The following is a 144,179-nucleotide window of genomic DNA, read 5'->3' on the forward strand; positions in this document are numbered from 1 at the left end:
ATCAAAAAAGTGTGGGTATAGGTCACTCAGTAAGCACTAACTTGAGTATCTTAAGAAACCTGATCACCGTTAAAACTAGTAGTGAAGAGTCCATGGAAGAAGGGCTAAGGTACTCTGGGTTTGGGGAAGAGGAGAAACCACCCTCCCCAACCAAATCCAGTGGTATCATTGATATTGCATGGGGATTTTTTGGTCTCCAAACCAGTCATGAGATGAAGAAGCGCAATTTGCGGGCATGGGTCCGTCAACTATGGCTGAACTTGGTCCTCCAAGGTAAGAAGTACCCATCCAAATGTCAAATTCAAGGCTATTGAACACTAGCACCCCTCGAATGAGACGGGACATGGAAAGTGCGGCTAGGACAAGTCAAGTATTCTTCCCCACCTCAAAAGAAGTAGAGTTAGATCTAAAAAAGGATCGATGTGGAATGTCAGCTTCGAGAGTTGAGCTTTAGGAAACAAGAGCTCAATACTCAAAGGGCGAGAGCGGAACAAAAGGAGATGGGAGGTGCTAACCTCCTCCAATCACAGGGTAAGGAGCAGAAGATAGTCATGGGAAGAAGTGAGGGAGAAAATCCAAACTTAGAACTCATAAATGAAGAGCCTAGAGTTGAGGAAGGGTTTATAACCCTAAAAGAAGGGGATAATCTAAAAAGAGCCGCAGGTGAAGTGAAGGACCATCTATACACCAAAAAAGATATTGAGCAGATGATCAATCATCCTATGTTCCTATAGGACATGGAACTTTCAATCATCCTATGTTCCTATAGGATATGGAACTTTTAATTCTATAAAGGCACACAGAGGCAGCTAATGAGGAGCCACTCCAAGATATAGTGGTAGGACCATCTGTTGAACCAGAGATACAACAATCGAAAGATAATATCCGAGAATTGCCACAACCGGAAGATGTCTAAATATCTTTGGCAACAACTTCTCGTGCCTCGAGTCACCAAGAGATTGGAGCTCGGGGCAAGCAAGTCGTAAACATGATTGTGGGGATGAGCTCAATAACGCAATACTAGAGAAATTGAAGGTAAAGGATTGAAGAGAAACATCTGGGCATGGGCATGGCATAACCATCTTTACCCACGCAGAGAATTGGTGTGGTGCTCTATGTGCAGATTGAATCACACTACCACCAAATGTCCACAATTAAGAGCAAGGCCATTACTCTATTGTGCACCCTGTGTAGAATTAGGGAATCGTGACACTTCAATGTGTAGATATCCAATATTCCAAACTATTGTGTAGCTGCCAGCACCTAGAGCTCCATTGGCTTTACCAGCACCACCTGAACAAATCACTGCTGCTGCTGCAGGATAACCCAACTCTTCCTATTTACCCAGGGGGATGTTCAGGATACAAGACACTTCACCTCTACCACCACCAGTTATACCACCACCACAGGCTAAAATCAACCAAGTATTGGATTGAAGAGCCATCATAAGATATTGATATGGTACGTGAAGTAGAACTTAACAGAGAGTATTATGAGAAAATTGTGGAGGTCACACCTGAATTCTATGTCCTATAGAATAACACACCAGTACCTGTGTTTCAGACCACGGTAGAGTGGAAGAATAAGGACTTGAACTCAAACATGAGGAGAGGACCACTATAATGTTTTGGCTATGGCGGGCCGCATCGAATCGTTGAGTGCCCAAACAAAAATGTGGTCCATACTCACCAACCCCAACAAGTGACTGCTTCGCCCAATGACATGCCAGTACTCACTTGTACTAAATGTGGTATTGATCAGAAGAGTGAAAAAAGTGGGTAAGGGTGACACAAGGGTCACAATCCAAGATGGATCCGAAGAAGATACAATCAACACCAGATCCACCCATTCGAGAGAAGAAGGGGATCAACCTCAAAGAGCCGGACCTAAAGGAGCAAAGGGAGCGACCATCAACTCCGAAAGAAGACGGTGAGTGCCCCAATGCCGATGAGGAGATAAGAAATCTCAAAGACGCCAGGGCCTTTATAGAGAAGAATGTCAACGGCTTCATGAAGCCAAGCTAAGGGTGCTAAGGACTAACCGGGTCAGGGATACAATATATCCATGAAATGAGCCAACAAGAGAAAGGGAATTGGACGTACCTACTCCTATTCCAGAAGTAACATAAGAGGGATCTCAAGCAAACACAATGTCCAAGATGTTTGAGGACAATGCACTAGGTGAGTCCATCCATTCCTTCCCTAGGGATGAATACGAGACACACACCAGGGAAGAATCTTCAATCTCCCAAGAAACCAGAGATATAGGAAGTCTCACGGCTCTATTGTCCATGCCTGTGCAAATGCCATTGGGGCAACTGTTATGCAATTCACCAACCCTATGGACAGACATAAAGGAATGGGTAGAAGGTGGACTAAAGCCAGCTGATACTACAAAGGAGGTTCTGCCACCTCTAGGCAGAAAGAATCCTAAGACACACAAGGAAAACCCGAGTCATCAAGATACCAGTTAATCAATTGGGACGTTATTACGAAAGAGACAACATAAATGCTACAATCTTGATTTGTCATGGTGGATACCAGGCACTAGCTATCCTGGATGGTGGGGTGGAGGTTGGCATCATCAGGAGAACTGGGGAAAACCTGATCTAAAAAGGGTAGATCTAATCGTTAAAATGATAGACGAAACATCTTCAAGACCCATTGGACTTTTAGAAAGTGTGACACTCAAACTCTTTACGTTTTGTTACCATCATACCTTTGTGGTAATGGACTTCATGTGTGCCATCCCAACTCGTATGACATAATATTGGGGAGACCCTTCATGAGTGAGTCCAAATTCAATTGATTACGAGAGAACTATATAAGCTAGGTAAAGATAATGTACTAAGAAGATGTGTGAGGGAAGATGAGTTCATCATGATATTGGATGAAGCTCATTCAGGGATAGTAGGAAGGCATTTTACTGGAGAGATCATGGCTCACAAGGTACTTCAAGTAGGATTATGGTGGCCTACGTTATTCGGAGACGCCATACAATTTCTCAAAAGGTGCGAAGAATGTCAGCGTTTCGCTATCCCCCCACAACAAAGGACAAGATTCTGCTCACCCCTATTATTGTAAGACAACCCTTCAAAAAATGGGGAGTAGATTTTGTTGGACCTATTAGTCCCGCAACACATCCATCACAAGCCCAATATGTGATCGTGGGCCATGGACTATTTCACCAAATGGGAAGAAGACAGAGTCTCGAAAGCGAGCTGATGCACAAACAACAGCAAAATTCTTATACGAGCAAATTATCTCGAGGTTCGGCTGCCCATTAGAGTTAGTAAGTGATCGGCGGCGCACATTTTATTAATGAGGTGATTGATCATTTACTTGCTGGATTCTTAGTGGTCCATCAAAAATCATCACCTTATTATTCACAAGCTAATGGCAGAGAGTACAAATAAAATTTTATGTATTATCTTGACAAAAACCTTGGAAGCAAGTCGAACAGACTGCAAACATAAGCTGAGCAGTCCTATGGGCATGTCGAACATCATATAAGGTAGCGATGGGATACACTCCCTTCCATCTAGGTTATGCTATTCAGGTAGTATGGCCTATGGAATACCTAGTTCCGAGCTTAAGGATTGTAGTGCAAGAACGTCTCACGAAGAATGCATTAGCTGAAAGGCTAATCGACTTAGAGAAGCTTGATGAGACCAAGCTAATATCGTATCATCATGGACTCATGGTCAAGAAACTACGCAAGAAGCATTGGTTTGACAAAAATGTGAAACAAAAAGAACTGGAAACTAGGGACCTTGTCCTCATGTATGTGTAGGAAGCACCAGAAAAAAGAAACTCACATACAGAGGCCCGAGACCCTTCTGGGTGTCTGAGATCACACCTCATTCTCGTTCAGCTCCCTTATCATCTCTACATGTTCTTTGTTGAGCTATTCATGCTTTGTTTGCATGTTCATCACTTTCTATTGAGCGGTACCTTTTTATTCTTTGAGCTCGCTTATCTATCTTGTAAACCCCTCTTCTTTAGCTTGGAAAGTTGCATGAGCTTCCTTTAGTTGGTGTTTATGCTGTGCTTCTTGAGCTTTGTTATGTTCCACTTCTTTTTGGAGTTGTTCCTTAGCCTGTTCAAACTACATCTTGAGTGTCTCATTTTCTTTGTGCCTCCTGACAATTGTCTTGCTGATGAGCAACGTATTATTTTCTTCCAAGGTCCTCATCTTTGCTTCTCGGTCCTCTCCAACCTTTAAACTCTTAACAATTGTTTCTTTGTGTGTGGCCTCGGCTATATCTACCTATTCTTTCAAGGCTTGGACATGGCTGTTGGTTGCTTTGATATGTTTCCATAGCTCGACATGCCTATTGTGTAGTAGATGTGTGGTCATGAGGTGGCATCGCCACACTCGCTGCTCCTGTAACCATATATCCATGCTAGTGGAGGCAGAGACTTCTGTTTCATGAAGCTGTGGAGTTGTAGCAATTGGTCTATTCCTTCCAAGATTTCTTCCAGGAACGTATCTACATCTGTTGGCATTGCCTACTACTCTAAGAATAAACTTGCACCTTCGAGGGAGTCAAATTCAAGGCCTCTTCATTTGCTATGGGTGGGACTATCCTCTTGACTTTTTCACTTTTTTGGCTTCTTTGGCTTGTTCCCCTAGATGAGGCTCTTGAGGTACTGAGGTTGTTTCCTCTATATCCTTAACTACCTCTGCCTGTGGTTGCCCCTCCTTGTCTATTTGTGATGATGGGGGCAGATTTGAAAGTATTGTATCAATCATGAAGAGGCGAGAGGTTTTTGAAGACCAATTTTGCCGGGCTGGAAGGAGTTTGCCGAGCTGGAAGGGGGGGTTTGGAATATAGATTCTTGTATGTATGGCTCCCCTATACCCAAGGGTAACTGTTCGGTGAAGCTCACAGTTTCTACACCTGATTTGGCCTCAATTGTTAAGCTTTGTGCCTTGGTGCCCCCTCTTCTTTTCATCCAGTGAGTCTAGCATAGGATCTTCTTTTGGCTTCCTCTTCCTTTTTGCCACAGGACATCCAATGGCACTTGGCTATGTGATTGCAGGGATCTCTTCATACTCCATATTGGAGTCTTCTATGGAAGCCATCTATAACAAAATCAAGTGTCAAAAGCCTCTACTAAACTGGTAGGAGTTCAAGAGCTCTTGGTACATGTGTGTTATGTCGTGGAGTGGGAAAAAGCTTGAAGCTAGTATCGAAAAGTTAAAAGTTCATGTTCGGCCAGGTGTTTAATGGGTCTGTCAGGGCATTTCACGACGTGAAATGCGACTTGGTGCACAACCTGAAATTGTAGTTTTTTTTTTGGGATGTGATGTGTAAGTTATCCTCAAAGAGGTGTATGTATGATGGAAAGATGGATAGTGCAGTGAGCAACAACAAAAGTGCAATGTTATTGTTGAAAAATAGCAGAGTTAATATTTCACAGTGTGAAATGGTACTTTAGTGTGAAACAGCAAAGTTTGGATTTCACAACGTGAAATTGTGTTTCCCGTGAAAGTGAAGAGTTAGCATTTCACGAAGTGAAAAGGTTAGTCATATGAAAGTGCAGAGTTAGCATTTCACGATGTGAAAAGGTTAGGCAATTAGCTGCTATTATCATTGGATCTAGAACATCGTGAAATTACTGGGTTTGGATTTGGCCATGAAATAGCAGGTTAGGATTTTACAGCATGAAATGGTTAGGCGGTCACTTGTGATTTTTGTGAGCTATTAGTTTGGATCTAGAATATAGATTAGATCAAGGCTAACATTAGATGAAGTCATGAGATGTGAAATGGTACTTGGACGTGAAATAGTGCTTGGCCATGAAATAGAAGGCTTTGGACTTCACGCTGTGAAATAGCAGATTGTTATTTCATGACTTGAGATCTATTTGGCAATCTAGTTCATGATGCTATGCGATGCAAAAGGGGAGAATCGATGAGACAAAAAAGATGAGAAGCAATTTCAAGCATGAAAGCATCGATAAAACATGGAATAGGGTTGCAAGTAGATTGACGAAGTTTTAACATGCGAGGAAGCATGATGAGAAACGATTGAAGTATTCACATGTGAAAGCATATGAGCTCCTACCTGAGAGGTGGAAGTGGCGAAGTGTCGAGAGCTGAAGAAGTGCACGGTGAGCGCGATAGACACAATCAGTAGAGCGTAGATGTAGATTTTCAAAGATGAGGAGGAGCGAAGTGCAAGAAAATGGAAAGGTAATTATTTTTATGGTCTAGTCATCGGCATAGCGGCCATCTTAATTGCGCAAGCCACATGGCAAGATGTGATTTGCTTGATTTTTGGCCGTTTCACAACGTGAAAAGCCCTACCTCTTCATGACGTGAAATGATCTGCAACTTTTCACGGCATGAAATGCTACCAAACATAGGTTTTCACATCGTGAAACAGTCGCTTTCCCGTATTAATGCAAATGGTGATACCCTAGATGGTCCTATATGCTCATTCATTCCAAGCCCAAAAAATATGTATGTAGAGGAATAGAAGCTGAGCTCCTGAAACGTATGAACTTGTTTCACGACGTGAAATGGGTTAGACGTTTCACAGCGTGAAATTCTTAACCCTTTACCTTGTACCCATTGAAAATTGAAGATTTGCGGTGGATTTTATTGGATGTTTTGCAAGTTTTATATGGACTCATCAGGTTCTTCCTAGATCACTTGTGTCTAGGGGTTTTTTAATGAGTGCTACACACATGTGTTTTCACTTGCTTACTTTGGAGTTTTGCTTAACGACATCACGTTCATATACTCCGAGATTGATGAGTTGGCCACTAATTTTAATGCTTATTTTGGCATGATTAATGTCCATTAGATGGCATGCATTGATTTTTATGATCAACTAGGGTTTTCATGGATTCGAGGAGCTTCTATGCTTTTATTCATGGTTTTATAAGGATCTTTTTATCTTTTGGATAATATTATGTGCTTTGAAGGTAGCATTTTCCTTTACTTTTTGCACTTAATTTTAGAGTATATTGCTTGTACTTTTGTACATATTCCAACTTGGATACCTAGTTGTTATGTATCTACGTGAGTTATTTTTCTACCCTAGCTTTAGTGTGTTTATTGGGTAGTTATCATTAGAAAGGCACCAATAATTCAAAGTTCTTTTCTAATGATGTACTTGATAAGGGTTATTCCTTGATGTGGTCTCAGGTATATAGAGACAGATTTTAGTATGTGAAAGTCTGGGATAAGGCCATCTTATTTCTTTTATATAGGATTTTATTCATATTTCCTAGACAGCATACTAGGGAGTTTCAAATTGGTAAGGTATGTATGGGTTGTATCATGGTGGTATGGGACGTTAGCGATCCCTCATATATATTATCTTATGGGATAATTTGGGCTCAAGATTGTTGCTTTGCTTACATCACTTAGCATGTTGACCTCAACATTCAAAGACAATCTCATTTTCTGAATTCATTTAAAGTTATAGTGTGGGCATTCTCTAGATAAACTTCTTTTATCTATAGCCTGCATGTTTTGATGAGGATAATCTCGTTGACATATTCACTTATTGAAATCTCTTTCTTTAGAGTTCAACGAGTTTATCTTGTTGTGTTTGGATTAAGGAAATTTGGATTCTTCCTTTGTTGGCATTTCTTTCTCTAGTTCCGTACTTTAGGTGATTTATACAGTCCACCTGATGGTTTACGGATATACATATGTGACTCATCGAGACGTTGATGTCTCTCTATGTTGATATGGATAACTCGGAACGCTAATAATTTCATGTGCAGATGTGGATACGTCGGAGCACCGATGAATCCCTCGTTACTGCTGTTATAATGCCATGTTTTTCTACTTTATTCCCAATGGTTTACAAACGAGGAAACTACTTTAAATATGAATTCCTCTGCTTATCCGCACTCTGATGGGCAAACAGAGTGAATCAGATTGTAGAGGATATGCTTCGTGCATATGTCTCTGGAAAAGCATCAAATTGGGAAAAATATATTCCAATGATGGAATTTGCCTATAACAGTTTTAAACATAAAGCTATTGGTTTTAGTCCGTTCATGCTTTTGTATGGGTATCAACCCAGGGCACCTATTGATGTCAGTCTTAAGGACATCGAGCTTGATAATGTATCGAGGGATTTCTTGCGTGATATGCAAGAAATGCTGACCGAAGCTCGGGATTCTATCGAGTGCTCAGGATAGAGCACGGTTCTATGCTAATAGAGGACGCTCAATTTGGTATTTTGAACCAAGAGCGTTGGTTTATTTAAAAGTTCCTAAAGATTTTTAGACTTTGTCAAAAGGAAAATGCTCAAATTTATCTTCTAGATATTGTGGTCCATTTTGATTTATACATCGGATTGACACAGTTGCGTATGAACTTAAACTACCTCCACATGTTAGAGTTCATCCAATCTTCCCTTTCAATAGATTGAAAGGAAAACTGGGAGGTGAGGATAACATAGTTACTCCTCAAGAACTTGTTGAAGTCGAAGGATTATCCTATGTTCCACATGAACCTAATAAGATACTTGAATTCAGGGAAAGAAAACTTCGTAGTTGACTAATCCCTGAGGTTAAAATTAGGTGGAAAGATAGGGAAATAGAAGATTCGACTTGGGATTCAGTTGAGATTGTTTAGCGTAGTTCTCCTTCTTTTCATTGCAAGAGTGCAAGCATGGAAGCATGGGAACAAGCTCTAGTGGAGCATGGGTAAGGACTAACCTTAAGGGTTAAGGTTAGGGTCAGGCAGCCAAGGATCACACATGGGAAATAGAGAGTCAAGAGTCACTTGAGGGCCCTCCTATATAATAGGGGCATGGGGCACACTCAAGGGAGGCTTGGAGGCTTGGAGGCTTAGGCTATGGTCTCTTGTGTAGAGGATCATATCTACTCACCTACCATTTCACACTATAGCTACATGGTATTGGATTGGAGTTATACCTCTTGATGGTATGGGACATCAAGGTAAAGGTATGATGTATTTCATTATTATTCATGTGTGCATCCCTTGGGCTCGGGGGTGGTCGGGTGGATGAGTTTATGCCTGATTTATGCATGTTTATGCATAACAATTATCTAGAGAGATCTTAGGGTTTTAACACTTGGTATGGTCGTAGTACTTTATGAGGTCTATGAGCCTAGTACCCAAGGTTGAGATTCAAGAATCTCTATGGCTAATTATAGCCAACCTGAAAAACCAATTCAGACAAGGTACCTAAAATAGCAAATTTCTAAATTTGGCCAATCGGGTGAGACTTGGTAGGAGGTTAGTCCAAGGTATCCTTAGCCTAAGCTAAAAGCCATAATTGAGTTTGGATACCCAGTGTGAGCAAAAAATCCAAACATGGAGGTTCCCAATCCCCTCTTAGACAGATCCTTCATGGACGATAAACTTCGAACAGTTGTAACTTTTGACTCCGAACTTCAATTGGGGTGTTCAAGTAGTCAAAAGTTATCTAAAGTAAACAAGGAATCCAAAGTTACAAAAACTATGTAGAACTGGATTCTTTGTCAAAAGTTATTGCAATTCAGGGAACTATAACTTTTCAACCCTATTCTTAAGTGTTTTTCCTGACCTAAATGCCTCCTTTGTTACTTGAGTTGATTGTTTTGCCCTTAAGCAAAGCTTATATATGATAAGTTAGGATAAAATCATGCATGGATTAGAGTCTAGAGATTACTTGGAGAGCTCAACATCTCTTGATATCTCGTAGAAGTATCCCAAATGTCGAATGAATCATGTCTCTCGAAGCTCCTTATCCATCGACTCTCTTATGCACTTAAATCTTGTACTAATTCTTCTTACAAACCCAAATGGTACAAGGGTTAGCAAAAATTTCAAAATTTGGCAACATTTCAGTTCTTTACCAAGTGCAAGTGTGGACACAATAGGACTTGCACAACAGTGATCGGAAAGAGTATGTTGCTAAAGAGTGCCAGTGATGATGAGGGATGAGAGTACAAGAGCCTTACTGTACTTACCGTGTCTTGAGACTCTAGCTGTGAAGCCCCTGCAGCCTTGGTTCAGTTGGCTAGCACTTGGAGATGATCCTGGTCAGCCCGATTCAAAACCACCTTGCTTAGTTAGCTAGCACTTGGAGATGATCCTGGTCAGCTCGAATCAAAACCACCTTGCTCACCAAAAGATGAGACTTGCCTTGAATCTAAGATCTTTACGAAGGAAAAGTGGTGTTTAAGGGGGTTTGTATACCCTCAAACTAAATTATTTCCTTGCAAAGATAATATATTAGGACACTTACCAGTACTTACCATAGTGGTGGTTATTGAGTATGCTTACTAGAAATATGAGGAGCTTGTCCTCAAGGCCCTACGGTTAATCCAAAAATCAGGACAAAACCACTCCACCTAAAACAAGCAATTTTCGGCCATACTCAAATTTAAGTGAATTTTCCGAAGTGGAAATTAAGCTAAATGCAGTTAGGGGATTGTAGATATTGTCATGCTGATTCTGAATATGCCCCTAGATACAAGATCGGATGCCCAGTTGGAGAGATACGAGCTCCCGCAAGCCACTTTCTCCTCACTGTTGTGTAGAGCTTACAGAGTGACTAAAACTTGCAAAATAGCTTCCAACTCCCTCAATAGTACATGGAATGGATAAAAATCAATTAGAAGCAATTAAAACTCTAAATCCATTCAAGAGAAGACCAAACATGATTGAATTGAGTTTAACTTAGGTAATATCTTCATCACCCTATTAATTACCTCAAAAATTCAAGAGTGATCAAATGTGGGATAAAATCATGCATGGATTAGAGTCTAGAGATTACTTGGAGAGCTCATCTCTTGATATCTCAAAGAAGCGTCCCAAATGTTGAATGAATCATGTTTCTCGAAGCTCCTTATCCACCGACTCTCTAATGCACTGAACTCTTATACTAATTCTTCTTACAAACCCAAATGGTACAAGGGTTAGCAAAAATTTCAAAATTTGGCAGTAGCATTTCAGTTCTTTACCAAGTGCAAGTGTGGACACAATAGGATTTGCACAACAGTGACCGGAAAGAGTATGTTGCTAAAGAGTGCCAATGATGAGGGATGAGAGTACAAAAGCCTTACTGTACTTTACCGTGGCTTGAGACTCTTGTTAGTGAAGCCCCTGCAGCTTTGGTTTAGTTGCTAGCACAGCCCGAATCAAAACCACCTTGCTCACCAAAAGATGAGACTTGCCTTGAATCTAAGATCTTTACGAAGGAAAAGTGGTGTTTAAGGGGGTTTGTATACCCTCAAACTAAATTATTTCCTTGCAAAGATAATATATTAGGACACTTACCAGTACTTACCATAGTGGTGGTTATTGAGTATGCTTGCTAGAAATACGAGGAGCTTGTCCACAAGTCCCTACGGTTAAATCCAAAAATAAGGCCAAAACCACTCTTTAGCCAAAATAAGCAATTTTTGGCCATACTCAAATTTAAGTGAATTTTCGGAAGTAAAAATTAAGCTAAATGCACTTAGGGGATTGTAGATATTGTCATGTTGATTCCGAATATGCCCCTGGATACAAGATCGGACGCCCAGTTGGAGAGACCGCAAGCCACTTTCTCCTAACTGTAGAGCTTACAGAGTGACTAAAACTTGCAAAATATCTTCCAACTCCCTCAATAATACATGGAATGGATAAAGATCATTTAGAAGCAATTGAAAACTCTAAATCCATGTAAGAGAAGTCCCAAACATGATTGAATTGAGTTTAACATAGGTAATATCTTCATCACCCTATTAATTACCTCAAAAATTCAAGAGTGATCAAATGTGGGATAAAATCATGCATGGATTAGAGTCTAGAGATTACTTGGAGAGCTCAACATCTCTTGATATCTCGTAGAAGCATCCCAAATGTCGAATGAATCATGTCTCTCGAAGCTCCTTATCCACCGACTCCCTTATGCACTTAAATCTTGTACTAATTCTTCTTACAAACCCAAATGGTATAAGGGTTAGCAAAAATTTCAAAATTTGGCAACATTTCAGTTCTTTACCAAGTGCAAGTGTGGACACAATAGGACTTGCACAACAGTGACTGGAAAGAGTATGTTGCTAAAGAGTGCCAGTGATGAGGGATGAGAGTACAAGAGCCTTATTGTACTTACCGTGGCTTGAGACTCTTGTTAAAGAAGCCCCTGCAACTTTGGTTCAGTTGCTAGCACTTGGAGATGATCCTAGTCAGAGCCCGAATCAAAACAACCTCGCTTACCAAAAGATGAGACTTGCCTCTGAATCGAAGATCTTTACGAAGGAAAAGTGGTGTTTAAGGGGGTTTGTATGCCCTCAAGCTAAATTATTTCCTTGCAAAGATAATATATTAGGACACTTACCAGTACTTACCATAGTGGTGGTTATTGAGTATGCTTACTAGAAATACGAGGAGCTTGTCCACAAGTCCCTACGGTTAATGCAAAAATCAGGCCAAAACCACTCTTCACCAAAAATAAGCAATTTTCGGCCATACTCAAATTTAAGTGAATTTTCGGAAGTGAAAATTAAGCTAAATGCACTTCGGGGATTGTAGATATTGTCATGCTGATTCTGAATATGCCCTTGGATACAAGATCGAACACCCAGTTGGAGAGATAAGAGCTCCCGCAAGCCACTTTCTCCTCATTGTAGAGCTTAGAGAGTAAAACTTGCAAAATAGCTTCCAACTCCCTCAATAGTACATGGAATGGATAAAGATCAATTTAGAAGCAATTAAAAACTCTAAATCCATTCAAGAGAAGCCCCAAACATGATTGAATTTAGTTTAACTTAGGTAATATCTTCATCACCCTATTAATTACCTCAAAAATTCAAGAGTGATCAAATGTGGGATAAAATCATGCATGGATTAGAGTCTAGAGATTACTTGGAGAGCTCAACATCTCTTGATATCTCGTAGAAGTGTCCCAAATGTCGAATGAATCATGTCTCTCGAAGCTCCTTATCCATGGACTCTCTTATGCACTTAAATCTTGTACTAATTCTTCTTACAAGCCCAAATGGTACAAGGGTTAGCAAAAATTTCAAAATTTGGCAGCATTTCAGTTCTTTACCAAGTGCAAGTGTGGACACAATAGGACTTGCACAATAGTGTGACCGGAAAGAGTATGTTGCTAAAGAGTGCCAGTGATGAGGGATGAGAGTACAAGAGCCTTACTATACTTACCGTGGCTTGAGACTCTTGTTGTTGGTAAAGCCCCTACAGCTTTAGTTCAGTTGCTAGCACTTGGAGATGATCCTAGTCAGTCCCTGCAGCTTTGGTTCAGTTGCTAGCACTTGGAGATGATCCTAGTCAGCCCCTGCAGCTTTGGTTCAGTTGCTAGCACTTGGAGATGATCCTAGTTAGCAGCCCGAATCAAAACCACCTTGCTCACCAAAAGATGAGACTTGCCTTGAATCTAAGATCTTTACGAAGGTGTTTAAGGGGGGTTTTTATGCCCTCAAACTAAATTATTTCCTTGCAAAGATAATATATTAGGATACTTACCAGTACTTACCATAGTGGTGGTTATTGAGTATGCCACTTTCTCCTCACTGTAGAGATAAGAGCTCCGCAAGCCACTTTCTCCTCACTGTAGAGCTTACAAAGTGACTAAAACTTGCAAAATAGCTTCCAACTCCCTCAATAGTACATGGAATGGATAAAGATCAATTTAGAAGCAATTAAAAACTCTAAATCCATTCAAGAGAAGCCCCAAACATGATTAAATTGAGTTTATATGAAATCACCCTATTAATTACCTCAAAAATTCAAGAGTGATCAAATGTGGTTTTGAGGCTTGAAATAACTCAATTTAGGTGTCTTGATTCCAAATCCAAGCTTGGATTTTGGATTAGAGTCCTATTAATTGAGTTATTTAGAGATTAAGCTCACTAATCTCTCTTTATAGAGTAATTAGTAAATGCTTAATCTAATGCAAAATGCATGAAATGCAAGTCTAAATGCATCTATTATGCTTAGAATGCAAAGCTATTAACTAGTATATGGATTAATTAGTTAGTTTTTATGATAAATATCTAATTTTAGGTTAATTAAGCACTCTATAAATGGGCTTTAAGCCAAAAAACAAAAATCATATTTCACCCAATATTAATGCAAATGCAAGTTTAGATGAGGTTTAGATGCTACTATAATGATGGACATGCAACGCTAATAGCTAATATATTAATCTTGTGGAACAAGATTAAAGCCAAAAAACCAAATTTGGGTCAATTAAGCCCAGTGTTATGGGCCTACGAAATAAAAAACGAGATTTATTTTTTCATTTTTCTCACAAAGAGCTCCATTGACACATTAAACAACCAAAAACCACACAAAAACATAATAAATCCCACACACTAAACCCACATTAACCAAGAAAACAACCCACACAACGAAAATCAAAACAAATACAGAACCAACCAACCTTATCTCTTGCTTTTTCCCTTCCTTCTCTTGCCTTATCCACTCTGTTATATACACAAAGTGGACAAAAATGGAAGAAAATACAAGAGGAAGCACTAGAAGCAAGAATGCAACTAAGATTTAAGCCCTTACCTCCCCAATAGGCGACGCCAATGTTAAATTGATTTTACTACACTCTCAAGAAAACTCAAGCAATGGCAATATGCACACACCAATGAAAGGCTCAACATGAGAGAAAGAGATGACACAACTTACTTGTCGTGGGGATGCAAGGGAAATTTGTTTAGAGCTTCCCAAAGGAAGGCTATCTAGCCACTTAAAGAAGTAGCTAGTGCAAACTTACCTCCCACCGCTTGTCATCGAACAATGTTTACATGTTGATTCTTTTAGACATACCCGCTTACAGCTCTATAGCTATGGTGATGCAACCCAATAACCTACAATAAGCAACTCTCACTCACACACTCTAGTAAGAGGATAAGAGCAAGAGAACACAAGAGCTCTAAGATTGCACAAGGGAAGTGTGTGTTCTCATTCCTTACATTGTTATATATATATATATATAACTTATAAGTAATCGGGCACCCAAACGCGGACATTGTGTAAAAATGAGGGGCTATGTGTATCTACACCTACTAGTATATGTGTGTATGTGATGCCGACATTACACTTAGCTCGTACATCCCTTGTTTATATCATGATGTGCTCATTTGAGTGGGAAAAATTTGTAGGATAATACATAAAGTGCTAAAAAACTCGATCGGGGTGGACAAAACATTACAAGGGACCCAATTAAAGTAATCTGATGATGCCAATCACTTGATTTGCTTAGATGGCCTTTGAAAAATTAATTGGTGGGCCCGCCTAAGCCAATCGCCCAGTTAACCACCATTGGAGATGTGGTTAATAAATCTTTATGTCTTTGCTCAAGATGCCTTGATCTATTTGATTGTCTTATATGTTGATGATTTATTGATCCACTAGTTTTCATCTTGCCAAGATTAAACAACTTCGGTCAGATTTAGCTCTCACTTTTGAGATGCCTAATTTAGAACTTCTCCACTACTTTCTTAGTATGGAGGTCTATTAGAATTTTGATAGATTTTTCCTTAGCTAGTACAGTCTCCTCATAATCAATCCCATGTGTCTACGCATATCCTTTGGCTGCCAATCTAGCCTTGTACCTGCTTATGCTACTATCACTGTTATGTTTCACCTTATACACCCTTTCTTGCCTTCAGGCAATGGCACCAAATCCCAAGTCTCATTTCCATACAATGCATCCATCTCCTCATCCATAGCTTTCTCCCAATACACATTTCCAATAGCCTCATCAAAACATGTGGGTTCTACAACCTGCACAACTTTTGCCATATATGCATAGTGATGTGCCACATAACCATCATAAGTCAACCTCTGCACATGATTTTTGACTTTTCCAGATCTTCATAACTTTGCATTCATGGCTTCCATAGCCTTCTTCACACCAAGTGTCCTCATTGTTGTTGTTGCTGGAATCCCAAGCTCCTTATCAAGGCTCATCTCTAAGCCACTAGAATCTCCATCAACAAGAGAATGCCTTGCAGAAATGTTAGGCATACCAAGGGGCTCAACCACTTTCTCTTTGCCTTTATGTGATGTACCAACTACATTTTCAAGACTGGTATTATGATGTAGCCTGCTACTCCATGGTCAACAGAACCAGTAGATGAGGACTCTCCTAGTCCACTCAATGACTGTGATTGCTGACCTGCATTCTGTGCAACCACATTTCCACTTACATCAGCCCCAACAACATCCTTTTCAGCAGCATACCAGCTACTCATCTCATCAAATACAACATCCTTGCTTACCCTCAATTCACATGTAATAGGATTATAACATCTATATCCCTTTTGTTCAAGGGAATACCCAATAAACACACATTTGTTTGCTTTTGGATCAATCTTGGTATGTAACTCATCTGGCAGATGCACATATGCAATACATCCAAAAACTTTCAAGTGAGACAAATCAGGTTTCTTACCAGTAAACTTCTCCTCTGGTGTTACATCATGTATAGCTGTAGTAGGAGTCGTGTTCATGATATAAACTGCTGTAGACACAGCCTCAGCCCAATAGCTATGTGGCGTATTCTTCTCTGCCCCATCAATGCTCATGCTATCTCTGTAATGTGTCTGTTTTTCCACTTAGCAACTCCATTTTGTTGCGGAGTGTATCTACATGTAAATTGTCTCTGAATGCCATTCTTTCGCAAGAATTCAGAGAACTCATTGGAGAAGCATTCTCCCCCTCTATCTGACCTTAGGCATTTCACATGTTTTCCTATCTGTTTTTCAGCCATAACTAAGAATGAGTGAACGCTTCACTCTTCTCCTTCATGAAGTATACCCACACTTTCCTCATGTGGTCTCATCAATGAATGTTACGTAGTTTTTCAAAGTCATAGGTATTTTTCACCAGCAGTGGGTTTCTTCTTTTGGCCGACTTGGCTATTTGTGTTGTATATGTAAGAACATTATTAGCATTTAATTCATTCATCATTTTGCTTAAGTGTTGGATCATTGTTGACTACTTCAAGTCTCTCCTCTGCTTCCACTTGCGCCTTCAACCATTCTCTCACTACGTAGGCCAATATAGTGGGATAATATGAGAGAGGGAACGAGAAATTTATAAAGATATTTTTGGAGTACCAAGTATATATATATATATATGCGTGTGTGTGTGTGTGTATGTATGTGTATAAAGTATATATAAAAATATATATTTATGTATAAATCTTCGTGGTTTATTACCGTGGTTACAAACTACATCATGGGCGCAGATGATGAACTCGGGGACCTTCAGAACAAGGTGGTTCTCGTTACGGGGGCTTCGTCGGGCCTGGGGAAAGACTTCTGCCTCAGCCTCGCGCGATGGGGCTGCCGCGTGGTTGCGGCCGCACGCAGAACTGAGCTCCTCCAAGCGCTCATCTTAGACATTGCCCAACAATCACATGCCCGTGCCCAGGATCCGCAGGCGGATGAGGAACAGAAGGCCGCGCTCGTCCAAATGGATGTCAGCGCCGATGAGCCTGAAATCGACGCTGCCGTGGAAAAAGCATGGCAAGCCTTCGGCAGAATCGACGTGCTTGTCAACAACGCAGGCTTGAGAGGTAAGTCCGTGGTGAATTGATTATTATTGTAGTCTTCAGGGCATGTATGTATGTGTACCCATGTACATGTGGTATATACGTACCCATGTCGTTGTGGCATGTATGTGTGTATGAGAGAGAGAGAGAGAGAGAGAGAGAGAGGCCCAAATACGGTCTGAAAATAGCAGGGCATTGAAAAAGATTATGCTTCTCGTCAAGCACCGCTATCCTACATTTCTCACAGATGCTGTGATAAGGAATCTCACTATAGCTCTATCCTGCAATTTAAACTAAATGAGCCAATATGATTTAACCAATGGCAAGCCCATATGCATAAAGCCTCAGAGAAACGTGTCATGACTAGTGAGACCATGTATGGAGTATATTGGCTGAGTGTCAAATCTTTGTGAGCCATAATCTTCGAAAGACAAGGTTATGGAGTGACCGGTCTGTCAAGGATGCACGAAAGTAGGAAATATGCATTCGTGTGATTGAAGATATTAGTGCCAAGGGGTACAGAGGCCTATGAGAAGGAGTGCCGGAAAAAAAAGAAGGCAAGACGTCAATATAGAAGACATGGGCAGGAGATGTGCAGGCTTGGGCAGCCAGTTTTGGGCTGTTTAGAACTTGTGGGTGAGTCCCTTGCTACTCTCAACAGACTGACCAGGAGCAAAAGGGAGGGTGGGGGGCAATGCTGAAAAGGAATTTCCCACCCCTAGGCTTCAGGGCTGAGCCCTTCAGGGCATCTAGAAGAAGCAGTCAACAGCGATCGAGAAAGCATCTTCAGAGCCTTGCACTGGGTGTAGACTTGTCACTTGGGGGGATTGGCTTAGTTCTAGTACTTTGAGAGGATAGTGAGGCCTTAGCTGAGAGTTTTCCCCTTGGCTGTCCTGGCCCTTGGAAGACTTCTGCCTTTTGTGAATGCTAAGATGCCTAATGAATAAATAACCCATGCTATTTATAGGCCTTTCTATGCTGGTCGGTGGGTCCATGAAGGCAGTCGGCCTGTTTTTATTCCTCCTTCGACCTGCTGTCCATGCATTTAATCCTACGCCTGTTTCATATTTGATGATTGGCTGCCTCTGGCACTGTTGTCCAGCCCTGTGCATGGCTGCTGGCAGCCACTAGGCCCTGGCCGCCTACCAGTCTGGCTGCCTAGGGGCTAGCCGACTGAAACCGATCCCGTCAAGTGGGAAAGACTCCATTGGACACCCACACGCTTAATAGCACAACTTTAAAACCACAAATTTGAAATGGACAACTTTAAAACAACTTGAGTTTAAATGAGCAGAAATGGAAAGATGGACACCAGCACTGGGGCCGGAACGGGCCGACCCCCCCTCAATATATGATATATTTATTGGGAGTATTTAAAGAATACAATGCTCCATGGGTTCTGAGAACCAGATAATGTCCATGTACATATGAAAACAGTACTAAACAAATAGCTCGAATTTCGATGTAGAAGCTCGAAGCAGATTGACCACTAGTGTGGTCCAATCGCTACGGTCCTGTGCTTTCACTGGACTCCGCGGAGAGCACCACACTGGTGTTCCGAGACCACGCACAGACAGGCGCTCTCGTACTAACGCCTGGCTCTCCCGATCTCAGCACCTTTGGACCGAGGTTCGCCCATATAGCTTGGACAACCCGGCACCGAACGGGTGTAGGCCGAGCGGGACGAATCTTTTACCAGATTTAAACATTAAATGCTTTACTCAAATCTGAAAAATCACTTACTTGTAGTTGGTTGATAGAAGACCAAGACTTGTGGAATGATGAAGCCACTCAGGTGATGCGAAGTCTTCCTTGTAGAACACCCGTGGAGTGATGTACCGCCACAAAGGACACAACCTGATAGTGATGGATACACAGCCGCCTGGGGGAAACAATTCAGAGGTAATACGTGGCCTTCATGTGATGGTAGCCAACTTTGTGTAGGCAAACTATGTAATGGGCGCCTGGCTGAACAGAAACGCAGCCACCAGCAGAAGTATTCAGTCGTAGCAGAGGGTACAGAAGGTACACAGCCTGCAGCAAGAAAGTACAGCCTGCAGTACAGAGGGTACAGAGGCTGTTGCAGCCAGTAGTGCAGAGTCAGTCGCCAGCAATAAAGGCATGCGCTCGTGTGGAAGAAGTTGAAGCAGTCGCCTGGAGAAGAAAGACAGCCGCCTGGTGTGGATAATCGCCTGCTGGAGCACAGCCTGCTATTGGTGGATACCCAGCCGGCTGCTGTGCAGCACAGCGCTAGTGGTGCAGCTGCCTGAGGGAGAAACACCGTAGGCTGGTGATCATGCGCTCAGCCACCTGAAGCATGAATAACGCAGCCTGGCAGCCTGCGCAGCCTGTAGGAAGTTTGTGCAGCAGTTTTGGATGCGGGTGGAGCGCACAGCCGCCTGGTTCTTTTCTCTTACGAAGGATGGTGGAATCGGATGATGAAAATCAACACCAAGAGGATGCGATGATGCCTACGCTTGAAGAGAGCTCTTCTTTTTAATAAAAATTAACGTGGAGATATCCTTAGTGTTGTCCACGCTTGCATGTGGGGAATTAGTGGGGGTAGGTGACCATGCCCACCCCCACACTCACTTAAAAGTGAGGCTCCCCACCTTGGCCCCTAAGTGGGTGCCCAAAGGGGGTGCCCACTTTTAAATGAGTGTGAACCCCTAACCTTATAAAACAAAGGGGTTAGAATTTAATAACATTAAACAACATGTACCATATACTTACCACCTGTTCACATGCACTGAAACTCGTCAGAATACAGAGCAGACTTCACGACTCACTGGCAGGCGTCCCCGCTCAGTAAGTAACACGTCAAGCAGGCAAACACACGAATACATATCATGCGAAAACAGTTTCAAGCATACAAATCATGTGTGCATGTGCAAATAATAACATGGACATATCTCCCGTTCATGGAACATGTACAAAATATCTGTCGGCACAAAACTGGCACGACATAAAAACATAAAATCCTGGTCTTCCTATGGAGTGACAGTCCCATAGGTAAGACACAGTTCCAGGCACGAGTTTCCCTATGGTGTGACAGTCCCATAGGTAAAACACGGCACGAATACTGGCTCTTCCATGGCGTGACAGTCCCATGGATCGAACACAGTCCAGGTCATACACGGGTGGCACTGGTCTGGCTCCCGTCCATACGACACCATCCTGCTAACACACGGGTGGCACCAGTCTGGCTCCCGTCCATGTCAGCAAAATACTGGCCTCTTCACACGAGACACCGGCCTGGCCTCAAGTGAACGAGACGCAAAAACTAGGAATGGACCAAATGGTCGGCCAATTGGTGACACCGACTGAGTCCATAGGGCTGGCCGCCTTGCTGTCCAGACCCCCCTAGGGCTGGCCGACAGCATGCCCAGCCAATGGTGGCTGTGGGGCTTTGGCCATGGCCTCCATGGCCCCTTGGTTGGCCCACAAGGGACACTCCCTTGATAGGAAAGGGCTATACACCCTTTTCTGGGGTAGCCCAAAGGGCTGCCCCATTCTTCTACATGCAAGTACATGTGTGAAAATGGCATTTTTCCCAGCCCTAGAAAGGGGATTTTACTGGGTTTATTTGGTTTTATTTTGGATTTTTGGGTCTTGCTGCTGGCCGACAGTCCCTTAAACCTTTACTGGGCTGACCAGCAGCCCACCTACTATATATAGCATAGCTTTATCATTCAGCATGGCACCACATCATAGACCACTTCATCGACCACATCTGCTTCTGCTGCTACTGCTGCTGCCGGCGCCTGCCCTACAGCATATCATCATCGTTGACAGCTCCAGCGTTTCCTTCTGCAGCATACCCTTGGGACAGCAGCCCACTCTCTGCACTTAAGCGTTTTACATCAGCTCATATCATGGGACAGCAGCCCTCTCTGCTACAGTAGAGCACTTCAGCATTTTACATCAGCTCATATCATGGGACAACAGCCCTCTCTGCTACAGTAGAGCAATTCAGCGTTTTTTCATCAGCTCACACCTTGGGACAGCAGCCCACTCTCTGCTACAATACAACTGTCACCATTTGGTCCATCTCCATTTCTGGAGCCACTTCTATGGGACTATCACTCCATAGAGCAGCCAGATTTGTGCCATGTTCACATGGGGCGAGGCCAATGTCCCATGTGAAAGGGCCAGTCTTATGGTGTCACATGGATGGGAGCTAGATTAGCGCCACCTGTGTGATTAGTGTTGCGTCACATGGACGGGAATTAGTTTCGTGCCACCCGTGTGTGACTTGCTTTGTGCTGTATGGACGGGAGCTTGTTGGTGCCGTGTATGGCCAGGATGGTGTCTTACCTATGGGACTCTCACTCCATAGAAAGACTAGGACATATTTATTTATATCTGTCCCGACAGGAACTTCTTGTACAAGTTTCATGAAAGGGAGATTTCGTCCATTATTTGTGCACATGCATTTATGCTTGCATGCATAAATTTGTTTTTGCATGACTTGTTTGTGTGTTTGCCTGTTATGCCGTGCTAGTACATTGGACGGGGACGTCCCAGTGTACCGTGGAGTGCTGTTTGCTGACTCGGTGGTGTGGCGTGGGAACAGGTGGTAAGTATTTTCATTTTGGTCTTTTTAAATGGTAAAATCCATAAACTAGAGTGAACCTTAATATTTATAAGATATTGTGTTCACACCCATTTTAAATAGAGGGTAGACATTTGCTTATGAGGGGGGGCCCAAAGTAATAATTTGAATTAAGGTTTTATAACCTTAAAAAAAATTAAAGCCTTGCATGGAATACCCGCGTGTGGGGTTCGTGGATTGAGTTGTCATCTTCATCACCTGTTGGTCCCGCCTCTCCACGTCTGGCTGCAGCCATTTTTCTCCATGCTTGGCTGCACCTATCTTCTCCACGCTTGGTGTACTTGCTACCCAGCTACGCTTGGCTGTACCTGTCTTCTCCATGCCTGGCTGTACCTGCTGCCCAGCTATACCTGCTGTACCCGCCTATAGAACTGGCTGTACCTGCTGTCCCTACTGCACTTGACTGTACCTGTCAAGGAGTTGTTGTACCTCCTGCAACTGCTGGCTGAACATGTGTACCTGCAGATTGTTGGCTGTCCACGTGTACCTGCTGTACTTGCCCCGTGTACCGGCTGGTTGCTGTGTTTACAGTAGCTGAATGCTTCCATTTGGAGTATAATACAAAGGAAAACGGTCTTCATTGCTGAGATATGAATTAAAATCCATGCCAGGTATTTATTTCAATATTTTATCTCAAATTCAGATAACAATTCAAGTTAAATGCTGTTATTTCAAGCTTTGTGTAGGCAAGTTTCTTCTCCAGTTGCATACACTTTAGAAGATCATTGGATAGTGGTTTCTCCCATGATTGCCCTGACCGCGCCCTCACCTATAGAGGAGCCAGTGAAGGTCAAGAGGGTATGAGGACAAACCAAGTACAAAGCTTAATTGGGAGAACCGGGATACGTTCCCTCTGCGGTGTACACTGTTGCCTGCGTTAGTACGGGCGTGCTCGTTTGTGTGACATGTGAGGGATGAAGACCGTAGTAAACACAACCTTAGTCTACACTTAACTGCACTTAATGATGTTTAAGAGACAAACAGATATGTGTCAATGCAATGCAGCTATATTAGATGAATGAAAGATGTTACAATGATGATCCAAATGGATCTGTAATGCTGAATATGCTGCCTATATGCTGTAAATGCGGGCTGAACTGCTGTCCACTCTTTCCCTTGTCTCCTGGAGGGAAACGCTGAAGGGAAGCTTAGGGAACAGATGCTGTATGCTGAATGGATGATGAAACGCTGACCTGTTGGGCTGATTCTGGACTGTATGCTGCTGCGTTTGCTGAATATGATGCTGAGGATGATGCGTTTGCTGACTACAACTGCTGGGGATGATGCGTTAACTGTTGATGCTGCTGAGATGATGATGCGTTACCTTATCTGCTACTGATGATGAGGACTGATGCTGATATGCTGAAACGCCAACTGATCCTGAGGAGGATGCGCTTCACTGCTGAGCCCCTGATGACTGAATGGATCATGTGCTGAATGGAGAGGCTCTGCTATTTATATGGGTGAAAGGCTGCTGGTCGGCCAGATGCTGTAGTCGGCCAGATGCATAACTCCCATAAAATACCATAATACCATAAATGGTAGTCGGTTGCCCCAAAAAATGCATAAAAATGCCTGATAAATGCTGGTAAAAATACCTGATGAATCTGTGATGCTAATGATGCCATAATGATGCCATGTCACTGTACACCTGACTGGTGTGCACGTGACATTCCCCGTTGCTAAACTGTTGCTGGGTGATAAACCTGGCAACCTTCGACTCTTCTGCGATCCTTCTCCTCCGAACCACTACCCCCTTCTGTCTTCTGCTGGGACTGAGGCCGTCTGCAGGAGTGAAATCCTTGAGCCAAGACGCTATATACTGCGGGAACTGAATGGCAACTAACTGAGTCACCCCTGACCTGTTCCTGGAAACCTTTCACCTACCATCTCCGTCGTACTTGAAGCTCTGAACCTTCTGAGGCGATGTTGGAGCAAACTTCCGACTTCTGTGGAAGAGAAACCCCCTGCTGCCAGTTGAAGCCAAAACTTATGTGCTCCTTTGATGATGGATGTCCTGTTGCGTTTGCTGAATATGATGCTGAGGATGATGCGTTTGCTGACTACAACTGCTGGGGATGATGCGTTAACTGTTGATGCTGCTGAGATGATGATGCGTTACCTTATCTGCTACTGATGATGAGGGCTGATGCTGATATGCTGAAACGCCAACTGATCCTGAGGAGGATGCGCTTCACTGCTGAGCCCCTGATGACTGAATGGATCATGTGCTGAATGGAGAGGCTCTGCTATTTATATGGGTGAAAGGCTGCTGGTCGGCCAGATGCTGCAGTCGGCCAGATGCATAACTCCCATAAAATACCATAATACCATAAATGGTAGTCGGCTGCCCCAAAAAATGCATAAAAATGCCTGATAAATGCTGGTAAAAATACCTGATGAATCTGTGATGCTAATGATGCCATAATGATGCCATGTCACTGTACACCTGACTGGTGTGCACGTGACAGTTTGTGCACGGTCTTGGAAGACTAGTGAAAGGCAAGTGTGCACCCAGTGAAGGTGGGAATGAGCCTGTGATTTGAGGCTACTCCGACCAACACTTTCTTCATCGTCTTGAACTAGATTTGTTTGGTTGTTTTCACTCCCTAGTGGAGGAATCTGGCCTTTCACTAAGAAATACACTAAGTATTGAGGGGGGGGCCGGCCTTTTCTGGCCCCAGTACTGGTGTTATTTATATTTTTCAGTATTTTCGGTATTTGTGTTGTTGATGTTGTTTCCATTGATTAATGTTAATTAGATTAAGTGTGCTAAATATGTGTATATTGTCTTCCGATCTGTATGCCTCTTGTACGGAGCGGTTACATTGGTATCAGAGCCTGGTCGTCTCTCTTTCTCAAGAGGAGAGACAGTGTTTTTTTTTCTGTTTTGATAGGAAAACCAAACATGGCTTTATGTGGTAAGCCAAAGAATGGCCATAGTTATGGAAAAGACTTTTCTATGATTTTGATGAATAATTTATGGTTTTGCTCTTGTATATTGGAGGCTCCTAGCAGTATGGACCGCTAGAATTGTTGACTATACAAGGATCACATATGGTGAGTATTCTAGTGGTATGGGACACTAAAATATGTTGCATATGTGGTTACAAAACTATGAATTATTTATCAGTAACATGGATTGGCTGATTCTAGACTATGAGTTGTTTTGAAGCCTAACATGGCAGGTATTCTGTGCTTGTATGGCTGGTCAAAAAACATGTAGGGTTGTTTCGGACTATAGTTCGCAAGTTGAGCTTCCTTGGTTTCTGTGAACCTGTGCTTGTCTTGGCGGTTTTGTGGGAAAGAACTCACATCGATCATGGCATGGCACATGCCTTTTGCATTATGTGGATGGATCCTCAAGAAGGACTCTGGTCACTGGTGTGAGCCCACTGACATGCCAAGAGAAGTTTATGCTTCTATGTGGTGGATGGATCCCGAGGAAGGACTAGTGTGTGAGCCCATTGACATGGAAAGATTACATGTGTGGCCTGTGCAGCTTGACATGACAGTACATGTATGGCATTTGGAGCCTGACATGCCAGTACATGTGAGTCATAAACCATCTGCTGAGAATGATGGGTGAGTGTGAAACATGTTTGGTCTAATCTAACTCAATTGACTAACATTTAAATTTAATCTACATTCCATTTATTCATGCAATAGTACATATATGAATCACACACAAATTCGAACCAAAATTTTGAAACAGTGCATTAATTAATCGCATCCAAAAATTAGAGTTTTCTAACTCTTATCACAGCATCAAAGATCTATCCCCATTACATACTACATCATTGCCTATACGCCAAGATGATAAATTACAACCAACTCAAATCAGCTAGATACATTAATAAATTAAATCTGTTATCTGAATCACTATCTCAGAGAGTCTCACAAAAAATGGGCTTTTGCGGATATCCACCTCCCAACTGCCACAGTAGACTCGTGACCGGATATCCTGGGTATGAAACATCGTCTGCAACCATAATGGATGATTTGTGTTTATGTGGCCATAGAAAGAGGTCAAATTTTTTCATATGGTTGCTCATCTTGTTTCCCAGCTCAGTGGCTTCTCGGTGCATGCTGTGTCCCTCGTATATGCGGCAGTAAAATCCTTCTTCTTCCCCACACTACTCCCCACTATGAATCATTGCCGAATCTGCATATTTTGATGTGATGCACAAAGTTGTGTAGACTGTAAAAGTGATCATTTGACTCGTTTGTTGAGTATTAATGGGTTTTACTATGTGTTTTTGTCACGTTTTGCTATCACATCTTTTTTGGAATACTGTCTTGAGTATGTCAAGCGAAGTCTGCAATGATTGTGGTGCTTGATCAGGTGAAGTAAAGCTATCACTGGACTTGGATAGTGACGAGTGGAGCAAAGTGATGGCTACAAATTTGCGAGGATTGTGGTTGACAAGCAAGGCAGTGGGGAAGAGAATGCGTGCAGCAAAGATAGCTGGCTCAATCATAAACATATCATCGACCTCAAGCTTAGAGCGAGGACTTTTGGTAGGAAATGCTGCCTATGCTTCTTCCAAAGCAGCTGTAAATCAACTCACAAAGGTGTGTAGGTGAATCTAAAGTGCAATTGTTGTGCCTCCCTTTTTTTTTTCAATTCAGGTGCCTCATGCTGATGAGATTCATTAGCCAAATGATGCATGTTTATAATGTGTGAAAAAGGCTAGATGCATGTGCTTTCTTGTAAGGAATGAGTGGCTTACATAGCATGTTATCAGATGTGCAGCTTGGAATGAGCTGGAGCATCCCCTGACAAGAATCTGTACAAGAACCCTTTTCCCAGCCTCCCTGCACTCCCGCTTTTCCCTCTGTGTGCACAGCAGGGCAGCTTCCCATTTAGTGAGCTGCCTCGCGCGCACAGCTTGAGGCCCGCCGGTAGCATTCTGCTGTCTGCTGCCCTTTTTCTTTCAGCATCCTCCTCCCCCCTTTCTCCCCTTTTTTAGCCTCTCCATTCCACTTTTCCTCTTCTCTGCCTTTTTCTTTCTTCCCCCTTTTTTTTCCCATTCCCTCTGAGTCTCTCAGCCTTTCCCCTGCTGTCCCTCACATCCCGCCATTGTTGCACTTCCACTAGGGGTTTTATCCACCCTTGGCCCTTCCTGCATGATGTCACGAAAGCTGCTCTGAACTTCCCAACTGAAGTAGACCTCAATCTCTTCTCTATGGTTTCGCAATTTAGAGCACCCAACCAGCCTGTGACCAACTTCAAGACTACGTCCAGGTTGCGCTTTTTGGCGAGCAAGGATGCATCACGGATATTCAGTTTTCCGGGCTTCATCAGGATAAAGATTAACCCAGCAACTTGAGCAGCCAGTGATCATCATCGCACTATGCAGTGCTACTCTGTAGTTTGCTCGATCATCATTGCACTGTGTAGTGCCACGCCATAGTTGCTTGAACGTCTTCCGGCTGAGGTCGGATTCCACATAACCATTTGCTTCCTTCCCTAAGGAGGATCAAGATTTTCTCCTAGTAACTATTCGTCACTCCACACAAGTGGTTGAATCCCTTCAGACTGTGGCATCCACATAGGGCAATTAACATGGGGATTAGGTTGGCTAATCTGTGGACTAGGGGACCCAAAAGAGGTGTAAAAGCAGGTTGATTATAAGGGCTAACCCACGTTTTTTGCTGGGATGTCGTTCAGTCTTCTTCTTTTGCTAGGTTTAATGGTAGACGCCAGCCGTTATGTGATGAGTGGATTATTCTATTGTGTTGTCTTGAAACAAGATGGTCTGTGCTTAGACCATGGAAGCAATCCACTCCGATTGTCCATCCTTAATGCAGATGGTCCCTTTGGGGCAGGTCCTGGTGGTATGGGACAGCAGGGGTCATTCCGCATGGTTTGTATGGATGGATCCTTAGCCCCTATGCTCAGGGGAGATCCTGTGTCATACAGAATCTATGTTTGGGTGGTGAGCTAGCCTGCCAAACCCTAATTGGGAACTAACCTTGTGCTTGTCTTGTGTTTATGTGATCTTGGGAGGGTTCTCTGAGATTTAATCATGAGAAATGCCTTAGAGTTGGTATCAAAGCGCCCTAAACCAAGAGGTGATGCGCGGAGCGTGGCTCTTGAAAGCTTTCCAGATTTCCTTTTTAGGGTTTCACGAGAAACAGGTTTTTCTTTGTGACTCCATGGCTAGGGTTTGATACCTACTCAGATGTGAAGGTATGCATGTACTTGCTTTTCTTTTATCAAGTCGCCCATGTGGAAGATTGTGTTCAAGAGAAGGGAGACACAATTTTGGCGGGGTGTGCTTTTGTCCATGTGTGGCCTGATGTGAATGCATATGTGGACTGATGCATGCCAATGGATCGTCCATGGGCTGGGTGCAGCCATGCAGGCTGTGCACAGATGGGACCTCAAAACATGCTTCATAAAAGCAGCATCTGCACAACGAACATGTGCATCAGCTGCAATCTCATCTTCTGATGAGACTTGATCAGCTTAGTTACGTGTAAACTGATTCTACTTTTTTTCCCTATGAAAGGAGATAATCAACACAATTAGCTCCAGAGGAAACACATTTGAAACTTCAGCTAAGTACTCAAGCACAAGTCTTTCTTCAGCTTGAATAGGGGGGTTTTGCTCCAGCCAAGTCCATGGCTGAATTGGTTGAATCTACATCTAATTAGTTGCTTTTGTACACAGAAATCCAATCCATGGATGCATGATGCATCCATATTTAACTGGAAGAGTTCGGAACCCAATGGTTTTAACTCAAGAGCCATGACAACCAGAGTTTAGCTAGCTATCTATACATCTCAAATCTGTGTTTCCACATGTCACTTCATGTAGACATTCGTCAAAGGTCATTTTTTGGTCTACAAGGGAACTCAAGTCCATCGGACATACCTGAAAAGACTGTTTATACACAGAAATATGTCACATTGTCTCACAACACAAAGTAACAAATTATTATGCATAGCTTCACACCATAAAGCAAACAATACAAACAAGAGTTCGCTTTATCCGGGTGTGATAGAATTACTCCTCTCCACGAGTCTTGTTGTCAAATAATATGCCCCTAACACATGTGATGCCCAACCTTAATAGTGTCCACCCACATTAAAATGAGTGTGAACTCAAAAGCTTATAAACAGGCCTTTATAAAAATGTCTCCTTTATGGTCTCTTTTCACACATTTTGAACCTTGTAAAATGCCGTAACTTAGTCAACAAACAAGAGCACTCCACTGGGGATAGGCAGCATGCAATACCAAGCGTCCCCGGCACAACCTATCCTTTTACACAGCCAAGCAAGCCAGACATAAAAACATGTTATTCTCTAGCAAAAATCCTCTAATGCATTCACATGCATCCATGATTTATGCACATGCATATGTAGTGGAAATCCCTCGTTCTCAGTACCTGTACTATTTTGGGCACTTTGGAATCCCCAGAGTCATTTCCCATAGGAACATACGCTTCACACACTTACTCACGGAGCTAGAGGCAACAACTTTCCGCTTTCTCACTCGGTCCAACAAGGCTGTCCACTTGCACCTTATCTATTTTCGTTTGTAGCCAAGGCCATGAGTAGTTTTCTCTCTGCTTAGGAAACATGGCTCTAGGGGCTGTGTCTTCCCATCTGCGCACAGGAGGGGCTGCTTGATTCCGATTGTGCTAATGACGCAGCAACATACATGTCCGGAGATGAGGGGAACTTCCATAGATTCACCGAGACGATAGAGATCTTTTGTTGTGCATCTCGAGCGTGAATCAATGGGCACAAGTTGTGTGCATTTTTCAGTTGGCTCATCACATGCCTTGACTTGGAGTTCAGTTGAGGCTTTTAAGTTGATCCTGAGTGTCACTCCAATTCATTATCTTGGATGACATGTGGGCATCGATATCTTCTCAGAGCAATAGCCAGCCCCTCTTCTTCTGAAAGCTGTTATACTGGAGTTTAGCTAGGCTTTCCTTAGCTGGTCGGGTCATGGTAGCGAGCCAGGTTCTTCTCGCCACCATGTGGTACATCATCTCTTGTTGGGCCTTCTATGGGCTGGCAGCGACGGGAGGCCTACCTGGGCCAAGGTGGATTGGAGAGTGATCATTCCGCCACGACACAGAAGGGGGAAAGGGGGGGGGGTGGGGGGCTAGGCATCATCGACCCCTCCATTCAGAGCTGCACCCTTTTGGGCAAGTTGATAGTTTGTGACGTTCTTTTGGGCGGCGAGCCGTGGAAGGACTTTCTCTTGGCTAGGATCTCTGCCCGCACGTCGATTTTGGGAGGCCCTTGGCTCTAGAGTAGGAGATCGATCTTCACGGAGATGCGGACTCGTGGCTTTAGCCCTGCATTTGACGACAGATTTGCAGCCACGCTCTTACGTGTTTGGGATCATCTCAAGCCGGCCCTTCAGCAATCCGCTCATGTTGCATCCGAGGAGCATCTCCGACAGCCTCTAATCTTGAACCCCTCGTCCGTTTGCCCAATGGTCACGTGTTGGGGTCACCTGCATGTATTGCGGGGAGCTTTGAGCATGGGTCCCACTCGATCACTTCGAGATTGGCTTACATTCAGACAACTTCTCCCAGAGCTCCCAAGAGAGGAGCTCACTAGGATATGGAGTAGGGACAAACTTAGCCTCGACATCGACTCTTCCATCCCTCCGAAGAGTCTACGCCCGCCCCCACCACCCCCCTACCCCCACACATGCCCCGCGTAGTGGTTGGGAGTGTTCAATAGGCTCTTTGGTAGTCTATGGCACGGATGAAAGCTCCATCTTACTCACCTCCTCATGGCGCATTTGAGAGAGCAGAGCCTCCTATGGAGGATTTAAAGGGATGCACCTTGTAGAGGGTGAGGATGATTGGTTTCCATGCGCATGAGTGGCAAGATAGAGATTATGGCGTTTGTGTAGTCGTTGTTTATGGCTGGATGGCATAGTAGCAGGAGAACCCTGTTTCTCCCCATGGGGAACGTTGGAACGTGTTCCTCCATGGCCAGCATGAAGGGACCGATGGAAACGGGGGTCAGGAACGACCAAGTGGCAGAACGGCCGTGGAACGCCGGTGGAACGCGAGATGGAACGGTGGGCTGCCGTTCCACGTGGGAACAATGACGTGGATTTTTTTAAGAAAAAAGAGAAAAGTACTGCCCGACGCCCGTACTGTTGTCGCCTTTCGCCTGTCGCTTTTCGAAAGTTCACCCGTGCTGCTATCCCCGACCTGTAGCCTGCTCGACGCCCGTACTGTTGTCGCCGACCTGTAGCCGGCCTGTCACCTATGGCCCTATGTCACCATTTGGCCATCCGAATGGTTCACTCTTGCTTTCACACTATGTACATATTGGATTGGTGTCCATGGCTTATGGAATGTGCCTATGCATGTGATTGACACGTGTCATGCTGTATAGTTGGATATGATATTCCGCTGGGACTTGACGTTATCATGCCCGGATTATCTGGAGGACTTGGCTTTCCGCTGGGACTTGTGCCTTTGTGTACATGCCCGGAAACGTCTGGAGGATTGGCTTTCCACTGGGTCTGGTATCGCATATACTTGCCTAGAAACGCCTGATCTTATATGGTTTCATGAACGGAAATTGCTCATGCCAATGCTGCATTGCATAGCATCTTTATGTGCTTGCCTGCAAATGAAATTGCATGTTGTTTTCATGCCTGCATGACCTATGTGTAGTTCCGGGCTAGGGGACGCCCGTCCGTGAACCGTGCGTGTGAAACTGTCTGCTGACATGGTTGTGTGGCATGTGAACCAATCTAGGCTCAAATAGCCTTTAAGACTTAGCCAATATTTATAAGTGTTCCCACTTCTTTAAAGTTTGGGCGTCCAAAAGTCACTTATAAATTATGACCGCTTCCAAGTTCACACTCATTGAAGTCCTGAGGCGGACAAGACTCAATGTCCAGGACCTGATCCTCCCTTTTTACTCATAAATGGGCATCTCTCCATGTCCTCTCACCTGATTGGACCCCAATTCACTTACTTATTAAGAGAAAATTCGTGTTTTCTCTTCATGAAGATTTTTGGAGGCTGAAAACTTTGTTTTTCCACCATTTTTCTCCATTTCCAAGCTCTCCATAGCCATACCCAACTTGCTAGGCTGTTTTCCAAGCTTCCAAGAGTGTTTCCAAGTGCTAATCACTCTCCTTCTCATTCCCAATGACTGAAATTCAGCAAAACAGCTCTCATTTTTGCTGTAATTTCTGGTCTTTTGCTGAAAACCCTGATTTCAGCCTTCCTTTCTCAAATTGAACCATAGGGGAAGCTTTCCCAGGGTTCCCTTCATCCTCTTGAAGACTTTTGTCGTGAAGGATTGCGGCAAATAGAAGATATCAACACTTCTAAAGCTTCCAATGCGAAGGCTTCTGCTTGCAACAACTTCTATGAAGACTGGTAAGCTAATTGGACAATGTGTTGTCATTACTTATTCAGTAGAAGGGCAGGACTCCTTGTTTAGCCGCCCTGTGTAGTATTTCTCTTGTTCTATGTGCTCTTGAAGATGTTGCTACCTTGCTTGGTAGAACATAGAGCCAATGGTAGAGAAAATGGGCACTAAAGTCGGGCCGGGCATCAAGGTAGCTCCTTGGTGATCTACATCGACATACCATTGTTTTCTAAATGCTGAATTTCATATGCATTGGCATGGAGGATTTGGCAATGGATGCCCGTGAAGCTATGTATTGAATTTCTCCAATAGTAATACAATTTACTCAAGGGAGGGGTCGGCCGTTCCGGCTCATTGTGTGTCTCTTGTCAATTCAGCAATTTACTTCTTGTATATGAGCAAGTGTCCTTTAAATCTTAGTGTATTTAAGTGTATTGATTAGCATTGTGTTCAACCAAGTTACACCCTGTACTGCTGTTGTGCCTGCCTGCTTGCCCGTACTGTTCTGTACCAGGCAGTACATCTGGCCGACCTACAGCCTGCTCTGCAGGTGCCAGCCAGTCCTGAGTGAACAAATTTGGGACAAAACAAGTCAATGACTTGATTTTTGTAAGTGCTAATTTGCGCTTCCTTGGTGATATGGCTTCTCCCAAACCAGAGAAGTTTATATTGCTTGATGAGGAGTCCTTGGATGATGAGGAGACACATGGACTTGTAGATCCTAGTCAGGATGGTGTTGAAGATTTGGATGCTGCAGATGTTGGTCTTGATGATATGGCTTTCTTGGATGACATAGATGATAGTCTCCTTGATGGCATCACTGGCAGTAGCCATGCATGATATCTCCTTACTATTTGCATGTCACCTTGAGGCTTGGACTCTGGACTTGGATTGTTTCTTTTATCTAGGCCGTGGGCCATATTTTGTGCTTTTTGTCACTTATGTCATGTATGATGTGGGCTAATTTATTTTGACTTGTGAGATCTGTTCAGTGTTAGTATCTAGCCATGCAAATTGTGGTGCACTAGACTATAGTGTGTCTCTGATTTGGTTTTATAAATGAGCATTGTATGTTAAGATTTATTGTCATTTCTAGGAATTATCTAGGTCATTCCCTATTTCCGTTCCCCCTTTTTCCCGTTCCCGTTCCCCTAGTGGTGCTTTCGTGTCACGTGCACACCAGTCAGGTGTACAGTGACATGGCATCATTAGCATCATCAGGTTTATCAGGTATTTTACAGGCATTTAAGGCATTTTTCAGGCATTTATGGGGCAGCCGACTAGCATTATTGGTATTTTATGGGAGATATGAGTCTTACAGTACTGGCCGACTGCATTAATGCTGGCCGACCAGCCCTCTCACCCATATATATTCAGGCGCCTCCCCATTCAGCCATTCAAGCACATCCTCATCCGGATCATCATGTGTTTTCAGCAACCAGGCTCAGCATAGCAGCATTCAGCAGTGTGCTCCAACGCATCTCCTCCAAGAAGCTTTGGGAGTAGCATTTCCAGCCAACGCATCAACATATCAGTAACGCATCATCATCAGCATTCATCTTCAGCAAACGCAGCAACATTCAGCTCAGTTCAGCCCATCAGTTTTGCGTTTCATCATCAGGTCAGCATAGCATCTGTTCCAAAGCACCCCTTCAGCGTTTCCTTCCCAGGAGACAAGGGAAAGATAGTGGACAGCAATTCATTCAGCATATTTAGCATATAGGCAGCATATTCAGCAGTATAGATCCATTTGGATCTCATTGTAACCGCATTCATTCATCTAATATAGCTGCATTGCATTGACACATACTTGTCTATCTCTTAAACATCATTAAGTGCAGTTTAGTTAGACTAAGGTTGTGATTACTACGGTCTTAAGCTCTCTCTTGTCACATTGGTATCAGAGCGTTACAGGGTAACCAGCCTTAGATCATGTTCATTCCATCAGTCATTCAGTCAGACATCATTTTTATCGCTTCCGCACAGTTAAACCCAGTTCTTAAAATTTTGCAAGCCACCCTTAGGGATTTTCCCTTAGGTCTGCATCAGTAACCCATCCATCTGCATTCTTGCACAGCATATAGGGTTGCACATGGCTTGCATAGCAGTCATCCTAGCAGTCATCTTAGCAGTCAGTCTTGCATACATGTTGCCCATGAACTCTCAGGGAAGAATGACATCCATCATCAAAGGAAGACATAAGTTTTGGGCTTCAATTGGCAGCAGACGGAGGTTTGCTCCAACATCGCCTCGGGAGGTTCAGAGCTTCAGGTACGACGGAGATGGTAGGTGAAAGGTTTCCAGAGGCAGGTCAGGGGCGACTCAGGTATTTGCCATTCAGTTCCCGCAGTACACGGAGTCTTGGCTCAAAGGATTTCACTCCTGCAGACGGCCTCAGTCCCAGCAGCAGAAGACAGAAGGGGGCAGTGGTTCGGAGGAGAAGGATCACAGAGGAGTCGAAGGTTGCCAGGTTTATCACCCAGCAATAGTTTAGTAGCGGGGAATGTCACGTGCACACCAGTCAGGTGTACAGTGACATGGCATCATTAGCATCATCAGGTTTATCAGGTATTTTACAGGCATTTAAGGCATTTTTCAGGCATTTATGGGGCAGTCAACTAGCATTATTGGTATTTTATGGGAGATATGAGTCTTACAGTACTGGCCGACTGCATTAACGCTGGCCGACCAGCCCTCTCACCCATATATATTCAGGCGCCTCCCCATTCAGCCATTCAAGCACATCCTCATCCGGATCATCATGCGTTTTCAGCAACCAGGCTCAGCATAGCAGCATTCAGCAGTGTGCTCCAACGCATCTCCTCCAGGAAGCTTTGGGAGCAGCATTTCCAGCCAAGGCATCAGCATATCAGTAATGCATCATCATCAGCATTCATCTTCAGCAAACGCAGCAACATTCAGCTCAGTTCAGCCCATCAGTTCTGCGTTTCATCATCAGGTCAGCATAGCATCTGTTCCAAAGCACCCCTTCAGCGTTTCCTTCCCAGGAGACAAGGGAAAGATAGTGGACAGCAGTTCATTCAGCATATTTAGCATTTAGGCAGCATATTCAGCAGTATAGATCCATTTGGATCTCATTGTAACTGCATTCATTCATCTAATATAGCTGCATTGCATTGACACATACTTGTCTATCTCTTAAACATCATTAAGTGCAGTTTAGTTAGACTAAGGTTGTGATTACTACGGTCTTAAGCTCTCTCTTGTCACATTTCGTTCCGTTCCCGTTCCCATTCCATTGCTACTATGCTGGATGGTCTTCATTTGAGGACTCTAGTATGACTAGATCCAGGCTCATCTTTTTGGATGAGAGCAACCTTGCTTTTCTGCAAGGGAGCTATCACAGTGGGGGTCAACTAAGCCTTGGAAGATGTCACCAAACTGGGCATGTCTCTATGGGAAATGACTCTGGGAATTCCAGAGTGCCCAAAATAGTATAGATACTGAGAACGGGGGATTTCCATAAAGGCCCATTTATAAGCTTTTGAGTTTACACTCATTTTAATGTGGGTGGACACTATTAAGGTTGGGTGTCACATGTGTTAGGGGCATATTATTTGGCAACAAGACTCGTGGAGAGGAGTAATAAAATAGAAGTTGCCAGATGTACCCTAGGAGAGAAAATTGCCATCTTTACGTGGGCTTTCCAAAATCAACCAACTTGAAACCATTAAAGGAGGTCGACGAGGTCCTCAGGATCAAACGAAGACGGGTTGGTACGGTATTTCTCCAGGTAACGACTGTTACTGGGCGAATTCGAACATCTTGGTGTACGGTTGATCCCAGCCACTGGTTGCACAAATAACTCCTAGACAGTGGCTGCTGTACATGTTGCACTTATTCGTACAGTGCCTGCCGCCTTTGCCCGTATTGTACCCGTTGTACCTACCAGTACCAGTTGTACCCGTACCGGCTGCTACCGGATGCTGAGCTTGTACCTGCTGTGCAAGCTGAATCTACCTAATCTGCTGTGGCGTCTACCTAATCTGCTGTGGTGGATGGACCGTACCTGACTGTGTGTATTGTACCAGCCGCTTAGAACTGTACGACTGTACTTACTTGTACCTGCCATACGACTGCACCATGACTGTTTTATCCGTTGGTCAGCCGTATGACGTGGTTGGGCCAAGGCGTCTCAAGGCAAAGCCAAACCGTTGTTGAAGGTGTTGCTAGATGTTGCAGAACGTGGTGTGGCCAGTGGAGAGAAAAGAAGAGCGCCACACGTGCCTGTTCCGTGGTACTTGCAACACAGTCCTTGCTGCTTAACCACTGTGAACAACTGCTCCCCAGGTTATATCATCCTTAAGATTGTTCATTTGAGCTATAAAAGTGATAAGACAATTTATGGTGGAACCTGAACTCAAGGGTCAACGTCAGGCTGAGCATCTAGGTTGGTTATAAGCATTGTAAGAGGAATTTTCACATTTGTTCCAAGTGTGTGAGTAAAAGCTAAAGGAAAACTTATTCCCATTTGATGAGATTGGGGATTCTAGTGCCTGCGAGATCCACACTTATGTGAGGCAGGGTCTAGACCTTGTGAGTTCCACCAAGGGATTTGAGAAGTTGGAAGCTCCCCTTGCCTTGGGCTTGGGCAGAGGATTATCTTTGTTTTCACTGTTGCACATGCTGGGAATTTGGTGCAAAGCATGCACATACTTGTACACCCTCCTATTATTAGGAGTTTTTAGCCACTAATAAGCTTTTAAATGACTGGATTGGCCTCTTGGGTGGGTCCTATCAGCCCCCAAGCCGGCTAAGCCCTAACCCTAATATTGGATTAGCTTTTGCACCATAACCCTAAGCCTGAGCTTGTGTAATTCCTTCCCCTTAACCCTAGGTCATGGATCCTGTCCCCATTCCAGTTTGAGGCGTAAACAATGACAGCCAACATGCATGCTCCATTACAGTCCTCTCTGTTCCATGTGAGTCCGTGGACACAGATTCAACCTGTTGTGGAAGCTCTTGGAAGTGATCGTGCAACGTTAGTAGAAAAGAACTTGATAGGAAAAGCACCTTCCATGATATCAACTGTACCTCCAAAGAATTTAGAATAGGTCCGACTGTCGTATTAATTTAAGGATCACGTACTCTTAGGGCTAGAATAATCCGCCAAGACCAATGATTACGATAGAATTTGGTGAGCGACTCAACTCCCAATCACAGGTTCCCATCTTGAAGCGTGCCTGAGCCTGTTGTCTAGATTGCTCTGCCCAGATAGCAAGCCTTAGTGTCCCATACCACCATGTTGCCTGCCGGCCTAGTGCTACTCCTAGCCTTGAGGTCAACATGTGTGGTAGACATCTCTCTCACAAGGAATTCTCATGATAATCATAAGTGAGCCCAAGGTACGCTTTTATAGTCTAGTCTTGATTGTCATGAACACCCTGCGGTATATTATGAGTTTTTAGCCGCTTATAAGCTTTCAAACAGTTAAGGCCAATCCAGACCTCGCCCTTGGCCTTGGTGGGTCATATTAGCCCCCAAGCCCGACCAAGCCTAAACCCAATTTTGGGTTAGCGTGTTAACCGCAACTCTAAGCTTGAGCTTGGGTAAGTCCATCCCCCTAACCCTAGATCATGGACCCCTGGTTAACATTGGCCCCAGTGCAATTCGGGACCCCCAAAAAAAGAAAAAAGAAGAAGAAGCCCACTTCTCCCTCTCACCTGCCCTGTCTTCCCACTCTACCCTACCACTTGCCTGCCCTCTCCCCCCACCTTACCCTACCAGTTGGTTCTATTTCACATCTGTCTCCCCACCCAACCCAACCCTACCCTACCCTACCTTACCAATTGGTTCTATTTCACACCTAATTGCTTACCCCATAGTTAACTACAAATAAGCGTCCAAGCCTCTAGCTGCTCATGTGTGTGGGCTTTCTGCAGTGTTGCTTGCTTCAGTGGACTTTGGGAACAGTACAATAATTCTCTTCGACCCCTGACATGCATCTTGTTGCAGGCTTTTTTTTTTCCCCCCGAGAAAAGATCCTTTCATTAGTTATATAAAAACGCCCGTAGGGCTACAAAAGATCTCTCTTGCTCCTAAGAGAGGTAGAGCAGCGAATACATCATGGCAGCCCGGGAGACTCTCCCTAGGTGCTGCAAAATACAAGCATCAGCACAAAGAACTGAGCGGCTAAATCATACCATAGGGGGGGGGGGGGGGGGGGGGGGGGGAAGAGCCAAACAGGTGGCCTGTAGTGCCAACGGGGGGATCCCGTGTGTAGGGTGTAGAAAGGGCCACAACGCCAAGTGGTGTGAAAGGCCTGGCGCCGTAAGATCGCCTCATCCGAGTCTCCCCGGATGCGGTCGTACTGTCCTCGCAGGGCGTGGATCAACTCCTGCCAAATCCCCCGTACAGTCTCTGCTGGTGGCTCCAATCTCCCCTCGAAAGCCGTAAAGCACCGGGCCCTCCAGGTGAACCAGATGGTGAGGCTGCTGAGGAGCTCCCATCGTAAATCCCTCTCTTGTGTCTAGCTGGCGGACGAGAAATCCGGTGCCGGAACCAGGCGAGACTGGCCCCTAATAAATCTGATGGCCTGACTGCCCTGCTCCATCTCATAGCCCATAGCAGGCCCTGACGAAGTCGACCAAGCAGCGGCACCCCACGTAAACATACCATCTGGAGAGAGGGGGGCCAGAATACGCAGCATCCGCAGCCAAATCTGCTGTGCTTGAGGGCAGTCCCAAAGGCAGTGTCTCTGTGTCTCCATAGGGTGGCCGCATCGGACGCAGGCCGCCGGAAGACCGCTGTAAACAAGCCAAGTGCCAACTGCTGAGCCCCTGTGGGCGACCAGCCACTGAAAAGCCGAGATCCTGCGGGCCTGCCGACTAGCCCAGAGCCGAGCCCAGAAATCCTCCAGGAACTCCTGTGAGAGTCCCTGTAGTCGCCAATGCCCCGCTGCCGCTGGAGAAACCGTCCTCCTCGCCGTCAAAATATGCCGTCCAGCCGAACAGTATACTGGAAAAAGGTGATCTCTGTGGCCTCAAGGGATGCATAAGGATCATGCCACTCGTACTCCCCGGGGTCCCACTGTAGCCGGGCCAAGGGGCGCGCTGCATATGCCCATATGCGCCAATCCGGGAGCACATCAGCAGGGTCGGGGTCAATATGCCACTTCCGAGAAGCGGCGGCCACTACCCGAATCCTCTGAAAGGTGCACTCTGCAACCAAAGGCGACTCCACCTCCACTCTTTGGAGTCTGCCCTCATCTTGAATCTCATAGTAGAGGCATCTGCCATCCTCAGTGCTAGCTCTGACAGCAATCAGGATCTCCAACTGTGTAAAGGCTCCCATCCACCGTGGGGCCACTGGCTCGAGAGGCGTGAACCACTCCTCTGTGAGTGCCTCCTGTATATCATCCCTCATAATCAACCCCCCTTTGAAGTGACTCAGCCTCTCCACCTGGATCTCCTCTGGTAGACTGCAGAAAGCCTGCCAGTCTCCAAAACTACGAGCTGGGCCTGCCGCTAAAGGTCCCCAGGCTAGACGAGGCCGAGAACCCAGCATATGACCCTGCTCCGTGCGAACCGCTGGGCTCCAGATGAGCGGCTGCCTGGCCCGCTCCTCAACACAGGAAGGAGGCCGCTGAGAGAGCCCCGGTCTCAGCAGCTCCCAAGCTCTCAGGATACTCAAAGCAAATTTGTCCTCCCATCCTCTACTGAGGCCTGTCCTCCTCATCTCTATGAAGATCCAGCGAATCTCTGGTGCCCAAGTACCCCCTGCTGGGGGCGCCCGAGCCTGCAGTTGCTGCAAGAGGAGCTCTTTCCAAGGCTCAGCGCCTGGAAGCAACCTCGAACAATAAGCTTCCCCAATAAGGCTCTACTCTGACCGACTGGATCTATAATGCCCAAACCGCCCTGAGCCAGCGGAAGTGTAATAACTGCCCATGCAACCTTTGCCCGAGCTGGCTGACCGTCCCTCCCAGACCACAGAAAGTTCCTGATCAGCCTCTGTACCTGGCTGATGCAAGAGCTCGAGAAAATCCAGCAAGACGTAATGTACCACATGGTCGCTAATAGCACGTGATTTGCCACCACCACCCTCCCAGCCAAGGATAGTCGAGCTGTACTCCAATACAATAGCTTCTTCCGAATGCTCAGAAGAAGCGGGGCAATCTGCTGCTCAGGTGACAAATCTAGGCCAATCTGGCATCCCAAATACCGCACTGCTGTGCCTGGAGGAATCCATCTAAAACCGGGGTCCGGGCTCCATGCCGGAGTGGGAGCACTACTGATCCAAAAGGCCACTGTCTTGCGCCAATTGATCAGTGCTCCCGAAGCTGCACTAAAAACCTGGAGCGACTGCTCAGCCCGAATAAGATTGGCCTCATGGCCATGCAAAAATAAGCCCGTGTCGTTTGCAAACTCAGCATCAAGCAGGTCCTCCCCCCGGACTGGGAGCTGTAGTCCTCTCAAACCAACCTCTTCTGCCGTCAAATACATACTCATAGCCTCCGCAAAGAAGAGAAAAAGGAAAGGGGCGAGAGGACACCCCAGACGGACTGATCTGGTCAGCTCAAAACTCGGCCCCCGTCCTCCTGCAATCAGCACCTGGCTGCGAGCTGTGGAATACAGAGCTGCCACCCCTCTGATCCATCCTGGCTCAAAGCCCAGGCGAAGCATAGTGACCTCTAAGAAACCCCAATCAACTCTATCGTATGCCTTCTCAAAATCGAGAAGCATCACGACCAAGTCCTCGCCAAGAAATCTAGCTCGGGCCGTCGCCTCCCAGAAAGTAAAGATGTTGTCAAGGATACTGCGCTCCTTGACAAATCCTGTCTAAGTAGCATGAATCAACTCCCCCAGGAAGGGCTGGATCCTCAAACTCAAGGCCTTTGCCAAGACCTTGTAGACAGTATTGAGGATCGTAATAGGCCTCCAATGCCGAATGTCATCTGATACTCCCTCCCCCTTGGGGATAAGATAGATCAAGCCCTCTGAAAAGCTCTGCGGCATCACCCCAGTGTCCAAAACATGCTGAAAGCCCCTGCGGAGGCCTGGCCCTAAAAGGTCCCAATAGCGCATAAAAAAGGCCGGCGTCAGTCCGTCCTCCCCTGAGGCAACTATGTCGCGGCAGGACCCTCAAGGCCTCGGCAAGCTCAATCTCTGACAGAGGCGCACCTAAAACTGTACGCATATGGTCTGTGACCCTCCTCTGCACATGGGCCCACACAGTCTGTCTGCAAACATCTCGATCCTCAGTGGCTGGCTCCGCTGAAAGCAGGTCACTATAAAATGCAGTAGCAATGGCTCTGATCTCCTCGAGCTCAGTAGCTACCGATCCATCCGGTCTACCAAGCTGGCGGACTCCTGCTCGCGCATGACGGGGTCCTGTGATCTCAAAAAACTCTCCAGTCACTCTATCACCAAGCTGCGTCCACTGAGAGGCCTGACGACGATAGTAAAACTCGTGTCTCTGCTCCTCTACCTCTCTAACCTCCTGGCGTGCCTGGCGTAGCTGGGACGCCACCCACTCACATGCAGGTTGCTGCTCCTGAAGGCGCTGTAGCGAAGCAAGGCTGCGTCTCAGCCGTTGCTCCCGCTCGCGAATCTCTCCCAGTTGTGTCAAAGCTGCAGCGTGTAGAAAAGAGCTAAGATCAATGAGTCCCTGGGCACACTGGCCCGCTGCATCTTGGTCAGAGCACTGACTATCATGCCAGATCCTCTCAATGTCCTCGACGAGACTGGGATCTGTAAGTACCCTCTCTGGGATCCTCAACTGCAAGCTGGGCTCCCGGGTCCCCTCCTCCAATGTCGATATAACTGGCGCATGATCTAAAAATGAGGTGCCAGCGAGAATGCCGACGGAGCCCCCTCGCTCCCCTAACCAGTCGCCCACATAAAAGCGATCAATCCGTGATAGATTAGTCCCTCCCTGCCGGGCGATCCGACCGAGAGAAACTGAGACTGTCCTGAGACCGGGAGAAAGCCCCATGCTGCCATGCATCAGTGATCCTCAGTGACATGCAAAACCGGTCCCAAGCTGCAAGCTCCGTGCCGTGCACTGTAACATGACTGCCTCCCATCCTATCTGCCGGGTCCTCAAGCATGTTGAAGTCTCCCCCAACACACCAATGTGCGGTCTCTGGCAATGCATCTGTAACCTGAGTCCAGAACTCTGCTCTGGCACTAGCATGATTGGGCGCATAGATGTTGAGCACACCCAATAGCTCATCGTGCATCCTCAGAATGACATACTGTGCTCTACCAGGCACAATGATCCCTCGATCCACAATGGCTTGCCGCCATACATCTGCAATAACCATGCATACTCCTCCCTGTCCACCCAAAGGACCAAACCCTGCAGACCAAAAAGTGTCCCATCTACCAGGCATCACCGAACCATATCTCCGGATCCTGCTCTCACCCAAGTGGTGCTCCTGCATCATCAAAATGTCAATGCTGCCACCAACCAGGCATCTCTGAAGCTCCTGCCTCAAGCAACCTCGATAGCGTATAAAGTGTGCTCCGCCAAGGCCCTGTACATTCCATGAGATGATCCTCATGGATGCCCTGCTGAGGTGGATGCTGTCTCAGCCGTACGGCGGGCCTTCGCAAGCGGCTTGGATGGAGAGTAGTCCCCATCCGAACGGCTGCGAATCTGCCCACCCGGTGTACTGCAAGAATCCCTGATCAGGCGCCAGTGGCTGTGGCCCATGGCGACTGCCTCTTGCTCTGACAGAGCAACCTCGTGTATACTCACATATCCAGGGTCGCGTGCCAAGTCTGCCACTATGCGCACGACCAAATGCCGAATCCCTGAGGTATCCACACTCCCGGGATCCAAGAAAAAATGAGCCAACTCCCAAAGTCGGCCTATCACATCTGTCACCTCCAGATCGCTCATGTGATGAGAAAACTCAACTGCCTGAGTCTTCAAAGTGCTGAGAGCGAGCTCTAGAGTCCACTCCCGGTCACAAGGTCCACATAGAGGGAACGAGAAGGCCACCGCTGAGTCTAGTGCCTCCTCCCCGCGGGCCGGAGGTATCACTACATGAACTCGAATGGGTGCAGGCTCATGGGGGTCCTCTGCTCCAAAAAGCCGTGTGAAGGTATAATCAAAAGCCTCCGAGCGCTGTCTAATGCCAAGGCGACTCAGCCGACTGCGGATAGATGAAATCCGCGAGGCCCTAATCGGCATAGGTCTCCTCTGTGATGCTCGAGCGAGGTCAGTGCTCAGCGCTCTCCGGACTGCAGGTGAGCGCCCTGGAACTGCCAGGGCCTCCCGGGAAGGTGAGGCGGGTGGAGGGGGAGGAGGGGGAGGCGAGGGAGGTGGAGAGGGAGCCGCTGCCGAAACCGGAGCGGGGGCGGGAGGAGGCGATGGTGGAAGCGAGGTGGTGGGAGGGGACGGGGGTGGGGGGGGGTGAAGGAGGGGGAGCTGGCATCTCCTGGTCCTCAGTCGCTGCAGGGGTCTCCTCTTGAAGGGGAGCAAAGCTGTTCCTCACGGGAACCCAGTGAGGCTGAGACTGTGGCTGCTGCTGCAGCGGTCTCTGGGCGTGCTGCTGTGGCTGTCTCCCTCGGCGGCGCCCCTGTCCAGGTTGCCACTCCGAGGTCTCTCTGGCCTGAGCAGGTGTCCCGGAGGCAGCCTGCCGAGCCGAATCTGTGGGCGGGCCATCAGTAGCCTGCTGCTGTGGTGAGGGTCGAGGTCTCCTGCGAGGGCAGGCCTTGGCCAGATGACCGACCTGCGTGCAAATGAAGCACTGGTTCGGGAGCCCCGAGAACTCCACTCTCTGATCTATCCACCCCCCCCCCCTATCCTAGGTAGCTGAATGACCTTAGGAAGGGAGGAGATGTCAGACACCAACACTCTGACCGAAGGTAGCCCAGCTGCTCTGGCCACCACTGAAGCTGCTGAGGGGCCCGTCTCTAGTACCGAGCCCACCAATGCTCCGAGCCTGGAAAGGAGCGGAAGATACTCCTGGTGGAGACCAGGGAAACAAACTGTAACATGGAAGAGGCGCTCTCCCTGCTCCGCCGCTGCTGGGTCAAATCCATGCTGCCAAGGTCTGAAGAAAGCCCGAGCACCCCTGATGTCAAGGGACTCATGGCAAGGACCTTGGCAACGCTCTGGGCGGCCTCGAACTCGATCTGATAATGTCCCCGGCCCAGAAGCTGTACATCCAGGATCTTGCCCACATCTGCAAGAAGGCAGGCCTGAAGAAGATCCCTGATCTCCCCTCTGCTGGGGCGAGTGCCGACTATACGGCAGATGGTGGAATGAGCCTGGAGGCATTCCACCTCTGCGGTGAGGCTCGCTTCCTCTTCCGGCGAAAGAGAGAGCCTGATGGGGGTGACCTCGGGGGCGGGCGAGGGGGCTGCGGATGAGTCCCTCTGAGGCGGGGCGGGAGGAGCCTCCATCAGAGTTTGAAGTTGCGGCGAAGGCGGGAACCTGCTGGAATCGAACTGCACACAGAGAGGCGGGATACGGAGCGAAAAAGAAAAACCAAACCCCAAGGGGGGGCGGAAGCAAGGAGGGGGGGGTGGGAGAAGGTGAAGGTGAAGGAGAAAAAAGAAAAAAACCCCAAAAAAGGGTGAAGGCGGGGGCTGCGCGCAAGAGGGAGGGGGGGAGGAAGCGAGCAGGCGGCAGGGGGGGGATGAGGCGCAGCAGAGTGGAGGGGGGGCGCGAAGACAAGGGGGAGGCGCGAGGAGAGGAAGCGAGGCGGAACAGAAAAAAAAAAGGGGGGGGGCGCAACAGCGGAAGCAGGCGGGGGGGGGGGGGGGGGGGGGAAGCAGGCGGCGGGCAATGCAGGCGAAGGGGGGGAAGGAGCGATGGGCAGGCGGGGGGGGCGAGCAGGTAGGGGGGGGCGACAGGCGCTATGCAGAACCACGAGCAGGGAGAGGGGAGGTGGGAGCTTCAGCGAGCACGTGTTGTTCTTACTAAATGAACTAGTCTTGTTGCAGGCTTGTTCCGAAGGTTCATTTATTCTTCTGCTTGTGCCTGCTGTTTTATGTGAAACAATGTGGACGTTTTTCACATCAGAAACACACTCCATTGTTTTGTGGGCACAGCGTTTAAATGGCATCGTTCACCTTTGGAAAATAAATGGGATTACTAGTGCGCTTTCAAAATAGTGCCCGCCCCCCCCCCCCCCCCCCCCCCCCCCTTCGTGGGGAGAAAATCCCTTCTATGGGCTCTGGACCCAGTGGCATCACTGGCACTGGCTCCCGTTCTCCTTAGTCCTACAATGAACTCCACAACTGAGGTGCATTTCTGTCCCTCTCCTCCCCACCCTACCCTACCAGTTGGTTCTATTTCATATCTATCTCCCCACCCCACCCAACCCAACCCTACCCTACCAATTGGTTCTATTTCACACCTAATTGCTCACCCCATAGTTAACTACAAATAAGCATCCAAGCCTCTAGCTGCTTATGTGTGTGGGCTTTCTGCAGTGTTGCTTGCTTCAGTGGACTTTGGGAACAGTGCAATAATTCTCTTCGACCCCTGACACGCATCTTGTTGCAGGCTTGTTTTGAAGGTGCATTTATTCTTCTGCTTGTGCCTGCAGTTTTATGTGAAACAATGTGGACGTTTTTCACATCAGAAACACACTCCATTGTTTTGTGGGCACAGCGTTTAAATGGCATCGTTCACCTTTGGACAATAAATGGGATTACTAGTGCGCTTTCTCCATAGCCCCCCGCCCCCCCCCCCCCTTCCCTTATATGGGCTCTGGACCCAGTGGCGTCCTCAACTCTGGCACTGGCTCCCTTTCTCCTTAGTCCTACAATGAACTCCCCAACTGAGGTGCATTTCTATGCATCTGGAGCCCTGTCCAGTGCTCTTCCCCTGTATGTGATGTGCCTTTGGGAATGTGCACACTCTACCTCCATTTGGGGTTGATATCTACCCAGTGTAGCTCTTCAGCTCTTCCCCTGTATGTAATCTCCCTTTGGGAATGTGCACACTCTACCTCCATTTGGGGTTGGTATCTACCCAGTGTAGCTCTTCAGCTCTTCCCCCTGTATGTAATCTCCCTTTGGGAATGTTCACACTCCACCTTCATATCTATTTTTATTCTGCTGTGTTTTTTTGCGGCTTACATGTTTTTTTCCTATCTGACATGCAGGTGATGGCAGTAGAACTTGGTAAATTCAATATCCGGGTCAATGCTATTGCAGCGGGAATATTCAAATCCGAGATTACAGAGGGGCTTTTTAGTAAGCCATGGGTGAACAAAGTTGCACAAAGGTTGGTACCCATGCAAAGATGGGGACTTGCAGTTCCGGATATGACATCTTTAGTAATGCTGCTTGCGAGTGATTCTACGTCATACATTACTGGTAGCATTTTTATTGTGGATGGCGGTTACTCAATTTCAGGAGTGCCGTTGTGGTCCTCTCTTTGACACGTGTGCTGCTATCTCCAGCCATCGAATCTACCTCCTCGTTTGTATGATATATTAATTTCTTGATGCCTATTACATTTATATTTCTATTAAAAACTGTCTAAAACAATCAACTATGAGGTAACGCTTTGTGTGAATTTTTTGTTCTTAAAATATAGTTGGGGTAGTTAAGTGCATTAAAAGTGTAGTGTTGTGCTGGCATAATGGTATCCCGTGGTTGAAGGGTGGCTGAAGCAAGGTTGATTCTATTTATTGTTTAACTGTTCTTGTACTTATGGTTATATGCAGAAATGCACACTTACTTTCCATTTAAGGTAGTGGTGACGGGACCTAGTCTTCCTCCAAAAACTAGATAATATGAAGGAATGTAGTCTTTCCATTTACCATGGATCGATGGCATTGATAACACTGTTAAGATCTTCTTAGGTGTCATCTCTCTTTCGTGACCCACTTGTGCCTCTTTCTCTCTCTTGAAACTTGTGTTGCCTCTCTCTTCGCTACCCCCTCTTCCCTTCTCTCTCTTTGCTGCCCCACCTGCACCTCGTTCTCTCTTAGAACCTGCTCCTCCTCTCTTCCCGCTCGCCCTTTCCCCACCTGCCCTTGCTTAGGCCCCCAAGGCAGCAACATAATCCTCTCTCTCAATGGGGCTCTGAAACTGTGCCTACCTGATTGTGCCCACCTTGTGGAAGAGAATGCCACGAAGGTTAGGGAAATGGGATGGCCTATCCCAGCAGCTGAACAGTCTTAATTCTGGGCTCACTACTCAAAGATGGCCTTAAGGCAATCCGGGATATAATGGGGATCCGAGAGGACTCCTATGAGAAAGCATTGGGGGAAATAAAGGAATACCACACCTTAAGGTTGAGAAGCTCTCTAGTGAGAAGAGCCGGCTGAAAGAGCAAGTGGAATGTCCCATGTATGAGCTCAAAGAATGCCAAGGCACTATCAAGGAGGAGGGGGAACTCAATCACATGGAAGAGCCTACCAAGAGTGTAGAGGCAAAGATTCAAGAGAGTATGGTAGCAACAAAAGAAGAACACAGTAAAATAGGAAGCTGAGGAGTGGACAGTGTCGAGCCTCTGCCCCGCCCATCATAGTGGGAACATTATACAGGAGACACTCCAAGAAGAGAAGCAGAGGAAGACTAAGGCCTTACACATTTGCGTCACAAGTATGGCAGAGGGTATCTCACCCAAAGCAGATGCCTTGGAGCTATGCAAGAAACTGAAGGTGGAAGGTTCCCCATTTGTGGATGTATGGAGAGCAGGAAAGGATACCACCCAACCATGTCCACTTGTCCCCGTTTGCCAGACTTAGGGAGTCACCAAACATTTTAGATATCAGGATAGCCTTGAAGGGGGAAATCTACTTGAACGAGGATCTGATCCATGGCACACATGAAGGGCTCAACGGAGAAGGTCATGGCAGCTCGTGAGGAAGGGAAGTGGGTAGTATACTGAGATGGGAGAGTCATCATTACGGAGAGGTGCCCCTAAATAGGGGCGTGGGGTCTATGAGACTACAAGCATCAAGATGGAGCCTGGAACTTTAATGGGACTATGTGGTTAGATGTGGGAGGGATTCGGAAAAAAATTATAGGATGAGATATTATCTTCTATGTGGAGACACTAGATCTCGGAGAGGGGATTGCCTCATGTTGGTGGATACTAGTGGGAGTCGGCTTGCTACCGCCATACCCCCAAGACAGGAAGAGTATGGGGTTTAGGAGTAGTCCCTTCATGCATCATTGTCTGATGAGATCTCAACTGTGTTGGGACTGAGGACCCTAGCAAGACTACAAGCACTTGACCAAGAGGGCACATGATTGCAACAGGCTTCTCAGGACCTTGGAGCTATCACTAGATATGGAAGGCACCTCATCCAGTTGGGTTCTTGGCATGGTCTTGTTATTTATAACAAGATGGCATAGTGGCCCCTATCCGGCGCCGGCGGACTCACAAGCTTTCCATGTAGTAGAGGATCGAGCACATTGGATTATATTATGGGACCCCGCGAGCTTGCTTCACTCATCTCCAAGTTCACTATCCCCACATTCCCTCTTGGAGACGACCACACCTACCTCTCGTTCACCATGGCTTGTACACCACCTAGCCCACTGCCACCCCCATCCACCTCCCATACACCAAAGTCCACTTCACACACGAATGTGACCACATATATGCCAACAACATTGATCGTGGTTTAGTAGATACCCATTAGTTCCCCTTGCCACCCTCACCTCCCAACTCACCGACACCATACCTTTTGTAGCCATAGCCAGCTTTCCATACACCCCTCGCTCCAATGCTAAGCCTTGGATGGGTACCATGTCCCATAATGGTTATAGTATGACGATGAGTGCTACACCACACGTTCTTGGCTCAAGCGAGAGGTAGCGATTGGTCAAATCCTCGATTGTGATGCTTAAAGGATTAACTGCTTTCTCACTCGCCCGTTGCAAGAAACCAACATATGCGATAACGCAATAGTGGGAGATATACCAAGTCTTCTTGAGCCGCAACTTTGAGGAGGCATGTTATAGGTCGAGGGAACGACGCACACCACCCACCCATCACACATCCTCACATTTGGCACACTTATGCACACTAACTTTACTATATTGCATGTGTTGGGTATCCAGTGGAAGAGGAGGATGCCATAGCAATTCTTCTCAAGAGCATGGCCTTGGAAACATTCATCCCATTGGTGGCTATCTTGAAGAACCTACCCAACTCGATCTTCACCGGCATTGAAGGTGTCTTGATAGAGGAAGATCAAAGTCAAAGTAGGTGGATCTTTATCACACTACAAGGAGAAGGCATTCTTCACCAAAGGACCAAGCGCCAGAGGGAAGTACAAATTTTGTGGCAAGCCAGGCTACGTAGAAAGATTGTTGACGCAAGAAGTAGACTCCAAATAACAATCAAGACAACATCATGAGTGATGAAAGAAGAGTCAAACAACAATCAAGCCGACATCATGATGAAATAATAGCTGAATGAAGGGAGTCTTGGTCGAGGAAGAAAAGAAAGACACTCAAAAGTCAAAGTAGGTGGATCTTCATCACACTACGAGGAGAAGGCGTTCTTCACCAAAGGACCAAGCGCCAGAGTGAAGTACAACTTTTGTGCCAAGCCAAGCTACATAGAGAGAGATTGTTGGAGCAAGAACAAGACAAGAAGAAGACTCCAAACAACCATCAAGGAAACATCGTGAGACGAAAGAAGAGCCAAACAACAATCAAGCAAACATCATGATGAAAGAAGAGATGAATGAAGGGGCTTTCCAAGAAGGAGGCCAAAGACTCTTCTAGTTGATGGAAGAGGGCACCCCTCACCTTGTGTTTGTATCCACTCATTATATTCCTACCCTTGTGTAAAACTACACGCTCTAAGCCAACATTGTAGTCTATAAGGCACGTGTGATAGACCACTCTAGAAAATGACTATAAGGCACGTGTGATAGACCACTCTAGAAAATGACTACAAGTGTAGTTCTATTGTATTTATGGTGGTAATACTTCATCACTTAAGGGAGAGTGTTGAAATATCAAGTGATGTGGGTAAATGTTTGGGGCAAGGGGGAGTGACCCTCAAACATTTGTAAGAGTTGCATAAGTTATAGACTATGTTTCAAAGGCTCAAGAGGAGCCCAAAGAATGAACAAAATGTGGAATGATCAGTCTATGTGAAGGCCAAAACTAGGTTGCGAGAAGAAGTGGAAAAGGATGCCAAATGGGTGCTCACTTCAAGGGAGATGGTGCTTCAATCTAAAAACAATTAGGGGATGCTTAATCAAGATTATGGGTCATGTTTAATAGCTAAGGGAGATGTAATCAAGCCTAAAAAAAGTCACTCTATCTAATGGATCTAACATCCTAAGTTATGATTCATAGATGTAGAGTTACACATGCAGTGAAGGTGCCCAATTTGGTGTATTTGTCAATGTTAAGTTAAAACACCTTCACTTTTAAGTTCATATCTCTCAACTGGAGCTTGATGATATAGTCATTTCTTGATAATTCAAGGGTTTTGATTCCATATTTAGTTTATTGCACTTATTATTTTTTCTTATATTGAAACTAACTCATCCCTTGACCTTATTATGATTTTTTATAACTAGGTGGACGAGTATCGGAGAATGCCCTATATTGGTTAGATTTTGGTCATCATGACTAACCATGTTGTTGGATTGGCTGGATTTTGGTCATCATCATGACTAACCGTAATGTTGGATTGGCTGAATTTTGGTCATCATGACTAACCATGTTGTCGAGCATGGTGATGATAGAATCTTGAGATAGACACATACATTGTGATTGATTGAGATGCTATGCTGTAATTGATAGAGATTTATATCATGTGAATGTTTGTTTGAGATTACATGATTCTTTGCTTATGTGATAAGAACCTTGGATATGGCATGCATGCTTGTTTGCTATTATATGGCATGCATGCTTGTTTGCTATTTGAGTAGGTTGATTTGATTGTATTGCTATATAGAAATAGTAGGATTAAGTGAGTTTAATGTTTTCTTAGATTAAGTTGTACGATTAAGATATGGTTAGGATTTGGGTACGTCACAGTTGGTATCAGAGCATAGGTTGGGCAATCCGCACTTAATTACAGATGTTGCAGATCTTGGATGATATATATTATTTTCTATTTTTGTGATACAATTAGAAGTAACTTTTCTTTGAAAAAGCTTTTGTAATTTTTTATTGTATAGTCACAAGATGGGTCACAAATCCAATTTATGATGAGAAGGAAAATTTTATGCAGAATAAGAGAATACAGATGGGTTACATATTGGTTTCCAGAGATGATAGAAAAGGCGTGGCATGAAGGCCTATGTTTCTATTGTCTACAAAAGGGTCATAAAACTTTTGAGTGCAAAAATAAGCCAACATCACTTGAGGTGCGTGAAGAATTAACACAGAAAATCAGAAACCAAGGTAGAGTACGCATGAGAATGTACGTGGATTTCAAGTAATGATAACGCTCGTGGAGCAAGAGGAAAAGTTGTTGCAACTGGCCGAGGAGATTGAAGAATATGCACATGTCAACGTTGCTGTTTACTCTACAGGTAAGCTCAAAAACTAAGATTCAATTATTAAGATTTCTGTCACGATTGCAAATAGTGTATTTCAAGTGTTGATTGACTCCGGAAGCACCCATAGTTTTCAATTACCCCACGTGGTAAAACGGTTAAGAATAACTTAATTTTATCAAAAGAAGCTTATGGTAGATCTTGCTTCGAGAAATGAACATACATGTAAGGAGTATGCCAAGAATATGTCTTTTGTTTATAGGAAACCTTAAGTCAAAAGTTGACTTTGTTGGCTTTGGGAAGATATGATGCCATATTAGGGATAAATTGGTTAGTGCTTAGAAAGGCCAAGATATTGTATCATCAGAAGCGGGTTTGTATGATTGGAGATGATGGTAAAGATTATTGCTTACAGGGTCAAAGATGTGATATACAATTTAGAATGAGCAAGAAAAAGATTTCATGTAGTATACTATTTGCTTATTAAACAGTAAGTTATCATTGTGAAGTTAATAAGTGTAGGTTGGAAAATATTTATCTATTGTGGAGATTAGAAGTTCATCAATAGAAAGATTATGTATTCACATTTGTTCGTAAAGTTTGAAAGTGTTTCGCTTTCTAAGCTCCTTAATTGAAGAAAGAATAGAGGATCGCTCTCTTGTAAGAAATTTAACTAAGTCTAAAGCTACAAGTAAAGTGAAAATAAGAGTTTGCAAATTGATTGATTACATTGAAGTTTAAGATAATATGAAGATAATATTTTTCATCAGATTTATTATTGTTTATTAAGTTGTGATTCCAAGAAGGCTTGTTTATGACATGGATAGTGACTGATTTACAAGATCAATATACCTTGTGTGTAATGCCTCAAGATCTATCTAGTTTCTTATTTGGAGTTAACTTTTATGGAATTAAGACGAGTTTAGGAGACCTAGTACGCTCTAGCGTGACTAGCTTAACATATAAAATCGTTTATCCAAGATAAACTCTATCGGAGATATGAATGAAAGAGAAAACAATACTAAGAGAAAAGAATAATATTATTGAGATTCTAATAGATATAGTGATTACGAAGTATGTTGATTTTATCAAAGAGATAGGTAAGAAATGAAGAATCAAGTTAAGAGCTTATTATATTAAGTTAAGATTCTAGACAAGCAAGTTGTCAAGTCGTTCTTTCGAAGACTACTTGAAGAAATCTCAAGAAGAAGACATATGGATATTTATAGTTTTCTTGAAAGTAAAAAAGCATATGACTTCTCAAGTACTATATCAAGTATAATAGCTAAGTAAAAAAAAACTATTTCTCAATGTCTAATGATTGAGGATAAGATGCTTTTATCGTGGAGGATGACGATTTCTTAACGGGGAGAGAATGTAACATACCTTCGAGATTAATCAAGTTATGATTAAAGATATTCTAATTTTGGGATGCTACAGATTTCAGTAATGAATTCCAGTAGATTTTTAGTAGTTTTCAGCAGCAAAGATTCTAATTGTTAAAATTAAGTGAAAATTCAAGATTTAGGTTTCAATTAGTTAGTATACTCAAAGGAAGCCTTTAAGTGTGTAGAGGGAGATGCAAATCGAAATTTGATAAAAAAGTAAAACGTGACCTATTTTTGGAGTCGACTTTCACATACAACTATTTTTGGCGATTCCGCTCGTGTTTGGGTTGTAGACGGCATGTATTCTGGAAATTTTAAGTATCCACACAACTAGTATCTGATAATTGTGTGCAAAGTTATACGTGTTTGCAGATTACAGCCCTGATAGCAGATCTGAGAGGCTTGCCAAATCTACAAGCAGCTCTTCCACAACTTCCAGAGAGATATATCGGGGAAGTACACAAACACTCTTTTTATTATTTTTCTTTAAATTCTTTTGAGATTAAATAAATAAATCGATAAGCATGTATATGAGATAATCTGAGTTGAGGTATGAAATGCTTAACGGTTGAAGTTATTAATTGAAAATGATCGCCTTAGTCTAAAGACTCATAGAATAAACACTTTTGGAGATAAAGAATTAGAAAATAGAACATTTGACTAGTTTATGACTAGATTCTAGGTAAACCTTCATGAGAGGCTATTTTGCGAAGAGTTTATCTTTTCCTACGTTTAGAATTAGATTTTGATGTAAACATGGAAGTTTTAGATGGCAAGAAACTCTACAAGAGTGTATGAGACTCTAGAAAGCCAAAATTCCTTTCATTTTTAAGTTATTCGAGTGCAAAGTGGGACACTTAGTTGTTTTTGAAGTTTCATGCTAAAAACACAACTTTGGCTGTTTTGAATGCTCTCAAAGAGACCTTAGAACTCATTTTTAGAGAACTATCATTCAGACGTGCTTTATAGAGAATTACAAGTCCTAAAACTCTGTAGTTTTGACTTTTCTCTAATTCCAAATAGATTGGAAGATATTACTTTCCCAAAGAGACCAATTATTAGGCTTTGTCTTAGAAATTGATATCAAGATTGACTATATTATCTATATAGACCAGATGGACTAACGTATAAGCATAGTTAAGACTTAGCTATAGTGACTAGAGATGACCTTGCTCGTTAGAACATGATAATTGAATAAGTTAAAAACAAGGATTCCCATGTGACTTAAAAGATAAAGAGACTGTTTAAAAGAAGAGCTTGTTTTATACTTGAAATTGATTGTGATTGATTTGAATATGCATGCCTTGAAAGATTATGGACAAGAGATGAGCGTGAGATGATATGTGCGAGTTATGATTGCTTTATTTTGAGATGAATGATTGATATGCACGCGTATGACTGATTGACATGCATGTGTATGATGAGACTTGACATGAGATTTTGAGATTCGGGCTGGCCGTCCTTAGACAGGGAACGCCAGACAGAGAACGAGATTTATGTCTTGTGGGAGCCATATGGTAGAACCCAGAGAGGATGAGATTCAGAAAGAGGCATACCTGGAAAGGCCGCGATGTCGAGTGTAGAGGTTGGGTGGACGGGCATCGGAGGAAGCCCTAGGTTGGCTGGATTTTGGTCATCACCATGACTAACCATGTTGTCGACCATGGTGATGATGATAGAATCTTGAGTAGACACATACATTGTGATTGATTGAGATTGTTGGAATTAGGGTTGCAGGAATGCACACACAACTTCAAGAAGATGAGGAAGCTTGAGCACAACACAGTAGTGTATTATGAGTGCCAAAATGAAAGATAACAAGCCCTAGAAGATAATGGGCGTATATACAATGCACGGGGGAAAAAACCTCCTAGTGAGGGAAAAAGTGCCCCGGCGGTCCTAAGTGTGTTCACACACATCACTACTATAATATGGTAACAAATCCCCCCTGGAGTGATGCGGTGAACAAGAGCTAGCACTCATGTATAGGGAAGTGTCTAGCTATGTGGACGAATCCACAAAAGGGAGTAAGCCCAAAGCTTTGCGAAAAGCTTCGAACTTCTCACGAGGCAGAGCCTTTGTGAAAAGGTCTGCAAGGTTATCCTGTGTTGGCACATAAGCCAAACTGATCTCTCCTGCAGAGAGTCTCTCCCTGACATAATGGTAGTGCACCTCAATGTGCTTCGTACGAGCATGGAACACTGGGTTCCGCGCAACTGCCAATGCGCTCTGACTGTCAGTGAAGATGGTGGTGGCAGATGGCTGCCCAACACCCAAATCAGCCATAAGGCGTCTGAGCCACACACACTCAACCGTAGCTGTGAAAGCTGCCCTGTACTCAGCTTCACAACTAGAAGTGGCCACAGTAGGCTGCTTCTTGCTCAACCATGATATGCATGAGCTTCCAAGCATGAAGCAAAAACCACTCGTGGACACGCGTGTGTCATAACAACCAGCCCAGTCAGAATCTGAAAAAGCATGTAAATCTGGCGGCAATGATCCCCCCTTGGGATAAAACAACCCAAGATGCCGAGTACCACTCAAATAGCGAAAGATACGCTTCACTGCCTGCCAATGCTTAATGCCTGGGCTATGCATAAATCTGCTCACCTGTGAGACTGCAAACTGAATGTCTGGCCTCGTAATGCATACATAAATGAGGCAACCAACAGCTGTCTGATAGAGTGTGACATCAAAGTGATCTCCAGCATCATGAAGACTCAACTTCAAACCTGTCTCCATTGGAGTAGCAATAGGCTTGCAGTCTTCAAGGCCAAATCTCCGCAACAATGTTTCAATATACTTTGTCTGACACAAAGCAATACCTCCATCACACTGCTTAAATTGTATCCCCAAATAATGATGCAAATGCCCCAAATCTGACATCTCAAAAGAGGCATTCAAATCAGCCTTAAAATCAGCAATATGACTCTCATTTGGTCCTGTGAGCAGCATGTCATCGACATAGAGAGCAATGATTAGATGTACACCATCCACACGTTTAACATACAAAGTGCTTTCTGTTGGACTATTCTGAAACCCATGTGCAGTCAAATATGCATGTATTTTTTCATACCAAGCTCGTGGAGCTTGCTTTAAACCATATAAAGCCTTTTTTAACCTGCACACTTTGTTTTCCTGCCCTCTTTGAACAAAACCACGAGGCTGCGATACATACACCTCCTCATGCAAATCTCCATTTAAGAACGCAGTCTTTATGTCCAGCTGATGTACATTCCAACCATTATGAGCTGCTAATGCACAGATGCTACGAACAGTGGTCATACGACATGTGGGAGCAAAAGTCTCATCAAAATCAATGCCCTTCTCTTGAGCATAACCTTTTGCAACAAGCCTAGCCTTATGGCGATCCACTGTGCCATCAGGCTTACGCTTCAATTTGTATACCCACTTAGTGCCAATGGCCTTCTTGCCAGGGGGCAAGTCACATAAAGACCATGTACCATTCTTCATAATAGCATCGTATTCTGCTTGCATAGCAGCCATCCAATTTTCTGAACTTTGTGCCTCATCAAATGAAACAGGCTCACTTTCATCGCACATACTAGAAACAGCCAATGCATAACAATCTGACGCATAAGAGGCACCATGAGAGCCAGAACGAGTGCGACTAGACAAAGGGGCATCCAACTTGCTGTCACGCAAAGTCTGCACCAGCCATCTAGGCATATTCCTAGAGCCCTCAATCTCTTGTCTCTCATCCTCAAATGCATCATGCACATCTGCATCAGATATAGGCTGATCTGTGCCATCATTTAAAACCTGCATAGGCTGAAAAACTGCCTCATGAGGTATTGCACTTGACTGTGCACCACTGAAAAGAGGCAACAATGTATCATAGACATCACGTGAGCTGATATCTGTCTCCTTAGTACATGAAACCAAGGGCTGAACTGCATCTTCCACAAATACAACATCACGGCTAACCAAAATGCGCTTTGTCTGTGGATGATACAAACGATAGCCTTTGCTCTCAGCACTATATCCAACAAAAATACATTTGACAGCTTTGTCATCCAATTTTCTGCGATGTTGCACAGGCACTAATGCATATGCCAGGCAACCAAAAACACGTAAATGGCCAACAGATGGCTTGCGGCCATGCCAAGCCTCATATGGAGTGACAACCTGTAATGCTTTGGTGGGACACCTGTTTAGTACATAAGTGGCACACATGACAGCCTCAAGCCAAAAACCATGTGGTAGACTTTGACTCTTAACCATACATCTTGCCATTTCCATGAGAGACCTGTTTTTTCTCTCAGCCACACCATTTTGCTGTGGTGTATACGGCACTGTACATTGGTGTTTTATCCCACGCTCAGCCAGAAATGCATTAAATTCTGAAGACATATACTCCCCCCCTCGATCTGAACGGAGGGTGCCCATCTTACTTTCTGACACATTTTCAGCCATAACCAAAAACTGTTTGAAGCACAAAAACACTTCGGACTTTGCCTTCAAAGGATATACCCATGCATGCCTGGTAAAATCATCAATGAAAGTCACGAAGTAAAGGTAGTTTCCAAATGATGGAGTTTGCATGGGACCACAAACATCACTGTGAACAAGCTGCAATCTGCGTTCAGCTCTCACTGATCCATCTTTGGGAAAGGAAGCACGCTGCATTTTACCCAATATGCAGCCCTCACAAACATGCTTGACAGGTGCCTCAAGCTTAGGCAAAGAAGACACCATTTCAGATTTCTGCAGGCGCAGCAAACTTGCAAAATTCAGATGACCAAAACGTGCATGCCACAGTTTTGCATTTGAAATAGCCTGCGTATCCATAATAGCACATGCTGAATCCTCTACACATTTGCCATCCATATTGAGCTTATACAGCCCTCGACATAGTGAACCAGATGCTACAATGATGTCACCACAAGAGAGATCATGAACAGTACATCTGTCATCCACAAATTTTACAACCAAACCTGTTTTGGCAAATGCGGAGACTGACAACAGATTCTTTTTGATCCCTGGCACATACAATGCATCAAAAAGTGTAAAGGTGTTGCCATTTGCAACATTCAGCACAATCTGTCCAACTCCTTTAACGGGATAAGAGGAGTTATTGGCACAAGTGACAGTATTCCCTGTGGGAGCAGACTCAAGGAAAGTGAATAAACTGCGCTGCGAGGTGATATGCTTAGTGGCACCACTGTCAAAGTACCATACATCTGAATCTACTGCAGACATACATGTGTCATGCAAAGATGGGTCATAACTGCACTGCGCATTGAATGCCCATTCTGTATCTAGCACAACATTAGCAGATTCATTGTTAGAAGGAGAGGCATCTGCAACAGCCATACCAGCCTCTTTCTTCTTAGCCTCTTTCGCAGCCAGCTTAGGACACGCTTTGATGACATGATCATTTCCCTTACAGTACTTGCAAAATGTCTTCTGTTTGTCACCCTTCTTCTCATCTTTGTCTTCCTTCTTTGGTTGCACAGCATTTGCAGATTTCTGCTTACTAGAAGAAAAGCCAGCTTTACCTTTCCCGCTTCTCTGACTAGCACCGAAAGCTTGATCTGCGACACGCATACTATTCCTGTTTTGCCTTGACTGGTCTTCTTGCAGCAAAACAGAAACTAACTCCTCAAATGATAAGGCATTGGGATTGCCTTTCATCATCAAGCGAAGAGTGGAAGCAAAACCCTGATAAGAATCTGGTAGACCATTCAAAACAGTCTGCACAAGTGAACTGTCTGACAGGATTTCATCTGCAGAAATGAGCTGCTCTTTGAAATCCTTGATCTTTGTCAAAAAGCTATCCATAGAATCACCTTCGTTCATATGCTCATTCTCCAACTGTTTTCGGAGATAAGCAACACGAGCCTCATTTCTTGCCTGATACAATGTGGCAAGTACATCCCAAGCATCCTTAGAAGTCCTGCAGGAGCGAATATGTGGGATAATGGTACGTTTGACAGACAGCGCAATCAAGGCATGAGCCTGCGCATCTCTACCATCCCAACGAATCTGCTCTGCTGAAAGTGGTGGTTCTCGAACAGCTGCTACAGCACTTGTGCCTGCACCATCATCAACAGTACCTGTTTCTGATGTGTTTGCAGCATTCCCAGCCACAATAGGACGTGCATCAATACCCTGCACAATATTCCATAACCCCTTTGCTACCAATACATGTCGCATCATATATGCCCACAATGGATAGTTGGTGCCATCCAACTTATCCTCAGCAGCCAACATGCGGAATACATCATTGTTGTCAGCCATGGCCAATGACTGTACTACTAGATGTAAATGCTGTCTGCAAGAGGTAAACCTGTATAAAATCGACCTGTGCTATGCAGCACAGCCCAAAACAGACGAATGGGCACCTGTCCTGCAGTTTGCAATCTTGACAGAAAATCTGCACAGTAGGACGATTTTGCCTGCGCAGTACTTGGAATGCAAAAACGGAGGGCGAAATGACTTCAGATCAAAATTCTGAAACGACCGAGCCCTACGGGCGATCCCACGGCATATACTAACCTGCAGACGCTCGTGAAACCTCGTTGCAATCGGAGGAGATGAAGCGGCAGGTGCCGGTGATGCTGCCCGGGAGAAGGAAGCCTGCTCTGATACCAATTGTTGGAATTAGGGTTGCAGGAATGCACACACAACTTCAAGAAGATGAGGAAGCTTGAGCACAACACAGTAGTGTATTATGAGTGCCAAAATGAAAGATAACAAGCCCTAGAAGATAATGGGCGTATATACAATGCACGGGGGAAAAAACCTCCTAGTGAGGGAAAAAGTGCCCCGGCGGTCCTAAGTGTGTTCACACACATCACTACTATAATATGGTAACAGAGATCCTATGTGGTAATTGATAGAGATTTATATCATGTGAATGTTTGTTTGAGATTACATGATTCTTTGCTTATGTGATAAGAATATTGGATATGGCATGCATGCTTGTTTGCTATTTGAGAAGGTTGATTTGATTGTATTGCTATGTAGAAATAGTAGGATTAAGTGAGTGTAATATTTTCTTAGATTAAGTTGTACGATTAAGATATGGTTAGGATTTGGGTACATCACAGTTGGTATCAGAGCATAGGTTGGACAGTCTGCACTTAATTGCGATATTGCAGATCTTGGATAATATATATTATTTTCTATTTTTATGATACAACTAGAAGTATCTTTTCTTTGAAAAAAGCTTCTATAAAGTTTTATTGTGTAGTTACAAGATGGCTCACAAATCCATTTTATGATGAGAAGGGAAATTTTATGCAGAATAAGAGAATGCAGATGGGTCACATATTTATTCCGAGAGAAATACATGAAGGCCTATGTTTCTGTTGTCTACAAAAGGGTCATAAAACTTTTGAGTGTAAAAATAAGCCAGCATCGCTTAAGGTGCATGAGAAATTAACACAAAAAATCAGAAACCAAGGTAGAGTACGCATGAGATTGTACGTGGATTTTCAAGTAATGATAACGCTCGTGGAGCAAGAGGAAAAGCTCTTGCAATTGTGGCCGAGGAGATTGAAGAATATGTACATGTTAATGCTGCTGTTTATATAGGTAAGCTCGAAAACCAAGATTCAATTATTAAGATTTCTATCAAGATTGCGAATAGTGTACTTCAAGTGTTGATTGACCTGGGAAGCACCCATAGTTTTCAATTATCCCACGTGGTAAAACAGTTAGGAATAACCTAATTTTATCAAAAGAAGCTTATGGTAGATCTTACTTTGGGAAATCAATAGACATATAAGGAGTATGCCAAGAATATGTCTTTTATTTATAGGAAACCTCAAGTCAAAAGCTGACTTCGTTGGTTTTGAGAAGATATGATGCCATATTAGGGATAGATTGGTTAGTACCTAGAAAGGCCAAGATATTGTATCATGAGAAGCGGGTTTGCATGATTGGAGATGATGGTAAAGATTATTGTTTACATAGTCAAAGATGTGATATAGAATTTAGAATGAGCCAGAAAAAGATTTCATGTAGTATACTATTTGCTTATCAAATAGTAAGTTATCATTGTGAAGTTAATAAGCGTAGGTTGGAAAATCTATATCTATTGTGGAGATTAGAAGTTTATCAATAGCTAAGCTGTGACATGCATGCTTTGGTCACTTGAACTTTGGCAGTTTGTTACGTTTATATAAAAAGGATTATGTATCCTTATTTGTTCGTAAATTTTGAAAGTGTTTCGCTTTCTAAGCTCCTTAATTGAAGGAAGGATAGAGGATCTCTCTCTTGTTGAAGAAATTTGACTAAGTCTAAAGCTGCAAGTAAAGTGAAAATAAGAGTTTGCAAATTGTTTGATTACATTGAAATTTTAGACAATATGATGATAATGTTTTTTATCAGATTTATTATTGTTTATTAAGTTGTGATTCCAAGAAGGCTTGTTTATGACATGGATAGTGACTGATTTACAAGATCAATATACCTTGTGTAATGCCTCAAGATCTATCTAGTTTCTTATTTGGAGTTAAATTTTATGAAATTGAGATGAGTTTAGGAGACCTAGTAAGCTCTAGCATATACATGACTAACTTAACATATAAAATCGTTTATCCAAGATAAGATTTATCAGAGATATGAATGGAAGATAAAACAATATTGAGAGAAAAGAATAATATTATTGAGATTCTAATAGATATAGTGATTACGGAGTATGTTGATTTTATCCAAGAGATAGGTAAGAAATAAAGAATCAAGTTAATAGCTTATTATATCAAGTTAACATCCTACACAAGCAAGTCATCCACAAGTTGTTCTTTCCAAGACTACTTGAAGAAATCTCAAGAAGAAGACCTATGGATATTTATAGTTTTCTTGAAAGTAAAAAGCATATGACTTCTCAAGTACAATATCAAGTATAATAGCTAAGTAAGAAAAAACTATTTCTCAATGTCTAATGATTGAGGATAAGATGCTTTTATCGTCGAGGAGGATGACGATTTCTTAACGGGCGGGGAGAAAATATAACATACCTCCGAGATTAACCAAGTTATGATTAAAGATAATCCTAAGTTTTGGATGCTACAGATTTCAGTAATGAATTCCAGCAGATTTTGAGTGGTTTTTCAGCAGCAGGAGATTCTAAGTGTTAAAAATAAGTGAAAATTTAAGTTTGAGGTTTCAATATACTCAAAGGAAGCCTTTAAGTGTGCAGATGGACATGCAAATCGAAATTGATAAAAAATTAAAACGTGACCTATTTTTAAAGTCGACTTTCACATACAACTGATTTTAGTGATTCCACTCTCGTTGGGTTATAAACCGCATGCATTTTGGTAATTTTAAGTATCCACACAACTAGTATCTGATAACTGTGTGCGAAGTTATACTTATTTGTAGATTGCAACCCTGATAGTAGATCTGAGAGGCTTGCCAAATCTACAAGCAGCTCTTCCACAACTTCTGGAGAGATATATCGGGGAAGTACACAAACACTCTTTTTATTATTTTTCTTTAAATTCTTTTGAGATTAAATAAATAAATCAATAAGCATGTATATGAGAGAGTCTGAGTTGAGGTATGAAACACTTAACGATTGAATTTATTAATTAAAAAATGATCGCCTTAGTCTAAAGACTCATAGAATAAACACTTTTGGAGATAAAGAATTAGAAAATAGAACATTTGACTAGTTTATGACTAGATTCTAGGTAAAACCTTCATGAGGGGCTATTTTGCGAAGACTTTATCTTTCCCTACGTTTAGAATCAGATTTTGATGTAAACATGAAAGTTTTAGATGGCCAGAAACTCTACAAGAGTGTATGAGACTCTAGAAAGCCAAAATTCCTTTCGTTTTTGAGTTATTCGAGTGCAAAGGTGGGCACTTGGCTATTTTTGACAGTTTCATGCTGAAAACACAACTTTGGTTGTTTTGAATGCTCTCAAAGAGACCTTAGAACTCATTTTTAGAGAACCATCACTGAGACGTGCTTTATAGAGCATTACAAGTCCTAAAACTCTGTTGTTTTGACTTTTCTCTAATTCCAAATAGATTGGAAGATATTACTCTCTCAAAGAGACCAATTATTAGGCTTTGCCTTAGAAATTGCTATCAAGATTGACTATCTTATCTATATAGACCGGATGGACTAACGTATAAGCATAGTTAAGATTTAGGTATAGTGACTAGAAATGACCTTGCTCGTTAGAACATGATAATTGATTATGTTAAAAACAAGGATTCCCATGTGACTTGAAAGATAAAGAGAGAGAAGTTAAAGTCTGTTTAAATTAAAAGCTTGTTTTATACTTGAAATTGATTGTGATTGATTTGAATATGCATGCCTTGAAAGATTATGGACAAGAGATGATATGTGCGAGTTATGATTGCTTTGTTTTGAGATGAATGATTGATATGCACGCGTATGACTGATTGACATGCATGTGTATGATGAGACTCGACATGAGATTTTGAGATTCGGGCCGACTGTCCTTAGACAAGGAATGCATTAGAAAAAAAGGGAGCTCATTTTGGGGCCTTTTAGAAGAGAGAGAAAATAGGCTCTCAACCAATCAGGAGTGGGCCAACGTTACGTTGAAAATTCAACAAAAGAAGATGAAAATAAGAAAAAGAAATAGTACTGTATGTTCGTAGAAGCGTGTCACATTAATAAGGCGATCCAATTTAAATCTTTTAAAAAATTATTTTCTGTGCAAAATTTGGTGGTTCTGACACCGCAGACGCGTCTAGAATGGCCCAAAATCCTAAAAACGGCACTGGAAACGCTGAAATCGGACATCCGAGGGCCCGAAAACGGTCAAAAAAGGCCCCAAGAAGGTACCAAATCGCGTTTTTCAGCAAATCCACTTTTGGGGCCTTTTTTGGTCGTTTCCGGACCTCCGGATGTCTGATTCCAGCGTTTCAAGTGCTGTTTTTGGGGTTTTGGGCCGTTTCGGACGCGTCTGCGGTGTCAGAATCACCAAATTCTGCATAGAAAAGTGTTGCTCTTATATGAACATTGAATGTAAAGCATGTGAAAGAATATATTTATTCGTTTTCACACTGACATTTCTGACGCAAGTATCCATATTTTCTTGCTTTTGTAGAGAGAGAAAAGAGAAAATAGTGAACTTCTTACAGGGCCCCAAAATGAGCTTCCATTTTTCCTAATGCCGGACAGAGAACGAGATTTATGCCCTGTGGGAGCCATGTGGTAGAACCCAGAGAGGACGAGATTCAGAAAGAGGCATACCTGGAAAGGCCACAATGTACAGTGTGGAGGTTGGGTGGATGGGCATCGGAGAAAGTCCTAGATTGGCTGGATTTTGGTCATCATCCATGACTACCATGTTGTCGAGCATGGTGATGATGATAGAATCTTGAGATAGACACAGACATTGTGATTGATTGAGATGCTATGCAGTAATTGATAGAGATTTATATCATGTGAATGTTTGTTTGAGATTACATGATTCTTTGCTTATGTGGTGATAAGAACCTTGGATATGGCATGCATGCTTGTTTGCTATTTGAGAAGGTTGATTTGATTGTATTGCTATGTAGAAATAGTAGGATTAAGTGAGTTTAATATTTTCTTAGATTAAGTTGTACGATTACGATATGGTTAGGATTTGGGTACGTCACAGTTGGTATCATAGCATAGGTTGGGCACACTCTGCACTTAATTACAGATCTTGGATAATATATATTATTTTCTATTTTTGTGATACAACCAGAAGTATCTTTTCTTTGAAAAAGTTCTTATTATAAATTTTTATTGTATAGTTACAAGATGGCTCACAAATCCATTTTATGATGAGAAGGGAAATTTTATGTAGAATAAGAGAATGCAGATGGGTAACATATTTGTTCCTAGAGATGATAGAAAAGGCGTGGCGGCCTGAAGGCCTATGTTTCTATTGTCTACAAAAGGGTCATAAAAATTTTGAGTGCAAAAATAAGCCAGCATCACTTGAGGTGCGTGAGGATCAGAAACCAAGGTAGAGTGCATGAGAATGTACGTGGATTGTCAAGTAATGATAATGCTCATGGAGCAAGAGGAACAGCTGTTGCAACTCTGGCCGAGGAGATTGAAGAATATGCACATGTCAATGCTGCTACTTATATAGGTAAGCTCAAAAACCAAGATTCAATTATTAAGATTTCTATCAAGATTGCGAATAGTGTATTTCAAGTGTTGATTGACTCGAGAAGCACCCATAGTTTTCAATTACCCCATGTGGTAAAACAGTTAGGAATAACCTAATTTTATCAAAAGAAGCTTATGGTAGATGTTGCTTCAGGAAATCAATAGACATGTAAGGAGTATGCTAAGAATATGTCTTTTGTTTATAGGAAACCTCAAGTCAAAAGTTGACCTCGTTGGCTTTAGGAAGATAAAATACCATATTAGGGATAGATTGGTTAGTGTCTAGAAAGGCCAAGATATTGTATCATGAGAAGCGGGTTTGCATGATTGGAGATGATGGGTTAAAGATTATTGGTTACAGGGTCAAAGATGTGATATAGAATTTAGAATGAGCAAGAAAATGATTTCATGTAGTATACTATTTGCTTATTAAATAGTAAGTTATCATTGTGAAGTTAATAAGTGTAGGTTGGAAAATCTTTATCTATTGTGGAGATTAGAAGTTCATTAATAGAAAGATTATGTATCCACATTTGCTCGTAAAGTTTGAAAGTGTTTCGCTTTCTAAGCTCCTTAATTGAAGAAAGGATAGAGGATCGCTCTCTTGTTAAAGAAATTTGACTAAGTCTAAAGTTGCAAGCAAAGTGAAAATAAGAGTTTGCAAATTCATTAATTACATTGAAGTTTAAGACAATACGACGATAATGTTTTTCATCAGATTTATTATTATTTATTCAATTGTGATTCCAAGAAGGCTTGTTATGACATGGATAGTGACTGATTTACAAGATCAATATACCTTGTGTAATGCTTCAAGATCTATCTAGTTTCTTATTTGGAGTTAAATTTTATGAAATTAAGACGAGTTTAGGAGACCTAGTAAGCTCTAGCGTATACATGACTAGCTTAACATATAAAATTGTTTATCCAAGATAAGATCTATCAGAGATATGAATGGAAGAGAAAACAATACTGAGAGAAAAGAATAATATTATTGAGATTATAATAGATATAGTGATTACGGAGTATGTTGATTTTATCTAAGAGATAGGTAAGAAATAAAGAATAAAGTTAATAGCTTATTATATCAAGTTAAGATCCTAGACAAGCAAGTCGTCCACAAGTCGTTCTTTCCAAGACTACTTGAAGAAATCTCCAAAAGAAGGCCTATGGATATTTATAGTTTTCTTGAAAGTAAAAAGCATATGACTTCTCAAGTACTATATCAAGTATAATAGCTAAGTAAGAAAAAACTATTTCTCAATGTCTAATGATTGAGGATAAGATGCTTTTATCGTCGAGGAGGACGACGATTTCTTAACGGGGAGAGAATATAACATACCTCCAAGATTAACCAAGTTATGATTAAAAATAATCCTAAGTTTTGGATACTACAGATTTCATAATGAATTCCAGCACATTTTGAGTGGTTTTTCAGCAGCAAAGATTCTAAGTGTTAAAATTAAGTAAAAATTTAAGTTTGAGGTTTCAATTAGTTAGTATACTCAAAGGAAGCCTTTAAGTGTGTAGATGGACATGCAAATCGAAATTTGATAAAAAAGTAAAACCTGACCTATTTTTGGAGTCGACTTTCACATACAACTGTTTTTGGCGATTCCACTCGTGTTTGGGTTGTAGACGGCATGCATTCTGGAAATTTTAAGTATCCACACAACTAGTATCTGATAATTGCAAAGTTATACTTGTTTGTAGATTGTAGCCTTGATAGTAGATCTGAGAGGCTTGCCAAATCTACAAGCAGCTCTTCCACAACTTCTGGAGAGATATATCGGGAAAGTACACAAACACTCTTTTTATTATTTTTCTTTAAATTCTTTTGAGATTAAATAAATAAATTGATAAGCATGTATATGAAAGAATTTGAGTTAAGGTATGAAATGCTTAACGGTTGAATTTATTAATTCAAAATGATCGCCTTAGTCTAAAGACTCATAGAATAAACACTTTTGGAGATAAAGAATTAGAAAATAGAACATTTGACTAGTTTAGACTAGATTCTAGGTAAAACCTTCATGAGGGGCTATTTTGCGAAGAGTTTATCTTTCCCTACGTTAGAATCAGATTTTGATGTAAACATGAAAGTTTTAGATGGCAAGAAACTCTACAAGAGTGTATGAGACTCTAGAAGGCCAAAATTCCTTTCATTTTTAAGTTATTCGAGTGCAAAGTGGGGCACTTGGCTATTTTTGAAGTTTCATGCTGAAAACACAACTTTGGCTGTTTTGAATGCTCTTAAAAAGACCTTAGAACTCATTTTTAGAGAACCATCATTCAGACATGCGTTATAGGGCATTACAAGTCCTAAAACTCTGTAGTTTTAACTTTTCTCTAATTCCAAATAGATTGGAAGATAGTACTCTCCAAAGAGACCAATTGTTAGGCTTTGCCTTAAAAATTACTATCAAGATTGACTATCTTATCTATATAGACCGGATGGACTAACGTATAAGCATAGTTAAGACTTAGCTATAGTGGCTAGAGATGACCTTGCTGGTTTAGAACATGATAATTGATTATGTTAAAAAAAAGGATTCCCATGTGACTTAAAAGATAAAGAGAAGTTAAAGACTGTTTAAAAGAAGAGCTTGTTTTATACTTGAAATTGATTGTGATTGATTTGAATATGCATGCCTTGAAAGATTATGGACTAGAGATGAGTGTGAGATGATATGTGTGAGTTATGATTGCTTTGTTTTGAGATGAATGATTGATATGCACACGTATGATTGCTTTGTTTTGAGATGAATGATTGATATGCACACGTATGATTGATTGATATGCATGTGTATGATGAGACTCAACATGAGATTTTGAGATTCGGGCTGGCCGTCCTTAGACAACAGGGAACGCTGAACAGAGAACGAGATTGATGCCTTATGGGAGCCATGTGGTAGAACCCAGAGAGGACGAGATTTAGAAAGAGGTATACCCGGGATAGCCGTGATGTCCCAATGTGGAGGTTGGGTGGACGGGCATCGGAGAGAAAGCCCTAGATTTGGTGGATTTTGGTCATCTCATGACTAACGATGTTGTCGAGCATGGTGATAATGATAGAATCTTGAGATAGACACATACATTGTGATTGATTGAGATGCTCTGCTGTAATTGATAGAGATTGAGATGCTCTGCTGTAATTGATTGAGATGCTCTGCTATAATTGATAGAGATTTATATCATGTGAATGCTTGTTTGAGATTACATGATTCTTTGCTTATGTGATAAGAACCTTGGATATGGCATGCATGCTTGTTTACTATTATATGGCATGCATGCTTGTTTGCTATTTGAGAAGGTTGATTTGATTGTATTTCTATGTAGAAATAGTAGGATTAAGTGGGTTTAATATTTTCTTAGATTAAGTTATACGATTAAGATATGGTTAGGATTTGGATACGTCACAAGCCGAATCTTATCTCCTTGCTCTCTTATGTGTGTGTGAGAGAGAGAGAGAGAGAGAGAGAGAGAGAGAGAGAGAGAGAGAGAGAGAGAGAGAGAGTCAGTTAAGAGGAGACTTGGGGGTTCATCTTAAAATATGTAAGTGTAGCACGTGAGTTCATCACGAGGGGTATATTAATTCAAAACAGTTACACACTTACATGGGGGGGGGGATTTTGAAAAAAAACTATAAGTTTATGAAGAACAAGGGGTCATTTTATTCATAAATTTATGTAAGTGTAAGGGGTTTTTTAAATACCCCTTGAACGCACATGATAAATAAAATCTCTTAGAGGTGAACCCCTATGAGAGAGGAGAGAGAACTTCACTCTCGGTACATGTTCCTCTTCTTCTTCTGATTCATGAGTGTGAGAGTTAAGAGGAGTGAGTAACCTTGTATGAAGAAAGGAAACCTCATGGTGAACAACTTGAGGAGGAGGCAAACAAGTGGAGCCAACTTCCAGTAGCATAGCTTGGACTCTATAGAGATACAAGCTTGGATGGTTGGCAAGTTTCTCACAACAAGTTAAGCATTGTCAATTGCACTAGGAGAGGGATGTTGTAGCATGTAACATTTTTGGTATCGTTGGGGAGCCAACCAGTCTTTTTCTACTCTATTTACACTCACTGTCATCTTCTTACAAGTCTCTTTTCTATGCCTTTTTGAAGTTGTGCGATTGGTAGAGAAAAGGATAAGATGTGGATAAGGTTGTGTGAAGAAAGAGGAACAAGGAGATAAAGAAGTACTGTTTTTTATTGTTTAAGCATTTGAAATGTTCATTTGCATTGTTTAAGAGTTAGGAAAGCAACAAACCAAACATTGCATCAACACTTACGCATGGTGAGAACTCCATCACGACCTTGATTATGCAAGGAACACCCATTTGTTGCATTTTTTTGAAAATCTTGAAAAACCAAAAAAATAAAATAAAATAAAGAGCCATTGATTCCATTGTGCTTGATATCAATTGAACATTCATGTTGCAAAGAAACAATTTGAAAAATCTAAAATGCAAAAATTAAGATTTATACCCCTAAATCATTGATCTTTGGTTGACACACGTACGAAATCATTGATCTTTAGTTGACACACGTACGAAATCATGTCCCGGTGATTCTACAGACTGCAAAATCATGCCCATGATTTTTAATCACACTCGTGATTCTTTAACAAATCCAACTATTCCACCTACCCCGAGATTACGCATTAAAAGCATCATATCTGTGACATATTTTATCTTATCCAATCATGATTACGAATCACGAATCACGGCCCATGATTGTTGATCATGACCATGCCTCTGCCACGTCAAACATTGTTGTGGGAAAAATAGGTTACAATACTTCCTGAAAACAAGAAACATTTGGCATGGACACTGTGCATTTCTTGCAAAAATTGACATGAAAAAATAGACTTGGTTTTGCTTACTTTTTGAGATTCTAAGTGAAAATCTAACAATAAGTTTTTAAAAACATGCCAAAATAGAGACACTATTTATCATTGCCATCTTCCATGCAAATTTTTTTTGTACAATTGTAAAAAGGAGCTATTTTCTAAACATACATCTCATGGCATAATTATGGTTTCTCATGATCACTACGATCTATACCATCACCATCACTAGTTGATGTGCCTTCCCCTGAGAAGGTAGACGAGGCATCCTCTTCTTCACTATCCACAAATACATTTTTTTCAATACTTAAGTTGATGACACCTCTATATTTCAGTAAATTCCTCTTAATTGGAGTTTGACAATAGGGTCTACTTTCACAATAGTTCACATTCAAGATTTGTCACTCTTTTGAACAATAATCAACTGATCTTTCCCTTATTAGTTGTTTCTGCTATAACATTTCCCCAACCCCTAACTTTCTTATGCCTATTTACAAGGTATTGGTCATCCTTATCATACACCCTTTCTAATAATAAGCATTTTGTGGGAGCTCACATTGTGAAACACTTTATGGGATCTTGATCTTGTTTTGTCTTTACTATTCCTTGATGTACTAAATAAGACTAGTCCTTTTTAAACATCCCACCACCATTATTTCCAAATATCAATCATCCACGTGCTAAAATGTCTTCTTGTTCCTCTTTCTTTTACATATCGGATGCCCTATTATGTGTGTTTGTGTGAGAGAGAGGGTTTTGCACACCATCCATAAATAAAACATGGTGATATGACTGTAGAGAAGTGATACACATCTCGCATCCATAATTTACAATGAAAACATAAATCTTTATTTGGCACATGTATGTAAAGAGGAGTACCACTACACCTAGACTCGTTTGGATGCATGGTTATGAAGATCTGCATTCCTTCTTACTCATTTGATGCATTGTTTGCTTGATGCATTGTACATCATTTATGACCTGGTAGTTATCAACAAAGTTTAGAAATAGGCTGTGATTGTTTCACAAATGATGAGGTACATGTTGAGATATCGAGCTCATCTAGTGAGGCGGTGGACACTGAGATGACCCGCCTGGGGGGATAGGCCCCACACTTACACCACTGAGATCATGGGTGATATGCGGCCAATGGGATGACAAGCTGTGTGACAGCCATTCTAGAGACTGGCATAGTTATAGCGCCAGCTCATTTAGTTGGGTTCACACTATAGAGAACCCTAGTATGTATTTGGCTGAGTACCTTTCATATTGTGTGTACTCTTATCTTTGTATATGGTGTGTTGAGTGTTGAGTGAAGAAGAAGAAGATTTTCAGCCTCTCACCTTGTGTGTTCTCTATTAGGGTTTTGTGAGAGTGTGTGTGCTTGCAAGAGCTCAAGCTCTCTAATCCCCTGCATCTTTTCATGGTATCAGAGCCTGGTTTATGCTAAGGGCTGAGCTGCAAGCAAGAAAAGCATAGGAAGCAGTACAAGGGTAAGAGCTTCAACTACTCTTCCCTATTTGTTTTGGTGTTTGTGTTGGTGACTACACCCTTGTCGGGATCTCTACGGGAGGCATCGGCAAATGATCTCTGATTGAGGAGCTTTCTTCGCGGGAGTAAAGATATAGGGCAACTATAGTGTCCTATCGGACAGTCCTATTAGACAATATTTTTAGGGCCAAAAACGCGTTTCAGGCGCATCAGGACCTCCGTTTTTCAGAAAGCAGGTGATTTCGAGCACTACGACGGGTAAGTCATCGATTCTCTACAAAACTCCGTTTTAAGAACTGCAGGAAGACAGATTGGCTGTGCAGACACTGTATGTGCTACACTATGTGTGCTGCAAGGAGGTCAACAGTTGCCATTGGGTGTATGTATGCACATTGAGGCCACTGGTTGTTGTGACATTTGAGTGTAGTACAGTACCGCTGCAGAAAATACAGCAGTTTGTACAGGATAAACCAGAGTGCTGTTTCTGGTAAATTTGTGTGTCTGGCAAGATGTCAAATGATGGCATAAACCAGATTGTTGCTGAGAAGCTTGATAAGAACAACTTCCATGCTTGGAGGTTCAGGTTGACGAATTTCCTGATGGGAAAGGGTTATTGGGACTACATAGAAGGTGAGCATGAAGAGGCACCGGAGATACCGGAGATCAATCCGACTGCTGCAGATGTGAAAGAGTTCAAGGACTAGAACCAAGGAGCCAAAAAAGTTATGTATTGGCTCTCTATCAGTATACAGGACACCATGATTGGGCACATACAGGATGCCAAGTCCCCCAAGGAGGCATGGGACACCTTGTTAAAACTCTATGAAATGAATACCAAGGCACGAAAGATACACTTGAAGAATGAACTTCATACTGTGGAGAAAAAGAGTATGTCTGTGAATGACTATGCATTGAAGATAAAGGATATTGTGGAATCCCTTGCATCTACTATTGGTGTTTCAGTAGATGATGATGATAAGGTGGAAGCCTGTCGGCCACAATACAAGGCATTCAAGACGTCTATTCAGACTCGGGAAAACATTCCCAATTTCATAGATTTGGTGTCTATGTTGATTATAGAAGAGAAGAGCTTGGGTGAAGACCAACAGTCCTCACAAAACAAAAATAGTTCAGAGCAACAGGCCTTCTACACAAGTTCAGGAAGAGGACGAGGTAGAGGAGGCCGTGGACGCGGTCAAGGAGGTGGCCGAACAGGTAATCAGAATTATGGCCACAGCAGCAGCAATAACAACAGTCCCAGAATTTACAACAACAACAACAACACGTAGGTGGAAGAGGCCAATTCAGAGACAGGGGGAGTCAAAGAGGTCGTGGAAATTGGCAAAGGCAGCATAATGATACACGTGGATGCTTTTATTGTGGGTGGTAAGCCTGGACATGTGCAGGTAGATTGTTATAAGAAGCAGGCTGACATGCAAAATGGAAAATTGCAGCAAAACAACTATGCATCCTCGAGCAGAAACAATGAGGATAATGAAAGGTTGTTTGTTATATGCAGCATGTCGTGAATGCCATGTGTGAAAATGTTGAAGCAGCACATAAAGATGATGTATGGTATGTTGATTTAGGTAATTCGAACCACATGACAAGTCATGGGGAGTGGTTCAAGGAGATGAAGAACCTTGAAAGACTAGGTTTTGTGGAAACAGGAGATAACACTGCTCATCTAATTGCCCATGTTGGAGATGTGCCATTATCTACGCAGGATGGCAAAGTGAAGTACCTTGTAGATGTGCTTCATGTTCTGAACATAACAAAGAATTTGGTTTCAGTTGGCTAAATGATTGAGCAGGGTTTGTAGGTTCGGTTTTACCTTGATGGTTGTTATGTTGAAGACTTTAAAGACAAGTGCAGGTTGGTTGCAAAAGGCAAGAGAGGGGGCAGAATGTTTACATTGAATGTAAACATGCCTGAAGTGAGTGCTGCAACGTTTGCAAATGGTTCAGGAATTGTTGCAGACACAGACATTTGGCATAAAAGAATTGGACATGTGAATGTACAGAGAATGAAGTCTATAGAGTAAAGGAATTGTGACAAGACTGCCAAAGTTTAAAGTTGAAGGTATGCAGAGAATATGTGAAGCATGCCAATTTGGAAAGCAAACAAAGCATGTATTTCCACGTAACAGAAATGTGAGCAGAAATGCACTAGATGTTGTGCATTGAGATGTATGGGGTCCTATGAAGACCATGTCTATGGGAGGCTACAGGTATTATGTGACATTTATTGATGACCACACAAGGAAAGTGTGGGTATACTTCATGAAGGAGAAGAGTGAGGTGTTCACTCATTTTTAGAATTTCAGAGTTATGGTTGAAAAGCAATCAGGGAAATAGGTAAAGTGCCTAAGCTCAGATGGAGGGGGAGAGTACTCCAATGAGTTCTCTGAATTTTTGAAGAAGAATGGTATTCAGAGACAGTTTACATGCAGGTACACTACAGCAAAATGGAGTTGCTAAGCGAAAAAATAGGCACATTGCTGAGATTGCACGAGCATTGATGGAAGAGAAGAATATGCCGCATAGCTATTGGGCTGAGGCTGTTTTCACAGCATTTTACATCATGAACAGGACTCCAACTTCAGCCATACATGATGTAACTCCAACCAGAGGAGAGGTTTACTAGCAGAAAACCTGATTTATCTCATCTAAAAGTTTTTGGATGCATTGCATATGTGCATGTGCCAGATGAGCTGAGAACTAAGCTTCCAAAAGTAGAAAAATGTGTGTTTATTGGATACTCCCTTGAGAAAAAGGGATACAGGTGTTATAACCCTGCTACACGTGAGTTGAGGGTAAGCAGGGATATTGTCTTTGATGAGATGAGTAGCTGGTATGCTACTAAAAAAGAAGCTATTGTTGGGGTTGATGTGAGTGGAAATGTGGTTGCACAGAATACAAGTCAGCAATCAAAGTCTTTGAGTGGACCATGAGAGTCCTCATCTAGTGGTTCAGTTGATAGACCATGGAGTAATAGACTGCGTCATAATACCAGGCCTGAAAATGTGATTAGTATATCACGTAAAGGAAAAGAGAAAGTGGTTGAGTCCCTTAGTATGCCTGACATTTCTGCAGGGAATTCTCTTGTTGATGGAGAGTCTAGTGGCTCAGAGATGAGCCTTGATGAGGAGCTTGGGATACCAGCTATGAGAACACTTGGTGTAAAGAAGTCTAAAGAAGCCATAAATGCAAAGCTACGAAGATCCGGGAGAGTAAAGAACCCTGTGCAGAGGTTTACCTATGATGGTTATGTGGCACATCACTATGCATACATGGTAAAGGTTGTGCAGGTTGTAGAGCCCACATGCATTGATGAGGCTGTTGGAAATGTGTGTTGGGAGAAAGCTATGGATGAGGAGATGGATGCACTATATGGAAATAAGACTTGGGATTTAGTGCAATTTCCTGAAGGCAAGAAAGCCATTGGATGCAAGTGGGTGTACAAAGTAAAACATAACAGTGATGGAAGCATAAGCAGGTACAAGGCTAGATTGGTAGCCAAAGGATATGCGCAGACATATGGCATTGATTATGAGGAAACTTTCAGTCCAGTTGTCAAGATGGCAACAACAGAGTGAGAGTTGTGATAGCAGTGGCTGCATCAAAGCAATGGTCTTTACATCAGATGGATGTAAAGAATGCATTCTTGCATGGGGATTTGCAGGAAGAGATGTATATGTTGCAGCCACCTGGTTATGAGGATGTGAGTTACCCCGAGCATGTTTGCAGGTTGAAGAAAGCCTTGTATGGCTGAAAACAAGCACCGAGAGCATGGTCTGACAAGATTTTTGAATATCTTGTCACTATTGGCTTTCATGTAGCTAATGCAGATTTCTCGCTGTATGTGAGACACAGTCATAGAGGGGTTGTGCTTGTTGTCATCTATGTAGATGACTTGATCATTACGGGGGACCATGATGTAGATGACTTGATCATTACGGGGGACCATGATGTAGAGATCTTTGATGTAAAGATCTCACTTTGACAGAAGTTTGAGATGGATCTGGGGGAGCTCAGATATTTCTTGGGCATTGAGGTGATTAGGTCACCACATGGTATTGGATTATTGCAGAGACAGTATGGCTTGGACATGTTATCCAAGTATGGTATGACAGGCTGTAAGGCTATCTCAGTGCCATCGGCTCATAATGGCAAGTTGAGTGCAGATTCAGGAGAGATTTTGGAGGATCCTACTATGTATAGGCGCATAGTAGGAAGCTTGATCTACATGACGATCACCAGGTCAGATTTGAGCTATGCTGTTGGGTTGGTGAGTCAATTTATGCAGGTTCCTCGGAAGCTGCATTTGGATGCATTGAGACGCATACTGAGGTATGTGAGGTCTACTTTGCATTGTGGACTATTTTATAAAACTGGGACAGAGATATGTGTACATGGGTACATAGATGCTGATTGGGCTAGTAGTATCTCAGATAGAAGATCTACTAGTGGCTTCATGTTTTCTTTGGGGAGTGCTGCTATGACTTGGAGCAGCAAGAAGTAGCCTCCTATGGTTGCTCTACAAAGGCCGAGTACAAAGGTGCTGCTATGGCAGCATGTGAGGTAGCTTGGTTTTGAGAAAGCTACTTGCAGATTTGGGTCTATCAGTGGATAGACAAGTTGTCATTTTCTGTGACAACATTAGCAGTATACAGTTGGCTAGGAACCCAATTTTTCATGCTCGCACAAAGCATATAGAGGTCCACTACCATTTTGTCAGCACATAGGATCAGGTAGAGAGAAGGTCTTGGCAGGAGACCTTGACCTTGTTTATGTCAGCACATAGGATCAGGTAGCTGACATCTTCACCAAAGCATAGGATCAGGTAGCTGACATCTTCACCAAAGCATAGGATCAGGTAGCTGACATCTTCACCAAAGCATTGGGTACAGAGAAGCTCCGCAGATTCAGGGCTTCGCTTTGGTGTACATGAGATGGAGTTGAGCTCGAGGGGGAGTGTTGAGATATCGAGCTCATCTAGTGAGGTGGTGGACACTGATGACCCGCCCGGGGGATAGGCCCCACACTTACACCACTGGCATGGTTGGTGAGATCATGGGTGATATGCGGCCAGTGGGATGACAGGCTGTGTGTGACAGCCATTCTAGAGACTGCTGGCATAGTTATAACGCCAGCTCATTTAGTTGGGTTCACACTATAGAGAACCCTAGTATGTATTTGGTTGAGTACCTTTAATATTGTGTGTACTCTTATCTTTGTATATGGTGTGTTGAGTGTTGAGTGTAGAAGAAGAATATTTTCAGCCTCTCACCTTGTGTGTTCTCTATTAGGGTTTTGTGAGTGTGTATGTGTGTGTTTGCAAGAGCTCAAGCTCTCTACTCCCCTACATCTTTTCACATGTATGCCTAATGTTGTGTATTGAATGCACTTACTTGATTTCATTGTCAATGCTAAGTTGATGACACCTCCACATTTCAGTTTGATGACAATGCACTTACTTGATTACATTGCCAATGCTAAGTTGATGACACCTCCACATTTCAATAAATTTCTCTCAACTGGAGCTTGACAATATGAAATGTTTCTTATAATGAAAGGGTCTAGTTTCACAATAGTTTACGTTAAAGATTTGTCACCCTTTTGAACAACAATCAACTAGTCTTTCCCTCATTAGTTATTTTGGCCATAACATTTCCCCACTCCCTACCTTTCTTATGCCTATTGACAAGGTATTGGTCATCCCTATCATACACCCTTTCAAAGGAATAGTGAATAGGTCTAGTTTCACTTTATATGGGATCTTGGTCTTGTTTTGACTTCACTATTCCTTGATGTACTAAATAACGCTAGTCCTTTTTGAAAAATCCCACCACCATTATTTTTAAATATCAATCATCCTTGTTCTTGAATGTCTTCTTGTTTCTCTTTCTCTCACATATATCGGATGCCCTTTTATGTGTGGGTGAGTACGTCAATACATCCTATTCTTGGGGACCACCTATGTGGAGCAATGAGCACCTTGAAAGCATACCTTGTTGGGAAGCAAAGGTTTTAGCTAAGTGCTTTCCCTCCTAGAAAAAGGTCATATGGCTCTACTCTCATCACACGGATTGACCACCTCGGTGGCTGGCCTACATAACAAGCTCCCATCCCTCCTTGACTCACCCTACTGATCGAGCGACTCATTGATTACTAAAATTACATCGTCAATGCTAAGTTGATGACACCTCCACATTTTAGTGAATTCCTCTCAATTGGAGCTTGACAATATGGGTTTTTTCTTGCAATGAAAGGGTCTAGTTTCACAATAGTTCACGTCAAAGATTTGTTGCCCTTTTGAACAATAATCAACTAGTCTTGTCCCTCATTAGTTGTTTCTGCTATAACATTGTCCCACTCCCTACCTTTCTTATGCCTATTTTCAAGGTATTGGTCATCCCTATCATACACCCTTTCTAAGCATAAGAATTTTGTGGGAGCTCACAATGTGAAACACTTTATGGGATCTTGATCTTGTTTTGACTTTACTATTCCTTGATGTACTAAATGAGACTAGTCCTTTTTGAAATATCCCACCATTATTATTTCCAAATATCAACCATCCTTATTCTTGAATGTCTTCTTGTGCCTCTATCTCTACTACACATTCAAGGAGCATAATGAGATACAGTCTTAACTTATCATAAGAAGGATTGCCTTGGAGGATTAAGAGTAGAGTTCAAACAAGAGAGATTGACACTCCTCTTGGCCTCTTTCCCCATTATGTTTGCAAATGCCATTTGTCTTACATTGATATTTTTAATCAAACAATATGTTAACATGTGTTTTCTTTTCACACTAATATTTTCCAATCTATAAAAAACATGTTCTTATATGTCCTTGCAAAATAGAAAGTACGAGTAGGATGTTATGTACCTCATCATCTATGAAATAGTCATAGTCTATTTCTAAACCTCACTGAACTACCACCTAAGTGATGTAAGGGGATGACAATGCATCAAAACAAGTACAAAGCAATGCAGATCTTAATAAGAACGCATCCAAATGAGTCTAGGTGTAGTGGTGCTCCTCTTTGCATAAGTGTGCCAAATAAAGATTAGTCCTTGTTGATGCTTTCACTCTAAATAATGGATGTAAAATGTGTATCATTTCTCTATCATCATATCACCATGTTTTATTTAAGGGTTTGCCGCAAAACCCTCTCTCTCTCACCTATGCACACACATAAAAGGGCATTAGATATATGCATATCTATAAAATCCACCATAGAAACCACAAATCTTTAGGAAAAGTATGTACGCATGCTTTGAACTCTTCAGCTTACCACCTATATATGAAGAACCATCGAATGAATTTCTGAAGGTGACTGCTAAATAACTTTAACATGACACTGCAACTTATTTTATTGATTTTTAAGTACTTTCCTTATCTTCCTTCTTCATGCTTTCTTCCTCCATGGGTGAATTACAATCTCTCTCCATGGGTGGCAATCAAGAAAGGTTATATCATCATGCTTGCTCTCCTTGTACCAGGAAAGTATAAGGTGGCAAACATGGATATGTACTTCAAGCCTTTGATTGAGGAGCTTGAGACAATATGGAAAGGTATCAAAGTGCATGATGTCTCAAGGCCAATAAATATGTGTGATATGGAGGTGAAAGGAGTTTTTCTTTAGAGTGACGATGCATGACTATCCCGGGTTCTTGGAGTGCTCAGGTACATACTTAAACTTTATAACTTTAAAATATGAACTTCAAATTTTAAACTTGTCTTCCTCTACCTCTCAATCATCTTAATTTCAAAATAGGTTTGGCAACCTTTGGACATCGTGCATGTCCGATTTGTGGACCATCACTTGTTTTGCAAAGACCCTCTACACTAAAGAAGGTAGTGTATGACAAATATCATCGATTTCTCCCTCCTTCACATCCAAGTATGTGCCACATGATGTCTCACCACTTGTGATGAGAGGTAGAGATTGTTTTGAGGCATGGATAAGCACCCCAAATCCACCACACGATGGGATGTCAAGACACTCCGAATCTTCTTTCAACTTCCATATTGGTCTAAGTTAAAGATCAATCATCTCTTAGATTCCATGCATATCTTCAAGAATGTGGCAACAAATATTTGGGACCATTTAATTAGTAAAAGAGATACCAAGGGTGCAAGGGATGACTTATAAAACATTTGACGCCTTCAAAGTACATGGCCAATTGTAGGTGAGAGTGGTAACATGGTCTTACTAAAGGTACCATGGGTATTAGCCAAGAAGGAGCACAATAAGGTGAAAAGTGTGATTGTCTCTTTTCGTACACCTACGGGAGTAATGCATTCATTGAAGGGGGTGACTTCACAAAGACCAAAAACAAAGGAGAAGTACAATTATATGGCCTCAAGACACATGATTGGCATAAGATATTACAGGTATTAAAATATTCGCTAATTCATTTTCTCTTTATGGTACATAATTTGTAGGCTCATAAACTAACTTCCATTTTTTTCTATGCATAGTTTATTCTTCATTTTCTCTATATGGTACATAATTTGTAGGCTCATCAACTAACTTCCATTTTTTTCTATGCATAGTTTATTCTTCTAATTTCTATAGTTGGTTGTGGATACAAGAAGGTGAGAGAGGCTATTTACAAAATGGGAAGCTTGGTGAGGTATGAATCTTCTCTTCAATTCACTAAGTTATATTTAATATTTGGTATTATCATACAATCACAAGTTACATGTATAATAAATAGTACACATGATTGCAATCACAACTTGTGATGATGATGAGAGGTAGAGATTAGTTTGAGGCATGGAGAAGCACCCCCAATCCACCACCCACCAATGGGATGTCTAAACACTCAATATTCTTTTGACTTTCATATTGGTTTGAGTTTAAGATCAATCATCTCTTAGATCCCATGCATATATTCAAGAATGTGACAACAAATATTTGTTACCATCTAATTGGTAAAAGAGATACAAAGGGTGCAAGGGATGCCTTACAAAACATTAGAAACCTTCAAAGTGCATGGCCAATTTGTAGGTGAGAGTGGTAACATGTTCCTACCAAAGGCACCATGGGTATTAACCAAGAAGGAGCATAATAAGGTGAAAAGTGCGATTTCGTCTTTTCGTACACCACTGAGAGTAATGAATTCATTGAAGGGTTCCTTCACAAAGATCAAAACAAAAGGAGAGGTATAATTATATGGCCTCAAGACATATGATTGGCATAAGATATTATAGGTATATAAATATTCGCTTATTTATTTTCTCTTTATGGTACTGTGACGTGAAAAATTGATATCTTTCATTGTCAATTTTGTGCATATTTTGATGGTTTCGCAATGGTAATAAGGTGGAAGCTTGTCCAAGAAGATTGCGGCGCCCACAATGGAATAACGGCGTGGTGATGCGGCGGCTTGGCGGCTATCCCGATAACAGTATTCTATCTTCAAATATAATGGTTTTACTTGATTTAGGGTACACACGTTGTAAATGCCACAAGTATGTTTGATAAATACTTTGGTATGGTAGATAGGCTAGTGATGTGGAAAATAAAAGTGGGCCTTCATGCTCACATGGATTTTAATTGTATTATTAATATGGTATTCACCATAAGGCTACAAGTTGGGGAGTGTGGAAGGCATGTGGAGGAGTGTGTGTAGGTGCATAATTGGGAAAGATTCTTCTAGAATGCCTACATGGAAGAGGAGAATTCCGCCATGTGTAAGTGGGATCTCCACCTACATGCCACTTAGGCTTGGCTATTATCTTATCACACTCTCAAAGGAAAAAAGTCTTCAATTTAATAATCAATAGAAGACTTAGCCTAAGAGGACAATTGATGGTGACATCTACCCTTATGTCACTGAAGGGTTGAAGATTTTTATGTTGTAATTTGTAACAATGGAAGAGAGGGTGATTCTCCACCTATAAAAGGAGCCCCCCTCTCCCTTTCAAATCAAGGAATGAGCCTCCTCAATTGAGCATTTTGTGTCATTGCCATTCTCTTATCTTCAAACCCTTATTCAAACACTCTCTTTACATGTGAATGTCTCATTTAGCATTAGCTCCTCATGCTTAAACTAATTTTGGACCTCTTTGATGATTCATGATAAGTGGGATAAGGAGTTATTATCTTGGCGGGCCTGTGACTTCTCAAGGTAGCCCTTGCCTTATTGCCGCCCTCCTTTGGAGGTACCAATGGTTTTAGCGGTAATGAGCATGTGGAAAGACTTTGGGGACCATAGGTAAATCTTTACAATTGTCCGCTGAGCAATGTTAACCCTTACCTTCTAGCTTGAATCATGAAGGAGATGAGAAGCAAGAGGCTATGTGTAAATTGAGGTTTCATGCAAAGAGAGGGAAGTGCAGTTTTTGTGGTCCAATACCCAAATTTCAATCGGTAATTACTCATCACTCGGGTGTTGGTTTCTTAAAGTGATCATATGGCTAGGAAGCTCTTTATATGCTCTTTTCACTCATGTAACTAATTTCTTAATCCCTTACTTCATTGATGATCAGAATTTTTCCCAAAGTTGCTAACTTTCAGGCGAATTTTGGCATTATAGTCCTGTAGTAAAATGCTCATAACTTTTCGCTCGGTTGTCCGTTTTTTATATAGGCGTGAAGCTATCTTCAAGCTCTACGCACCTATGTAATCCTCTCTTGCACAGCCTATATGGATTTAAAACTGCAATTCTCTGTGTATCTCTGTTTTTCATAGAATTCTGGCAGTTTTATAGTCTTGTAGTAAAATGCTCATAACTTTTCGCTCGATTTTGCCCGTTTTTCAAAGTTTTTATATAGACGCGAAGCTCTCTTCTAGCTCTACGCATCTATATAATCTTCTCTTGCACAGCCTATATGGATTTAAAACTGCAATTCTCTGTGTATCTCTGTTTTTATAGACTTTTGGCCATTCTTTCTTCTTAATCATGATTAATTCCTCCTAATCTCTTATCAAAAGGTAAACCCCATGTCTCTTATCCTCTTGTAAGTGATTGCTATATTCATTTTCTTTAATATGTTTCATCCAAATCGCCCAATTCGAATGGATGAACCTTACCAATATTCCCCGTATGTTTTCGTTCACATAATCCTGAGTCGAAAGGTTTTCTTCCAACAAAGAATCGCCCTCTTGTTTTTGGAGCTGCAAGACTGGCAAAAATTCTTGCTTCTTCGGAGCCTTTCATCTTTCCTTCCATGAATTATGATCTCACCTTTGATGTTTATATCTTTATCTTAACCTAGGGAAAGAAAGGGAGGTGAGGAGGCTGTGAGGTTTCATACAAGTGTGTTTTGATTCTAAGAAGTGATCGAAGTCCAAACCCCAACTTCGTGTCACATCTTTTGGTGGAGACAGCGGGCAGGTTTTACTTAGAATTATTCTATTTTAACCTCAAGGTTCCGCATGATTAAAGGAAAGTTATTTTGAAACAAGTAAATTTCCCTTGTTGCTACTCATCTTCTGGTGCAAGATGTTCAACATTCCGGTGTTCCAAGGATCGGAAGGAGAAGACCTAGGGAGTTATCTCCGAGAGTTTAACCGAGCATGCCGCTTGACGGGTTGGTCTATGAAGGAGAGGGTAGAAATACTCCCAGATTTCTTGGAGGGTGTAGCCTTAACTTGGCATGAGGCTTTGCCAGAGGAGTCCAAGAATGATTGGGAAAGGTTGACCAAAGCAATGAAGAAGAGATTTGGGACAGTGGAGTCGCCAAATGCTTTACTATTGCAATTGGATCAAATTTTCCAAAAGGAAGGAGAGTCAGTTTCTGCCTTTTCCGTGAGGTATGAAGCCTTATTCATCAAATATCACCAAGCTGCTTTACATGTTGTTGCTTCTTCTTCTTCACCTTCTATGGAAGATTCAAAGAGTTCTTTAGCAATGGAGCACCTTAAGATGAGCAAGTTTATCAGGGCTTTGGATCCCCGCTTGCATGGAAAAGTTCTTAGCAAAGATCCCACTAGTTTTAAAGAGGCCCTTCGTATTGCTTTGAAGAAGGAGGCTACTCTTCATATTGAGTCCACATTCCAATCTTCTCCAAGTGTGCCAACCCCATCACGAGTAGAGATAGCCTCAACATCTCAGGTACAAGCTCCATCCTTGGATCATAACATTGCACAACTTATGGCAGAATTTGCTGATTTGAAGTTACACTTAGTCAATGCAAGGCCACCTAGGGTTCCATGAGTTGAGAATAAACCTAGGGATAGAAGTAGTGTCACATGCTATGAATGTCAAGAGAAGGGGCACTATCGCACTGAGTGTCCAAAGTTGAGGATAAAAGTTTAGCACTTTTAGAGGAAATATGCTCAGAAGAAGAGGAAACATTGATGCCATTAATGGCAAAAAGGGGTCGTAAAACTAGAAGCCAAGAAGATAAATCTGAAGAAGAGGAGAAAAATAAGAAGAAGAAGAAGTCATCTAGGAGAAAAATTGGACAATCTGATTTTCCTCTTGGACAAGGATCTCTTAGTTATGACCTCTTGACAGATCTTAGGGAGAAAACAGCACAAATCACATTTGGGCAGCTTTTGGCACTCTCTCCCAAGCTCAGAAAGGAATGGGGTAAGCTGGCTAGCACAAGGGAATCTAGGAAAAAGAAGAAGAGGGATAATGGGACTCCTATGGTTCAAAAAGTGGATATTGATGTAGGAGATGATGTGCCTGTGATTGATGTCATCATTGAGGGGCAAACAATTTCTAATGCATACATTGATGGAGGTGCATCAATCAATGTCATGAGTGAAAAAACAATGAAAGATGCTGATTTAAAGTTATCTTCTACTAACTCTCCCTATCGCATCAAACTTGCTGATAATACTAGGGTGAAAACCTTAGGAATTGTCAAGAATTTGGGAGTGGATGTATGTGGTATTTCTGTGCCTACAACTTTTCAAGTCATTCCTACAAAGCCTGATGCTAGGGCTTACCCATTAATCTTGGGTAGGCCATGGCTTCGCCAAGTGAAGGCAATTCAAAAGTGGGAGACAGGTGATCTTATTCTACAAGGTGAGAATAAGAAGGTCCACTACAACATTAAGAGTCGTCGGCAAGAAAGTGGTAAGAGGTGAACCTTCAACTTTCGAAAGTTTAGAGTCAGAGTCATCCGATGAAGAAGAGACAAGTGGTAGCTCCGAGGATTCCATCTCAGAAGGAGAGGTGGAGGGAGTTGCATTTGGTCTTTCCCTGGGAAGGGATCGAGGGGATGCTGAAGACAATGGAGCCTTGGAAGGGGAAGCTTCTTCAACCATGTGCAAGAAAGGAGCTGTGGACCTCACTAGTGTTCACCTCACTAGTGTTCACCAACAAAATGAACTTCTTCTTGATGAGTCCATAGCAGGCACTGAAAGGGAGGATTACTTAAAAATGTTGGATGGATTTCCTAACCTTTTTGCAAACAGCTACTCACAAGTACGCCAAGTTACCCTAGTGGAGCACAAGATTGATCTCAAGCCCCAAAGTAAGCCAGTGGTGGTACAGCGGGCTAAGGCATTTGGGAGTAGTGCAAGCGGAGGTGCTTAAGAAGGAGGTAACTAATTTGCTTGAAGCTGGATTTATTTTTCCAGTAGAGGATTCAGAGTGGATTTTCCCAGTTGTAGTCACTCCCAAAAAGGGTGGAAAATGGCGTGTGTGTGTGGACTTTCGCTCTCTGAATGCATGCACAAAGAGGGATTATTATCCTATACCCTTTCAGGATGAGATTTTGGATCAAGTTGCAGGTCATGAGTTGTATTCAGTGTGTGATGGATACTCTGGATACTTCCAAATCCGGATTTGTGAAGAAGATCAAAGGAAAACCTCATTTATCACCCCTTGGAGAGTGTATGCCTATAGGGTGATACCATTTGGCTTGACCAATGCATCAGCACTTTTCAACGCTTCATGAGTCAGGTATTTGCACCTTACTTGGGGAAGTTTATAAGGGTCTTTCTGGATGATTTTTGCATTTATTCAAGCCGCATGGATCACTTGGAAAAGTTGAGGCTGGCCTTGCAAAGTATTGATGATGCAAAAGGGTGTCTTAATCCTATAAAATGCCGCTTGGCACGAAGGAAGGTGGTTCTCTTGGGACATGTTATCTCAGAAGAAGGCATAGAGATGGATCCTGAGAAGGTGCAGGCAATTGTGGCCCTCCCACCACCTACCAATGTAAGGGAGGTAAGGAGGATTTTGGGTAAAACAAAGTATTACCAACGCTTTGTTGACATGTTCTCTGAGAAGATGTATCCCATAAATTTGTTAACAAAGAAGAATGTTTCTTTCCAATGGGGGCCCGATCAAATTCAATCTTTTTGTTTGCTCAAGGAATGCATGAGTCAAAGTCCAATTGTGCAGCCTCCTAGGTAGGGGGAGGACTTTTATGTGAGCCTAAGTGTCTCATCACATTCAGTGGGTGCTATACTCTTGCAAAAGGGAGAGCAAGGGCGTATGCAACCAGTGTATTATGCAAGCCGACAACTCACTGATGCCGAGGAGAGGTATGGTGAAATGGAGAAAGGTGGTTTGTCTCTTGTTTTTGCAGTAAAGAAGTTCAGGTCATACTTGTTACCTCGCCCTTTTTTCTTCCTCACCTCTCAACCTTCTTTACAATTCTTGGTTCGCAAACCCAATCCTGCAGGAGGGAAGTTTGCAAAGTGGATTTGTTAGCTTCAAGAATTCTCTTTCACTTTTATTACAGAAAACACCACTAGGGACTCTCTTGCAGATTTGCTTACCAGGAAGGAAGAGGAAGAAGAAACAGGAGCAAAGGAAGAAGTGTATGAAGATTTGGAGACACCACCAACTGCTTTCATTATGCATTTTGATGGAGCCTTTAGCCCTTCCAGGCAATGTGGGGCTGGGAGGATAGTTTTATTTGATCTAGAAGGAAAAGAGGTATGGGCCAAGGGTAGGGAATTTCCAAAGGCTATATCAAATAATGTGGCTGAGTACAATGCATTAATTTGGGGATTAGAAGATTGCATAGAAGATGAAATCAAAGAGGTAGAGGTTAAAGGGGATTCGCAATTGGTCATCCGACAAATGAAAGGAGAATATAAGGCAAGGAGTCCTAATCTCCAAGAATTGTATAAAAGGGCAATGGAGTTAAAAGAAGCTTTTGGGTTTTATAAATTTGTGCATGTTAACAGGAAGGATAATCAAAAGGCTAATGAATTGGCTACTAAAACCTTGGCTTCTTTCAAAGTAGCTGCTCTTGCATTAATGGATACAGGTTGGCCTGAGCTCCAAGATGTTCAACACTATTTAAATACAGGATACTTCCCTCCTGGATTGAATCCTCAACAGAAGCAAAGGCTTACCAGGAAAGCTCATCCTTACACAATTCTAGGGGATGTTCTCTACAAGCAAGGTAAGGATAAGATCCTTAGGAGGGTAGTGAGCCTAGAAGAATCTAAAAGGATTATGAAATTATGTCATGAATTTTAGGTCACTTTGCCTCAGCCAGCACAACTCGGAGGATCCTTAACACAGGGTATTATTGGCCTCGACTCAGCAAAGATGTCTATGAGTGGTGCAGAAGCTGTGAAGTATGCCAGGCATATGGGCATAAGCAATTGGTTCCCGGACCCTTAAACCCTATCCCAGCATATGGTCCATTTGAAAGGTGGGGATTAGATTTTGTGGGCCCACTTCCTCATTCCTCACATGGGAAGTATTACATATTGGTGGCCACAGATTATGCAACAAGGTGGGCAGAAGCAAAGGTAATGGTCAATAATAAAGCAGTGACTATGGCATCCTTTCTCAGGGAATACATATGTGCTCGATTTGGGTGTCCATTAGAAATCCTTACGGATGGGAGGAGGTCTTTCAGGAATGACTTGATGGAAGCTTTGGTGCAGAAATTAAAAATAAAGCATGCTTTGTCAACTCCCTATTATCCCCAATGTAATGGTTTAGTAGAAAAAACTAATGGATTGCTTTGTGGATCTTTGTCTAAGCTAGTGGATACTATGAAGAGAAAGTGGGATGTGCATTTGCCAGAGGTCCTATGGGCCTATAGGACAACTCACAAACTCTCTCTTGGTTTCTGTTACCATATTATAGTAGTGATGTGTGTGAACACACTTAGGACCGCCGGGGCACTTTTTCCCTCACTAGGAGGTTTTTTCCCCCGTGCATTGTATATACGCCCATTATCTTCTAGGGCTTGTTATCTTTCATTTTAGGCACTCATAATACACTACTGTGTTGTGCTCAAGCTTCCTCATCTTCTTGAAGTTGTGTGTGCATTCCTGCAACCCTAATTCCAACAATTGGTATCAGAGCAGGCTTCCTCCTCCCGGGCAGCATCACCGGCACCTGCCGCTTCATCTCCTCCGATTGCAACGAGGTTTCACGAGCGTCTGCAGGTTAGTATATGCCGTGGGATCGCCCGTAGGGCTCGGTCGTTTCAGAATTTTGATCTGAAGTCATTTCGCCCTCCGTTTTTGCATTCCAAGTACTGCGCAGGCAAAATCGTCCCACTGTGCAGATTTTCTGTCAAGATTAAAATCTGCAGGACAGGTGCCCATTCGTCTGTTTTGGGCTGTGCTGCATAGCACAGGTCGATTTTATACAGGTTTACCTCTTACAGACAGCATTTACATCTAGTAGTACAGTCATTGGCCATGGCTGACAACAATGATGTATTCCGCATGTTGGCTGCTGAGGATAAGTTGGATGGCACCAACTATCCATTGTGGGCATATATGATGCGACATGTATTGGTAGCAAAGGGGTTATGGAATATTGTGCAGGGTATTGATGCACGTCCTATTGTGGCTGGGAATGCTGCAAATACATGAGAAACAGGTACTGTTGATGATGGTGCAGGCACAAGTGCTGTAGCAGCTGTTCGAGAACCACCACTTTCAGCAGAGCAGATTCGTTGGGATGGTAGAGATGCGCAGGCTCATGCCTTGATTGCGCTGTCTGTCAAACGTACCATTATCCCACATATTCGCTCCTGCAGGACTTCTAAGGATGCTTGGGATGTACTTGCCACATTGTATCAGGCAAGAAATGAGGCTCGTGTTGCTTATCTCCGAAAACAGTTGGAGAATGAGCATATGAACGAAGGTGATTCTATGGATAGCTTTTTGACAAAGATCAAGGATTTCAAAGAGCAGCTCATTTCTGCAGATGAAATCCTGTCAGACAGTTCACTTGTGCAGACTGTTTTGAATGGTCTACCAGATTCTTATCAGGGTTTTGCTTCCACTCTTCGCTTGATGATGAAAGGCAATCCCAATGCCTTATCATTTGAGGAGTTAGTTTCTGTTTTGCTGCAAGAAGACCAGTCAAGGCAAAACAGGAATAATATGCGTGTCGCAGATCAAGCTTTCGTTGCTAGTCAGAGAAGCGGGAAAGGTAAAGCTGGCTTTTCTTCTAGTAAGCAGAAATCTGCAAATGCTGCGCAACCAAAGAAGGAAGACAAAGATGAGAAGAAGGGTGACAAACAGAAGACATTTTGCAAGTACTGTAAGGGAAATGATCATGTCATCAAAGCGTGTCCTAAGTTGGCTGCGAAAGAGGCTAAGAAGAAAGAGGCTGGTATGGCTGTTGCAGATGCCTCTCCTTCTAACAATGAATCTGCTAATGTTGTGCTAGATACAGAATGGGCATTCAATGCGCAGTGCAGTTATGACCCATCTTTGCATGACACATGTATGTCTGCAGTAGATTCAGATGTATGGTACTTTGACAGTGGTGCCACTAAGCATATCACCTCGCAGCGCAGTTTATTCACTTTCCTTGAGTCTGCTCCCACAGGGAATACTGTCACTTGTGCCAATAACTCCTCTTATCCCGTTAAAGGAGTTGGACAGATTGTGCTGAATGTTGCAAATGGCAACACCTTTACACTTTTTGATGCATTGTATGTGCCAGGGATCAAAAAGAATCTGCTGTCAGTCTCCGCATTTGCCAAAACAGGTTTGGTTGTAAAATTTGTGGATGACAGATGTACTGTTCATGATCTCTCTTGTGGTGACATCATTGTAGCATCTGGTTCACTATGTCGAGGGCTGTATAAGCTCAATATGGATGGCAAATGTGTAGAGGATTCAGCATGTGCTATTATGGATACGCAGGCTATTTCAAATGCAAAACTGTGGCATGCACGTTTTGGTCATCTGAATTTTGCAAGTTTGCTGCGCCTGCAGAAATCTGAAATGGTGTCTTCTTTGCCTAAGCTTGAGGCACCTGTCAAGCATGTTTGTGAGGGCTGCATATTGGGTAAAATGCAGCGTGCTTCCTTTCCCAAAGATGGATCAGTGAGAGCTGAACGCAGATTGCAGCTTGTTCACAGTGATGTTTGTGGTCCCATGCAAACTCCATCATTTGGAAACTACCTTTACTTCGTGACTTTCATTGATGATTTTACCAGGCATGCATGGGTATATCCTTTGAAGGCAAAGTCCGAAGTGTTTTTGTGCTTCAAACAGTTTTTGGTTATGGCTGAAAATGTGTCAGAAAGTAAGATGGGCACCCTCCGTTCAGATCGAGGGGGGGAGTATATGTCTTCAGAATTTAATGCATTTCTGGCTGAGCGTGGGATAAAACACCAATGTACAGTGCCGTATACACCACAGCAAAATGGTGTGGCTGAGAGAAAAAACAGGTCTCTCATGGAAATGGCAAGATGTATGGTTAAGAGTCAAAGTCTACCACATGGTTTTTGGCTTGAGGCTGTCATGTGTGCCACTTATGTACTAAACAGGTGTCCCACCAAAGCATTACAGGTTGTCACTCCATATGAGGCTTGGCATGGCCGCAAGCCATCTGTTGGCCATTTACGTGTTTTTGGTTGCCTGGCATATGCATTAGTGCCTGTGCAACATCGCAGAAAATTGGATGACAAAGCTGTCAAATGTATTTTTGTTGGATATAGTGCTGAGAGCAAAGGCTATCGTTTGTATCATCCACAGACAAAGCGCATTTTGGTTAGCCGTGATGTTGTATTTGTGGAAGATGCAGTTCAGCCCTTGGTTTCATGTACTAAGGAGACAGATATCAGCTCACGTGATGTCTATGATACATTGTTGCCTCTTTTCAGTGGTGCACAGTCAAGTGCAATACCTCATGAGGCAGTTTTTCAGCCTATGCAGGTTTTAAATGATGGCACAGATCAGCCTATATCTGATGCAGATGTGCATGATGCACTTGAGGATGAGAGACAAGAGATTGAGGGCTCTAGGAATATGCCTAGATGGCTGGTGCAGACTTTGCGTGACAGCAAGTTGGATGCCCCTTTGTCTAGTCGCACTCGTTCTGGCTCTCATGGTGCCTCTTATGCGTCAGATTGTTATGCATTGGCTGTTTCTAGTATGTGCGATGAAAGTGAGCCTGTTTCATTTGATGAGGCACAAAGTTCAGAAAATTGGATGGCTGCTATGCAAGCAGAATACGATGCTATTATGAAGAATGGTACATGGTCTTTATGTGACTTGCCCCCTGGCAAGAAGGCCATTGGCACTAAGTGGGTATACAAATTGAAGCGTAAGCCTGATGGCACAGTGGATCGCCATAAGGCTAGGCTTGTTGCAAAAGGTTATGCTCAAGAGAAGGGCATTGATTTTGATGAGACTTTTGCTCCCACATGTCGTATGACCACTGTTCGTAGCATCTGTGCATTAGCAGCTCATAATGGTTGGAATGTACATCAGCTGGACATAAAGACTGCGTTCTTAAATGGAGATTTGCATGAGGAGGTGTATGTATCGCAGCCTCGTGGTTTTGTTCAAAGAGGGCAGGAAAACAAAGTGTGCAGGTTAAAAAAGGCTTTATATGGTTTAAAGCAAGCTCCACAAGCTTGGTATGAAAAAATACATGCATATTTGACTGCACATGGGTTTCAGAATAGTCCAACAGAAAGCACTTTGTATGTTAAACGTGTGGATGGTGTACATCTAATCATTGCTCTCTATGTCGATGACATGCTGCTCACAGGACCAAATAAGAGTCATATTGCTGATTTTAAGGCTGATTTGAATGCCTCTTTTGAGATGTCAGATTTGGGACATTTGCATCATTATTTGGGGATACAATTTAAGCAGTGTGATGGAGGTATTGCTTTGTGTCAGACAAAGTATATTGAAACATTGTTGCGGAGATTTGGCCTTGAAGACTGCAAGCCTATTGCTACTCCAATGGAGACAGGTTTGAAGTTGAGTCTTCATGATGCTGGAGATCACTTTGATGTCACACTCTATCAGACAGCTGTTGGTTGCCTCATTTATGTATGCATTACGAGGCCAGACATTCAGTTTGCAGTCTCACAGGTGAGCAGATTTATGCATAGCCCAGGCATTAAGCATTGGCAGGCAGTGAAGCGTATCTTTCGCTATTTGAGCGGTACTCGGCATCTTGGGTTGTTTTATCCCAAGGGGGGATCATTGCCGCCAGATTTACATGCTTTTTCAGATTCTGACTGGGCTGGTTGTTATGACACACGCGTGTCCACGAGTGGTTTTTGCTTCATGCTTGGAAGCTCATGCATATCATGGTTGAGCAAGAAGCAGCCTACTGTGGCCACTTCTAGTTGTGAAGCTGAGTACAGGGCAGCTTTCACAGCTACGGTTGAGTGTGTGTGGCTCAGACGCCTTATGGCTGATTTGGGTGTTGGGCAGCCATCTGCCACCACCATCTTCACTGACAGTCAGAGCGCATTGGCAGTTGCGCGGAACCCAGTGTTCCATGCTCGTACGAAGCACATTGAGGTGCACTACCATTATGTCAGGGAGAGACTCTCTGCAGGAGAGATCAGTTTGGCTTATGTGCCAACACAGGATAACCTTGCAGACCTTTTCACAAAGGCTCTGCCTCGTGAGAAGTTCGAAGCTTTTCGCAAAGCTTTGGGCTTACTCCCTTTTGTGGATTCGTCCACATAGCTAGACACTTCCCTATACATGAGTGCTAGCTCTTGTTCACCGCATCACTCCAGGGGGGATTTGTTACCATATTATAGTAGTGATGTGTGTGAACACACTTAGGACCGCCGGGGCACTTTTTCCCTCACTAGGAGGTTTTTTCCCCCGTGCATTGTATATACGCCCATTATCTTCTAGGGCTTGTTATCTTTCATTTTAGGCACTCATAATACACTACTGTGTTGTGCTCAAGCTTCCTCATCTTCTTGAAGTTGTGTGTGCATTCCTGCAACCCTAATTCCAACAGTTTCATACCTTTTCAGTTAGTTTATGGAATGGCAATAGAATTGGAAATCACAAGCCTTCGCACATCTTGTATAATGAAGAAGAAACACATGCCCAACGCCAAGCACAACTGGAGATCTTGGATGAGAGGCGACTTCAGGCACTTCAAAATTTGGAGGCTGCACAACAACGGCACAAGGCAAGACATGACACTCTTACGAAGAAGAAGAAGAAGCCAGAACTCAAGTAAGGAAGCTTAGTCATGAGGTATGATGGCCGTGTGGAGAAACGGCTAGATAAGAAGCTTCTTCGACGATGGGAAGGCCCCTTCAGGATAAAGCAAAAGTTCAAAAATAACACCTATCTTCTAGAGGATGCAAGTGGCAAGGAGGTTCCCGGACGTGCCAATGAGTACTGGCTAAAGATATTCTACCCTCGAGCACCATGGCCAGCAGACCCCCCAGACAAGCATGGAGGATCTACGGGGGGAGAAAGATGTGACGTGAAAAATTGATATCTTTCATTGTCAATTTTGTGCATATTTTGATGGTTTCGCAATGGTAATAAGGTGGAAGCTTGTCCAAGAAGATTGCGGCGCCCACAATGGAATAACGGCGTGGTGATGCGGTGGCTTGGCGGCTATCCCAATAACAGTATTCTATCTTCAAATATAATGGTTTTACTTGATTTAGGGTACACACATTGTAAATGCCACAAGTATGTTTGATAAATACTTTGGTATGGTAGATAGGCTAGTGATGTGAAAAATAAAAGTGGGCCTTCATGCTTACATGGATTTTAATTGTATTATTAATATGGTATTCATCATAAGGCTACAAGTTGGGGAGTGTGGAAGGCATGTGGAGGAGTGTGTGTAGGTGCATAATTGGGAAAGATTCTTCTAGAATGCCTACATGGAAGAGGAGAATTCCGCCATGTGTAAGTGGGATCTCCACCTACATGCCACTTAGGCTTGGCTATTATCTTATCACACTCTCAAAGGAAAAAAGTCTTCAATTTAATAATCAATAGAAGACTTAGCCTAAGAGGACAATTGATGGTGACATCTACCCTTATGTCACTGAAGGGTTGAAGATTTTTATGTTGTAATTTGTAACAATGGAAGAGAGGGTGATTCTCCACCTATAAAAGGAGCCCCCCTCTCCCTTTCAAATCAAGGAATGAGCCTCCTCAATTGAGCATTTTGTGTCATTGCCATTCTCTTATCTTCAAACCCTTATTCAAACACTCTCTTTACATGTGAATGTCTCATTTAGCATTAGCTCCTCATGCTTAACCCAATTTTGGACCTCTTTGATGATTCATGATAAGTGGGATAAGGAGTTATTATCTTGGCGGGCCTATGACTTCTCAAGGTAGCCCTTGCCTTATTGCCGCCCTCCTTTGGAGGTACCAATGGTTTTAGCAGTAATGAGCATGTGGAAAGACTTTGGGGACCATAGATAAATCTTTACGATTATCCGCTGAGCAATGTTAACCCTTACCTTCTAGCTTGAATCATGAAGGAGATGAGAAGCAAGAGGCTATGTGAAAATTGAGGTTTCATGCAAAGAGAGGGAAGTGCAGTTTTTGTGGTCCAATACCCAAATTTCAATCGGTAATTACTCATCACTCGGGTGTTGGTTTCTTAAAGTGATCATATGGCTAGGAAGCTCTTTATATGCTCTTTCCACTCATGTAACTAATTTCTTAATCCCTTTCTTCATTGATGATCAGAATTTTTCCCAAAGTTGCTAACTTTCAGGCGAATTTTGGCATTATAGTCCTATAGTAAAATGCTCATAACTTTTCGCTCGGTTGTCCGTTTTTTATATAGGCGTGAAGCTATCTTCAAGCTCTACGCACCTATGTAATCCTCTCTTGCACAGCCTATATGGATTTAAAACTGCAATTCTCTGTGTATCTCTATTTTTCATAGAATTCTGGCAGTTTTATAGTCTTGTAGTAAAATGCTCATAACTTTTCACTCGGTTTTGCCCGTTTTTGAAAGTTTTTATATAGACGCGAAGCTCTCTTCAAGCTCTACGCATCTATATAATCTTCTCTTGCACAGCCTATATGGATTTAAAACTGCAATTCTCTGTGTATCTCTATTTTTATAGACTTTTGGCCATTCTTTCTTCTTAATCATGATTAATTCCTCCTAATCTCTTATCAAAAGGTAAACCCCATGTCTCTTATCCTCTTGTAAGTGATTGCTATATTCATTTTCTTTAATATGTTCCATCCAAATCGCCCAATTCGAACGGATGAACCTTACCAATATTCCCCGTATATTTCCGTTCACATAATCCTAAGTCGGAAGGTTTTCTTCCAATAAAGAATCGCCCTCTTATTTGGAGCTGCAAGACTGGCAGAAGTTCTTGCTTCTTCGGAGCCTTTCATCTTTCCTTCCATGAATTATGATCTCACCTTTGATGTGTATATCTTTATCTTAACCTAGGGAGAGAAAGGGAGGTGAGGAGGCTGTGAGGTTTCATACAAGTGTGTTTTGATTCTAAGAAGTGACCGAAGTCCAAACCCCAACTTCGTGTCACAGTACATAATTTGTAGGCTTATAAACTAACTTCTATTTTTTTCTATGCATAGTTTATTCTTCCAATTGCTATAGTTAGTTGTGGTGACAAGAAGGTGATAGAGGCTATTTACAAAATGGGAAGCTTGGTGAGGTATGAATCTTCTCTTCAATTTACTAGCTAAGTTATATTTAATATTTGGTATTATCATGCAAGTTACGTATACTAAATAGTATATATGATTGCTATGTACATAGGTACATATCCTTAAAGGAGATAGATCCTACATCCATTGAGATGGCACATCTCAATGAGAAAAAATTTTCTAGAACAATTCTCACTAGCTAATTGCATCTTGTGGTGCATTTTTAGTTGATGAATGTTGAGATATTGAGCTCGTCTAGTGAGGCGGTGGACACAGATGACCCGCCTGGGGAATAGGCCCCACACTTATACCACTAGCATGGTTGGTGAGATCTTGGGTGATATGCAGCCAGTGGGGTGACAAGCTGTGTGACAGCCATTCTAGAGACTGGCATAATTATAGCGCCAGCTCATTTAGTCGGGTTCACACAATAGAGAACCCGTGTATGTATTTGGTTGAGTACCTTTCATATTGTGTGTACTCTTATTCTTGTATATGGTGTGTTGAGTTTGAGTAGAGAAGAAGAAGATTTTCAGCCTCTCACCTTGTGTGTTCTCTATTAGGGTTTTGTGAGTGTGTGTGTGCTTGCAAGAGCTCAAGCTCTCTTCCCCCCTGCATCTTTTCATGGTATCAGAGCCTGGTTTGTGCTAAGGACTGAGCTGCAAGTAAGAGAACCACAGGAAGCGGTATGAGGGTAAGAGCTACAACTACTCTTCCCTATTTGTGTTGGTGACTACACCCTTGTCAGGAGCTCTACGGGAGGCACCGGTAAACGATCTCTGATTGAGAAGCTTTCTTCGCGGGAGTAAAGCTATAGGGCAACTATACTGTCGGACAGAATTTTCTAGCCTGAAAACGCGTTTCGGGCACGTCTGGACCTCCGTTTTTCAGAAAGCAGGCGATTTCGAGCACTGCAAGTAAGTCATCGATTCTCTGCAGAACTCTGTTTTAAGAACTGCAGGAAGACAGATTGACTGTGCAGACACTGTGGGTGCTGCAAAGAGGTCAACAGTTGCCATTGGGTGTATGTATGCACATTGAAGTCACTGGTTGTGACATTTGAGAGTACTACAGTACCGCTGTGCAGAAAATACAGCAGCTTGTGCAGAAAAACCAGAGTGCAGTTTCTGGTAAAACTATGTGTTTGGCAAGATGTCAAATGATGGGATAACTCAGATTGTGGCTGAGAAGCTTGATAAGAATAACTTCTATGCTTGGAGGTTCAGGTTGACGAATTTCCTGATGGGAAAAGGCTATTGGGACTACATAGAAGGTGAGCATGAAGAGGCACAGGAGATACCGGATATAAACCGCCGACTGTTGTTGTAGATGTGAAAGAGTTTAAAGACTAGAACCAAGGAGCCAGGAAGGTTATGTATTGGCTCTCCATTAGTATACAGAACACCATGATTGGGCACATTCAGGATGCCAAGTCCCCCAAGGAGGCATGGGACACCTTGGTAAAGCTCTATGAAACAAATACCAAGGCACGTAAGATACAGTTGAAGAATGAACTTCATACTGTGGAGAAAAAGAGCATGTCTCTGAATGAGTATGCATTGAAGATAAAGGGTATTGTGGAATCCCTTGCATTTATTGGTGTGTCAGTAGATGATGATGACAAGGTGGAAGTCTGTCTACGTGGTCTCGGGCCACAATACAAGGCATTCAAGATGTCCATTCAGACTCGGGAAAACATTTCCAACTTTACAGATTTGGTGTCTATGCTGATTATCGAAGAGAAGAGCTTAGGTGAAGACCAACAGTCTTCACAAAGCAAAAATAGTTCAGAGCAACAGGCCTTCTACACGAGTTCAGGAAGAGGATGAGGTAGAGGAGGCTGTGGACGTGGTCAAGGAGGTGGCCGAACAGGTAATCAGAATTATGGCCAGCAGCAGCAGCAACAACAGTCCCAGAATCAACAACAACAACACGTAGGTGGAAGAGGCAAATTCAGAGGCAGGGGGAGTCAAAGAGGTCGTGGAAATTGGCAAAGGCAATATAATGATGCACGTGAATGCTATTATTGTGGTAAGCCTGGACATGTGCAGGCAGAATGTTATAAGAAGCAGGCTGACATGCAAAATGGGAAAGTGCAGCAAAACAACTATGCATCCTCAAGCAGAAATAATGAGGATAATGAAAGGTTGTTTGTTATGCAGCATGTCGTGAATGCCATGTCTGAAAATGTTGATGCAGCACAAAAAGATAATGTATGGTATGTGGATTCAGGTGCTTCGAACCACATGACGAGTCATGGGGAGTGGTTCAAGGAGATGAAAAACCCGGAAAGACCAGGTTTTGTGGAAACAGGGGATGACACTGCTCATCCAATTGCCCACGTTGGAGATGTGCCATTGTCTATGCATGATGGCAAAGTGAAGTACCTTGCAGATGTACTTCATGTACCGAACATAACAAAGAATCTAGTTTCAGTTGGCCAGATGATTGAGCAGGGTTTATAGGTTCGGTTTAACCCTGATGGGTGTTATATTGAAGATTTCAAAGACAAGTGCAGGTTGGTTGCAAAAGGCAACAGAGTGGACAGAATGTTTACGTTGAATGTAGACATGCCTGAAATGAGTGCTGCGATGTTTGCAAATGGTTTAGGAATTGTTGCAGACACAGACATTTGGCATAAAAGGATTGGACATGTGAATGTGCAAAGATTGAAGTCTATGCAGACTAAAGGAATTGTGACAGGGCTGCCAAAATTTAAAGTGGAAGGTATGCAGAAAATATGTGAAGCATGCCAATTTGGGAAGCAAACAAAGTATGTGTTTCCACGTAACAGATATGTGAGCAGAAATGCACTAGATATTGTGCATTCAGATGTATGGGGTCCTACAAAGACCATATCTATGGGAGGCTGCAGGTATTATGTGACGTTTATTGATGACCACACAAGGAAAGTGTGGGTATATTTCATGAAGGAGAAGAGTGAGGTGTTCACTCACTTTCAAAATTTTAGAGTTTTGGTTGAAAAGCAAACAGGGAAATATGTAAAGTGCCTAAGGTCAGATGGAGGGGGAGAGTACTTCTCCAATGAGTTCTCTGAATTTTTGAAGAAGAATGGTATTCGAAGACAGTTTACATGCAGATACACTCCGCAGCAAAATGGAGTTGCTGAGCGAAAAAACAGGCACATTGCTGAGATTGCGCGAGCATTGATGGAAGAGAAGAATATGCCGCATAGTTATTGGGCTGAGGCTGTTTCTACAGCAGTATACATCATGAACAGGACTCCAACTGCAGTCATACATGATGTAACTCCCCAGAGGAGAGGTTTACCGGCAGAAAACCAGATTTGTCTCATCTGAAAGTCTTTGGATGCATTGCATATGTGCATGTGCCAGATGAGCTGAGAACTAAGCTGGATCCAAAAGTTAAAAAATGTGTGTTTATTGGATATTCCCTTGAGCAAAAGGGATACAGGTGTTATAACCCTGCTACACGTGAGTTGAGGGTAAGCAGGGATGTTGTCTTTGAATGAGATGAGCAGCTGGTATGCTGCTGAAAAAGAAACTGTTGGGGCTGATGTGAGTGGAAGTGTGGTTGCACAGAATGCAGGAGGTCAGCAATCACAGTCTTTGAGTGGACCAGGAGAGTCCTCATCTAGTGGGTCTATTGATAGACCATGGAGTGGCAAGCTGCGTCATAATACTAGTCCTGCAAATGTGATTAGTACATCACGTAAAGGAAAAGAGAAAGTGGTTGAGCCCCTTGGTATGCCTGACATTTCTGCAGGGCATTCTCATGTTGATGGAGAGTCTAGTGGCTCAGATATGAGCCTTGATGAGGAGCTTGGGATCCCAGCTATGAGGACACCTGGTGTAAAGAAGGCTATGGAAGCCATGAATGAAAAGCTGCGAAGATCAGGGAGAGTGAAGAATCCTGTGCAGAGATTTACGTATGATGGTTATGTGGCACATCACTATGCAATATGGCAAAGGTTGTGCAGGTTGTAGAGCCCACATGCATTGATGAGGCTGTTGGAAATGTGTGTTGGGAGAAAGCTATGGATGAGGAGATGGATGCACTATATGGAAATGAAACTTGGGATTTAGTGCAATTTCCTGAAGGCAAGAAAGCCATTGGATGCAAGTGGGTCTACAAAGTTAAACATAACAGTGATGGAAGCATAAACAGGTACATGGCTAGATTGGTAGCCAAAGGATATGCGCAGACATATGGGATTGATTATGAGGAAACTTTCAGCCCAGTTGCCAAGATGGCAACGGTGAGAGTTGTGATAGCAGTGGCTACGTCAAAGCAATGGTCTTTACATTAGATGGATGTAAAGAATGCATTCTTGCATGGGGATTTGCAAGAAGAGGTGTATATGTTGCAGCCACCTGGTTATGAGGATGTGGGTCACCCCGAGCATGTTTGCAGGTTGAAGAAAGCCTTGTATGGCTTAAAGCAAGCACCAAGAGCATGGTCTGACAATATTTCTGAATATCTTGTCACTATTAGCTTTCATGTAGCCAATGTAGATTTCTCGCTGTATGTGAGACATGGTGATAGAGGAGTTGTGCTTGTTGTCATCTATGTAGATGACTTGATCATTACGGGGGACCATGATGCAGAGATCTTTGATGTAAAGATCTTGCTTAGACAGAAGTTTGAGATGAAGGATTTGGGGGAGCTCAGATATTTCTTCGGCATTGAGGTGATTAGGTCACCACATGGTACTGGATTACTGCAGAGACAGTATGGCTTGGACATGTTATCCAAGTATGGTATGACAGGCTGTAAGCCTATTTCTGTGCCATTGGATTAGAATGGCAAGTTAAGTGCAGATTCAGGAGAGATCTTGGAGGATCCTACTATGTATAGGCACATAGTAGGAAGTTTAATCTACATCGGCGATCACCAGACCAGATTTGAGCTATGCTGTTGGGTTGGTGAGTCAGTTTATACAGGTTCCACGGAAACCACATTTGGATGCAGTGAGACGCATACTGAGGTATGTGAAGTCTACTTTGCATTGTGGACTATTCTATGAGACTGGGACAGAGATATGTGTACATGGGTATACAGATGCTGATTGGGCTCGTAGTATCTCAGATAGAAGATCTACCAGTGGATTCATGTTTTCTTTGGGGAGTGCTGCTGTGACATGGAGCAGCAAGAAGCAGCCTACGGTTGCTCTATCCAGTACCTACAGAGGCCGAGTACAGAGGAGCTGCTATGGCAGCATGTGAGGTAGCTTGGTTGAGAAAGCTACTTGCAGATTTGGGTCTATCAGTGGATAGACAAGTTGTCATTTTCTGTGACAACATTAGCAGTATACAGTTGGCCAGGAACCCCGTCTTTCATGCTCGTACGAAGCACATAGAGGTCCACTACCACTTCGTCAGAGAGAAGGTCTTGGTGGCAGGAGATCTTGACCTTGTTTATGTCAGCACACAGAGGATCAGGTAGCTAACATCTTCACCAAAGCATTGGGTACAGAGAAGCTCCGCAGATTCAGATTCGGGGCTTCGCTTGGTGTACATGAGATGGAGTTGAGCTCGAGGGGGAGTGTTGAGATATCGAGCTCGTCTAGTGAGGCGGTGGACACTGGTGGGGAATAGGCCCCACACTTACACCACTGGCATGGTTGGTGAGATCTTGGGTGATATGCGGCCAGTGGGATGACAGGCTGTGTGACAACCATTCTAGAGACTGGCATAGTTATAGCGCCAGCTCATTTAGTCAGGTTCACACTATAGAGAACCCGTGTATGTATTTGGTTGAGTACCTTTCATATTGTGTGTACTCTTATTCTTGTATATGGTGTGTTGAGTTTGAGTAGAGAAGAAGAAGATTTTCAGCCTCTCACCTTATGTGTTCTCTATTAGGGTTTTGTGAGTGTGTGTGTGCTTGCAAGAGCTCAAGCTCTCTTTCCCCCTGCATCTTTTCAATGAAGCGGAACTTTGTGGTGTTGTTCATGATGGATACTTTTCTTGAAAGGTTCATGAAAACCTTAAAGGAATTTGTGAGACAAAGAGCAAGGCTAAAAGCAAGCATGCTAGATGGATGGTTGATGCAAGAGTCTCTTATGTATATCTCAAAACATATCTCTCGCATAGATCCTTCCATGCCACAATTGTGGAGCAATGAGGAGGATAACCAACTAATCACTAATGTGCCACAAGGAAAAGGGAAGCAACGAAGACTGGATGAAGCATTACACCAAAAGGTGAATACATTAATTGTACATTCTAAATAGTCCCATCATGGAGAATTGGATTAGGAGATACAAGGATGTAGTAATCAATACATGAAAGAATGAGAGAAGAGCTTTCAAATGAGCAAATAGATGCTTGCCCCCTCCCCCCCAGCGGCTTAGAGCCTCTACCAAATGTGCTCAATATAGAATGTCTTTGTATGGCAATATTGATGGTATCAAAAAACGGAGAGATGATCACAAGAGAAGAGCATGAGTATGCACGAGGATGTGACCCTCAAGTAAGTATATTCTTCATCTTTGTCTCATGCTTTTATTGTTATATACCTTGTTTAATGCACTATACTAAATACCATGCTTTATTTTAATGTTAGTACAAACTATATAATGCAATATGCTCAAAGAAAAGGCACTTTCGCACAGAGCATGTGGATTCTAAAAGAAACACTTTTGATTTTGGTGTCATGGCAACTTTTGAGCAAGAAAGTCGAGCTAGTAGACATGATACCAATGTCATAGAGAAAAATCTTGAGTATTGTGGAACTATTCAAGATATTCTTGAGGTTCAGTTTATAGAATTTAGTATATTCATCTTTGATGTCAAATGGTTCAAGGTGATATATAGAGTTGCTCAAGCAACCGTAAAGAAACATCTAAATGGGTTTTTTCAAATTGATTCCACCAAGTTTTGGAATGATGAGAAAGATAAATTCGTACTATCTCAACACTAACCCAACCAATCACCAGTAAATCTTGATGTAGTATAGTAAAAGTGTAACCCCTTTGCTTTGTGATCTTAGGTTGTGTTTCATGCCGATCAGATTGATCCAAACTGGTGGTATGTTATACAAGTTTCTCCTCGTTCAAAACATATCTTTCAAGATCAAGATGTTGAGGCTAAATCTTTGAATGAGGTGCGAGTACTACCTCAAATCAAGTCATCGGAAGAAGACAGTGATAAAAATAAAGAAAGTAATTTAGAGGAGGCCGATCAAGAGCATGAGGAACATCAATCCGAAGAAGATAATGATAGTGATGGTGATAGTGATAGTGATATTGATATGGAACCCCATATTTTCATTGAGATTCCATTAAATATAGACATTAATGAAGCAACACAAATGGATCTATTACAAGATGGGATAGATTCATGATTTTTGTAACTATTTTCCTTTAAACATTTTCAACTATCTTTATTTTTTTTCAAACATGGCTTTAAGGGTTCTGATGAATGTTTAAAAAAAAAACTATCATCATTTTATGTATATATGTCACATGTATAATCTAATTTCAATCTTCAATAACTCTCTGGAAATTTAAATCTCAATATCGCAAGCAAAATTTCACTGCTACACTCACTATTGAGAGCAGTGAAATTATAGCGTAGCATCAAAATTTTGCTACTACTAATGCTGTTGAGTAGAAAAATATCACTAGGTGGTTGCAAGATGAGGTTTTCTAGTTTCATTTGGGGCCCTTGGGTTTAGCTTGAAAATATGCATTGTTTCAAGAAGAATAGCTAATCTCTCCTAGTTAGTGAAGTTTCATTTCAAGGTCTTCTAATGAAACATCATATGTAAAGTTGGGCAACTAAAACTATAATCTGATCGAATATCCAATAATTGCAAATCCCCTTCTCTTTTGGAACCAAAATTGTACACAGGCCCTGTCAGAGGTTTAGACAAGTACACTTAATGTGAATAATTTGCCCTATAACTTTTACATTATTACTCTTATGATGTTCCCACTTTACATATCACAAATTCAAATAACATAGAGCTTAACTTGCTTTATTGAGTAATTTTTGATGTGTTCTACTATTTTTTATATTATTTAAAAAGAATTAGAATTGTTAAAAAACATACTATTTTGTCCTCCCATCATATCTACCATTTAAAATTCTAAATTTGTATGGACCTAGTGATGATTAGATTGGGAAAGATTAGTAGAATATGGATCTAAGGTGAAATTACAAATCTAACGGTCAGATTTTTGTAGATTTACTTTGGAAAATTTGTTATGACTATTAGAGGCCCATTAAAACAATTGTAATTTAATTCTAGAAAATCAAATATTGAATCTTTCAATCTAAAAACTCTAGGGATAAATATACTTGTTACCATGAATTTATTAAAAAATAATTGGCTTAATTTGAGTATGGGAAGGTCCATTTTCAATCCTCCCAAAGTGAAAATTCCCATATTGTGTCCTCTCTCCCCTTTTCAAGTCTAAAACCAATCCTAGTTAGGTTTGAAAATCTACGCTTAGTAAACTTCAAAGCCTAGATATCATGCCATGTGTGAGGCTTGGGTAGGCTCAAATCTTATATATGCATGCCACTTTATGTCCACATCAGCTTCAAGAGGATCCACATAAGCACCTTGCCACCTCCACCCTCCATGTCAACATGGTCAACCTAGTTGACTTCCCACCTTATCATCCTAGTCATCATTAATGGCACATCTTCTTGCCACCTTTGCATGCCACCTCGATGATATGGCATGCTATAGTATGGAATTGCCACATCAGCTAGAATAGTGCCACATGTAAAGAAAATGCCACATGGCATGCACACCTATGACACATGGCACCTCCTTCCCACCTTTCCATTTTTTTCAAAAACATATTTTTGAAAAAGTTAACTTAGTATATTTTTAGTATTTTTCAAAAAAGAGAAATAAAATATAGAATTTTAAATAATAAAATATATATAACTTAATAATATAAAAGAATTTAAAATCACTAACTTTAAAAGATTATATTTTAAAATTAGATAAATAATATTATTTTTAAAGTTTATGTTATTTAATTTAAAAATTTTACTTTTTTGAATTTAATATTTCTTGAAAATATTTTATGTGTAGGAAAAAACTTTGCATTAAATTTAAGAAAAACATTATAAAAGAAAATATAGTTATATAATTATAAAACAAAAAATATATTAAAGATATATTTATATATCTAGTAATGATAAATAGTTTATCTTAATTATCTAGTAATGATAAATAGTAATGATTTTTAAGTGGATAATAGTTTTCTTTTTATCTTTATGTTTATCTTAATTATCTAATCAATCTTAGATAGGAAATCCAATAAGATTTGAAGTGGATAATCTATTTTTCCTATATAAACACACATCTCTAATACTATCCCCTCTAGTACTATCCCATCATTGAGCCTTCATAATTTTCTCTCTCTTAGCTTCCTTGAGAATGGGTTCTCAAAGTCGTAGGAGTCAGAAATGTGATAAGACTAGACTTTCCCCTGTCCACCAAGTTCAAGAGGAGAAGCGGAAAAGGGTAGCTCGTGAGAGAAAGAGAGAGTGGAGAGCATGTCAACGAGCAACACCTTCCGTTGGTGGACAATGATCCAAGCCTTGCTCCTTCTCTTCCATTTCCTCTCCCTCCGCCCTCATCCACCCACTATCCCTTAGTTTAGATAATCCACATGAACCCGCCCTTCCTGAGCCCCTTCTCTTCCACAAGAATCCACCCCCTCCTTTGGGCGCCCTTGCTCCTTCTCTTCCATTTCCTCTCCCTCCGCCCTCATCCACCCACTATCCCTTAGTTTAGATAATCCACATGAACCCGCCCTTCCTGAGCCCCTTCTCTTCCACAAGAATCCACCCCCTCCATAGTGTGGATAGGAAAGAACTATCAAAGTCAGGGGCACATTGTCATGCTCATGTAATCTTCTAATCCTATTTCAAAGACCTCATGCCTTCATCACATGCATGCGTGCTTGATGTTTTGATCAATCTGCCCAACATGGCGAATTGCAGGGCACTTTCTGACATTGGAGGTCGAAGAGAGAGGAGAGTTGGCATGGCGGTGCTACAAAGTGTTTGTCGTTCCTATACAGTTATTAACAAGAAGAGGAACTTTGCGGATGCTTTGGCTGCTCGACAGGCTATTGTGGTAGCTAAGTAGCTCCCAAATGAAGGGTAAGGTGAGTGCCACATCTTGCATCCTTTCCATAGCACCACACGCGCTTAGAGTTGGGTCTATTAGATATCAAAGTTTAGATGCCAATGAGGTTGGTGCTTTGTGGGTGAGTAGTGGTCGTGTAGCTCGGATTGATTGCCTACTAGATGAAACCACTAGAGCCTTGATAGAAAGTTTTTGGGAGGAAAATATTCGTGCCTCACCAGTTTTCAAGAAAGCTTTGCATAAGAGAGTTACAAGAGGAGTGTTCATTGAGCATGGTGCTTGCTTTCTTGAAATGACCAAACACAGTTGTATTCTTAGTTTGTGGCATCATATCCAAACCTTAAAATTGGGCAAAGGTCATTAGAGGCGTGTAAGCCTTGGTTTGTGAGAGGTACTCATGAAAGTGTGACACATGTTGTTGTCCCTACCATGTTGAGTTCCAACTTTTTTATGATGTGTTCCATTCTCTTAATGGGCATAGAGAGTTGCCTCGTAGTCATCGTGATTTCATCCACTCTCTTTTGCGTGCATGCACGGAGGATGCCCATTTCCATATGATGCCTTGTGTGGAGAGAAATTGCACATCATGTGGTTCACTTGCACATCTACAGATGCAAGTGACCAAGAGATAGTGCCATGGCGATGTTTTGAGTATGTGACACACCAGCTCTAGAGTGGTGGGCAGTCTAGGAAGTTACAGCTTGTGGACTAACATACACCACACTGTCACTTCATAGCCTCATTTAGGGAGCAGATCTACTGCTATATATGGCACAATCATTGTGCCAAGTGGCACGATCGTCAATTCCAAGCATGCCTGACAGAGTTTCCTATTGGTGTGGTCATCTTTGTGGTTGATTTTGCAGAGACATACACCTTCACACCTTTCAGGAGATACAATCTCAGTATTACTTCTTGGAGTAGGTGATGGTTATATTTCATAATATTTGTTCCGTGTTTGAGCTATATTACTTATTTTATTTTTGTGTCCTAATCGTCTCTCTTCCTTACCTCACCAAGTTGCTATTATGGTCCACATTAGCTATTGACATGTAGAGGCCCATGTAGATGGGATAGCAAGTACCCTCGAGGCCTGTGTCATTATTTGAGAGTATCATTTCTATATCAGTGTGATGATCGTTCACATGATGAACATTTTGTGCAACATTATTTTCATCTCCAGATAATTTTTTACGAGATTGTGGGATCACACATGGCCAGCGATGGGTTTGGTCAGATGGATGTGGCGCACAGTTCAAGTCATCACACTATAGTTCTATTAGCTCTAGAAGTAGTACTTATAGTTCTCTTAGATTCGTAGAGTTAAAACTAAATTCACTAGAACATGTTAAAGAAAAGAATAACTAAGACTTTATTTTATGGGTTTATAGGTGGCATGTGCAGTCTAGTATCCCAGTGATTTGGTCATTCTTTGAGACTGGTCACACAAAAAGAGAGCATGATGGTGTGGGCGCGTGTGTGAAATGTGCTCTGAGACGTCATCAACTGCCGCACGATGTTGAGCGGTTCAGAGATGCGGGTTACGTGGTCGACTGGTGCTCCCAATATTTGTGTAGGAGTGCAACATCATTGTATCCCAAACGCGATTCTCCGATTGTGAGGAAAGTTTTTTGGCATGTGGATGGTGGCATGATTGACCGTAGAGGCTCCCATGATTGTGACATAGTACCTAGCACCTTGGGCTCACATTCCATGAGGAGTATGTGCATGGCCCCCATGATTTCCATGATTCTGTAGAGCATGTATGGATGGCGATTGATTACATTGTGCCTCTAGAGGATGGGCACATGCATGGATACAAATAGTCCTCCCTCCGATCATCCTTCACATCCAGTGTTGTTCGATGAGCACACAGGTTCTATGTTTAGGGCCACCTATGATGACCTGATAGATTTGCTACTACAGGAGGGTGATGCATTTTCTATTTTGTCGGTGAGGGCAATAGCGAGGGAGTAGACTACTATCTGATGAGTTTCACTAGGCCAAAGTGCATCCTTTACCAGGATACATTGGGATGATCATGGGTTTTCTTTTGATGCCCATAGCATGACTGCACAGCGGGCCGGTTTTACCAAAAGATTCAACCTCGTCATCAAGGGATTCTTGAGTTCCAACAGTGAAAGTGGGAGCTAGAGACATTTTAGTTCTCTCATCTAGTGGTTGCTACCAGGCTCATTCTTGATTAAGTACATAGCCAAAAAATAGAGTTCTCACTAGAATTTTTCGGCTTTGAGTGACCATGAGAGCATTCTAGAGAATTTGAGGGCTAGAGAGGGTGCTGCTGACTAGATCTCTATATTGATAGTGACTAAACTTAGACTAGCTGGGTTAGCTCACTTACATTGTACTTAGATTTATTGGTAGCGACTAATCTCAGAATAGCTGGGGTAGCTCATTTTCATTATGCCTTGATCTATTGAGTTAGTGGCTAAACCGAGAGTAGCTGGATTAGCGCACATTCTGATGTACTTAGTTGATGTTTTTATCATGAGTTTTTTCATTATTGAGGATCATTGCATTTTAGTTGATGTTCATGGTTTTTGGGATTTTTTAACACTTTGGCTATTATATTGTTTGTTGAAAATCCCCATGCCATTCGTCTCACCCCATCAGAGCATGTTTGGATTAGCTCAATGCCCAGTGCAAATTTTTCAAGTCTCTAAGTGCTTGAGAGGCCATGGAAAATCTCGCTTTTTCCCATTCCATCGTACCTAAACGTGCTCCGATGGTGACCAAACTTTGTGAACATGTGAGGGGACCCATCCCCACATGCTCGCAAAGTTTGGTCAGCATCGGAGCATGTTTGAATTAGCAATTAGCACCATGTGTATATTTTTCAAGTCTCTTAGTCCTTAACAGGCCATGGAAAATCCTGCTCTTCCCCATGCCATCGTACCCAAACATGCTATGATGGTGACCAAATTCTAGAGCATTAGGGGATCCGCCCCCATATGCTCACAAAGTTTGTGGTCAGCATCGGAGCATGTTTGGATTAACAATTAGTGCCCAGTGCAGATTTTTTAAGTTTAATGGAGCTAATTGCTAATCTAAACATGCTCTGCTGTGCTGACTGAACTTTGTGAGCATGTGGGAGTGGTCCCCCCCACATGTTTGCAAAGTTTGGTCACCATTAGAGCATGTTTGGGTACGATGGCATGGGGAAGAGCGGGATTTTCGATGGCCTCTTAAGCACTAAGAGACTTGAAAAATCCGCATTGGGTACTAATTCTTAATCCAAACATGCATCAATGTTGACCAAATTTTGTGAGCATGTGAGGGTGGGTCCCCCCCACATGCTCGCAAAGTTTAGTCACCATCGGAGCATGTTTGGGTACGATGGAATGGGGAAGAGCGGGATTTTCCATGGTCTCTTAAGCACTAAGACACTTGAAAAATCCATATTGGGCACTAATTGCTAATCCAAACATGCTCCGATGGTGACCAAACTTTGCGAGCATGTGGGGATGGGTCCCCCCCACATGCTTGCAAAGTTTGGTTACCATTAGAGAATGTTTGGGTACGATGGCATGTGGATTTTCAACAAACAATATGATAGCCAAAGTGTAAAAAAAATCCAAAAACCATGAACATAAACTAAAATGCAATGATCCTCAATAATGAAAAACCTCATAAAAATAATGATAAAAACATCAACTAAGGACATCAGAATTTGAGCTAACCTAGCTACTCTAGGTTTTGCCACCACTAACTCAATAGTTCAAGGCATAATGAAAATGAGCTACCCTAGCTATTCTAAGGTTAGGGACCTAAGTACAATGTAAGTGAGATAACGCAGCTAGTCCGAGTTTATTCACCTTCAGGATAGAGATCTAGTCACAACAACACCCTCTCCAGCTCTCAAATGCTCTAGAACACTCTCATGGTCATCCACTCGAAGTTGAAAACGCCGGCAAGATCTCTATTTTTGGCTCTGTTCTTGATCAAGAGTGAGCTTGGTAGAGAGAATTGAAATGCCTTTAACTCCCACTTTCACTGTTGGAACTCAAGAATCTCTCGACAACGATGACAAAGTCGAATCTACTTGTAGAACCGATCATGCTATGGGCATCAAAAGAAAATCCAGATATGGAATGTGGATAAGGATATGGATGTAAGAATGTGGATGTATGTGAATGTGAATGTGGGTGTGGATGTGGATATGGATGTATGGATGTGGATGTATGAATGTGAACGCGGATGTGAATGTATGAATGTGAACGCGGATGTGAATGTATGATATATATGTATGGATGTGGATATGGATGCGGATGTATGGATATAGATGTGAATGTGGATGTGGATGTATGAATGTGGATGTAGATGTGAAAATGGATGTATGGATGTGGATGTGAAAATAGATGTATGGATGTGGATGTGGATGTGGATATGGATGGGGATGTGGATGTATGAATGTGGATGTGGATATGGATGTGGATGTATGGATGTGGATATGGATGTGTATGTATGAATGTAAATGTGAATGTGGATGTAAGAATGTGGATGTAGATGTGGATGTGGATGTGGATGTATGAATATGGATGTGAAAATGGATGTATGAATGTGGATGTGAAAATGGATGTATGGATGTAGATGTGAATGTGGATGTATCAATGTGGATGTGGATGTGGATGTATAATGTGGATGTGAAAATGGGTGTATGGATGTAGATGTGAAGGTGGATGTACGAATGTGGATGTGTATGTGGAATAATGAATGCAAAAATATATGTGAATGGATATGAAGTCGATATGAGCGAATGGATGAGATGAGATAACATGTGAATCAGAATGTGAATGAATAATATAAGATGTGAACGAATGAGATGTAATGAGAAATGGATGTGATGAGACGTAATGTAAATTAAGAAAGATAGGAATGGATGTTATGTGAAGTGAATGAATCTGATGTGATGGGATGGAAAATGATGTATCTGGTCAAGAATGGATACACATATGATTTGGAATTGGGTTAAGTAATATGGATTGATGTGGAACAATCTGGAAAGACGTGAGTTCATTATTATAGAAACTGTATTTTGTGACCTGTTTGTAAATGACTATTTTATGTCAAGAATGCTGGGGAAGCATTTTGACCGTCTTGTGATTAAGGTTGTGGAGACCTAACTGATAAAGTTACAACTGCTGACGGAAAGTCAACGGAGGATGTCTCGCGTAGCAAGGTCGACCGAGGTCTTGACCAGCCTCGGTTCGATTTAAATGGTGAGCTTCCGGTACGGTGGATGAGGGACCAAGGAAGCGGCCTATGAGTGAAGCGCTAGGTGACCTGTGAAGGATCCTAGAGGGTGCTGACCATACGGTGCTCGGGCTCTGGGTCGCCAAAGATACCCACACATGCATCGTGGAAGATATGGGAACAAGGAGTAAGAGTTGTTTTCTGAAATCGGGCATGGATCTGGTTGATTGACCTTGCTAGTCCTCAACGGATGAGTCCATGGCTCTCTTATATGGATCTGTTGATTGATCTTGCTGATCTTCAACGAGGATTCCATCTTGATTTTTATATGTGAAAATATTGCCGGGTACTATGAGCTAGGAACTATTGAAAAGGCCCCTGAGTGAACAGGTGGTAAGCATTCTGGTTGCCAATGATGCCATAAGTACACCAATGAATGAATGATTAGAAATATGGATTCAACCAGAGATTTTGAGGATTGTCATCAGTGACATAATGGTTTCATTAAAGGATTGTTTTAAAGTTAGCTGATGCTGAGAAAAAGGCAATTTCATATTGGGTGTGTAAGTGGTGTGACTAGTTTTATGTTTGCATGAACTTCCGGCTAGGGGGCCTGGGAACTTTTTTCCCTGGTACCCGGGACAAAACCTAACCAAATTCCTAATTGGATCCCATCACTACAGTGGTTGGGCGGTTGGTTAACCCATGGGACTGGATGGGGTTAGGCTGGATTGATGGATCCGTAAATCGAGACTCAATTTCTGTTTAGTTCGATAGATGAAGTAAATCCCGGACAAAAATTGTTCTATGGAAAAGAATCAACGGCTGTGCCTCTCAATGAGAAAAAAAGCGTTGGTCTCTATGATCCAAGTACAATCTTTTTCCCTGATCTGACTATAGGACTTACGAGTTCGGTCAGATGAGCTCAGTTAGTTAAGGCTTTTGACTACGTTAGGGAAAAGTTATCTTGGTGGAATCGCCTGTGCTTTTCGGGCAAGAGAAGTTTTTTCGAGTTCGGTTTGGAAGAATCGAGGAATTAGTCACCTGTCCGGATATCCATGGGCGAGGCCCCGAGTGTGGGACCCTACCCCACGCAAGATGTGCTACTTGCGCTGCTAGCACTCCGAATCCATTGCGCGGTGCGGACATGGATTTTACAGTTGGTATCAGAGCCAATTTGGGTAATGAGGATCAACCGAGAAGCCAAATATGTCAAAAATTTATCAAGAAGCACTAAAAGGTTGTAATTGTGTGATAAAATTTATACAATTTGATATTCAAGCTGAAATTCGTAAATTGGTAATTGGGTCTTCAGATGGAAGTACCGTAATTATATGGAATCCCTGACTTGCTTGAGGCCTAGACATGATGGTATTTACCTTACAGTTCTAAGAACCATGACTACCCGTATATACCGAGGGTATAACTGCAGCTCTTTACTGGCAGTATATATGAGTAAATCTAAGACTTGAATTTATAAGCATTAATGCTATCCAGATGATGAATTCAAATGTGGTTGATATGATTTTTAAATTGTGGTTGTGAACTCATGAGTTGATTTGGATTCTGATTGAAAAATGATGATTCTTGAAATTTGGTTGAAATGTAATAAGCTGAGCAAAACCATAATGAGGATGAATGGGACGAGTCCCTGTGATGATGTTCATAACTGGAATGACGTTAATAACTCCAGCAAATCACTATGAGATTAGTGGATTGTGGTAGATTGCTGCTGTTAACACTTGACCTAGTGGATTAAGTTAAAGGAGGTCAAATTAAAATCTACATAAATGAAAAATTTCCATGAAGGACTGTTCAGATAGAAATTTCCATGAAGGACTGTTCAGATAGAAATTTCAGTCTAATGGACCATTATTGTGATAAGGAATTGAATGTTATGATCTGAGTGAATTGTTATTTAATAATGAGTTTTATATAAGGGATCTTTATCCCAGGATTCAATTTGGGTTCACCAAAATATAAGGAACCCATAATCAGTTGGATCTTAAGAAAAAGAATTCTCCTCTAGTTTTGCAAGATGAGGACATCTCGCGTTTTTCAAGTGGGGTAGAATGTAAGATTCCTCCCCAGTCTCTCAAGATGTCCAGTATCTTCTCCTGTAGTCAAATCCCTCTTCAGAAATATCAAAGATCTTGTTTTTACTTGTTTTGGCCTAGAGAGAGAAAATATTCTAGAGAGAGATTATTTAGATTTTGAATATTTTTGGATAGAAAAATTTCTCATCCTATTAATATAAGTTCCCCTAAAACAGAAGTTCAAAAAGATTTCCAGAAGGTGCATTAGAAATCAAGTATAATCTGCTCAAGAGGCATTATCCTGAGGGTCAAGATTTTTTCAAAATTTTAAATTAAGGTTCCTATGGGCCAATAAGATCAATCCATGTGTGGGGAGGAGATAAATCCAATTTGTAAAAGAAATTACCCAAAAATGAGTAAATGCTCACATAAGATGACTATGTACAAGGGTTATTAGTAAAAAACTATGAGTATTACTAAAAAAATGAGATATTTTGGGTATAATCATTCCATTTTGACACATATGTAAGGAAGGGGAGTCCCTTCAAGGAGGTGCATACTTCACATGCTTGAATGAGTTTTAAACTCAAAAATAATGTGATATTTTTATCTCTCCTCTCTCTTGGATCAAACCAAATCAAAACCGAATAAAAAAGGAACCAAACTAGGTCCAAATCTAGTCCAGATTCAACCAAACTGAAATCTAAAAAATTCTAGAAATCAGTTGGTCTTGGTTTAGAGCCTCCCTCTCCTATAAATAGAACCTGAGTCTTTGTAAAAAAATAGGAGAATTATACTATGCCAAAATTATGCCGTAATAATGCTAATTTTTATTATTCTCTAAAATTCTCTCCAAATTGAAGAAATTGGAGCTTCCCCCTTTCTTCAATCTCCATTGGTGACTCCATCAGCACACCAAACCAATTGATTGGTTGGGGGCCTCTACTGAGAACAAAGAATCAAGAAATTTATAAGGTAAATGGTGAATTTTGATATTTTCTATAAATTCTCAATGTTTCTCTCTTCTCAACCTCTCTCAAGCTTGAGAAGCTTAATTGGAATGGTTTTTGAATGCTATTGAAGTTAATTGATGAATGGTAGTAAAGAATTACATAAATTTTCATTTATGCTTAATTTTAATGGTTTTTATGTAATTTCTCTCTCTCACTCAAAGAATGGTCATTCTCATGACCTATTCTCAATCCAAATGAAGCTTTTCATAAAGCTCTTCCTTAATCTAAGATTAATCTATGCTTTAGGTCAAATTAATGGCTTTTTTCTATGCTTTTAGTTTATGTATTTCATGAATATTGATGATTCAATCCATTATGGGTTAATGATCCAATTAGGGATCATTCTAATCATTCCCTTAATGATAAGCTTTATCCTTTAAAATAATTAAAATTTATCAGTCATAGCAGTGGAGCTATGGCAAAATTTTTGTAAAAATTACACATAAAATAATTTCATTCAAAGCATGAAAAGAGGACTTTCTACCATATTCTAGGAATTATCATCCTAGATTAATTGAAAGAATTTCATTGTAATCATGGAGAAATTAATTTTTATGTTATGCTGCATAATTGATGAATTACGAAAAAGAGGATTTCTAGTAATTAAATTTTATGTTAAAAAGAGTAATCCCGATCGTATGAGTATTCTTAAAGGGTTATTTTCATTCTAGACATAGAAAAATGTATACTAGAAATATTTATTTATAAAAGTGTGATTTTTATCATAATTGATTTTTATGCATAAGTAGATGCATAAAAGAATTTTTTTATATTAAGTGTGATTTTCATCATAAAGGATTTCATGCATAAATTAGATGCATAAAAGTGTATGCATAAACATATGCATAAAAGATTTTTTTATATTAAAAGTGGGATTTTCATCATAATTGGATTTTATGCACAAATTAGATGCATAAGAGAAATTCTTTTATTCTAAAAGTGTAATTCCTACTAAATTGGATTTATGCATGGAAAGATGCATAAAGAAATTATTTTAACCCAAAAGTGTTATTCTCATCAATTTTGCTTTTATGTGCATAGAAAGATGCATAAAGAATTTATTTTTAATTCAAAAGAGTTATTCTTATCAATTTTGATTTTATGCATAGATAGATGCATAAAAGATTTATTCTAAAAGTGTTAATTTCATTAAGATGGAAATTTATGCATAGAAAGATTTATAAAAGATTTTTTTTATTTTGAAAGTATTATTCTCATTAAATTGAAATTTATGCGTAGTAAAATGCCTAAAAGGATTATTATAAAAGTATTATTCCTACTAAAGTTGTCTTTATGTCTAATAAGATGCGTATGGAAAGTGATAGGATGTGATAAGATGTGTATAAGAAGTGATAGAATGTGATAAGATGCGTATAAGACGTGATAAGATGTGTATGAGATGTACTAGGATGTGATAAGATGTGTATGAGAAGTGATAGGATGTGATAAGATGCATATGAGATGTGATAGGATGTGATAAGAGGTGTATGAGATGTGATAGGATGTGATAAGATGCATATGAGAAGTGATAGGATGTGATAAGATGTGTATGAGAAGTGATAGGATGTGATAAGATGCATATGGGATGAATTAGGATGTGATAAGATGAGTTAGGATGTGATAAGATGTGTATGGGATGAGGTAAGAAGTGTATCTGATGGGATAAGATGTATATGGGTTGTGATACGGTGAGAATGGATGTGATGTAAAAGAATAGATGTGAAGGCGTATGTGGTTATATGAATGGGAATGTAGAAATGGATGTATGGATGTGGATGTATGAATGTGAACGCAGATGTGAATGTATGATATAGAATATGGATGTGGATATGGATGTATGAATATGGATGTGTATGTATGGAAGTGGATGTATGAATGTAGATGTGGATGTATGAATGTAGATATGGAATGTGGATAAGGACATGGATGTAAGAATGTGGATGTATGTGAATGTGAATGTGGATGTGTGGATGTGGATATGGATGTGGATGTATGAATGTGAACGCGGATGTGAATGTATGATATAGATGTATGGATGTGGATATGGATGCGGATGTATCGATGTAGATGTGAATGTGGATGTGGATGTATGAATGTGGATGTAGATGTGAAAATGGATGTATGGATGTGGAACCAGAACGCTCACCACCTGTTCACTCATGGGCCTTTTCGATAGTTCCTAGCTCATAGTAAGCTCATAGTAATCGGCAATATATTCACATATCAAAATGAAATCTCCGTTGAAGATCAGCAAGATCAACCAACGGCCTTTTCGATAGTTCCTAGCTCATAGTAAGCTCATAGTAATCGGCAATATATTCACATATCAAAATGAAATCTCCGTTGAAGATCAGCAAGATCAACCAACGGATCCATGTAAAAAAAACCATGGACTCATCCGTTGAGGACCAGCAAGGTCAACCAACCAGATCCATGCCCGAATTCAGAAAACAACTCTTACTTCTTGTTCCAATATCTTCCTCGACATACGTGTGGGTATCTTCGGCAACCCAGATCCCGAGCACTGTATGGTCAGCACCCTCTAGGATCCTTCGCACGTCACCTAGTGCTTCACTCATAGGCTGCTTTCTTGGTCCCTCATCCACTGTACCGGAAGCTCACCATTTAAATCAAACCGAGGCTGGTCAAAACCTCGGCCGACCTTGCTATGTGAGACGTCCTCCGTTGACTCTCCGTCATCACAGCAGTTGCAACTTTAACAGATAGGTCTCCACGACCTCATTCACAAGATGGTCAAAATGCTTCCCCAGCATTCTTGACATAAAACAGTCATTTAAAAAGAGATTTCACATACAAATACAGTTCCAACAATATTTCCATCTTTTCTCATCACTCCACATCCTTTCACATTAGTCCCCATCTTTTCTCATCTTCCCATAATTTTTTTTTCTTCATCGATCCCTATCACATCACATCATTCCCACATCAATCACATCCAATCGCATCATCCACACATCAATCCACATCATCCATACATCCATCCAAATCATCCATACATCCATCCACATCAATCCACATTATCCACACATCCATCCACATCTTCCATACATCCATTCACATCAATCCACATTATCCACACATTAATCCACATCATCCATATATCCATTCACGTTAATCCACATTACCCACACATCAATCCACATCATCCATACATCCATTCACGTCAATCCACATTACCCACACATAAATCCACATCATCCATACATCCATTCACGTCAATCCACATTACCCACACATCAATCCACATCATCCATACATCCATTCACGTCAATCCACATTACCCACACATAAATCCACATCATCCATACATCCATCCACATCATCCACATCAATCCACATTATCCACTCATCCATCCACATCAATCCACATTCATTTCATAAGTATTCCCATTCTCATCTAATCACATCTTTTTCTATCTCATCACTTATTTCCTCATTTATCCCCATCAGATCACAATCTACTTGCATCTACCCATACATCTCATCACGTCACATACATTAACATCTAACACATCCATTTCACATCACATCTCATTCATTCACATCCCGATTCACATGCTAACACATTCATTCACATCCCTTATCGTTCATTCACATGCTGATAATTCACATGTTATCACATTCATTCACGTACCTTATCATTTATCCACATCTCGATTCACATGTTATCACATTCATTCACATCCTATATCATTCATTTACATCCTCATTCACATGACATCACATCTCATCTATTCATTCACATTTATCTGATTCACATCACATCTCATCACATCTTTTTACCTCTCATTCTCATCAGTTCAATTCTCATCACATCCATCCATCCATTCTTTCCCATCTATCTCATTTGCATCCCATCTCATCACATCTATTTACCTCTCATTCTCATCACTTCTATTCTCATCACATCCATCCATCCATTCATTCCCATCTATCTGATTCGCATTACATCTCATCACATCTATTCACCTCACATTCTCGTCACTCCTATTCTCATCGCATCCATCCATTCATTCCCATCTATCTGATTCGCATCACATATCATCACATCTATTTACCTCTCATTCTCATCACTTCTATTCTCATCACATGCATCCATCCATTCTTTCCCATCTATCTGATTCGCATCCCATCTCATCACATCTATTTACCTCTCATTCTCATCACATCCATCCATCCATTCTTTCCCACCTATCTGATTCGCATCCCATCTCATCACATCTCTTTACCTCTCATTCTCATCACATCCATCCATCCATTCTTTCCCATCTATCTAATTCTCGCATCACATCTATTTACCTCTCATTCTCATCACCTCTATTCTCATCACATCCATCCATCCATCCATTCTTTCCCATCTATCTAATTCGCATCCCATCTCATCACATCTATTTACCTCTCATTCTCATCACTTCTATTCTCATCACATCCATCCATTCTTTCCCATCTATCTGATTCGCATCCCATCTCATCAGATCTAGTTACCTCTCATTCTCATCACTTCTATTCTCATCACTTCTATTCTCATCACATCCATCCATCCATTCTTTCCCATCTATCTGATTCGCATCCCATCTCATCACATCTATTTACCTCTCATTCTCATCACTTCCGTTCTCATCACATCCATCCATCCATTCTTTCCCATCTATATGATTCGCATCCCATCTCATCCCATCTATTTACCTCTCATTCTCATCACTTCTATTCTCATCACATCCATCCATTCTTTCCCATCTATCTGATTTGCATCCAATCTCATCACATCTAGTTACCTCTTATTCTCATTACTTCCATTCTCATCACATCCATCCATCTATTTACCTCTTATTCTCATAACATCCATCCATCCATCCATTCATTCCCATCTATTTAATTTGCATTACATCTCATCACATCTATTTATAGAATGTAAGAGAATTTTTATTTTTGATATAAAGATTCTTTACGCATCTATTTATGCATAAGAACAACTTCAGTGGGAAATAACACTTTTATAAAAAATCTGTTTTGTTATTTTTATAAAAATCCGTTTTTGCATCTATTTATGCATAAATTAAATTTTAAGGAGAATAACACTTTCAAAATAAAAATAAATCTTTTATGCATCTTTTAATGCATAAATTTAATTTTAATGAGAATAACTCTTTTGAAATAAAAATAAATTTCTTTATGCATCTTTATATGCATAAAATCAAAATTGATGAGAATAACTCTTTTGAAATAAAAATAAATTTCTTTATGCATCTTTCTATGCATAAAATCAAAGTTTGATGAAAGTAACGCTTTTATAATAAAAAATTCTTTTATGCATCTATTTATGCATAAATTTAATTTTAATAAAAGTAATACTTTTATATTAAAAAAATTCTTTTATGCATCTATTTATGCTTAAAAATCAATTTTGATAAAAGTGACACTTTTATAATCAAAATATTCCCAATATGCATCTTTCTATGCATAGAAATTAATTCTAATGAAAATAATACTTTTATTATAAAAATATTTCTAATATGCATTTTTCTATGCATAGAATAAAAATAACACTTTTAGAATACACAAGCGGTGGGGATTACTCTTTTTGAATAATAAAAAGATAAAACTTATTTCACCAAATTTAAGAAAAGTTTGCCATAACCTCCTTTGTATGGCTGACCATTTTTTAATTTTTTCAGTCTAAAATTTACTAGAAATTATCCAAGATGATTTAAATCATTCTAATCTAATCAATTTCCATTTTACTAAGAGTAAACTAAATGAAAAGTTTATTTAAATCAATTTGATTACACATCTAGGATAAAGAAAGGCTGAATTCAATAATGAAGAGAAGGGGGAAACCCTTTCCAGCAAGGCATAACATGCATTTTCATTTTAAAGAAAGCAAAAATCAGGCATAACATCCATTTTCATTTTAAAGAAAGCAAAAATCAGAAAACCATAAAATAGAATAAGAAAAAGTAGAATTTCTAACTTACTAGGAGTTTTGTGAGCTTTCCTTTGGCTTGATGGTTTGAGGGATCTACTCTTGTTTGCAACAAGAGTGGCCACCAATTCTTTTGAAGAGGAAATGGTAACAAACAAATGAATTCACTGTTTTTGGCTATGGGGAGGAGTAGAGTAACAGTGCATAAAACACTATAAACCATTTAAAAAGGGGGAGGCTTCATTTATAGGAAAAAGTGAGCCCCTAACCAAGCAAACTGATTCTAGAATTTTCCAGATCAGTTTGGTCAATTTTTGACCATTTTTAGTTTAGTTTACTTTTTGGATCGAGTTGAAGCAGGAGAGAGGAGAGATGAAAATATCTCATTATTTGTGAGTTTAAAACTCAACCACACATGTGAAATAGGCACCTCCTTCATGAGGGAAATTCCCCCACACTGAGGTGTCAAAAATGCATCATTTCTTCTAAATATCTATTCTTTTTTAACTAATAACCTTGTCCTTAGTCAACTCTTCATCTTATGTGAGTATTTACTCATTTTTGGGGGGATTTCCTTTTATTCTTCATCTCCTCCCTACATTTGGATTAATCTAATTGGTCCTCCATAGGAACCATAATTCAAAAATTTCAAAAATTGTGGACCCTTAGGTTAAGGTCCTTTTTACTTGATTTCAATTTATTCCAATTGCACATTGGAAATTTCTTTTTGAATATCTGTTTTAGACACTAGGAGGATTTTTATATTAAAAAATAGGAGGATTTTTATATTCAAAAATATTTCAATTTTGAATTACCTCCCTCTAGACATTTTCTTTCTCTAGGCCAAAACAGGGTAAAATAGGATCTTTCTTTTATTTCAGAGAGGGGAATAATTATAAGATTAGAAGGGGAGGTTCTTACACCTGAGGAATCTTACATCCTACTCCACTTAAAAAACGTGAGGTCCTCATCTCGCAAAATTAGAGGAGAACTCTTTTCCTTAAGATCCAATTGATTATGGGGTTCCTTATAGTCTGGTGAACCCAATAGAATCTTGGAATAAAGAACCCTTATATAAAACAGATCATCAGATAATAATTCACTTAGATCGTAACATTCAAATCCTTATCACAATATTGGTCCATTAGACCAAATTTTCTATCTGAACAGTCCTTCATGGAAATTTTCAATTATACAGATTTTTAATTTGACATCCCTTAACTTGATCCACTGGGTCAAGTGTTAACAGCAGCAGTCTGCCAGCATAATCCACTAATCTTATAGTAATTTGCTGAAGTCATTAACGTCATTCGAGCTACGAACATCATCAGAGGGACTCGTCCCATTTATCCTCATTGTGGTTTTGCTTAGTTTATTACATTTCAACCAAAATTCAAGAATCTTTATTTTTCAATCAAAATCCAAATCAACTCATCAGTTCTCAACCAAAATTTAAAATCATATCAACCACATTCGAATTCAACATCTGGATAGTATTAATGCTTATAATTTCAAGTCTTAAATTTACTCGTATATACTGCCAATAAAGAGCTACAGTTATACCCTCGGTATATACGGGTAGTCACGATCCTTGGAACTATAAGGTAAATACCATCATGTCTAGACCTCAAGCAAGTCAGGTATTCCATACAATTGCGGTTCTTCCATCTGAAGGCCCAATTTCCAATTTACGAATTTCAGTTTGAATATCAATTCGTATGAATTTTATCACACAATTACAACTTTTCACTACATAAATTTTTGACATTTTTGGCTTCTCGGTTGATCCTCATTAGCTAATTTTCTCTAATACCAACTGTGAGGTCCCTATCCCCACCGCGCAAGGAATTCAGGGGTTCTAGCAGTAGAAGTAGCACTTCTTGCACAAGCCAGGGTCTCACACTCGAGGCCTCGCCCACACGGATATCTGGACAAGAGGCTAATCCATCGGTTCTTCCCAAATCGATCCCGGACAAACTTCCTTTGGCCCCGAAAAGCATGGGTGATTCCTCCAGGATGACTTTTCTCTAATGTAGTCAAAAGCCTTAACTAACTGAACTGTGAGATCCCTGTCCCCACCGGGCAACAGATTCGGGGTGCTAGCAACGGAAGTAGCACTCCTTGCGCGGGCCAGGGTCCCACACTCAAGGCCTCGTCCACGGATATCCAGACAAGAGACTAATCCGTCGGTTTTTTCCAAAATCGAACCCGAAAAAACTTCCTTTATCCGGAAAGAACAGCCGATTCCACCAGGATAACTTTTTACTCTAACACAGTCAAGACTATTACTGATCAAGCTGATCTGACTGCACCTATAAAGATACTCGGTCAGATCAAGGAAGAAACTTGCATTTGGATCATTGGGATCAATGCTTTTTTCCCCACCATCAAGAGGCACAGCCGTTGATTCCTATCCATAGAACAATTACTATCCGGGATTTACTTTATCTATCGTAATAACAGAATTTGAGTCTCGATTTACGGATCCATCAGTCCAGCCTAACCCCATCCACCAGTCCCATGGATTAGCCAACCGCCCAACCACTGTAGTGATGCGATCCAACTAGAAATTTGGTTAGGTTTTGTCCCGGGTACCAAGGAAAAGAGTTCCAAGGCCCCCTAGCCAGAAGTTCATGCAAACATAAAACTAGTCACACCACTTACACACCCAATATGAAATTGCCTTTTTCTCAGCATCAGCTAACTTTAAAACAATCCTTTAATGAACCCATTATGTCACTGATGACAATCCTCAAAGTTTCTAGTTGAATCCTTATTTCCAGTCATTCATTCATCGGTATACTTATGGCATCATTGACAACCAGAACGCTCACCACCTGTTCACTCAGGGGCCTTTTCCATAGTTCCTAGCTCATAGTAACCGGCAATATATTCATATAACAGAATGGAATCTCCGTGGAAGATCAGCAAGATCAACCCACAGATCCATATAAAAGAGCCATGGACTCATCCGCCGTTGAGGACCAGCAAGGTCAATCAACCAGATCCATGCCCGGTTTCAGAAAACAACTCTTATTCCTTGTTCTAATATCTTCCACGACGCATGTGTTTGGGTATCTTCGGCAACCCAGCGCCCGAGCACCGTATGGTCAGCACCCTCTAGGATCCTTCGCAGGTGACCTAGCGCTTCACTCATAGGCCGCTTCCTTGGTCCCTCATCCACCGTACCAGAAGCTCACCATTTAATCGAACCGAGGCTGGTCAAGACCTTGGTCGACCAAGGTCGACCTTGCTATGCGAGACGTCCTCCATTGACTCTCCGTCAACAGTTGCAACTTTATCAGTTAGGTCTTCATGACCTTAATCCACAAGACAGTCAAAATGCTTTCCCAACATTCTTGACATAAAACAGTCATTTACAAACAGACACAAAATACAGTTTCTATATCGAACTCTCGTCTTTCCACATTATCCCTCCTCAATCCACATTACTTAATCCACATTCCATTCAATGTGTACTCATTCTCATCCATTTACTCATATTGACGACACATTATTTTCCATACACATTCACGTTTATTATTCTACATACACATCCATGCGTACATCCATTTTCACATCCTCATTCATACATCCACATCCACATACATAACCATACATCCACATCTCCATGCATACATCCACATCCACAATCACATTCACATCCATACATCTACATCTACATGCATACATCCACATCCACATTCACATTCACATCCATACATGCACATCTCCATGCATACATCCACATCTCCATGCATATATCCACATCCATAATCACATTCACATCCATACATCTACATCTACATGCATACATCCACATCTCCATGCATACATCAATATCTCCATGCATATATCTACATCCATAATCACATTCACATCCATACATCTATATCTACATGCATACATCCACATCTCCATGCATACATCAACATCTCCATGCATACATCCGCATCCACATTCTCATTCATATCCATACATCTACCTCTACATCCACATTCACATTTATACATTCATTTCCACATTCCCATTCATATAACATTATACGCCTTCACATCCATACATCTACCTCTACATCCACATTCACATTTATACATTCATTTCCACATTCCCATTTATATAACCACATACGCCTTCACATCTATTCTTTTACATCACATCCATTCTCGCCTTATCACAACCCATATACATCTTACCCCATCACATACACTTCTTACCTCATTCTATACACATCTTATCATATCTTAACTCATCTTATCACATCCTAACTCATCTCATATGCATCTTATCACATCTTGTCACATCTCATACACCTCTTATCACGTCCTATCACATCTCATATGCATCTTATCACGTCTTATCACATCTCATACACCTCTTATCACATCTTATCACATCCTATCATATCTCATATGCATCTTATCATATCCTATAATTTCTCATATCTATTTATAGATTACAAGAGAATTCTTATATTTGATATAAGATTTCTTTACGCATCTATTTATGCATAAATTCCGTTTAAGGAGACTAACACTTTCGAAATAAAAATCAATCTTTTATGCATCTTCCTATGCATGAATTCATTTTAAATGAGAATGACACTTTGAATTAAAAATCAATCTTTTACGCATCTTCCTATGCATAAGTTCAATCTAGATAAATTCATTTTAAATGAGAATGACACTTTGAATTAAAATTCAATCTTTTATGCATAAATTCAATTTAGATGAGAATGACACTTTTGAATTAAAATCAATCTTTTATGCATCTTCTTATGCATAAATTCAATTTAGTAGAAATTACACTTTTAGAATAAAAGAATTTCTCTTATGCATCTAATTTATGCATAAAATCCATTTATGATGAAAATCACACTTTTAGTATAAAAATATCTTTTATGCATATCTCTATGCATGAAATCCAATTATGATAAAAGTAACATTTTTACAATACAATAATCATCTTTTATGCATACCTCTATGCATGAAATTCACATGTGATAAAAGTAACACTTTTATAATAAAATAATCATTTTTTTGTAACATTTTTACAATAAAATAATAATTTTTTTTTCATACCTCTATGCATGAAATTCAATATGATAAAGGTAACATTTTTATAATAAAATAATTATTTTTTAATAATTTTATAATAAAATAATCAATTTTTTTTCATACCTCTATGCATGAAATTCAATATGCTAAAAGTAACACTTTTATAATAAAATATTCATCTTTTATGCATACCTCTATGCATGAAATTAAATTATGCTAAAAGTAACACTTTTATAATAAAATATTCATCTTTTATGCATATCTCTATGCATGAAATTCAATTATGCTAAAAGTAACACTTTTATAAAAAAATATTCATCTCTTATGCATACCTCTATGCATGAAGTTCAATTATGCTAAAAGTAACACTTTTATAAAAAAATATTCATCTTTTATGCATACCTCTATGCATGAAATTCAATTATGCTAAAAGTAACACTTTTATAAAAAAATATTCATTTTTTATGCATACCTCGATGCATGAAATTCAATTATGCTAAAAGTAACACTTTTATAAAAAAATATTCATCTTTTATGCATACCTCTATGCATGAAATTCAATTATGCTAAAAGTAACACTTTTATAATAAAATATTCATCTTTTATGCATACCATTATGCATAATTCAATTATGCTAAAAGTAACACTTTTATAATAAAATATTCATCTTTTAGGCCTACAAATAATCATCATAAAAACTTGACATTAATCAAATAACCATTATAAAAACTTGACATTAATCAAATAACCATTCACCTAGAATAGAGAATGGTTGGTTTTGTTAGAGAAGAGAGAGGAATGCTTTTTTGTAATGAAGCATAACATTTTTAGAAAAGACATAAAGCATAAAAACCATTTAAAGCCATAAAAACCATAAAATAAGTGAAAAGAAGAATCACCAACTTACTAATGACTTGAAAGCTTTCCTTTGGCTTGATGGTTTGAGGGTTCAACTCTTGTTTGAACAAGAGTGGCCAACCAATCTTTGGAAGAGGAAAATGTCAAAAACTAATGAATTATTAATAAATTCATAGTTCTTGGCTTGGGTGAGATAGAGTAACAATGCATTAAACACTATATATTTTCAACAAGGAGGAGGCTTCTATTTATAGGAAAAATTGAGCTCCTAACCAAACAAACTGATTCTAGAATTTTCCAAGTTAGTTTGGTCATTTTTGACCATTTTTAGGTCAGTTAAGCTAACTTTTTGGAACTAGACTTGAATGAGGAGAGAGGAGAGATGAAATATCTCAATTTTTATGAGTTTAAAACTCATTCAAGCATGTGAATTAGGCACCTCATTGAAGGCCCTCCCCTTCCTTACATATGTGTCAAAAATGGAATCATTATACTCAAAATATCTCATATTTTTAATATTGCTCATAGTTTCTTACTAATAAACCTTGTACATATTCAACTCTTCATCTTATGTGAGGATTGAAGGGACTCCCCTTCCTTACATATGTGTCAAAATGGAATCATTATACCCAAAATATCTCATATTTTTAATATCACTCTTACTAATAAACCTTGTACATATTCAACTCTTCACCTTATGTGAGCATGTACTCATTTTTGGGTATCTTCTTTTACAAAATTGGATTTATCTCCTCCCCACACATGGATTGATCTTATTGGCTCATAAGAACCTTAATTGGACCATAATCTAAAAATTTCTAAAAATCTAGACCCTTAGGCTAAGGTCCTTTATACCCATTTCCAATTAATTCCAATTGCACATTGGAAAATTCTTTCTGAATTTCTGTTTCAGGGGAATTCATTTTAATAAGATGAGATATTTTTCTATCCAAAAACATTAAAAATCTGAGTATTCTCTCTCTAGAATATTTTCTCTCTCTATGCCAAAACAGGCAGAGACAAGATCTCTTATATTTCTGACGAGGGAATTGATTATAGAGGAATATGCTAGACATTTTGAGAGGCTGGGGAGGAATCTTACATTCTCTCCTACTTGAAAAACACGAGATGTCCTCATCTCGCAAACTTGGGATAATTTCACAAGATGCATGAATATGAGACTGAGAGAAAATTTAATTAAGATTAACCACCAAGAAAAGTCTCAAAGAGAGAAAGACTCAAGACAAGAACAAAGATTTCAACTTTATTCACTCTTGGACATATACAGTAAAGATAGAAAAACTTTTCACACTTCCATAAGCCCGTCCATCATATGGTCACAAAAGCAGCACTCACAAGCTGCACACGTATAAGGTAACTCATCTATGGAAATAATTCGGCGAGTTATTACAGTACCTATCTCATTGGTATGAGGTGACCTATTAAAAGGACCTCTGACAGGCAAGCCAAAAAGTGGATATAGGTATATCTTTTGATGAGGAAGAAAACATGCTATTAAGAAGACCCGCTCAGAAAACCCAACATGCCTTGATCTCATCACGCATCTGTATCGGGGACCCAAACCCATAGCCAAGCGGACATTGTTACAAAAGTGCTGCTGACCCCACGGTGTTACCCTAGTTATGTCTTGATAGGTCCGCCATTTGATCTGAGCTACAGAAGTTCCCAAGTGAGGGAAAAGTGAGCGCTCATACAATTCTATAAAATCCTTCTTCACAGACTCGCTTGCGTCTTGAAGGTGAGAAATCATCATGGATAAAACCAATTCTTGCTGCCAAGCCATAAAGGAGATTAAGAAAGAAAGGAGATCGATGGAAGTAAGATTACTGCGAGCGACAAGTAAGAGTTACGACTTATATAAAAGAAGGAACTAGCGTAACCTAGAAGCCAACGGGGTATCTTGCCACTGAAGTTTTACCGTCTCTCCATGATTTGGGTTTGGCACATATTTCTATAGAAGGCATTAAGAACTTTGAGATGAGGAGATAAAAGAAGTTCGTAGGCTAAGTCACTTACTTTCATTGAATTCAGATATGGCCCACAATATCTGGGGGATAACTACTTATACTCCCTAAAGAGATAAATAACTTCTTTTGGGCCATACTCAAATGAAGACCATATCTGCTTCTTTGAATTCTCTGACTATCTTTTTCTTATCTGAATACTGTTTCTGTCGATCCTGGGCAGCTTTTATATCTTTATGAATTGCCTGCATCTGTTGTTCCATGTCGTCAAGTATTTGACTGGTCATCTCGTCGGACCTAGTTAATGGAGTTAAGCAATCTTGTCCAAGACGGACTCTGATTAGATTGGTATGAAGGAATTGGTCTCTGAATTTGGGTTCTTGACTTCTCTGTGCCCTTGTCATGGCAAGAGTTGGGCAGTCTTTTAACTGATGACCAAAACCTTGGCATCCAAAACACCGGTCCTCACTTCTGAACTCTTCGTTCTGAATCCTTAAAACAGGTGGGCCTCCTGAGAAAGTATTCTGGGGAAAGGGTCTTCCTTTTTTAAACAAAATCTTTCTTTTATCTTAGAGAGAGAATAATTATAAGATCAGAAAGGGAGGTTCTTACTCTTGTATACTTCGAAGGCTGGGGGAGGAATCTTACATTCCACCCCACTTAAAAATTGCGAGATGTGCTCATCTCGCAAAGTAGAGGACAACTCTTTTTCTTAAGATTCAATTTATTCTGGTGTTCCTTATATTCTGGTCAACCCAACAGAATACGAAAATAAATATCCCTTATATAGAACTCATCATTAAATAACAAAATTTTCAGATCATATCATTCATATCTTTAACACGATAATGGTCCATTAGACCGAAAAATTTCTTTTCTGAACATTCCTCCACGGGAATTTTAGTCAAACAAGTTCTCAATTTGTCATCACTTAACTTGATCTACCATGTCAAGTGTTAACAGTAACAATTTGACAGCACAATCCACTAAATTTTCCATAGTGATTTGCTGAAATCATTATCATCATTCTAGTCATGGATATCATCACAGGGACTCGTCCCATTCATCCTCATTGTGGTTTCGCTCAGCTTATTACATTTCAACCAATTTTTAGGGATCATCATTTTTCAATTCAGAATCCAAATCAACTCATCAGTTCTCAAACAGAATTAAAAAATCATATCAACCACATTCGAAATCATCATCTGGATAGCATTAATGCTTATAATTTCAAGTCTTAGATTTACTCGTATATACTGCCAGTAAAGAGCTGTAGTTATACCCTCGGTATATACGGGTAGTCATGGTACTTAGAACTATAAGGTAAATACCATCATGTCTAGGCCTCAAGCAAGTCCGGGATTCCATATAATTGCGGTACTTGCATTTGAAGACCCAATTACTAATTTACGAATTTTTAGTTTGAATATCAATTTGTATGAATTTTATCACACAATTACAACCTTTTTATGCTTCTTGATAAATTTTTGACATATTTGGCTTCTCAGCAGTTGATCTTTATTAGCCAATTCGCTCTGATACCAACTGTGAGATCCCTGTCCCCACCGCGCAATAGATTCGGGATGCTAGCAGTGGAAGTAGCACTTCTTGCGCGGGGCAAGGTCCCACACTCGGGGCCTCGTCCAACACGGATATCCGGACAAGAGACTAATCCGTCGGTTTTTTCTAAAACCGAACCCGGAAAAACTTTCTTTATCCAAAAAGCACGGCCAATTCCACCAGGATAACTTTTTACTCTAACGCAGTCAAGTTTTTTATTGATCAAGCTGATCCGACTGCACCTATAAAGATACTCGGTCAGATCAAGGAAGAAACTTGCACTTGGATCATTGGGATCAACGCTTTTTTCCCCATCAAGAGGCACAGCCCTTGATTCCTATCCATAGAATAATTACTATTCGGGATTTACTTTATCTATCGTTATAACAGAATTTGAGTCTCGATTTACGGATCCATCAGTCTAGCCTAACCCCATCCAATCCCATGGGTTAGCCAACCACTATAGTGATGCGATCCAACTAGAAATTGGGTTAGGTTTTGTCCCGGGTACCAAGGAAAAGAGTTCCAAGACCCCCTAGCCGGAAGTTCATGCAAACATAAAACTAGTCACACCACTTACACACCCAATACGAAATTGCCTTTTTCTCAGCATCAGCTAACTTTAAAACAATCCTTTAATGAACCCATTATGTCACTGATGACAATCCTCAAAAATATCTTATCACCTCTTATCACATCCTATCTCATTTCATACACATCTTATCACATCCTATCACATCTCATATGCATCTTATCATATCCTATCATTTCTCATATCTATTTATAGAATACAAGAGAATTCTTATATTTGATACATCTTTACGCATCTATTTATGCATAAATTCCATTTAAGGAGACTAACACTTTCGAAATAAAAATCAATCTTTTATGCATCTTCCTATGCATAAATTCATTTTAAATGAGAATGACACTTTGAATTAAAAATCAATCTTTTATGCATCTTCTTATGCATAAATTCAATTTAGATGAGAATGATACTTTTGAATTAAAAATCAATCTTTTATGCATCTTCTTATGCATAAATTCATTTTAAATGAGAATGACACTTTGAATTAAAATTCAATCTTTTATGCATAAATTCAATTTAGATGAGAATGACACTTTTGAATTAAAATCAATCTTTTATGCATCTTCTTATGCATAAATTCAATTTAGTAGGAATTACACTTTTAGAATAAAAGAATTTCCCTTATGCATCTAATTTATGCATAAAATCCATTTATGATGAAAATCACACTTTTAGTATAAAATATCTTTTATGCATACCTCTATGCATGAAATCCAATTATGATAAAAGTAACATTTTTACAATACAATAATCATCTTTTATGCATACCTCTATGCATGAAATTCAAATGTGATAAAAGTAACACTTTTACAATAAAATAATCATTTTTTTTGTAACATTTTTATAATAAAATAATAATTTTTTTTCATACCTCTATGCATGAAATTCAATATGATAAAGGTAACATTTTTATAATAAAATAATCATTTTTTAATAATTTTACAATAAAATAATCAATTTTTTTTCATACCTCTATGCATGAAATTCAATATGCTAAAAGTAACACTTTTATAATAAAATATTCATCTTTTATGCATACCTCTATGCATGAAATTCAATTATGCTAAAAGTAACTCTTTTATAAAAAAATATTCATCTTTTATGCATACCTCTATGCATGAAGTTCAATTATGCTAAAAGTAACACTTTTATAAAAAAATATGCATACCTCTATGCATGAAGTTCAATTATGCTAAAAGTAACACTTTTATAAAAAAATATTCATCTTTTATGCATACCTCTATGCATGAAGTTCAATTATCCTAAAAGTAACACTTTTATAAAAAAATATTCATCTTTTATGCATACCTCTATGCATGAAATTCAATTATGCTAAATAAAAGTAACAATTTTATAAAAAAATATTCATCTTTTATGCATACCTCGATGCATGAAATTCAATTATGCTAAAAGTAACACTTTTATAAAAAAATATTCAACTTTTATGCATACCTGTATGCATGAAATTCAATTATGCTAAAAGTAACACTTTTATAATAAAATATTCATCTTTTATGCATACCTCTATGCATGAAATTCAATTATGCTAAAAGTAACACTTTTATAATAAAATATTCATCTTTTATGCCTACAAATAATCATTATAAAAACTTGACATTAATTAAATAACCATTATAAAAACTTGACATTAATCAAATAACCATTCACCTAGAATAGAGAAAGGTTGGTTTTGTTAGAGAAGAGAGGGGAATGCTTTTTTGTAATAAAGCATAACATTTTTAGAAAAGACATAAAGCATAAAAACCATTTAAAGCCATAAAAACCATAAAATAAGTGAAAAGAAGAATCACCAACTTACTAATGACTTGAAAGCTTTCCTTTGGCTTGATGGTTTGAGGGTTCAACTCTTGTTTGAACAAGAGTGGCCAACCAATCTTTGGAAGAGGGAAATGTCAAAAACTAATGAATTATTAATAAATTCATAGTTCTTGGCTTGGGTGAGATAGAGTAACAATGCATTAAACACTATATATTTTCAACAAGGGGGAGGCTTCTATTTATAGGAAAAATTGAGCTCCTAACCAAACAAATTGATTCTAGAATTTTCCGAGTCAGTTTGGTCAATTTTGACCATTTTTAGGTCAGTTAAGCTAACTTTTTGGAACTAGACTTGAATGAGGAGAGAGGAGAGATGAAATATCTCAATTTTTATGAGTTTAAAACTCATTCAAGCATGTGAATTAGGCGCCTCATTGAAGGCCCTCCCCTTCCTTACATATGTGTCAAAAATGGAATCATTATACTCAAAATATCTCATATTTTTAATATTGCTCATAGTTTCTTACTAATAAACCTTGTACATATTCAACTCTTCACCTTATGTGAGAATTGAAGGGACTCCCCTTCCTTACATATGTGTCAAAATGGAATCATTATACCCAAAATATCTCATATTTTTAATATCACTCTTACTAATAAACCTTGTACATATTCAACTCTTCACCTTATGTGAGCATGTACTCATTTTTGGGTATCTTCTTTTACAAAATTGGATTTATCTCCTCCCCACACATGGATTGATCTTATCGGCTCATAAGAACCTTAATTGGACCATAATCCAAAAATTTATTAAAATCTAGACCCTTAGGCTAAGGTCCTTTATACCCATTTCCAATTAATTCCAATTGCACATTGGAAAATTCTTTCTGAATTTGTGTTTTAGGAAAATTCATTTTAATAAGATGAGATATTTTTTTATCCAAAAATATTCAAAATCTGAATATTCTCTCTCTAGAATATTTTCTCTCTCTATATCAAAATAGGCAGAGACAAGATCTCTTATATTTCTGAAGAGGGAATTGATTACAGGGGAATATGCTGGACATTTTGAGAGGCTGGGGAGTAATCTTACATTCTCTCCTACTTGAAAGGCTGGGGAGGAATCTTACATTTTGAGAGGCTGGGGAGGAATCTTACATTTTGAGAGGCTGGGGAGGAATCTTACATTCTCTCCTACTTGAAAAACGCGAGATGTCCTCATCTCGCAAACTTGGGATAATTTTGCAAGATGCATGAATATGAGACTGAGAGAAAATTTAATTAAGATTAACCACCAAGAAAAGTCTCAAAGAGAGAAAGACTCAAGACAAGAACAAAGATTTCAACTTTATTCACTCTTGGACATATACAGTAAAGATAGAAAAACTTTTTACACTTCCATAAGCCCGTCCATTATATTGTCACAAAAGCAGCACTCACAAGCTGCACACGTATAAGGTAACTCATCTATGGGAATAATTCGGCCGGTTATTACAGTACCTATCTCATTGGTATGAGGTGACCTATTAAAAGGACCTCTGAGAGGCAAGCCAAAAACAAGATAAAGGCATATCTTCTGATGAGGAAGAAAACACGCTAGTAAGAAGACCCACTCAGAAAACCCAACATGCCTTGATCTCATCACGCATCTGTATCGGGGACCCAAACCCAAAGCTTCAATAACCATAGCCAAGCGGACATTGTTACGAAAGTGCTGCTGACCCCACGGTGTTACCCTAGTTATGTCTTGATAGGTCCGCCATTTGGTCTGAGCTACAGAAGTTCCCAAGTGAGGGAAAAGTGAGCGCTCATACAGTTCTATAAAATCCTTCTTCATAGACTCGCTTGCATCTTGAAGGTGAGAAAGCATCATGGATAAAACCAATTCTTGCTGCCAAGCCATAAAGGAGATTAAGAAAGAAAGGAGATCGATGGAAGTAAGATTACTGCGAGCGACAAGTAAGAGTTACGACTTATATAAAAGAAGGAACTAGCGTAACCTAGAAGCCAACGGGGTATCTTGCCAGTGAAGTTTTACCGTCTCTCCATGATTTGGGTTTGGCACATATTTCTATAGAAGGCATTAAGAACTTTGAGATGAGGAGATAAAAGAAGTTCGTAGGCTAAGTCACTTACTTTCATTGAATTTAGATATGGCCCACAATATTTGGAGGATAACTACTTATACTCACAAGAGATAAAGAACTTTTGGGCCGTACTCGAATGAAGACCATATCTACTTCTTTGAATTCTCTGACTATCTTCTTCTTATCTGAATACTGTTTCTGTCGATCCTGGGCAGCTTTTATATCTTTGTGAATTGCCTGCATCTGTTGTTCCATGTCGTCAAGTATTTGTGGTCATCTCGACGGACCTTGATTAGATTGGTATGAAGGAATTGGTCTCTAAATTTGGGTTCTTGACTTTTCTGTGCCCTTGTCATGGCAGGAGTCAGGCAGTCTTTTAACTGATGACCAAAACCTTGGCATCCAAAACACCGGTCCTCACTTCTGAACTCATCGTTCTGAATCCTTAAAACAGGTGGGCCTCCTGAGAAAGTATTCTGGGGAAAGAGTCTTCCTTTTTTAAATAGAATATTTCTTTTATCTTAGAGAGAGAATAATTATAAGATCAGAAAGGGAGGTTCTTACTCCTGTATACTTCGAAGGCTGGGGGAGGAATCTTACATTCTACCCCACTTAAAAAGTGCGAGATGTGCTCATCTCGCAAAGTAGAGGACAACTCTTTTTCTTAAGATTCAATTTATTTTGGGGTTCCTTATATTCTGGTCAACCCAACAAAATACGGAAATAAATATCCCTATATAGAACTCATCATTAAATAACAATTTTTTCAGATCATATCATTCATATCTTTAACACGATAATGGTCCATTAGACCGAAAAATTTCTTTCTGAACATTCCTCCACGAGAATTTTAGTCAAGCAAGTTCTCAATTTGTCATCACTTAACTTGATCAACCGTGTCAAGTGTTAACAGTAGCAATTTGACAGCACAATCCACTAATCTCATAGTGATTTGCTGAAATCATTATCATCATTCTAGTCATGGATATCATCACAGGGACTCGTCCCATTCATCCTCATTGTGGTTTCACTCAGCTTATTACATTTCAACCAATTTTCAAGGATCATCATTTTTCAATTCAGAATCCAAATCAACTCATCAGTTCTCAAACAGAATTAAAAAATCATATCAACCACATTCAAAATCATCATTTGGATAGCATTAATGCTTATAATTTCAAGTCTTAGATTTACTCGTATATACTGCCAGTAAAGAGCTGCAATTATACCCTCGATATATACGGGTAGTCATGGTACTTAGAAGTATAAGGTAAATACCATCATGTCTAGGCCTCAAGCAAGTCCGGGACTCCATATAATTGCGGTACTTCCATTTGAAGACCTAATTACTAATTTACGAATTTTTAGTTTGAATATCAATTTGTATGAATTTTATCACAATTACAACCTTTTTGTGCTTCTTGATAAATTTTTGACATATTTGGCTTCTCAGTTGATCTTTATTAGTCAATTTGCTCTGATACCAACTGTGAGATCCCTGTCCCCACCACGCAACGGATTCGGGGTGCTAGCAACGGAAGTAGCACTTCTTGCGCGAGGCAGGGTCCCACACTCGGGGCCTCGTTCACGGATATTCGAACAAGAGGCTAATCCGTCGGTTTTTTCCAAAACCAAACCCAGAAAAACTTTTTTTATCCGGAAAGCACGGCCGATTCCACCAGGATAACTTTTTACTCTAACGCAGTCAAGACTATTGCTGATCAAGCTGATCCGACTGCACCTATAAAGATACTCGGTCAGATCAAGGAAGAAACTTGCACTTGGATCATTGGGATCCACGCTTTTTTCCCCATCAAGAGAGGCACATCCGTTGATTCCTATCCATAGAACAATTACTATCCGGGATTTACTTTATCTATCGTAATAACAGAATTTGAGTCTCGATTTATGGATCCATCAGTCCAGCCTAACCCCATCCACCAGTCCCATGGGTTAGCCAACCACTATAGTGATTCGATCCAACTAGAAATTTGGTTAGGTTTTGTCTCGGGTACCAAGGAAAAGAGTTCCAAGGCCCCCTAGCTGGAAGTTCATGCAAACATAAAACTAGTCACACCACTTACACACCAAATACGAAATTGCCTTTTTCTTAGCATCAGCTAACTTTAAAACAATCCTTTAATGAACCCATTATGTCACTGATGACAATCCTCAAAGTTTCTGGTTGAATCCTTATTTCTAGTCATTCATTCATCGGTATACTTATGGCATCATTGGCAACCAGAACGCTCACCACCTGTTTCAGGGGCCTTTTCCATAGTTCCTAGCTCATAGTAACCGGCAATATATTCATATAACAGAATGGAATCTTTGTGGAAGATCAGCAAGATCAACCCACAGATCCATATAAAAGAGCCATGGACTCATCCATTGAGGACCAGCAAGGTCAATCAACCAGATCCATGCCTGGTTTCAGAAAACAACTCTTATTCCTTGTTCTTCCAATATCTTCCACGATGCACGTGTGGGTATCGTCGGCAACCCAGAGCCCGAGCACCGTATGGTCAGCACCCTCTAGGATCCTTCGCAGGTGACCTAGCGCTTCACTCATAGGCCGCTTCCTTGGTCCCTCATCCACCGTACTGGAAGCTTAACATTTAATCGACCCGAGGCTGGTCAAGACCTCGGTCGACCTTGCTATGCGAGACGTCCTCCATTGACTCTCCGTCATCACAGCAGTTGCAACTTTATTAGTTAGGTCTTCATGACCTTAATCCACAAGACGGTCAAAATGCTTCCCCAGCATTCTTGACATAAAACAGTCATTTACAAACAGACACAAAATACAGTTTCTATATCGAACTCTCGTCTTTCCACATTATCCCTCCTCCATCCACATTACTTAATCCACATTCCATTCAATGTGTACTCATTCTCATCCATTTACTCATATCGACGACACATTATTTTCCATATACATTCACGTTCATTATTCTACATACACATCCATGCGTACATCCATTTTCACATCCTCATTCATACATCCACATCCACATACATAACCATACATCCACATCTCCATGCATACATCCACATCCATACATCTACATCTACATGCATACATCCACATCCACATTCACATTCACATCCATACATCTACATCTACATGCATACATCCACATCTCCATGCATACATCCACATCTCCATGCATATATCCACATCCATAATCACATTCACATCCATACATCTACATCTACATGCATACATCCACATCTCCATGCATATATCCACATTCATAATCACATTCACATCCATACATCTACATCTACATGCATACATCAACATCTCCATGCATACATCCGCATTCACATTCTCATTCACATCCATACATCTACCTCTACATCCACATTCACATTTATACATTCATTTTCACATTTCCATTCATATAACCACATACGCCTTCACATCTATTCTTTTACATCACATCCATTCTCGCCTTATCACAACCCATATACATCTTACCCCATCACATACACTTCTTATCTCATCCCATACACATCTTATCATATCTTAACTCATCTTATCACATCCTAACTCATCTCATATGCATCTTATCACATCTTATCACATCTCATACACCTCTTATCACATCCTATCACATCTCATATGCATCTTATCACCTCTTATCACATCTCATACACCTCTTATCACATCCTATCTCATTTCATACACATCTTATCACATCCTATCACATCTCATATGCGTCTTATCATATCCTATCATTTCTCATATCTATTTATAGAATACAAGAGAATTCTTATATTTGATATAAAATTTCTTTATGCATCTATTTATGCATAAATTCCGTTTAAGGAAACTAACACTTTCAAAATAAAAATCAATCTTTTATAGATCCCTGTCCCCACCGCGCAACGGATTCGGGGTGCTAGCAGCGGAAGTAGCACATGTTGCGTGGGCCAGGGTCCCACACTCGGGGTCTCACCCACGGATATCCGGACAAGAGACTAATCCGTCGGTTTATCCAAAACCGAACCTGGAAAAACTTCCTTTACCCGGAAAGCACGGGCGATTCCACCAGGATAACTCTTTACTCTAATGTAGTCAAGACCTTTACTGAACAAACTGATCCGACTACACCTATAAAGGTACTCGGTCAGATCAAGGAAGAAACTTGCACTTGGATCATTGGGATTCCCCATCAAGAGGCACAGCCGTTGATTCCTATCCATAGAACAATTACTATCCGGGATTTACTTCATCTATCGTAATAACAGAATTTGAGTCTCGATTGACGGATCCATCAATCCAGCCTAACCCCATCCAGTTCCATGGATTAGCCAACCGTCCAACCACTGTAGTGATGCAATCCAACTAGGAATTTGGTTAGGTTTTGTCCTGGGTACCAAGGAAAAGAGTTCCAAGGCCCCCTAGCCGAAAGTTCATGCAAACATAAAACTAGTCACACCACTTACACACCCAATATGAAATTGCCTTTTTCTCAGCATCAGCTAACTTTAAAACAATCCTTTAATGAACCTATTATGTCGCTGATGACAATCCACAAAGTCTCTAGTCGAATCCTTATTTCCAGTCATTCATTCATCGGTGTACTTATGGCATCATTGGCGACTAGAACGCTCACCACGTGTTCACTTAGGGGCGTTTTCCATAGTTCCTAGAGCTCATAGTAAGCGGCAATATATTCATATAACAGAATGGAATCTCCGTGGAAGATCAGCAAGATCAACCCACAGATCCATATAAAAGAGCCATGGACTCATCCGTTGAGGACCAGCAAGGTCAATCAACCAGATCCATGCCCGGTTTCAGAAAACAACTCTTATTCCTTGTTCCAATATCTTCCACGACACACGTGTGGGTATCTTCGGCAACCTAGAGCCCGAGCACCATATGGTCAGTACTCTCTAGGATCCTTCGCGCTTCACTCATAGGCCGCTTCCTTGGTCCCTCATCCACTGTACCGGAAGCTCACCATTTAAATCGAACCAAGGCTGGTCAAGACCTCGGTCGACCTTGCTACGCGAGACGTCCTGCATTGACTCTCCGTCAGTAGTTGCAACTTTATCAGTTAGGTCTTCATGACCTTTATCCAACAAGACGGTCAAAATGCTTCCCCAGCATTCTTGACATAAAACAGTCATTTACAAACAGATACAAAATACAGTTTCTATAGCAAACTCTCGTCTTTCCACATTATCCCTCCTCAATCCACATTACTTAATCCACATTCCATTCAATGTGTACTCATTTTCATCCATTTACTCATATCGATGACACATTATTTCACATACACATTCACATTCATTATTCTACATACATATCCATGTTTGTACATCCACATCATACGTCCAATCCCATATCTACATCCATACATCCACATTCATATCCACATTCACATCTACATGTATATCCATTTTCAAATCCTCATTCATACATCCACATCCACATACATACATACATCCACATCCACATTCCCATTCACATCTATACATCCACATCTATATCCACATTCACATCTATACATACACATCTACATGCATACATCCATTTTCACATTCATACATCCACACTCCCATTTCGACATCCACACATCCACATACATACATGCATTTCCACATTCCCATTCATATGGCCCCATACGCCTTCACATCTATTCTTTTACATCACATCCATTCTCGCTCTATCACAACCTATATTCATCTTATCTCATCACATACACTTCTTATCTCATCCCATACACATCTTATCACATCTTAACTCATCTTATCACATCCTAACTCATCACATCTTATCACATCTCATACACCTCTTATCACATCCTAACTCATCTTATCACATCCTAACTCATCTCATATACATCTTATCCCATCACATACACTTCTTACCTATTCAACTCTTCATCTTATGTGAGCATTTACTCATTTTTGAGTATCTTCTTTTACAAAATTGGATTTATCTCCTCCCCACACATGGATTGAACCTATTGGCCCACAGGAACCTTAATTGGACCATATTCCAAAAATTTCTAAAAATCTAGACTCTTAGGCTAAGGTCCTTTATACCCAATTCCAGTTAATTCCAATTGCACATTGGAAAGTTCTTTTTGAATTTCTGTTTCAGGGGAATTCATTTTAAAAAGATCCCTATCCCCACCGCGCAACGGATTCGGGGTGCTAGCAACAGAAGTAGCACTTCTTGCACGGGGCAGGGTCCCACACTCGGGGCCTCGTCCACGGATATCCGGACAAGAGACTAATCCATCGATTTTTTCCAAAACCGAACTCGGAAAAACTTCCTTTATCCAAAAAGCATGGGCGATTCCACCAGGATAACTTTTTACTCTAACGCAGTCAAGACTATTACTGATCAAGCTGATCCGACTGAACCAATAAAGATACTCGGTCAGATCAAGGAAGAAACTTGCACTTGGATCATTGGGATCAACGCTTTTTTCCCCATCAAGAGGCACAGCCCTTGATTCCTATCCATAGAACAATTACTATCCGAGATTTACTTTATCTATCGTAATAACAGAATTTGAGTCTCGATTTACAGATCCATCAGTCCAGCCTAACCCCATCCAGTCCCATGGGTTAGCCAACCACTGTAGTGATGCGATCCAACTTGAAATTCGGTTAGGTTTTGTCTCGGGTACCAAGGAAAAGAATTCCAAGGCCCCCTAGCCGGATGTTCATGCAAACATAAAACTAGTCACACCACTTATACACCCAATATAAAATTACCTTTTTCTCAGCATCAGCTAACTTTAAAACAATCCTTTAATGAACCCATTATGTCACTGATGACAATCCTCAAAGTTTCTGGTTGAATCCTTATTTCCAGTCATTCATTCATCGGTATACTTATGGCATCATTGGCAACCAGAATGCTCACCACCTGTTCACTCATCAGGGGCCTTTTCCATAGTTCCTAGCTCATAGTAACCGGTAATATATTCATATAACAGAATGGAATCTTTGTGGAAGATCAGCAAGATCAGCCCACAGATCCATATAAAAGAGCCATGGACTCATCCGTTGAGGACCAGCAAGGTCAACTAACCAGATCCATGCCCGGTTTCAGAAAACAACTCTTATTCCTTGTTCCAATATCTTCCACGACGCACGTGTGGGTATCTTCGGCAACCCAGAACCTGAGCACCGTATGGTCAGCACCCTCTAGGATCCTTCGCAGGTGACCTAGCGCTTCACTCATAGGCCACTTCCTTGGTCCCTCATCCACTGTACCGGAAGCTCACCATTTAATCAAACCGAGGCTGGTCAAGACCTCGGTCGACCTTGCTATGCGAGACATCCTCCATTGACTCTCCGTCAACAGTTGCAACTTTATCAGTTAGGTCTTCATGACCTTAATCCACAAGATGGTCAAAATGCTTCCCCAGCATTCTTGACATAAAACAGTCATTTACAAACAGACACAAAATACAGTTTCTATATCAAACTCTCATCTTTCCACATTATCCCTCCTCAATCCACATTACTTAATCCACATTCCATTCAATGTGTACTCATTCTCATGCATTTACTCATATCGACGACACATTATTTTCCATACACATTCACGTTCATTATTCTACATACACATCCATGCGTACATCCATTTTCACATCCTCATTCATACATCCGCATCCACATACATAACCATACATCCACATCTCCATGCATACATCCACATCCATAATCACATTCACATTCATACATCTACATCTACATGCATACATCCACATCCACATTCACATTCACATCCATACATCTACATCTACATGCATACATCCACATCTCCATGCATATATCCACATCCATAATCACATTCACATCCATACATCTACATCTACATGCATACATCCATATCTCCATGCATACATCAACATCTCCATGCATACATCCGCATCCACATTCTCATTCACATCCATACATCTACCTCTACATCCACATTCACATTTATACATTCATTTCCACATTCCCATTCATATAACCACATTTTTAATGTGTAATTTAGATTAGAATGACAGTTTTGAATTAAAATCAATCTTTTATGCATAAATTCAATTTAGTAGGAATTACACTTTTAGAATAAAAGAATTTCTCTTATGCATCTAATTTATGCATAAAATCCATTTATGATGAAAATCACACTTTTAGTATAAAAATATCTTTTATGCATACCTCTATGCATGAAATCCAATTATGATAAAAGTAACATTTTTACAATACAATAATCATCTTTTATGTATACCTCTATGCATGAAATTCAAATGTGATAAAAGTAATATTTACAATAAAATAATTATTTTTTATAATATTTTTACAATAAAATAATTTTTTTTTCATACCTCTATGCATGAAATTTAATACGATAAAAGTAACATTTTTACAATAAAATAATTATTTTTTTACAGTTTTATAATAAAATAATCATTTTTTTTCATACCTCTATGCATGAAATTCAATATGCTAAAAGTAACACTTTTATAATAAAATATTCATCTTTTATGCATACCTCTATGCATGAAATTCAATTATGCTAAAAGTAACACTTTTATAATAAAATATTCATCTTTTATGCATACCTCTATGCATGAAATTCAATTATGCTAAAAGTAACACTTTTATAATAAAATATTCATCTTTTATGCCTACAAATAGTCATTATAAAAACTTGACATTAATCAAATAACCATTATAAAAACTTGATATTAATCAAATACCCATTCACCCAGAATAGAGAATGGTTGGTTTTGTTAGAGAAGAGAGAGGAATGCTTTTTGTAATGAAGCATAACATTTTTAGAAAAGACATAAAGCATAAAAACCATTTAAAGCCATAAAAACCATAAAATAAGTGAAAAGAAGAATCACCAACTTACTAATGACTTGAAAGCTTTCCTTTGGCTTGATGGTTTGAGAATTCAACTCTTGTTTGAACAAGAGTGGCCAACCAATCTTTGGAAGAGGGAAATGTCAAAAGCTAATAAATTATTAATAAATTCATAGTTCTTGGCTTGGGTGAGATAGAGTAACAATGCATTAAACACTATATATTTTCAACAAGGGGGAGGCTTCTATTTATAGGAAAAATTGAGCTCCTAACCAAACAAACTGATTCTAGAATTTTCCAAGTCAGTTTGGTCGATTTTTGACCATTTTTAGGTTAGTTAAGCTAACTTTTTGGAACTAGACTTGAATGAGGAGAGAGGAGAGATGAAATATCTCAATTTTTATGAGTTTAAAACTCATTCAAGCATGTGAATTAGGCGCCTCATTGAAGGCCCTCCCCTTCCTTACATATGTGTCAAAAATGGAATCATTATACTCAAAATATCTCATATTTTTAATATTGCTCATAGTTTCTTACTAATAAACCTTGTACATATTCAACTCTTCACCTTATGTGAGAATTGAAGGGACTCCCTTCCTTACATATGTGTCAAAATGGAATCATTATACCCAAAATATCTCATATTTTTAATATCACTCTTACTAATAAACCTTGTACATATTCAACTCTTCACCTTATGTGAGCATGTACTCATTTTTGGGTATCTTCTTTTACAAAATTGGATTTATCTCCTCCCCATACATGGATTGATCTTATTGGCTCATAAGAACCTTAATTAGACCATAATCCAAAAATTTCTGAAAATCTAGACCCTTAGGCTAAGGTCCTTTATACCCATTTCCAATTAATTCCAATTGCACATTGAAAAATTCTTTCTGAATTTTTGTTTCAGGGGAATTCATTTTAATAAGATGAGATATTTTTCTATCCAAAAATATTAAAAATCTGAATATTCTCTCTCTAGAATATTTTCTCTCTCTATGCCAAAACAGGCAGAGACAAGATCTCTTATATTTCTGAAGAGGGAATTGATTACAGGGGAATATGCTGGACATTTTGAGAGGCTGGGGAGGAATCTTACATGAACTGATTTGACTGAACCTGTAAGTCCGAAGCCAGATCATCAGGGAAACGATTGCACTTGGATCATAGAGACCAACGCTTTTTCCTCATTGAGAGGATTCTTTTCCATAGAAAAATTTTTGTCCGAGATTTACGTCATCTATCGTACCATAACAGAATTGAGTCTCAATTTAAGGATTCATCAATCCAGCCTAACCCCATCCAGTCTCATGGGTTATCCAACCGCCCGAGCACTGTAGTGATGGGATCCAATTAAGAAATTTGGTTAGGTTCTGTCCCGGGTACCAGGGAAAAGAGTTCCCAGGCCCCCTAGCCAGATATTCATGGAAACTTAAAAACTAGTCACACCACTTACACACCCAATATGAAATTGCCTTTTTCTCAGCATCAGCTATCTTTAAAACAATCATTTAATGAAACCATTATGTCACTGATCACAAT

General features: G+C 41.0%; 1 protein-coding gene across 1 annotated transcript; it reads left to right on the plus strand.

Moving 5' to 3' along the window:
• Nucleotides 1–17,168: 17,168 nt before the first annotated feature.
• LOC147611289 (uncharacterized) lies at nucleotides 17,169–47,005 on the plus strand. Its single transcript, XM_086784377.1, has 3 exons — nucleotides 17,169–17,530; nucleotides 26,467–26,696; nucleotides 46,589–47,005. The coding sequence occupies exons 1-3, from the start codon at nucleotides 17,191–17,193 to the stop codon at nucleotides 46,865–46,867; spliced, it is 849 nt and encodes a 282-aa protein (XP_086640503.1). The 5' UTR covers nucleotides 17,169–17,190; the 3' UTR covers nucleotides 46,868–47,005.
• Nucleotides 47,006–144,179: the final 97,174 nt, after the last annotated feature.

The sequence above is a fragment of the Cibotium barometz genome, chromosome 47 (genome assembly GCF_041138505.1).
Source record: "Cibotium barometz isolate CiBa-2024 chromosome 47, ASM4113850v1, whole genome shotgun sequence".
In the NCBI taxonomy this organism is placed as follows: Eukaryota; Viridiplantae; Streptophyta; class Polypodiopsida; order Cyatheales; family Cibotiaceae; genus Cibotium; species Cibotium barometz.

Coding starts and splice junctions, on each gene's coding strand:
- LOC147611289 (XM_086784377.1), top strand. CDS start 17,191: ATGGGCGCAGATGATGAACTCGGGGACCTTCAGAACAAGGTGGTTCTC. Junction 17,531..26,466: donor CAACAACGCAGGCTTGAGAG/GTAAGTCCGTGG, acceptor GTGCTTGATCAG/GTGAAGTAAAGCTATCACTG. Junction 26,697..46,588: donor CTGTAAATCAACTCACAAAG/GTGTGTAGGTGA, acceptor TCTGACATGCAG/GTGATGGCAGTAGAACTTGG.